This window comes from Mugil cephalus, chromosome 4 (genome assembly GCF_022458985.1).
Source record: "Mugil cephalus isolate CIBA_MC_2020 chromosome 4, CIBA_Mcephalus_1.1, whole genome shotgun sequence".
NCBI classification, from domain to species: Eukaryota; Metazoa; Chordata; class Actinopteri; order Mugiliformes; family Mugilidae; genus Mugil; species Mugil cephalus.
The window spans coordinates 19803451-19944455 of NC_061773.1; the positions used below are offsets into that span (position 1 = coordinate 19803451).

Below are 141005 nucleotides of genomic sequence, written 5' to 3' on the forward strand. Positions count from 1 at the left end.
ACAAAACGAATAGTGGTAGTAGATAGCACACGCTTGGCATGTACACTATTATGTATATGCGTGTTTTGCTCACATCTGCGTAAACACACACGGCGAACACTCAGTGGAGCCCATACAGGGAATTTGCATTCTGTTGCCCCATGAAACCTGAGTGCCACCGCTATTAAAGTGATAAACAAAGGCATACGACGGAGACTGAAGAAACAGAGAGTGCAGTAAAAACCTGCAGAGACACAGACCACGCCAAATTGTCAGTTTCCCCGCAATGAAAGGCCTCTAAAGACATAAATGTTTCTTTTTTTATATACAGAGCTCCTTGTGCGTTTATTTTTATCCAGCAGATCATTGTTTGCACAGTGCAGCTCGGATGGTTGTCCGCGCTGCAATAGAGAAAAAGAATAACAAATTTGTCTGTTATCAGAATCTGGCCTACTCTCTGGGCAAATCAATAACAATGTGACAGCTATTGTGCCTCGGCCATGGCCTTTTACTACACAGCAATAATACTTTGTTTTTTTGGGAATGGAGCGGCGCTGGCGCTTTATCTTTGACCTGGCTAGACTTAACACAAACAGCTCTTCTGAAAGTTAGCACGGGCCGCAGACACACCACTCATTCATCATTTGGAAAAGTTATGTCACTTCTGAAACGCGCTTACATGTGCGTGAAATCCAGATCGTGGTGACTCGAGCAAAGAAGAAGAAAAAAAAAGACAATTACTTAGGCGGACGCTTTTTAATTCAATATTCTGTAATGTGTCATTTGGGTGACAACAATGATACGGGCCGGATCGACCGATGTGATGTGGTCCTTCGTGGAATTAAAAGTGCACACAGCTTTTTGGTAAAGTGCTGACTTCTGTTGTCCACCTGTTTACTGTAAAGCCAAGCTGTGTATGTGTGTGTGTGCATGATAAGGCATCCACTGCTGGGATGTGGTGCCGGCTCTGAATTGTAGCCAGAGTGGAGTAAAGTCTGCTGACACCAGGGTTTTCTTTTCACTGCAGAAAACTAGTTTTATGCATAAAGACACCCGAGTTTCTTGGGAACGACTGGTTCACGTGTTTGCGTTGTCTATGTTGTCGCAGTCTTTTTTGACTGTCGCAACCAAACTTTATTAGTCGTAAAATTAAGTCTTGTGTCCTCCTGTATTCATATAATCAGCTCTGAGGGCTCTTAATCAGAATCTAAAGCTTGGGGCAAACGCACAACTCCCAGGAGAGCGCTGTGGTCTTTACTGCATGTGCATAGCTGGGAATCAATAAAACATGTCAATGACGATTCGATCCATTACAGCAGTCAAACGCTTTGCCATCCAATTACAAAGGTGTTTGAGGTCACTTTAAAGAGTCGGAGACCTCTGCCTGATTGTTCTTGAGTATCGCATGAATCAATATTTGAACTTAATACACTACGGCTAGTTTGCACAGCTGTGTGATTCAGTCATTTCTTTTCCTGGAAATGAATTTTGTAACAATTTTCAGGCTGACATATAGGCAGATCGCACACAAAGCATGTGCTTTCCAGTAATGAGCAGTAAAGTGTGAGGCTTATGGTCTCAGAGGGGCATAAATACACTCGCCACATCCTCTGAGTCCGGTGCCCAGTCGCTGGTAAAGCAGGTGTTATGGATTGTCTCAGCTCTGGGAACAAGTTGCTGACCCCTTTTCCCCGATCCCTTTCCTGTTTGGCGTAGCGTGCGCAGCCGAGCGGCGGGGAGATAGTTTGTCCTCCGCCGCCACAGTGTGTTTTTCTCAGTATCTCCGTTCCCCTTTTCTCCTCCAGTCGGGTTCCAGGTGGGGTGACAGAGCGCAGTGCAGAGCTACAGGCTGTCCAGGAAATTCGTGTCCTCTGTCTAAAAACATGTTTTGACCGTCCGCGCCACATCTGGAGGGATATTTACTCGTAAAGCCATTCTTTTCTGCAGCAGTGTGACACAATACTCTTGACAGGTTCTATTTGCACACCCTGCAAAAGCAAAACATATTTTCCTGAAATGAAAGCAAAAAAAGAAAAAGAAAGAAAAAAAAGGTCACACGTACCAATTGTGAGTAAAATACTCTTGAGAACGACACATTTGGCCGTGCCAAAAGACCAGAGCGGAGCTATCTTTAGTAATCCAATTCAAAAACAAAAGGTTACTTTATGGCAGCTATAAATGTGCTACTACTGACACACTGAAAATGTTTTGGCTTCAACACTTCACAATGGTTATTACAGTATCACACTGTGGAAGCAAAACAACTGAGTCACAGTGATTGCATTGTTTTGATGTAGTGTTCTGCAAAATACATTACTCAGCATCCTACAGAAATAAAGAGTTCAATTACTGTAGCAATGGTCTCATCTCCAACACACAAAAAATTTATATTTAATACGCTCTTTACTACTACTTAATAATTCAGAAACGGTGTAATTACATGCGCTAAATCTTTCATTCTTTGATGAGATGACCCTCATCCAAGAGCAAAGATAACATGATTATGACGTGAACACTCTCTAATGATCTCTTCAAGTCTGCGTGTGCTTTGCACCTGCACCCAAGCCTAATCCTTCCTGCACCAAACCATCTGGAATGGGAATTTTGCTGTGTTTGTAACGTATGGGTCCGTGTGCCGCTGCAGCAGTCAGGACCAGAGCCCCGCGGCGACTCACTAGAGCTGATTCTTTTATTGTGCTCCTCTGCTCTATCACTTCAGCTCTGCTGTAAAAAAAAATCCCTGCGGTCTGCTGTGTTTGTTTGACCTTCACGTGTGTAGAAAAGAAGGAAAAAAAAAGAAAGAGGCGAGACGGTCCCATCCCAACGTGTGGGCGTTTAACCAGCGATGGGTGCTGTCAAATCAAAGACCCCAAGCGGGCTCCTTGTGTTCCTCAAGGTGTCTCCGTCCTTGGAATCCCACCGTGTGTCCCAGCATTAAGCTGTTCAAAGTTCCTCTGCTCCTTGAACCGCCGTGTTCTGCACAGCACTAGTCCACCCGCTCTGCTCGAGGTTGCCCAAGGGGTTAACTTTACCAACCTTTCCCATCTGTTGCTAAGGAAGTGTTGCCTGTTGTGCAGGAAACAGGGAGAGCAGTTTCCTGTTATGAAGAGAGGTTTTTAAAGGGTTGCATTCATTCAATCATGCAGCAGATGCCGGGCCAGGAAGCCCAGCAAAAGCAAAAGCAAACGCTTTGGTGTCCTAGAGAAACTGTTTTTGGAAACTGCTTTTAGGAACCCCTCTATGCACTGTTTTGGTCTGGGAAATATTACGTGACCGTATTATATGAGCAAAACATTCTGGAGAAAACCGTGAGAGGTATCTCAGCCGCGTTTCTGACTGTGTGGTGTTTAATCCAGTGATGTTCCAGGCTTTGTGGGCTTGATAGCATTCAATGACACAGCTGGATAGGTCGTGCAAAAGCTAGGTCTTAACTTTCCAGCTCTTATCGGTTTGTCAGTGGGGGAGGGGGGCACATGTCATGCACAAAAACATAAACAGATCATTTTTAAAAATAATATTCTGTGTGCAAAAACACCAGCGACAGATTGACAAGTGTGCTCAACCGCGCACTGGAGAATGAATGTGGTTTGTAACTTCTTATTTGCTGACCACATCTCTCGTACTGAGCGGGTTCGGTCTGTCTAAACTCAGCTGCATGTAATGTTTGGTCCCATTTGCACACACGTGCGTAACAAAACTAGCCGCGAATATAATAACGGTCCACTAATTACTTCTGCAGACATCTGAGATATAATGGTTCGCATAGCAAACAAAAGAAAGAAATACATTTTTCAGTGGGTTTGGTCCGCGCTCCGTGTGCGCGCTGTGCTGTAGTCCTGCCTCAGGAAGCGCCAGGCAGCACCTCCCGTTTCCACCGAGGAGCGCACCAGTTTACTGTAGCATCAGCACTGGAGATGCACGGCGGCTGAGAGCTCAGCTGCACGCTCTGCGAGGACAGACACCTTGCACAAGTCGACAACCACTGGGAGAAGACCGAGATGACTGGAACTCTTGCTCTACAACTTGATTCACCCGCTATGGGTTTGCATTTGGATTAAAGTTTCCGCGTCATTTGGAGGGAGTCGGTGGGTGTGCGCGGGGGAAAATGAGGATAAGTGTCGGCAGCCGTGGATAATGATGTCCCACGATGAACGCAGGTTGGTTGCACATATGTGGTGTCCAGAAAATGCACATTAGATGTCGAAAAGCGAAGAAAGTGGTGACTTAATTGGTTAATTGGGTCTGAAGTCGTGTTTCAAGTTACAAGTTAATAAACAATACACCAGTGGTACTTGTTATGAGCTTTTCCAGTTGGATTTCAGTTAGTTTGCGAGTAATTTCAGAGAAAATGCTAAGCATTGCAATAAAATGAAACGTTTTATGCTTGTTATCAATAGAATAAAACAGTTGTTATCTACCTAAACACAGAGAATATTAAATTATGTAAGGTTGCCTGTTTATTCAACTCGTTAATTCATCGTTATCGTTAATTCAACTCATTGCATGTTTTAACTCAAGTAAAATAGGTTTAAAAGTCTTTTTTTTTGTATAGATGTTTTTTTGTATTAAGTGACAAATTTCAAACATCATCATAATGACACTGAACCAATTTTACTGGATAACCTTGCCATTTTCGATGTTAGACAGGTTGTTATGGTTTAACGATCATAAGGAGGGCACAGTCTGAAATCATATCCTGTGAGTTTGGCACAGTCAAGGTCCCAGTGTCTATCTCTTCCTTTGTTTTTCAAACATTTGTTTTAATTGAATTCTTGTTGCATAATTCATATCCTGTTGTTTGCAGTTGGGTGCTTTGTCAGACTGGGATCCTTGTTTTCTCTCCCAGTTTTATTGTTCTTTGACGCACTCAATGGACCTTTTTTTTCAGAAAAAAAAGTGTGTGCTTATGTATGTGTTCCTGTGTGTGTGAGGCAGTGTGAGTGTGTTTCGTGAGAATCGGGAAAGAATGACGAGAAGGAAGTCCATTTGTGTTGTGAAAATGTGTACTCCTAGAGAGACTTATGAGGGGCCTTGCTGGTAATGTCCTTCCCCTATGGACATCCTGTGTGAAGTCCTTCTCTGAGGCTCTGCTGGACTGGTTAATGCACCTGGGATTCTTTACAGCAAGGGTGCCTGGCATTAATAATGAAATATACGTAAAAGTTTTGGAAGAGAGTGATGTGGATGTTTCAATTACGGTTACTTTGCCAGCAAGAGTAAAAGACAGGCAGAAATACTGGTTGAAAGAGGGAGAGAAAACATTAAGAGATAACCAGAGTGCACACAGGGTTTAATAGGATGTGCGTCAGGGCAGGTAATAAATAACAGGAAGAGAACAGGGGTGTATACTCACTTAGTGAAGTATGGGCGTGTTTCACGACAATTCTGAATTTCGTTTTCTTTTTTAATTTCACTTTTTCTTTTTTACTTTTACACTTGGCAAAAGTCAAAATCCGGAAAAATATTAAGCTTCTTAGTCGTCCCCTGTATTGACATTTCAGTGCACATAAGGTGCGCTGTGGAAATGCAAAGTAATTTCGCATTTACAATCACAATGAGCAAATCAATTATGTATCCAATCATGCTTTAAGAGAACGACCAGCACATGTCATGTCCCAGACGAGAGATGTTATTGTTCCTTCCCTAAGTACCCCGTGGCTCTGTTGTTTTTCCTGCTGATAATGCCCTCCCGCCCCCACCCCCCGCTTTTCTGCATGTTGCTCGCTGTTGAACTGGACGTGGTTTCCATTTAATATTCTGCACAGAAGCAGGAGTCACAGTTTCATCATGAAGAGAATGTAAACTTTGAATACTAAATTAAATTAATTATGTTTCTTGCAGCTTTAACAGTTTTTTTCCCCCATTTTCTTTCTTTCTGTTTGTACAGATTTTCAAAATCCACTGCAAGTCCCTCGACCAAAGGTCCGCAGTCATCTCACCATCACAGTGCAGTCCAAGCTAATGTCAAGGCCTATTCCCACAGTCCACGGTCCAAAACCTCCTGTCGCACCCAAGCCCAGACCATTCTTTAGGCCTCACCCACAGGGGGAGCCCTGCCCTCAAAAGAGTCTCAGTAACGGAGACCTGGCTCACTCCAATGGGGAGACTGAAGATGTCCATGAAATGGCTGAGGAGAATGAGGACACAGAGGGAAAAAGTGACGCAGAGGACACGGTCAGTGACAGCGGCACAGGGTGCAATAAAAAAGAGGACATAGTAGAAGTAGAAGCCAAGGAGCGAGCAGAAAAAGAAGCTGAAATGTTTGATAATGATGATGATGTTGACAGCATTGACTCAGAGGACACCGTCAAAGCAGACGGCTCTACCGCGGACACTACTGAGGATGAAAATACTGACAATGACTTGAATCAGCCCGACGGTGGCAGTCGCACTGATGATGAAAATACATCGACGCCTTCACTTCCTCCAACTGAACCTGAGGATGAAGCAGCAGAGGAGGAGGAGGAAGAAGAGGGGGAACAGAGTTTTATTGAAAAGACTGAAATACTTTGTGACCCTTCAGAACCCTCAGATGAACATGTAGAGGAACAAAGTCTTGATGAAACACAATCACTCAGTTGTCATTGTGGTGAGGACAAAGACGGAGAACTTAACGGAGCGGAGGGTGAACAAAGCGAAGACTGTCTGCACTCTGACTTACTCGCAAATGACACTGAGCTGGAAGCCAGAGGATTTGCATTTGGATTCAGCGTGCTTTCAACTTTACCCGAGGAGTATCCCTACGATGTGATTGGCCCCACAGATGATGCTAGTGATACGTGTGAGTCATGTGATGCAACTGAAACAGGGGAAACAGAGGTATGGCAACCAGAAAGAGCCACCAAGGACCTCTCCGGCTGTTTTAGGTTCAAGTCCAGCACTGAGGATGTTTTTGGGCCTTATGCTGTCATAGAAGCTGTGCCAAGCGATGTAAGTGGCACTGCTGATCCAGAGTGGAGTCAGGATGATGCTGATGACAACCCTGAAACCGTAGATGAACTGCAAGCACCAGGCTCTTCTAACCAAGAACCTTACTATGTGTCATCAGATGACGTGGACAAGTTAGAGGACAAGCAAACACTCTCAGAACAGGGTAACATTGAGGAGGACATGGAGGTGTCAGATCAGCAAAAAGACAAAACAAAGGACAGTGAGTCAGCAGATGAGTATGCAGATATTGATGATTCACTCTGCCATAAGGAAGACGACTTTGAGCAACTAGAGTGTGTCTCATCAGAGGATTACGTTGAGATAGGGGACGATGACGACGAAGACGAAGAAGTGGAGAAGAAACATATTCGCATAAAAACGGTAAAAGAGAGAACAGCTAAACGAGAGCAGGCTTTCAACAGCCAAAGAAGAAGCTGCCAACCTCGCCTCAGGTTGTGCAACATCACAGTGCCAGCAGATCTAGACTTGGGCCGTACCCCAGAGCTCACCAACAGGGTCGTGTTTGCCCACACCACTGAGGCCTTCGAAGAGGACATTGAGGAACTGGACTGTCACATCGTGCCTTACCACGAAGACACAGACTCAGACAGCGAAGAGCATATATACGAAGAGGCTGGGTTCGACTCCGAAGGGGAGAACTTTGTGACTCTTGATCGAAAGACGATTGTCTCACGATCCCGATCCTATTCTGGGAAAGTTCCAGGTTACGTCCCAGAAACTGTGCCAGAGGAGACGGGGACTGAATACCAGACACATGACTACTGCACCGTGGCCTTGGATAAGAATGGTGAACCTCTCAACCATTCACAGCCACCTGGAGTCAAATGCCTGGTGCCATCTTCAAAGTCTCGTCGCTTCTTGTTTTATTCCCCATCTGCAGAGGGTCCAGAATTGTCCCTGACCTCCCCAACAGAGATGAACCAATCTCTCAGGGATGAAGTCCGGATGAGGAGGAAAGATGATAACCTTTCCCTCCCATGTGTCATAACTTCCTCTGGAAGCTTCTCCCAGCGTAGCCATCAATCGTCTAGTGGTGTTTCCACACCAACATCTCTAGTGGACATCCCTCCACCCTTTGAGCTGGCATACATCACTAAAAGACCAGTCACTAAGAGTTCCCCATCCCTCCTGATCCAGCATGAACCCAGTGATATACCTAAGAAGAAAACATCCTCCTTCAAGCGCTTTCTGGCGCTCAAGTTCAAAAAGAAGACAGATTCAAAGGGATTCAGTGACGGAAGTGTCCGCTCTTCACGTTCCTCCTCTGAGTCTAGCCACCACGGCCCAGCAAGAGTCATAGAGCTTGATCGTAGAAGCAACGGCAGCTCTCCTCAGCTCCAGTCCCGCGTGGTGAACCCCCAGCAACGTCCTTCAGACCTTCCATCCACCTTGATCCTCTATAAAGACCACCAGAGGACGAAAGCAGACCTCAAAGCTTATGGCAGGAGTGTGTCCAGAGTGGAGTCCTTTGAGGAGAGGTCTCGCCGCTCCGCCATGCCACTTCCTTTGACCAAACCCCGGTCCATATCCTTCCCCAGTGCAGATACCTCAGACTATGAAAACATCCCGGCCATGAGCTCAGACTACGAGAACATCCAGATCCCGGGAAGGCCCACCAGATCCCACACCGTCACCGAGTTCTTTGAGAATCCAAACCGCACAACGGTTCCCTGCAACGAGAATGATGGTTATGTGGATATGAACAGTTTCCCCGGGATTGAAAGCAAAACCCAGTCACTGAAAGCCGACACTGAAAGGTAAAGTTTATATGATTTTGTTTAATATCTGTCAAGTCTTATGGCCTGTTCTGGCCTAGTATTAACATGCCTCCTGAGTGATTTAATCACAACTGGCCAGATTTATGTAGAATGTGTATTTACGCCTAGAATTAAAATGTGTTTCTATGTGCATCTTAACACTCAAGATACAATCACAGTTCAGCGCTCTGTGTGTAAATAAATACATCATTTGAGATGCAATAGAATATTGCTTAGACACTGAACAAGTGATCTAATGGATCGCTGCCTACTTGTGATTTAGTGCTGAGTGCGATTAGTAGCGATTCATCAGAAAGACTCATTCTGAATGAATGAGGCAAATGAGATGTCCTAGTACACGTCATTTGAGTAGGCGGTCCATCACTGCAGTGCATTGTGTGTTCACACCACACCAAGGAATGTGGTCACAAGTCACCCAGACCACCTCCCTATGTGACTGTATCTCAAATTCATCGTCACCACACATCTCTACTTCAAGCTGGCCAGTTTAAATCAGATCAGGATGCATGTTAACACCAGATGTAAAGGTTTGAAAAATTGATTCACACATGCACTTAAAACATGCTGTCTTTCCTTGCACTTCATCTCTAGTGGTATCCAGTGGTGTCTAGCTTTTGAGATAAGAAATATATGCCATGCAAATTAAAAGAAAAATATTATCCCTATATTGAAAATCTTCATTTCAGTGCTATGACAACCCTAAATTAAATCCTAGTTGGATTGTAAATTTGACGTATCTCAACATCCGGACTATCAACAGCAAGACGATCTACATATCAGAAATCTTGGTTTACTGATGTGTTATACAATGCGACAGTATAACCAATGTCATTCCAGACTTAAGATAAATGCTTACACATTTAGTGAAACAATCAGCTTGTTGACTGACAGATTGACATTATAAACGATGCTTCGATTCAGACCACACACACGCTGGTCTTAAAGAAACTCGTTGTCTACAAAACAGGTCAGGGTGTATGTAACAGGAATGACTTTCGGGCCAAGCCTATCCTCTCAGAAGTACAATCTTAACCCCAGAACAGCTGACAAATATCCTGTATCTCAGATGAGCAGAAAGTACCTGGCTGAGAAGAATCAGATCTCCCCCTTGCAGAAAAGAGCGCTGTGCTAGAGATGAGCAGCCTGCTATGTCAGGCATCGCTGGCTTTGGGAAGATGGACAATGCTTGTGGGACAGCTTAATCCTGTTTTTCATTTGGTGAATTTAGAGGTCACATCTGGCGCTGCTGCTTGCTATGCAAGTCTGAGATGACAGAACAGGTAACGGCATTTGGGTAGTTCGCTGAGCTTATTCTGAGGTTAGTCACATTAGAGAAAGTCATTATGCATGCAATTAAAAGTGAAAGAATGTGGGGGAGTTTCTATCACACGTGGAAGCGGAGCAGGAGGAAGAAAAGGTGAGAGTGCAAAGGAGGGAAGGTGTGAATAGAAGCAGATCAGTAAGAAAACAAAGAGCACAGGAGCAGCTCTGGTGTAATTGCTCTCCTGTACCTGACACTGATGGTTAAGTTTAGGAGGGCTTTTATTAAAGTAGCTCTCTCCTGAGTGTTCCTCTTTCATTGGGCCCTTGAGCAGAAGCGGGATTTACTGCAGAGCGTGAGAGACTGTGGAATCTCCAACATCAGACTGTACCAAATTACCCCAGCCAGTGCCACTGCTTCAGCCACTACAGACCACAGTCTTCCCCCAGTCTTAATAAAATAGTTGTGTTTGATGACCTCTGTGCAGTCAAAGAGAAGAATTCCCCCGAAAGGCTTAAGATAACCTTGGGACAGAGTGATTCTGCCTCACTTTGCTTTTATTTCTTGTGGTGCACTTTGTTCATAATTCATGTCCAGATAGCCTTTGAGTATTTTACCATTTTATTTTGCCGACTGTAGAAAAGGTTCAACTAGCAGTTTACATAATTTATAAATGTGTTCACACACTTGAAGCTTGCCCCTCCAGACTGACTCCTGTAATAGTGCTTTACATTTACTATACAATTCTGAAGGTAAATCATTTCCATTTCTCAGACAACGGATACATCACTGATGTGATGTTATAGATGGCGCACATTCTTGTCTTCTTACTTTTGACACATTCTTACTGGAGAACCCTCCGTTACCCGGCTCGCTCTTTCATGTGTCTATAGAGGACTGGTTTATGTTTACATGAGCGTACTATATGTGTGTGCATGTGTGAGCTCGTAACAGTAAAAGTCCTGTTTGGTCAGTGTAGGAGTTTTTGTCTCTGTTCAGGTCTTGACACTGCCACCGTCCCGATCCACCAGTGATTTATTGAGAACCATCATTGTGGTTGTGTAGACTCTCAAAGGGAAAAGTGGATATTTGTGGTAAAGAGAATGACCAAATGGCCCGAGAGCACTGCACACAAAAGGACTGTGCCTGCAGTTGCAGACATGCATTTTAAGGAGAACTTACAAAGCTGCCGCTGCCCCACGGGCTTGGCTCGTTTCCACCCGTTTGATTAATGTATAGCAGCATTCAGACGCTACTTCAACACAAGCATTCAGGCTAAGCAAAGAGACGTGTTCATTAGGAAGCCGCGGCGTACAACGGATGAAGAAAAAAGCGCACAAATGATTCATCCCCAGGCTAACCAAGTTGTTTATTTGTGCACGTTTGTGCCATATATGTGCATGCTCACCAAGTTGCAGCTCTGTGCCGCTTTATCAAAGATGAGGCATCTGCTGAGGCTGCAGTTCGGCTGTTCTTGCCAAGTAACCATGCAGCAACACAGGAGACCTGGAAAAACGTTTTAGCACACAAATTCCAGTATTTGTGATTGTGTAGAGGCCGATAAGCGTCCTTTACGAGTAAACGCTGTCCCTGTGCAAACTGTAAACAGATATGTTGAGTAAGGTGCTGCTAATGTGCGCAGAATCGCACATCAACCGCTCGCCCTTTGGTATGATCGTCACTTCAAACACCTCAACGTGAACCTCTTCAGAGTGATGACAAAGCCCTGGCACGGCCTCTAAAACGGCTCCTCCACCCACTGTTATGTTAGTGTTAGTGGTGATGAGGGAGCCATCTTAAGTACATTGTTGTACTGGGTGGTGGCCGTGTGCTGTGCAGCGAGGTGGTGAACAGGGCGTGTCACTGACTCGCCGGCCTGCGTGGTGCCAGTCGCTCTGAGGTCATTGCCAGGTCATCCCCGGGGAGGAAGCGTCAAGCCTAGGAGCTTCCCACCAGCCTGTTTACAGGAAATGCGGGACGAGGAGGGCCGGGCCCTGGTGGGAAGCTGGGAGGTGGGGAAAGGGGAGGACGGATAAGACGAAGTAGGAAGAAAGGGGTCACCGTGGTGGGGTGGAGGTTTGCAGACTTTCCCTTGAACAACAAAATGAGGTGTGGTCCGCTCAGGAATGCCAGGTCTGCTGTTTGTGTTCCTCCAGTTTGCCAAGAATGTCTCCAGCCGCTCGCTTCATATTATGCCCATTAGTGGCCCATTGTAAATCTCATGGTGCAGCAGCGCAGAGGATTAATGGGCCAGAAATAAGTGAACAGAGTTTGGAACACTGGCTCACAACACACAACCTATCTCGATGTGGCATTATTATCATTATTATTATTCTTGGATAATCTATCGCATCAGAGGCGACTCAGCAGCAAGTCACACCATAGCTGCCACACAACAGCCACGGGCTACATGTAATCATCCTCCCTGAAAGTAGCAAACAATTTAATAATGCTGCTACAGTTTTAATCCCAACCATTAGTACCCTGGTCTTCTAGCTAATGAACCCACTCGCGTCGTAATGTTTCTTACAACAGTGCCATTATAAGTGGTGAAAATGAGTGTGTGATTGGTCTTAATATACACTTTGATATTCAGTGTTTGTGCTCGGTTCAGTTGAATTAGATATTACAGGCTTTGCCAAATTCATACAGGTCTTTTGGAGACTAATTGTGTCCTCCTTTGAATTGCACACACTGGATTTTAGTTCACCTTATCAGACATTGCAGTGGTCTGGCATAATAGCACTGACTTAATGAGAAAAGGGCTGGTCATTAACAACTCCAGGACTCACAGCACAGCCCACACATCCCACCCACAGCCTTACCTGTATTAATAATGAAACCGTCGAGATAGTGGACCGTGTGTGTTAAGCCATCTGCAAACTCAAAGCGCTTCGTCTGCCTCCCCACATTCTGTTGTTGCAAATGTATAATTCAACCCCTTTCTAATTCCCAGTGTTTCTTTCTTACGAATGATTGAAGTCTAAACACACTGTCGTAATACGTAGGAAACATTTGGGTGTGTAAAATGATGAACAATGGGCTTGTTTTACAATGTTCCTCTTACTCGAGAAGATGACTTTAAACAGCTCACGGCACGCAGGGTGTGTTCTCATGATTGCGGCACTGCAGATGGAAGAGGTGAAGGTGAGAGCCTCTCGTTCGGAGGAATTCCCCTCACCCGTACAATAAATCAGAGCTTAAGAATGAGTTCAAAGAATGAACCATCGCTCCAGTTCTCCAGAGCTTCACACAGGAGCCCAGACTGGGCTGAGCTGTCTGATCTGAGGTCAAACATGAGTAATGGACTGTAGGTGCTTTCACCAGCCCACCCAATAAGTCTGATAGCTGTATGTGTGTGTGTGTGTGTGTGTGTGTGTGTGAGCTGTGGTGAAGTACGAGCATATCTGAATGGAGATGAAGTCTAGCGGATAACTCTGTTAACCTTTTGGTCTTTTATAGGCCATCTGCTCTCACACGGGGGGCTGTAAGGCATCGGGGGAAACACAAGCAGGTGTGCATGTGCGTGAATTTATCTACAGTATAGTGCATTTTACGGGATTTTTACAAACATCTTTAAGTGTTTTTTACTTCGAACAAACCGGAGTAAAGTCAATAAATAGGTGCTGCAGGCAACTGTTATTTTTTATTAATAATGAAACTAGAAAGATCTCTTTTCTTTATTTCCTTATTGCTGTATGTAGACATATATCAAGCATATACGAAGCGACGGCCGCCTTTCTTTGATGTCTTGCTCAGGATTGGAAGCCTTGAATACAATTAAATAGAGAGCGCCAATGGTGACAGGGGCAAATTGATATTCAAGGAAGCCCAGAAGGATTAAAAGAAGGATGGAGAAAGTGAATCGGAGCTTAGCTCCATGATTTGGAGGCTAAGACTCCCAGCACTCTGGAAACACTGTAAGTGTCAGCTCGGTTAGTTACTATTAAGGTCTGGGTTGGTTCTAAGGACGTTGTCAGATGAGAAATTAATCCCCCGGCTTGTGAAAACTTTAGAAAGTAATTAACATTATACGGCTCATGATCAACCTGCAACCTTATTATAGAGTCATCTGACGTGAAGGAAAGTTACTGTCCATATTTGATAGTGCAAAAAAAAAGAGGAAGAAATGTATCTAATTTGTTTTATAATTGACTTGGAGTTCATGCCAACTCCGATGTCACCAAATTACACAATGAGACTGTAATATGAAAAAACGCTGTGTTGTCCAGATGGAAAAATCTCAGTTCATTTTAAGTCATAAGTTTCACTTGACAGCGCGTGTTTTATATTTTATTGCAGCGGCAGAAGTTTTATCAATATTTACTACAATAGTGCATTGCTATATATTTTTCTGCTCTGTTCTAACACAAATGCTAAGTAGCTTTGCCCATCAGAGTTCAGCCTGCCGGCAGTCTCTGTGCTATCCGACACGCGCTTCTCGCCGCTGCTTTTCCTCTGGTTATTATCCAGTTACCTTGCAGGCGTGTGTGGTGTTGCCAAGTATACTGAATGGCTCTTAATGGGTCAGAGGACATTAATAATTAGCGCAGGTTGCATTTAAAGGGATTACATGTGAAATGACCTACGGCTTGCCCCCCCCCCCCTCAGGTATAGCGGTACACAAAAGGATTACCCATGTACTGTGCCATCTGTGAGAAGAACGAATCAGGAAAGGGATTACGGTGGGACGCTGGAGACTTCCATATGAAGAAGTGAAATGCTTAGAGACACACACAGGAAAACAGCAGAACACATTTGCAGGGGACGTAGAGTATTAGTCTGACTGGCTTTCCGCTGTACATGTCCTAATGGGAATGTGTGACCTCTGTGCTCACGTGGCGGTTTCTTTGCAGGCTGCCTCGCACCGATTTCAAATTTTCAGCACTTTCTTTTACATTCGTAGAAATCGTATATTTGAAGTGTGCCATGCTACAACGTGGTTCCATACTTGCTTGTCTTCACTCTTGTCTTCTCTTCCTTTCGCAGTGCCTACACAGAGCCGTTCCCGATGAACCCCGTCTCTGCTGGGCTGTCAGCGGATGAGGACCACGGGCGCACGTCAGAGGAGGAGGATGGTGTTGGGGAGCAAGGTTTTGACAAACAGGTGAGCTGCAGAGCACACTGCAGAAACAGCATCACTATATATTCAATCAAATCATAACCTTATATTCCAAAATAAAAATCTTCCAACAGGTTAAGCTTTTTTTTTTTTTTTTAAAAAAAAGCACAAAGTCCTTGTCTCTATAAGATGTATTTCTTTGATACAAGGGCTTTTTGCTTTCCTGAAATTCCCCTTTTTCAGTGTAGGGGCTGGTTACTTTACTGCCATTTACAGGCCTGTTCTGGACGATGAGGAATAAAATGTATCAAACCTGAATAAAGATTTCTGTGTGGATTGGAACTAAAGGCGACTTTTCAATGTGCATCATAAACACAGAGACTACAGCTAGCTGATATTGCCAAAATTGCTTCAGTTGAGCGTTATGTGTAGCCGTCCCAGAGATCCTGTCCCACATCTTCCTTCTGATTCAAGAGTGTCGAGTGTACGTATTTGTTCCCTGGTGAAAAAGCAGCCATTTAACAGTAGCTCAGAGCCCCGCCCGTCCTGCTGCTGTCACAATAACCTCGGCCCCCCCTCGTTCTCATCACGTGACGCGCGTTTCCCTGTTTTCCCTTTCTTCAAAGAAAAGTTGCAATAAATTGGAGGGGAAGAAAGCAAAGAGGAAGGGGGGGCAGAGAGACTCGAGGAACAGTTTCATTTGATGGAAATGTGTTTTGGTTGTATTCCAAGGAAATGAGGATCAGTTCGCCTTTCATGCAGCATTTGCGAAATGCCGGGGATCGGAAAAAATAACAGTGACAAAGCGCAGGAGCCTTGCCGGTAAACCTCCTAAATGGCTCCAATGTTATGTTTTGGCTCGGATGTTTTGAGACCCTGTGATTAGCCTCTAAATCAATGGGCAGCATTGTCGTCAGCGTCCTCTCATACATAATGCATCCGAATTTAAAAGTCCCGTACTCGAGAAAGCCTTCATGTCTGTGGCGCACTGTAATGAAATAATCAGTCTTATTTTGACAGCACAGGAATCTAGAAAAAAAAAAAGTGAATATAGCTTTTTTTTTTGTGTGTGTCACTCTCCTTGTAGGCTGCTGCGTACCCATTCCTATTAATGTTTGAAAAGAGCAAGAACCTTTAAACGCTAACTGTGTGCATTCATCTCCCGCTGTTCTCCCGCCCTGTCACGCAGATTGATGGCCGATCCCGAGCGTTCTACATCGCCAAGGAGCTCGTCGACTCCGAGAGACAGTGAGTGTTTGCATTCGCCGATTTTCCGTTGACTCTGGCGCCGGCTCTCCGCGCCGCCGTCCGATTCCCACCAAGCGCCTCTGAGTTAATCCATCAAGCCGCACGCCGAGGAAGTGACACCCAATTAAATGTCTTGCACCTCTTGGGCCGCTGCACATTCTTCTGATGCGGTTTTCTCATCATGTATAATTAAAGCGGTTTAATGAGTCTTGTAGAAAATGAACATAGCTGTGTAGAAGGTCGTGAATCCCTTTGAGTAAGTTTGAGTAAATCTGATGACTCTTGTTTTGCAGACACGTCAGTGCCCTCAAGCACCTTCAGGAGGTAAGTGTCAAGATAGTTTAAAGGGACTCCTGCATGACGGCCTGTTAATGTTTCTTGATAACATCGTGTCCTGTGTGTCTGCTCCCCAGTCTCTGTCTCCTCCTCCTCCTCCTCCTCCCCCCTTTGTGAGGGTTATCAGTGTTGTTACAGTAAGATCTACTTCCTGGTCTTGACCAAGTTGACATGTCGTACTCTGGTGTGGTCAGTTGTAAGAAGGCGCAGCGTGCACACACCAGGCGCTCTATCTCAACTGACAACCGGACGTGTGCATACACCCCTCGACTGGTAATCTGCCACATGTAGGTCACCGAACGGCTGTTTTTGTATTGGTTTCGTATCGGTCACACTGGATGTTATGAGCTCCTCGTGACACGGTTTGTAATCAGATGGAGAATTTCCCTCTCGGTGGAGGGTTAACGAAGGGCGGAGGATTTAAAGGTGAGCTGGTGTGAGGCCTCTCGAGGTCGGCGATGCATCACTGCCGACTGTCTCCGTCAAAGCGGGACAGCATCCCCGCGGAGTTGGGAACCACATTCTCTGGTGGAACAATTATTTCATTTTGATCACACACATAAACAACGAAAAAAAAATATAATAATAAAAAAAAATCTTGCAGGAAATGTGAGACAGGGGCGATTACGGTGATGGCTGTCAGTACGAATGTGACACAAAGAGTCATTGGGGCCAGAGAAGCCCATCACTCAGCCTGTACCTTATAACCTTGAATCAGGTCGAGACCTGGATTTGCTACACGTGCTCCTCTTGCGATGATTTATGACAGCCTGATGTGACTACAAATTCGCTCCTTCATTTAAGTCATTTGTCACTGAGCAGCAACTAATGTAAATATTATACCGTGGGCCCCCCTAATAATGGCCACAAATGCAACCTCATCATCAGGTTCAATTACACTAATTAGCCTCTGCCGGCCAAAGGCCTCACAGAAACATGTGCGAGTCAGCGTGGGCGTCAGTGGCTCTCAGCGCGAACCATGCACTTTCAGAAATTGTCACTTTAAGAGAATGACCTTGGATTGCATCCCCCTTCGCTGTTGTTGTCGCCTAATTGAATATTTTTTTTTTCCACCGTTCGTAATGCTGTTGCATAATGCATAGGGAAGGTATTTGAGTCTTGTTATTCTTCAGACTGTGATCTTTGGAGGATTTAGTTTCTGTCTGGTGCCGGCTGATGTCATCATTACGCTGAACTGAGAAAAATCATCTGGGGAACACTCCAGCGGCACAACACGCACAAACACACGGTCTGGGAAAAAAACACACACACAAAAAAAAAAAAACAAGGAGCAGCGTTAAGTGAGAGGCTCACATGAGCTATTGTTCCATTGTTTGATAAGGAATAACAAGAATACAAAGAATTTCCAGACCCTGTCTCCACATAGGAAGTTAGGCCGTGCTCCTCTTCTAAACGACTTTCCCCATAACAGCTTCAACATGTGAGGCCCAGACTTATTATTTTTTTTCTTGTTTCGTGACCCGCGACCTCTGGACTGGTTCTCTCAGCTGAGTTATGACTGAGCACGGCCCGGCTCCTCGACCGAGCGCTTAACGTTGGTCCTCGACCGAGCTTACGTGAGAAAAATGCGAATAAGGTGGTGGGCAAAAAAAAAAAAAAAAGAAGAGAAACAGAGGCTACAGCTCTTCACATTCGTGGATCCCAGAGTGTGGGTGTGTGTGTTTGTCTGTTTACGTGTAACCAAGTCAACCAGAGCCGTGAAAGTAGCCGCTCTGTTCCCCCGACAGACTCGATGAATGTTAAGTCATACGTGATCGATTGCGTGTGATGAACGGCGTGTTCCTCAGCGTGTCACGGTCGACTGGGACGTCTCTGTTTGTTTTATGTCTGCGCGTTACTCAAAACTGGAATTGATGGGCCTCGGACACTTTACACCTTCTGCACGCCGTGGCTATAGAGACGGTTTCCTAACGATTCACCCTCTTTCAGGGCACTCTTTGTGTTCATTTGCTGAGTAGATAAATAACCTCTCCCTTGGTTTCTCACTCCCTCATTGCCGTAACTCTTCATATTCTTAAGTCACTGACTCTGCAGTCGGCCGAACATGTTTTATGTGTTCTGAATGAGCCAAAATCGCCGCGTATCAGTGGAGTTTTGGCTTCTTATCTACGAGGGAATAAAAACTGGGGGGGCTCTGTGCGCTACAGTGTTGTGTCATTGAGTAAGGTCATTATGCAACAACACCTGTGCGGAGCCTCTTGTTCAAGTGGTTCCCCTTTTCCTGAATGCTTGGACAGAGCCCAAAGCTCTGAGGTGATATGAAGGGAGGGTGGCAGGAAGGATGTTTAGGAGGATCTGGTCTTCCTTTGTTTTTTTGTTTTTTTCCCTCATTCCTCCCTCCCTGCCTCCCTTCCATCCTCACAAGCATTTCCTCCATTCCCCCCTTTTCCCTTTTCTAACCCACACCTTTGTATTCTTCAGAAGACCTTTCCTCATAAATCTTGTTCCACCTTCCTCTCTCTGTCTTGCACAGGATTTCAGGTCAGCGGTGGCTGAGGCGGTGGACGAGGAAGGGGAGCAGGTGCTGGAGGAGCAGAGGCTGGGGGAGATACTGGGAGTGCTCCCCCAGGTCTACACCCTCCACGGCAGCATCCTGACTGAGCTGGAGGAGCGAATTAGTCAGTGGTAAGGAGTGGCGCAGTGGGAGTTGCTCAAAAACGTTGGAAAATACAGTTGATCATTGCTTTTCATATAATTTTAATGATGGTGAGGATAGACGTAGAAAATGAGTCTTGCAGCGGTGATAATTATCCCTAACAATTACTTTACACCATTGTAGCCCTGTTTTCAAATGCACAGCAATGTTATTGTTCACACAGAGGTCGGTTCACTGTTAACCAAAGACATAAGGCAGATCCAGGCAAAATGAATGAAATGTACACTACCAGTCAAAGGTTTTAGAAATGTATGCAGTTTAATGTCTCATTTTACTCTGAAATGAAACCATAGACCAAATAAACAACTGAATTTTGTTGCAGAATTTTCCAGAAATGTGTGGCACTTGTAGGCTGCTTTGCTTTCACCCTTCTGTCCTGTTCATCACAAGCCAGCTCAATGAGGTTAAAGTCTAGAGACATGGTCCACTCCATGTTTTCATGCTTTCCATCTTGTTTTTATCCGGAGGTAGTTCTGGTGTAGCTTGGACTAAAGTTTTGGGTCATTATCTTGCTGTAGGAGGATGAAGCCCTGACCAACTACACCAGAGGATACTGTGTGCTGTTGTAAAACTTTTAAATGTAGTCTATCCTCATCAAGAATGCTCATTTTCAGAGTGAAGTACAGACAATCTTAACCTTGCTAAGGGTACGGCAGGGATGATTGATAACACACTGATCTCATGTCTGTACCGAGCTGGTAGTGTCACACAGTCCCACAATCACAAAGAGACACATTATAATCCCTTAATCCCCCGTCCCGTTACCTCTTGTGTCTCTCTACTGATATGATTAAAGCACGAAAGGCAAAAAAAAAAAAAAAAAAAAAAAAAAACGGCTTAAAGAAGAAAATATTCACAGCATTTTAGGTGTTTTGAGACTATGTGCTTAATTGCTGATTTTCTTCATTGTGAAGGGAGGAGAGCCAAATGGTGGCAGACGTGATCTTGTCACGCCGGGAAGACTTTGGGGTGTTCGACACATACATCTCGGAGTACGATCGCAGCATGTCCTTACTGGAGGAGAGCTGCAGGACCAACCCGGCTTTTGCCAGCGTCGTCAAGAAATTTGAGGTAAAGCACAGGAAACACTAGAAGCTGAGCACATTAAGCAGCTCTTTGTTGTGTCTCCTTTTTTTTTTTCTTCTCACTGTGAGCCGAGAGAGTGTGAATTCGCATTAATTACGAGGACTCTCCTTAAAGGGAGATATTGAAATCTCAGGTTTTCGCTTTTCTCGCGAAGGGAAAGTGAAGCATTGTGATGTGTGTCCACAGCAGAGATCAAACCTGCTTTTTTCCCTTGCCGCTCACTCAGCGGCTCTCAACTTATATTTTTGACACCCAGCTTCCACAGGGAGCTAATGGCCTTTCTAAACCCTCTCTATCCTCTTCGTGGACCTGACCTTTCTACTCACATGCCCGCATATTTTACACCCACTCAACACCAAATACTCATTCTTCGTCCAGCGTGGATCTCCTTCATAGACACTGGAGAACATGATGTGGGATATGAATGAAATGCTTAGCAAGTCTTATACCATCACAGTGGCCAACAGATACGTGCCTGGTTCTTTTAGTCAACACTCTTTGTGCTCAGAAGTCAAATTTTCTACTCAGAAAGTCGTAGAATTCTCACTCGCCCCCGAGTTGAGTTACCAAGATGGCCGCCCCGCGTGTAACAGTAATTAGAAGCTCCTGTAATATTCCATTTATTAGTTTATTGTTGCATTAAATCGGTGGTACAGACAGTGTTTTACCACATACATATGTTGAAATGCTGTTATAGTGTAATTTAAGTTTTTCATGTGTTATATGGGAACTACAAGTCCACGTCGTGCTTACAACGGCTAAAAACAATAGCCTGGTTAAACCAAAACAGTGTGAAACACCATCGTGGCAAACTGTTTAAATTAAACAATTAAAACTTTAGAATATTTTTATGAATTTCTGCCTTGTGTGGTCTTGTAGAGTTCAACACTGTAAATAATTAAAAGCCAGGAGTTGGTTCGAGTTACATTTACAATTTGTGTAACTTAAATAGCCTAAATTTAGTTTAACATTAAAAATACATTTAAAAAAACTACAATTTTACTCTGCACTCAAGAAATGTAAATATTGAACACAAAACTGAAGTGTTCACCAAGATATATAAAAGCAAGAGCTTGCAGAGAAGTTTTCCATCTTCTCTGAGGTAATTGAAACGCACCATTTATCTTTAGGTTGAAGAGAAACGTTTGAAGTCCCAGCTAACAGCAGTTCATCTAATTGTAACTAAAACACAGGACAGGACGAAACCCTACAGAGAACCTCACAGAGATACAGCAATATATCCAATTTATGGGTTTGATTCACTGTTTTTGAGTTAAACCACTTTGCATCAGCTCTCCTGGGTCACCTTGCGCAGAAAAAATACTAAATTCAAATGACCGAGTCTTCGTTTTTTTTTCTTACTCCTTAATATTTCGTCGTTTATAGCTCTTCTCATGTTTCGCAAAGCTACCTGTTCGCCTCAGCACCTCTCCTTCCAAATGCACACGTTACCAGTTCCTTGCTGTGCGCTGATTCGCGGCGAGAGGCTTGACACAATGGTTCCAGGCGTTTCTCGTTTGATAAGAAAAGCGAACAGACAAGGCACCAACTGTCCCCGCTCATGAATATTCATCAGCAGCTGCCTTTTCCCCCCGCCCCAAAAAATAAAAAAAAAACAAAAAAAAACTTTGGCTCTGGCAGAGTTTGAGCAAATGAGAGAAATGAAGACGCATCGTAGTGGACGGTAAACACTGACCTCTCGTACCTTTTCAGCGCGTTTCCACTCACACTCATTTAGTTGCGCGTAACCTTCGTCGAAGTAAATGCGACAATGTAGTTATAGGCGTCCTTTCTTTCCACCTTCTATCAGTTTTCATTGCTCTGAACAATTTATTTTCTTACTGCCTCATTTGTGACATGTGATTCACCAACGCTTTTAAACTCAATCCATGTTCAGCTGCATGTACTTCTTGCTGTGTTCACCCACGCATATAGTCATGTAACCTGCTCCCTGTCCTTCCCCACCCTCACGCACACCAGGGTGTTACGTGTGCGTGTGTGTTTGTGTGTGATGGATGCTGCTGTGAATCAAAGTACCTCTTTGGGAGTTGCATAGCGAGTGTGACCCCGCTGTAATGAGGAAGAGGGAGGGCTGAGGGAGAGCAAAGACAATCGCATAGGTCACAGGATGCGCTACACCTACTACTGAGAGGGACGGAGGTCATTTATCTGTTAGTGGCACTTCACAAGTCATTATACCTCGGAGGAGCGCAGGCATTGATGAGTGCTCCTGCTCGCCGTGATTGTTTGCGCATTTAATAATACATATTGTTCATCTGCTGTTTTGTTCTTTCTCTCAGTTTCAGGCCGTCAACCTTTACCTCTTCAAAAAACGCTTTCTTTTCCACGCTCCTGTCTGCGTGCCTTTTATTGCCACAAGCTAAAGTCCAGCAGTATAAGTGGCAGTAATATCATTGTGGACGGTGATGACATTGATGAAGTGGCCAAAGAGCCTGATCAGATCAGCGCTCACCTCTTACGGGATTACTTCTTCCTCTCAGCAGCCAGTTGCTTGTTTGAGAACGCCGGGCCGACGCAGTGGTGTGTCCGCGTGTCCCCCGTGCGTCTGTATCTGATCGACTTTGCAGGGGCGCGTCCACGCACAAATTGCGTAGGTTCATAAAATCTGGTTTGCTGAGGCGCTGCAGCTCGGATTTATATTCATGTCGCGGGCTGCGTATGTGGAAAGCCCGCGTGTTTTCTCCCCGCGCGAGAGGCCCCGGAGAGGAGAACAGGAGGCCGTGCAGCAGGTGGACGGAGAGCGATAGAGGGCGAGAGCGATGGAGCGAATTCCTTGTAAAGGCAGCTGGGCAATGAGGCAGACAGAAGCTAATTAGAGAAGCAGCCTCCTTTACAACTCCCCAATTAGATCAGTTGTGTGTGTGCAGACAGCAAATCAGCTGGCCATGACAGAGCCTGAGAGGTGTTTGTTTGTCCGTCCGTGTGAGCGTCTGTGTGTGTGTGTGTTTATCTCCCAGCACAAGGCTTCACACGCTTTCTCTTCTCCCCTCCTCCATTTGGCCCGCTCACCCAAACAAACCACGCGCTAATTACCATCTCTGGAAAGCCACTTCCTCCGAACAAGTGTCAATTGGATGACAATTCACAGGCGACACTTGAGGAGAGCGGATGCTCGGAAAACAAGCGGGTTTAATAATGGAGGGCTGGTTATTATTGCACTCGATGCATCACGCAGTATTAAGGAAAGAGCCGGGGGAGTGGAGGAGGGGGTGGGGGGAGTTGGGGCGGCAGCTCAAAGAGAAGTTATGAATTTGAGAGAAAAAAAATGAAAACGAAAGAGACAAAAACACAAAGAGGATAAGGTGAGAGTTTTTGGAAGCGTGCTCATTATGAGGCCTCAGCTCTCGGGTTTTTGTGTCTGACTCCTGCGACCCAGATTGCAATAATGAAGACAAAGAGTGGTGTGTTCAAGTCCTACCACATGCCTCCCCCTTTTAAAGCCCTAATCGGCGTTATCTCACCGCCAGCCCAAGGTCTATGTGCCTGCGTCGGCGTGAGTGCACGGTGCCGTGTTCGCGCCGCCGCACGCTCGTGTGTGTGTGTATATGACTGAAAAGGTGTGCGTGATATCATCTGCGAGTCTGCACGGCTTCCTGTGTCTGTGTGCGTCTGTGTGTGTTAAATAAGATGAGGATGCTGCTTCCCGCAGGGTGCTATCTGTGCCTCTCTAATGAAGGATAGGACTTCATTGGATTAGAAAAGACTGTGCGTGCGTGGGTGTGTGTGTGTGTGTGTGTGTGTGTGTGTGTGTGTGTACTTGTACAAGAACCCCATTGCTCCTCTGCCGCTCGGGGCATAAATACCTGTCAGAGACAATTAGATCCTGATTGATTTTTCTAAAGCTGTCTTTGATTGGGCCAATTTCTGTCCCCTTTCACCTGCAAATGACTGCACTGAGCAGAAGAATAGGAATTGTTCGGCTTTTTTTTTTTTTTTTTTTTTTTTGTGCTGGAAAGACGTAGGTACCAAGGTCATCGTGTCCGACAGAAATTTCCCCGGTCTTTTCTGACCTTGACTTTCAACGTAGAATTACAGGGGTCACCCTCACTTGGGAGACGGAGAGGCATGTTATTTTTGGTCAGGCTTCTCGTTACGGAGGAGTTTTTACAGAAGTGATCTTAAAGTCTGTTGCGTATGCAGTTAAATGAAACTAACTTCACATAGGACGCAACAGACACTTGTCACAGCGTAAACAGCGCTGGAGTTAACCCTTTGACTTCCACACTAAGAAATACGATTAATCGCGATTAAATATCATTGATTTTTAATCTATATTAATAGCGTGCACTGCAAACTGACATGTCACTATTAAAGTGTTCACACGATTGTACAGATTCACACAATATAAATACTGAAACTGTGTGATGAATATTTCCGAGCTATGAACATCTGTTCAACGGCGTTATATCTCAAAAAAGATAAAAGTCACAGTATATATAATGCGTAACGCAAATATGTGTATCTTGCTAATTGAACGGCAATGGTTGGAAAATGGGTACAATTTGAAATTAAGCATTTTATTGTCTACTACTACAAAAAAGATTAATATGGCTCTGCTCCATTAACATCAATGACAGTTAACAATCATGTGCAAAACAGGACCTCCCCGAAGTGGAATCCAACCATCATTAACACACTAGCGCTCTTCCTCTAATGTCTACTGTCAAGAAGATCTGTGCGTCACGTTGAAGCACAGACTGTACGTGAATGTTATTTTAAAAGCTTACGTGTGTGTGTGTCTCTGTTTGTGTGTGCAGACCAGGAGCCCAGAGGAAGCTGAAGTCCCACTGAAACACCAGCTGCTGCAGGTTATAGTGAGAGTACTCCAGTACCGCATGCTTCTCACAGGTAACACACAAACATGTGCGGCGCATTTAAATATTTAAAATGGCAATCTTGAAGGTCTATGCTTCGGTCTCTTGTGGCAACGGGTGGTAATTGAAGAGAGCCGAACAGTTGTCAGCTCTGCCTACTATAAAATGAAGTAAACTTCTGTGTGATGATGAGAAGTCAGCCGCTGTGGCCACCATGTTAAAACTTGACTACATGTAGAGTGTAGAAAGCTTGTTACTTTTACTGATATTAAGTAAGATTAGCCACTTCATCAGTGACGTTGGTGTATTTAAATAATCTGTATCTGTTTTCCCTCTTTTCGCCAGATTACCTGAACAACCTGTCTCCTGATTCTAAAGAATACGAGGACACACAGGGTAAACCTGCCGAGCCTTGACAGCGATATTGTTTTGAGGAGACAAAGTCACACGGACACATACGAATACACCCCTGCATGCAGCTGCCTGACATCTGAGTGGCCAGTTGTTGTGTCAGTTTCTGAATGGATGAGTGTGTCTCTTTTAATTCAAACCGACTCTCTTTCTCTCCCCTTTTGTGTTGCAGCTGCCTTGGTGATTGTGTCCGAGGTAGCCGACCAGGCCAACGACAATCTGAAACAGGGGGTGAGTTTGTCTGAATACGCCCCATGTGTTCACATTCAGGCTGTTTAGCTGCTGTTGAGTTTGACATATTCACGGCCCCGGCGTTGACGTTATTGTGACGCGTCTTTATGTCCCGCTCGGCCGTGAAAGAGCAATTTTCAAGCGTGACAAAGTCAGACAGCTGAGGTTTTCCTCCGTATGAATCCCTCTTCTCAACGACACGCCGGGTGGAAGGAGAAGTCTATCTTTCTTTGGCAACTGGTCCTCTCCGGCTTCTCGATGAACTCAAGGGGCGAGGAAAGATGATGTCGTCAGACAGTCCCAGGTGTATCATTACAAAGGGAGCAGTGTTAAGGGATGGACATGACTTACGCTCCCCCTCAAACATGAGCAGTTCATCGAGATAATTCACAAGCCCTCCCTTCGCCGTCGAGCTCCCCTGTGTCTCTTTGGCTCGACTCTTCTGTTTATCTTTCTCTCGTCTGTGTACACACACACACAGACACACACAGACAGTGGCCACACAGGAACCTTCTATCTATCTCCCCCTCCCTGCTTTCAGTATCGCATCTCTTTCCGCCTCCCCTGTTTCATTCACAACCAAAGAGGAACAGATGATTTTTCTTGCTTCTTTTCTCTGTCACTCTGTAATATCCCTCCATCTCTCTTCTCCTCCTCTCCTGCAGGAGAACTTGTTGCGTCTGGTCCACATAGAGTACAGCATGAGGGGGAAGAGGGACCTTCTGAAGCCTGGAAGGGTGAGCGTCACGCAGCTGCGAGACACTATTCTGTCCTTTTAGCCCCCGTCCTATTAGCCCCCATCGTTTCTAAAGCTGCAGTTCTCTGTCTTTTGCAGATGTTTGTCAAGGAGGGCACACTGATGAAGGTGTCGAGGAAAAGCAGGCAACCGCGCCACCTGTTTCTGGTAATCTTCTTTGCATGTCGCACTTTCAGTTAATGCACACGTTTATTTATTTTTTTAATTTGTCATTCGATAGTACTGATGTGGAATAACTGCGGTAGGGATGCACATTTGATCAGAAGCCATTTGGGATAAACATTTTTTTCATGTACTGTTGCTCTGAGTGCTCCAGAATGCAGTGACATTTATTTATTTTTTTGAACTTTTACGCCTTAAAAATAATGCTTTTCCCCCTTTGATTGCTCTTGTAGTTTTTAAGTAACGGATAAAAAGTTTGACGTAAAAGAAATACACCGTTATTAGTGTTTGTTATCAGCAGCAAGTGATTGATTAGCTTAGCAGCTAGCCTGGAAATGCAGAGAGATCTACCATCTCATTAACTAACAAAAGAACTAAGAATTAAGAAATAAATATGTATGTTTTGGGTTTCTTTGTAGGTTCAGCGATTTATTCATAATGACATTTGAGTTCAGAATAACGTGGGGCACAATGAGCTAATAACAGACAGAAGAGAAGCCTGTAGGTAGATCGTCCTATATCTGGAAAATGTTTTATACATATATATATATATATATATATATATATATAAAAATTATAGATACGCAGCACGAGTTTGAAATCACTGACTCACCAGCAGCGTTGGCTAAAATCACTTACCACCGGCGCTACAGCAGAAAACACCTGCCGTATTATTTAGGCAGTGGTGAAAACAAAGCTGGCGCGATCTGCAAAAATATGGAGGAATGTTGGGCGGAGGTCAGTTTGCGAGGTAGGTGAGGTTGCAGGGGGCACGAGGCCAAGGCTGTAAGACCTCCACCAAGCGCCACACCCGCCGCGGCAAGAGCCTCCCTCTCCACTCCACTCCTCTCCTCCCCTCTCAGGACTTGTTTTCCAGGGCCCCACTTCCTTACAGGATGTTTGGTGTGGGTCACTGGATGCCGGCTTCCTGTGTATTGGGAGGGGACTGACAGCAAAGTGAAGGCCAGACACCCTGTAGAATGCAGGGAGGAGGCGGTGGAGGAGGGGTGGTGGCGCTACACAAACACATAATGTGAAATAGAGAAGCCCACTCTATTGTTCCACGCGCAATCAGTGCTGTCTCATGTTATGAATTATGTTGGAGCTATGTATCCGCAGTGGCAGCATTTCTGATTTGGGCTTATCCCATTCGATCCGACGCGTGGATACTGGTGTGGATTTATTTATGTTTTTCATTTTGCACGATTCCTCCCGTCTTTCTTAGCAGAATGGCAGCTGAGCAATAGCTGGAAACGGTTGGTGGGTGATATTTGCGGGCTATTAAGGTCATAAAGCCATTTGCCCCTTAAAAGTTGAAGGCTCCAGGGGGCCAGGTGTTATTTATGGGCTTTTAAAGAAAAGAGAATCCAAACAGTGAAGATGAAAGCCATCACTCACTCCAGTGGCAGAAAGAAGCTGGGACTGTGTCACAAGCCCGGGCTCAGGGTAGACAGAAGGCAGGTTGAATGAGCGAGAGAAGGAATTAGGGTGGAGATGTAGACAGGAGCCGGAGGAAAGCACGTGTGGTAGGTGAGGTCTGGGAAATCTGCAAAGTCGGTTGGATTTCTGTGGAGGGGATCTTTGAGTTAATGAGCAGCGCAGGGTGGAGCAGAAGAAATGCGGTGGCTGCAGCCCAGAGGTCGCAGGCAGGGCTCGGGCTTGGCCATCGCGCATTGTTTTGTCTCCAGCCAGCGAGCACGTTACTGCGACTGTTTGTGTTGTTGTTGTGGTGAAGGTGGCCGGTTCCACCCAGTCCTGGTTCTCAGCGTAGCCTGAGAAGGCCGGCGGGAGCGAGAGGGAGGCCTGGAGTCCGGAGCAGGGTGGAGAATTCCTGGATGCTGCCTTTACGGCCCCAACGGATGTTTAGAGCACACATTAGGTGTGACCAATGATGTCATTTCTTTTGTCTGTGTTATGAAATACCTCTCATAACACAATGGGCCAGCGGCGTGTTTGGGGGATTAGAATACTTTCAGTCTGTCGAGCAAATAAACACTTTCTCTGCAGTAATGAACGATTTGCTTTGGTGCATACGTGGGATTTTTATGGTGGCAGGATGCAGAAACACGTATGGGTGCCTTGAACAGAGGCATAATCTTTGATCAATCGTCTCTCGAATGCTGCTTTGTGCTGCAACATTAGACACTACCCTCAATATAACACCGCCCTCTTGTGTTAGAAGTGGGGTATTACACTCAGAACGCCTTCATCCCGTGCATTTATTTCCCTGTGTATAAACTATTTTGATTAGCAAAATCTTAAACAATACACTTCTTATTGCGTCTTCCTGTGTTCTCCTCTAGATGAACGACATCATGCTGTACACCTACCCTCAGCAGGATGGAAAATACAGGCTTAAAAACACACTGTCCCTGTCAGGGATGAAGGTTTGTCAGCTTTTCTTTTTTTTTTCACCTCCACTGTGACTTATACACCGTCTTTCAGACTGAACTTTGAAGTGTTTTCGCTCCTCGCACACAGGTGAGCAAACCCGTAGTAGACAACGTGCTCAACTGTCTTAAGATTGAGGTGTCTGACATCACCATTACACTCTCTGCCAGGTGAGCAACCGACAGCCAAAACCCGAAAAAAGAACAAGCCAGATTTTACACGCTGGCTGGGGACAGCCCCATCTTCTTACCATTTGTGCAGCAACATGTGTGATTGCGTCTCTGTCTCTCTTCAGTTCGGTTGGAGAGAGGGAGGACTGGTTCCACACACTGAGTCGAGCCATAGCGGACCATGCTGCAGGACTCTGCACCTTTGGTGGACCCTGCAGCGAGGTAATAAAAATAACTTGAATGTAATGTGAGACACAGCAAAAGATATTCGATGCAGATGTTATTTTTCATCTCATGTTGTTCAGAGGCTATCATCAAGTAATATTTGTGGGGGGAAATTTAAAAAAAAAAAAAAAACCCTGCAGCACCTCCCTGTTGAAGATGAAATGATGCGAACATAATTAACATTAATGGAACTTAAAGTACCACATGCCAGCTGTAAAAATCTGGCTGCAGGAATTCAGCATCATCTTGATCTTGTCCAAGCAGGCCCGTGAGAAGCTGTGGATGGCCCTCGGTGAGGCTGCGCCTGTACTGGTGCCGGTTTCTCATGTGATGATGTGCATGAACTGTACCTCCGACTTCAGCCTCACACTCAGACGACACCACTGCAATGCCTGTGGCAAGGTGAGACACACCACCAGGTTCTGTTACTACTCTTTTACTAGCATTGATGAAACCACAACAGTCCTGAGGGATGTCACATAAAACACACTGGTGTATTCTGCCTCTCTGAACAGGTGGTGTGTCGTGCTTGCTCAAGAAACAGATACCCACTGAAGTACCTCAAAGACAGGGTGGCCAAAGTGTGTGACCACTGCTACGCGGAGCTCAGGAAAAGAGGTGAATCTTTTGTTTTGACCGTGTCAACATACGGGACAGAGAAATTGTTCTTTCCAGAAAGCAAAGTGTTTTAATACCTCTATAAAATCATATTTTTCTGTATATCTGTAGGTGGAAGCGTGTCAGGGGCTTGCGGTAACTCCAGCCCTCGGACTCATCGGGCTAGTCGTCCCCTCTCTGCTGTCTTCCAGAGCCTGCAGCCCCCCAGTCTGTGGAAGTCCAGGAAGAGCACGTCAACTCTCAGCCAGGTGGACGACAGCGTCTTCAGTTTAGATCTTAATACACCACATGTAGCAAAGTTGCTTCACATTTCATTATAGCTGTTTACAGAAAAACTCTACTACATGTTAGTATTGTCGCATAAGGGAACACAAAATCCTATCCACTAGATCACCAGGGAGCTACCTCAGACGTGTGTTTAGGGGACTAACATAACATGATTTGTCCATCCGCGTTCCGGCCTGTGTCTGATACTTTGATACTACTATGATTTTCATCAGGTGTCTCTTGGGGTGGATGGCTCCACCATGAGCGGGAGCCTTCATCGCCGGAAGAAGAGCAAAAGGAAATGGAAACGACTGTGGTTCCTCCTCAAAGACAAGGTGCTCTACACCTTCACAGCCCGTGAGGTGAGGGGGCACAGAGTCTCCCACACCAGCCCCAAAACACACTCAACACTCAACATCACTCCAGCAAAGATACATTTTCTCACTACCTGTATGAATCCTTCTTCATATCAATACATGGCAACTATTTCACTCACCTGTTTCCACTTTTAACCCATCATAACCTACTATTATATCTATTATTAACCTCATGGGCAGGACACCGAAAGAAATAAAGGGATTCTCTGTGCCCTCTCTCTGCCCTGAGTGCACATCTTAGCGTGTGCACTCAGGGCATAGCTTCATTGCTCTTCTTAAAGCATAAATAATCCTTTTTTTTTGTTTGTTTATTGTGCATGAGAGCAAGATTTGCACTTTTCTTAACTTGTGCCATGTTTGGTGCTTTGCTCTGGTTTCTTCAGGATAAAGTGGCGTCAGAAAGTCTGCCGCTGCAGGGCTTCACTGTCAAGCTAACAGAGCGGCCAGAGGGAGAGGAAAGCAGCAACGTCTTCCAGCTGTATCACAAGAAGACACTCTACTACACCTTCAGAGCTGACGACCAGCACACTGCACGCAGGTCAGCACAAGCACTGCAACATGCAGGGGAAGAATTAAACATTTCATTTCAGTGTGGAAGGGTACGTTTCATTGTTAAAAACCCACGTTCCCTGACCGGGAATCGAACCCGGGCCGCGGCGGTGAGAGCGCCGAATCCTAACCACTAGACCACCAGGGAGATGCCAGCATGTGCTCAGCTGGCATTTCTGGTATGTGTGAGAGCACGAGTAGAGGATCAAGTGGCTCTTTCTTGCACTCCCCATTTTCTCACCGTAGTGCCCATTCGTGCCTCGACTGTGACTTTACTTGTTTACTGTATCTCAATATGTGTCTTTAATCCTGAGAGGTTTCGGTTGAATGTGTCGAAAGATAATGAGATGTTCCACAGTCGGCAGACTGTCTTCATTAAAGGCTATAGCTAAACAAAAGGCACAGGTTGTTGTAGTACATGTGACAAAGAAGTAAAAAAAAAACACACAAGCACATCCACGAGCACAACTTGTGCAGGTGCTGTGCAAAAAATAAAAAAAAATTTAAAAAAAGCTCGCACACTCAAGTGAGATTTAATAGTGACGACGTTTCGAGCCACCGGGTCATCACCATGACCTGATGAAGAGCGCGTTGTCACTATCAAATCTCACTACAGTGTGCAAGCTTTTCTTTACTTTTTCTATCATAATAGATGTGACAGTTTTGGATCAGTAAATATGAGGCCAACATGACCTGAGACTTATTTTTATTCTGACTGGATCCTTTCATTTCCCATAATGCAAGTGGAAGTGACTTTTTGTCACCTGCATACACTCACAAGTCCTCATGTTCTTTTTAATAATGTGTAATTATGTCAGAATTTAACAAAAAGACTACTGGTCTTATACTCTGTTTCCTTGTGTTTCAGATGGGTCAACGCCATGGAGGAGGCTACTGTTTTATAGCATCCGCTCAGTTACATGAATAATGCCTGCTGTATGTGACTGCTAGAACTCCTCTATGGAGCACAACATAGCTACCTGCTGCATCTGAACTCAAAACATCAGTAAGGATTCATCACATTCTGGCCTGTTGTGGAAGATTAAAGGCCATTTCATCACCAGGAGGAGTTTAGCTTAAAGCTGCCACCCAGTGGCAGGGAAGTGAAAGTGAGGCGCGAGTCAGACGCATGCTACAATGTGGTAAAGAGAAAATGGAAAATGATCTAAAACACAAGAACTTTTTGGTTCCTAATGCACTGATTTGACGAGATCACGAGAGTCTTCACTTTTCAGGAGCAGCTTGGATAAATTAAATGTTTCTTCTCACAGCCTCAGAGAGGACCGTCTCGCATTTTCTCATGAACCATCTCACAATCGTCTACAACTTTTCAACTTTGCAGCATCTTGATGTCTTTTTACCACTGGAGTTTGTCCTGGATTAATAGAGCCATAGTGTGCAACTTATATTACATTCAAGCCCTTGACAACAAGTTAACAAAATTAGCTAGTATTTATGGGGTAAATCTTTATATTTTACAGAACACCAGAATGTTAAAGCTGCTTTCTGTTTCATCATCCAATAATGACTATCTGCCAAGACTGAAGAGGGGAACAACTAAAGCGACAGCGTGTGGTGGCGAAACAAAAGTTACTAATGTAACACGGGTTCTGTGAATTCCTCGTCTCTGGTGATCAGGAAAAAAAATGAAGTAGAACTGAGGAAGTGTCCCGAGAAAAGGTTCCTGATGCTGCAGATGAAAAGAACCATGGATCACTGGTGTAGCTGGACAGAACAATGAATGAAGAGAAGGCCCTAAGGAACTGTAGGCACGCGTCCCAGTGTCATATGCACTACCACAAAAGTCCCGCACTGTAGCTTTAAACCATTCCTTTTGTTCGGCAGGAGAACATGCAATCAGATCATTTGCAGCTGTGCATCAGACAGCTTTTGTGACAACACCAAAAGCAAACTTTTCTTCACTGTAGTATTCATATCGTGTAAAAGGGAAAATATTTGCCACTGTTTTTGAGGGATATTTGGTATTCTGGATATATCATGTGAACTATACACTGCAAATATCGAAGTGAATTATATGATTTATTTGTATTAAAATGGTGTTACCTGACGTTCTGAGTAAGGGTTCATTTTAATCATCACAGTATGTGTATATTATATATCTTGTGGAGTTTTACACAGTGTTACTCTTGTATTGAATCTGCAGAGCTATGAAATGACCCTCAGCATGTCAGCCACCCGAAGGTGTTTAAAATGAACACTCTTAAAGTTTGTTTTTGTTTGTTTGTTTGTATATTAATCTGTAGGTTTTTAAATCTTTTAGAAATTTGTCATACAGTTCTTAAGTGCCAATTGCTTTCTTCCAGTTGAATGCAGTGCAATTTGCAAATGATGATGAATGTGCCTGGAGTGACATTGTACCCCCTCATTCTTTATGTTATCACAGTACTGTAAGGAGAAAGCTTGCTTTTTATCTACTTTTTTCCCCCCAGTATTTCCAACCTTTCAGTTACTGTCCAGTAATATAAGAATATAGTATTGTGCCATCTTTAAGAATGCCTTCCTCATGCTGTATATATGCTGCTAGATGGAATCATTTGTTGTCCCTTTGACTAAATGGAAAGTGAAAAAAAAAAGCCTCTGTCAAACTACCTATATACTATATCCTCTCACATGTCTTCAGCAGAACGGAGGACAATGGAGTTCCATTCTTCTCTCCTGTTTTTGCATAATCAGTTTTCTATAGTTTCTCCTCTAAAGGCATTATCTGTTCTATTCCTGGACGGAGCTTCACGACACGTCATCCTTCACCCCTCGGAGGGCATTATTTCTAAAGCACACGTTTGTTCATCTAGTGCAACTTTTCTACGTATTTCCTACGACTCACGCCTACAGTGTTATTTTACGGATTGTACCTCTAGCATATAGAGCATTGTAAATGTTTATGTATATAGATGCATATAAAAATAAACCACTTAAAAAAATTGCTTAATTGGCGTTCACTTACGCATCACAAGTAGTACACGAGTACATATTATTAGTAAGAGCGGGCACATTAACATGAACACCTGTAGAATGATACCCTTTGTAATATAGTAACATTGGTATCTGTTACTGTATACACATGGTTCTTGTTTGTTCAGCAATCTTTATCTTTCTTTCGCCACTTACCCAAGAAGCCTTTTCACTTTTAGTTGACTATTGGGAGGTTAAGGTTAGTCTAGGGCAGGGGTCGGCAACCTTCACCACTCAAAGAGCCATTTGGACCCGTTTCCCACAGACAAGAAAAAACTGGGAGCCACAAAACCCCTTTGACATCTAAAATGAAGATCACACTGCATATATCGTTTTCACCTCTATGCTAGGCCTATAAGCGTGTTGCATTTGTGAAATGAAAGAACTGCTACAGAGAAAACGAAATTGCATTATGCATACAAAACGGGGATTTGTCCACGGTTGGCTTACCTGGGATCGCCTGCCGGCGGGTGTCGCACGTCGGCAGTTGTGACGTATATTTTGAGCGACAAAAAAAAAATAAAAATAATACATTTTATTTTAATGTTACAAGATCATCGTCAATTCAAATTTAGAATTATATTGTTTTAAAAACTAACACACTAAAATAAAAATACATTTGAATTAAATACTCGACAGCAACTAGTAAATGTGCTGCAATGCACTGTGGGAGTTCAGTGTTTTTTGGTTGATGTTACAACCGCGAGTGTGGTGTGGCATTCAGTGTCATTAAGTTGTTGTGTAACTCTCGCTCGTTCACTGATGAGTGACTAGTTGCCGCTATTCTGAGGCAGTTAGTTAGCGTGAAAAAGTGAACGGCTTTGATCAGCGTCCTTGTTCCGCACCGCTCGCCGCAGAGAGCCGCAACAGAGGAACGAAAGAGCCGCATGCGGCTCCGGAGCCTTGGGTTGCCGACCCCTGGTCTAGGGCATAGGTCTTCAACAGAGGATCTGCGACCCCTAGAGGGTGTGCAGAAGTACTGCAGACGAGTCGCAAAATCATCGGTTGATTAGACATTTTCATGTATTTTTTAAATTTCCCTCCACAAATTTAAATTTCTTTTAATACATATTAACATGAATCCGATAAATGGAGACAGAAGACGTCGTCTTTCAGTCATCACTTCACCCATTTAGGGGCAAGCACAAGTGTATTATTGCCCCATTTACAATTGCTGCCTCAACAGTGTTTCACGCCACACTAGACCTGTCAGTCTAAGCTTCCTGTACACAATAGGCCCCGCCCCTATCGCTGCTGAGCCAATCACGAAGCCGCATATTAGAGCTGTGTCTATTCAGTCCCCATAAGACATCCAGATCAGCAGAAGAAAAGCTAACAGTGCAGTGAAGCCAACTCCCATCAGCCAACTACAAAATAGATTCGCTATGTTTAATTTTCTTTTAATTTCATATGTACATAAAAAAAATTATAAAAATTAATTGGCGTTCAGTTACACATATCTATTTATAAACAGCCGGGCCGAGTTTAATATAGAACACTAGGTAGGGGGTTTAAACTCTCATCAGTTTTGGGGTCCTTGGCCTGAAAAAAGTTGAGGACCCCTAGACTCTGGGGTTATATTACTCCCCACTAATGATAAAGAACTGAAGAAGCTACTTGGATGAGAAGTGAAACTGAGAACCTTCACATACATATCATAAAAGTGTGCAATAACCTTGAATTCTCTCAAGTGGCCATGCAATTCCATCCACTTCTACATCCCACCACATAAGCAGCAGAATTACTTTATTGATCCCAAGAGTTCTTGCTATGCAGTGTTTTTGTTTGTACAATTGTTGTGCTGAGCCTGTGTTGGCGATAAATACAGGATGGAAGCTGGAATAGGGACACATTGTACCTCTGTGCCTCTCCCGTCTGTGGTGTTGAGTAAAATTGTACTCCAGCAGGGGGCAGCAGTTCATCACGTCAGACAGATCTAATGTGAACTGTATTTACATTCTGGGACTGAAACCCAAATCCCTCCGGTGTGTCTGTTTCAAGACAAGCCCGTTGGTGTGTTTGAGTTTAATGGAAGACAAACTCAAAGCAGACTAACTGGATTGAAGAGTCACACATACACAGTTCAAGTAGTGTCTTTTCCCAGCATTCTTGGAAAAATCTAACTGTTCAAGCATGTTAAATTTAGTGAAACATGGTGAAGGACAGAAAAATGTAATGTTGTGATGCACAAAGTAGTGTGATATTTATTGTGGCACACACCCAATTTACTGAATGTCCCACCACATACTTTCTGTATTTTAACATGTCCTCTGAGAGACTTAATGATGGATAAATAAGGAGTTTCCATACAGCTATATTTTGTTTGATACAACTAAATCGTTTTGAGAACAAATTATTATTTTTTTAAGCCTAAAATTAGTCTGCAAACAGTTGCGGGTTTTCCTTGATGATGAGATAAAGTTTTGGAAGTGGAAAAAGAGGAGGGGACTACTGTTTGGAGGAGAGATCAGCAATCAGAAAGTCCCGACTGATGTCATGCAGCAACTAGTGTGCGTCTATAGCCTTGTTCCACGGCACGCTTTTTGACTTGTCATTGTATGGAAAGAACGCACGTCAAAGGGACTTCATTCCAAATAGGGGAGGGGAGGTGTTGCTTTTGTGAACTATGGTTGACTGCCATGGTATGAGCCATTAATAATACACTTGTGCTTGCCCCGCTGTGACAAAATATCTGCTGTGAAATGGGCTCCCCGTGTCCAGGTTGAGAGACTCTCGTTGACGTCAAAACATTCGTGTTTTGAACAACTTATGTGCCTCCACTGAGCACATGTGATAAACCTGAGGGAGACGAACCTGTTTTAGGTCAAATAAAGATACTTCTAAAGCCTAGAGGGAGATTTAGAGAGATTACACAGCATTACCGTCAACCGTGGCATTGAAGCAGATGTCATTTAGTCAAATACAGAATGTGCTGCTGCCAGTGCAGATAATAATCAGTCCTCTGTTTCAGATCCAGACGGATGGGTGACACAAGCCACCTCACGTAAGTTAATTACTCACACTAATTAAACTTCCATAGCACCACAACAGCCAAGACAAACAGCGGTCTAGCGACCAGGATGCCGTGGCTAGCATAAATATTTAAAGGCAAAGAAAAAACACAAAACATTTTGGCCTATGTCCCTTTGAACATCTGCAATATTAATGAGCAACAGTTAACCAGATTAGGCCCAATGTGAGAGCTTCCTGAGGAAAAGAAAAAGGATGTGGCTTTAATTTAACGGCCAGTGCAGGGCCCTTGATGAGTCAAAGCCGTCGCCAGATTTGCACATTGAGAATTTTCTATCGAGATACTGGAGAAGTGAGGGAGCAGAGGCGAACGCTCGCTGAGGAAACTGATATAGAGATCGTTTCCTATTACATGAGCAAAAATGAAAAGATGTTGCACGTTAGTCAGAAAATAGACGGAACAGAAAATAGGAAGATTGGGGTTGCTCTAGATTTGTGGTCCCGGGAGTGTCAATGACCCAATACTTACTTGAAGTGACAGAAGACAGAGAGTGATGAAGAGAAGAATGGCACTGAAAGTGAAAGGGAAGTCGCTCATTTCACCTGAACGCTAAAGACGCTCCACAGCTCTGCCACGTGGCACACACAGAGACGCACTCACAAGGCCTTAGACGGGAAACTAAAAGATGCAGAAAGTGATCTGATAACTGCCCGTGTGTTTTAATCAATACCCTTCAGTTGGAAAGTAAAGTGCCTCTAAAAATAGTAAAAGGACAGTTTCTCCTTGTGCACATTTTAAAGTTTCCAGTCCTCATCTTGGAGGCCAAAAACAAATTAGAAATTTGATATGAGTGCCTGCGCCGCATAGGAAAAACTCCTGACTTATGCAGACAGCAATGTTTAGGTTCAAACGATAGGCACATTGAAAGCAATGCACGAGACCGAGCTGAAATAACTGATCAATGATTTAACTATGTTTCCGCATCAGACAATAACATTCTTGTTGGCTCGGCGTCATAAACAGACCCAAGTGTTGCAATCTTCAATTACGTTATCTCAAAAAGCTCCTTCCAGCACTGCCGTGGACACACCTGAGAAAAGTTTGAGGGAGTTTTTTGAAGAGGAAGCGCTTCATCTGATTTCTTGACCATATTCGCAGCAACACTAATGTACAATGCTGTTACACGCTGGAGAATAAGTCCAGCAAACAATGCGGATGTGCAAGCGACGAGTTTTGTCTGATTTGGTGGCTAGCACATTGTAAGTGACAGTGGAGATAACACTTGTAGAGCCTGTAGCTTTCCTTCAGTGCGTTTTCATCGCAGCATGACAGGAAAGTCATTTTGACAGTGGCTAAAAGAGGAAAGTACAGCCACGTTTAGAGATAACACCAGTGCTAATGCAACATTTTATCAACTTCTTGTCTGTATGGACTAAGCCAGCTCTGTGTTTTTTTGGGTTTTTTTTCTTTCGAAAAACTGGTCTGGTTTACCTCAAGGCCATTTCAATGAAACAACAGTTGAACTTCTCTTTGTCTACATGCAGAGCAGAGAATCGGGGAATGAAGCCTGAGAGAGAGAAGGAAATGAGGACAGATAGAGAAAGGCAGATTTAGTCGGTGGCATGTCTCTTGATGAAAGGACCGTTTCTCTCCTTTTTTAGGGATTGTTTTTTCATCCCTCCCTTCCTCCCTCCCCCTGCCTGTTCCTCTCATTACTCACTCCGATGTGATGTTTGCCCTGGCACTGCTGGGATGGCAAAGCAAAACAGGAAGTGCCTGGGTCCCCTACTCAGGCACGATCCAAATTCACACAGAAAACATGAAGCCATAGCAGGTTCATATTTGCTGTGTCATATTGCGTGTGAAATTACATAACCCCAACATTAGTTAAGTGTAAAACCTCATAGTAGAAGTCCTGCAGCCAACAATAGCATCTCTGCTGTAATTTAAACTTTAAAAAGCTGCATGGGGTCATTTCCGTGTCCTGCAATCATGGGTGTTTAAGTAAAATCTTCATTAGCGCCATTTGCGACGACGCTAGGAAACTGCTCCCCACTTTGGCCTACATTTCTTCACTCTGAGGGTGGCGATTGCGAGATTATTTTGTTCTTGTTTGCTCGCTCGTGTTAAGGAGACATTCTTGGTTCCCCAATTTGGTGCAGTTCCTCTTGAACCAGAATACTAGGCGTGACAAAACACAAGGTACTAAGCTACTGGATGTCAGTCAGGAAAGCCAGGTTTGATAGGAGGAGCAGGCAAAAAAAATAAAAAAAATCTTTTTCATAACCAAGTACTGTTTCCTGAAGTCATCCAAGTCAAGTTTTTCCAGAAGTTAAAGTAGTGAAAAAGTCAAATTTTCTTGTCAGACAACTTTTTAAATGATTGGCAAATAGGACTTTAGCGACTGTTTGAGCACCCATGTTACATTAAAATAAATATCTAATCTTGCCTGGCTGTAAATTATTATCCATGGTGAAAGTTCTGTGTTTACAGGAGATTTTTTTTTTCTTCTGCTACTGTCCTTCACCTGTAATTCAGAGCACCTGATGTTTGAGGAGGTGATTGGGTGGTGAGTAACTTCACGGTTGTGTTGACTCATCACCGTCAGCGTTCAACCCTCATTGCCAAATCTGTACGTCATTCCCTTTTAAAACTATAAATAGAGCCATACCGGCCCATTCTTGTAGTCATGTAGTTTTGGTGGGGGCGAAACTAAATTTGAATGAGAAGATTAACTAGGAAACAGTAAGTGCAAAACAAACTTTGACACATGTAGGTCAATGAAGGTATATACCCTGCCTCAGAGACTATGTCATTCTATCCTTTGTCTCTTCTTATGGACTGAACAGACCCTGCAGAATTTTATTTTTAGAGGTGCCGGGACAAAGTTTAGGTTTTAAGTTTTCTATGAGTTTTGGTGTGCGGGGGTTGATGACTTAGCACCACGTGCATCAATGGGCTTTGTGTGGGCTGGGTGGAATGGGAGCGTGGAGGTGCTGTGGGCAGGGCCAATATGGAAATACAAAGCTGCTTGGAACAACCCATAAACTGAATCCTAGCTTAACCCATCTCTCTCTCTCTGTGTGTGATGGGAAAATACAGTGAACAGATTTTTATATCTTGTATAATCTTTTACTTCATCCACTTCCTTGTTTTTCTTTTCCTCGTTCAGGTATTGTCTGATATGGTGGCAGGTTCAGGTCAAGGTGTTATAGGCTAATACGGAATGATGAGAAGATTTAATCATGCTGAGAGAAGCAGTTTCCAGTAAAATGTCAAGTTTCGAGTGCAGTCAGTCCTGTTTTACAGGCTTGACATAAATCATTACCCGATTAATAAATATGACTTAGAATTATGTGTTTACTACACAGTCATCCTGTCGCTTCTGTGTCTGCGTGTGTGTGTGCGTGTGTGTGTGTGTGTTCCTCGGGAATTTACCTGGTTGACGTCACAAGTCCACTCCTCTGCACCGCGCGCTGCCATAGAGTCGCAGCGCGCACTCGCAGCCCGGCAGACAGAGACAGAGTGTGACAGAAGTCAGTAGCAGCAGCCGACTTTAAGCACTTCCTTAAACACCATTCAAAACATTCAAGTCGCGCCTTTGGGGAAACTCTTTTCGGACACAACTGTTGGCTCAAACTCGCGACAAACTTGAAGACACTTTCTACTCCGGCGAAAGAGGTGAGTGGCTGGACTTGTTTTGAAAAAGAAAAACTTGAGGTCGGTGTTTGACAGTTGGGACCCTTGTTTGCTTCTGACTCGCATGCAGGCTACGTTGTGTCGCTCGCCTTTGCTTCGACGCACCTTTTGGCTGGTGTGACAGTAAGGCAAAGCTCAACTGCAAAACTCAACTCAGTAGTGGCAGCAGTAAGTTAGGTCTAACACCTCTCTAGTTATGTGTGTGTGTTTCTGTGTTAGTGAAGAAACTTGCTTAGTCACACACAAAGCCGCGTTTCGTGTCATTACTGCGACAAAACGCATCGTTCCGCTTATAGTGTGATGGCATTGAACGCAACACCGGGATCATTCTTCTTAAATCCCCGTGGTAAAGTGTTGTATCCTGGCAACAGTCAACTTCACTGATGTTAACTAGCCAAGAAAAAGTTAAACTATAGCAACAACTTGTCTTCTCAATATAAAATGAAAGCATTAAACCTTAAATAATCTTAAAGTCACGTATTTATTCCCTAAAACTTTTGTCAATGCTGAAGGGACAGTAATCTGCCTTATTATCATAATAATTACTATAAGTTTTATTTATAACAAACATGTTTACACACATATTTTAGTTGCATTTTTGTCTGTTGAAACTAAAACGATGTTGTTTTGCATTTGAGATTACTTAAAGTACTTTCAGTGCATGCGTTGAAGCTGATACTCTGGTTAAACCAGCCCTAACTATGGTAATAATCCACGGAGTGCACACAGTCGGCATGCATGATGACTATTCTGTATCATTTTAGTTTTAGAGTTTTAGTGGCCTCCCATCAAGTCCCCTCTGTTTGTCTTGGGTGTAGTGTGACAGAAAGCTGCAAGTATCACATTCGTGATAAGACAATGCAGATGACAATCGTCGCTCTGTAATGCTGTCTAACATGTATCGGAGCAGATTCACGTTGTTCAGCTGAGACTAAAGTCCACGAGCCTGAAGTATCAAAGGTCCTTCCTTCATTGTGCTTAAGGCTGGAACCCAGAATTACATTTAACAATCCAACACACAAATAACTTCAGTTGACTCCACAAGTTTTTTGTTTACATGGGTTTCTTAGTAATTGACTTAACCCAGAAAAGGTGACAGCAGGGGTATTTTAAGGCTTCAAGATTACTCTGCATAGTTGTGGCCGTGAACACCTACACAATTTCTTAGTTCCCCAGGCGCGCTAAAGACTAAACCCTATTTTGAAATGTTCCTTCCATTGCTTTCAAAACTCTTGTGACACGCACTATAATGCAATTCTGCCTTTGTGGCAAGACTCTGTATCCTGTTGTTATTTTGTGGAGGCAGCGCAGGTAACACTATCCGCCTGCAGTTACTGTGTGTCAATATTGGCTTGTGGCATCATGAGCTGCTTGGAGGACACAGTGAGGACATCTGCTCAGTGAGGAGCTGCCCATGCAGCACTGACCTCTTAAAAGTAAAGCACACAAACAAATTACAGAGGATTTCGACAATGTTTAGACTGATATTAGACGGCAACGTGCAGGTATGAATAGCTAATCATTCAATTAGAAACCGCATTCGATTGTCGAGCCTGTACGGACATAGTATAGAATCTTTACGTGAAGCGAGTGTCACAACAGTCGGGAGTTAAAAGTGATGTAGTTTGAATAATATAATGAGAGGATTTTTAAAGAAGTTTTGCTTAGTGTGTGTTTCTTCTTACATGATTCTCCCTAGAACACCTGGTGTTTTGCATAACTATACACATAATTACACACTCACATAAACAATTTGCAAGCTCAGTCTTGGGTAATGATAGTTGGGTGGATTATTTGCCTTTGTCACTGCGTATCTCTGTCCCATGCACGCTGTCCCCCGCAACGTGCTCGGCTCTCCTTGCTCAGATGCTTTTTTTGTCCGACTTAAGTAAGCCTTTGTAAACTGTGAGTGGAGCAGAAATGGACACCGCTTTTAATGCATATGGGGGCTCACACACACACACACACACTCGCGCTCACACACAGTGGCAGGATTCATTCCGCGCTTGTGTGGCAGGTTTTGCCGCCGTGCCAAAGAGCTCGGTGATACTCTGGGAGGAGGGAGAGAAAATCAAAAAAGGTTATCCCTCCGCAGCAGTCGCGCCGAAGTTAGCCTCCGTGTGCGCTGCCAGCGGGACATCCAACACGGGCTCGTATTGATTTGATTAAAGGTCGTTTCAGCCGGTATCACAGGAATGAATATATCACACAGCCATTTTTCTGACTCTGACCTTGAAAGAGCAAAATCAGCTCATCTTAAGACCTCGCTCGCTCTTCTTTCCTGTCCTGATTTAACTTGTCATGTGCATGTGAGTGTGTGTGTGAACACGTGTCAAAAAGACAGACAGTCTAACAAAAGCACAGCTAAAGGCACATTTTCATGCTATTCATTGCAGCACCTGTAATAAGCTGTCTGTTGACGTTACCTGTGTGCGTGTGTGTGTGTGTGTGTGTACGTGAGAGTGTGTTTGGGAATGGGCTGTTAGACATTAACCTTGGTTCGTGAAAGAAAGAGAGGCTTTGAGTCTCCACTGAAATTCATTAAAGGCTCCTTTGTTCAAGGTTATTATTGTGTGTGTGTGTGTGTGTGTGTGTGTGTGTGCGCGTTTGCGTGTGTGTAAGTATACTTATGTGCCTTCTGAGGCGGTGTTAATGCGTTAATAATGCATGCCACCATGCCTCAGCGAAAGGATTAAGGAGAGTTTTGCTGGAGGTACATGTTTTGTTTTGATGAATGCGTCTATCAAAAGTGTCGCCGAAAAAGAAAATGCAGCGACCGACCGGGTTCAAAAGTTGCTCTGTTTCATTTGATAACCTCCAGCTGGTAGTTTGGTTCGGTTTGTGCTTTCACACCGATCCCTCCCACAGTTGAAGTGTTTCAGCCCTTTTGAACTTGTTGACATTTTAAACATTGTTCCCCTACTGGTCCTACGAGTTCTGCATGGTTTCAACAATTGTCTCTTTGGATATTCCACAGACGTTTTTTTTTTTTTTTTTTTTTAATGCATGCTGGCACTGTACACTTGTGAAGCAATTTTAATATCACGTGCACATGCCTGTTCTAAAGTGGATGAAACTGTGGATGAAAACAGTGTTACCCTTGACCGTGCTTGAAGTTGCACACTGTTTATACAAAGCCGTAACATTCACTAGATTTAGATATTCACCAGGTATATTTGGATGCAGAGCTCGATTTGATGTAGCCAAAAAAACAACTCTGTCAAAACAGGACACAAGAAACGCATTTTCTAATTAATGCATCTTAAGGAAGTGCAGCAATGTTGTTGCAAACTCCTACGTGTAAAACCCAACGGCGGTGTCGCAGTGAGGAATTGCCCTAGTTCGTGATCACTGTTGAAGTTTCTGATGTGGAGGGATGTTTTTTCTTTGTGCTTTCTAAAGTACAGTAATATGATCCTATAAATATTTACGTATGCACACACACAGCCACAGGCAGCAGGTTATTATTGGCTTTATGGCTAGTATTGTTCAAGATTACAATAAATATGTGAAGTGGTGTGTTTGTTCAGGTCACAGACTGGATGAGCTCTTTCTATGTAGCCAGGCAGGTTTTCGGTTTGTGGTGGACCTCTCGTGTCGTTCATTTCCCCCCCTCCTTCTCTGTCATTGTGTGTTGAGACGGACAGGAAAACTAAAGTTTACTCGTCACGTGAGGTGCCGTCACCGCAGAATCATAAGGTTTTCATCATTTGCATTCTTCACATTTTTGCTTTGAAATGGATGAATACGTGCAGGGTAGCAAAGTGTCAAACCGACTTCAGGGCAGCATCACGTGGGCCAGTGACATCTGAACCTAAAACCCAGGTGTGTCGGCTAATGTGGGAATTATTTTGGAATGTTTTTGCTTGACTGATATGTTCAAAACAGGTTGATGTGTTACCTGCGCCCCACTTTCTATGTTGTAGCTTTATATAGAATACTGTCAGGCCGGTTTTCACTGCTGAAGGGCATCCTCTGTCGCCGAGGCAGACGTAATTCCTATCTTTTGCAACGTCCTCTCATAGTGCCCATTACACCATTTGTTAGTAGATAACAACTTCAGTGGAGATATGTACAGGTGCTAGTGATAGATACATAGAAATATAGAAATATTGTTGTTAATGTTAATGATTGCCCTGTTTTGTGTTGTTTTTTTTTCTTTAAGTGTCCCTGTTGCCATGACCGTGAGTCAGCACACACTGTGCCAGAAGCCATTATCAGAAGCAGTTAAAGTGGAATGCTGCCATACTTTAGTTTCTTGTTCGTCCACCCCTTCCAGGTGCGACATGCTTAAATTACCACTCAGTCAGCTCAATGTACGGAGGGGGAAAATCCCAAGAATGAATGACGAGTGTAATGCTTGCGATGCATTTAGGCGAGACGCTCTTACGGTCCTCACTTCATGTGAGCTAACTGGAATGGGTTTACCGTCAGGGACATTTAGCTATTTACCGTAGTCCTCTTCACCTGAATAGTTTCAAGTCAAAATGTCTGTAGGGAAACAGGTTTGTTGCTCATGTTTATGTTAGGGTTATGTGCCTTTAGGCCATTCTGTTGTAAAAAGAAAAAAGCTAACTAGCATGAGTGCTTATGACTTTGTACATCTAGAAACATAAAGAAGAGAAATGTTGTGTGTTAGACTTATGCTACCGCGCTCAATACAGTGACAGTGTTTAACTTCACATCACACGATCAATGCAGTTGCTCAGCACTGTTAACAAAAACTGTGACATTACCTCGGAGAACATGGCAGCTCCCGGTCTGCTACTGCATCGATTAGTTTGTTTTTTTATTATTATTGTGTGACTCTGGTATGTAGTTGAAATATGTTTTGCCGCCCGCGCCATCCACACCCCTCCATTGTTTGGTCTCCTGTCTGCTTCTTCCAACTGGAGCTGTGCTGACCACCATCTACTCTAGATAATGCACCGACTGTGGATCAGCAGCTCGTACAAGCCCACTTCAAAGAAACCATCCCTTTAAGGCAGTATGTATTTGGAAAAGTTACCATAAACATAACTGAAGTCACCATTTATGGCCCCTTTTGCAGTCAACGTGTGTTGAATAGACGACAGCAGACACACTATGCAGACTTCTGTGATGCTTTAACCGGCTTTCGCTGCAGCCATATTCACTTCTTGCTCGTTTTGAGTCTCTCTCTCTTCTTAAAAAACAAAACAAAACAACTAAACATCTTCTATGTTTAGTTAAGAAGACTTCAAGTTTTGCTCTGTTCACCTAGTAGATTGAAACCTTTGCCTGAATGCTCTTTGTGAGGTGAACAAACTTTTCTGGTAATTATGCAGGGTGGTCTAATTATTAATTGAATATATCAGGAGCTGCGTTTCCATTACAGTTTTTTGCAAAATAAAAGCAACAGTTCTGAAATTTTCATAAAGTACAGTTGCGCTTTGTAAAGTCCCATAATTCTCTTAAATATTTGTCATGCAAGACTTTGAGGAAGATGGACTTCAAATAAACTGGTCACACGACGCCCTGTGTCACTTCTGGTGATGCCCAGAAGTGGAAAAAAAAAGTGTTTCCATTGCACTTTTGCGATACACTTTTCTATTGATACGTATGAAAAACCACCTCGTGAGAGCGTAAAAAATGTTTTAGCGATATTTGAGTGGTTCTACGAAATGAAGGCGTTTCTATTATCAGTTTTTTATTGCGGTATTTAGGTTTTGCGCATTTCTAGGAGTAATGGAAAAGCAGCAAGTCCTGTGTTATCAAACCTTCACACTACAGAGTCATTTAAAAAAAGAAAAGAAAAAAAGACTGTAAATCTGCTGCTCTAGAGGAGGCATCATATGTGAATTTCCACTTCTCACTGAGTTATGTCATTGAGACCAACATTGTTCTTTTGGTCATTGTTTGACTTCTCTCAACCACTTTTGTCAGTCACCTCTGTCCCTCACTGTAATTACTTGTCTTTGTTGTGTGTTTTGTGGAGGGTTGACTCACACAGATGCTCCCGAGCCTGCTCGACTAGCTCGATTACTGCTTACCGTAAGGGAACATCTCCTCTGTTTCAGTGCATACCAAACCTTTGACGTGTTTGTGGCGTACGGTTGAGCACCACTTTGATAATAATCCATCTTTCGTGGCCAGCCGTGCATAGTCTGTCTCTGTTATTGTGATTTACGTCATTACAGAGGAAGATTATTGTCCAACTTGCCGAAATGTGTGACATCCTATACATCACAGAATTAACTGTTAACCTTGTCCTCTTTGAGCACACCTTGCTGTTGTCTTGGTGTATTTTTTTTCCCCCACATATTGTGGCTTCTTCCAGTCAGTATATAATCTATTTATTTATTTGTGTTGTGGAACAGATGCCACAGGTTTGGCGTTTATAGTTCAGGACCAAAAACGATGTGCTAAATCGCCGGTAGTCAATTCCATTATAACTGCATCCACTGAGGGCAAATCTGTTTTTCCTTCATGTACATAGGCCTACCCTACAGTTTATTGTCCATCACTCTTTTTCTCTCTCTCTCTCTCTCTCTCTCTTGCTCTTTTCCTCTGCCCACCCCTTCCCCCAGTTTCGTGTGCTCATTTTTTCCACTCTCTCTGGGGAAACAAGGCTCCCTTTTCTACATAACGCCTGTGAATGTGTACATAAGAGAACATATTGGAAATTTGACTACTCACACATACATAATTTGTTTACACGTTCGGTCTACTTTGATTACTTCTTTTGTATACCGCACATGTGCATGCATGGGAAGAGAGCAGTTTCTTGGATCGTCTGATAGCGAGATCCGCCTCTCGTCAATGGGTCAACGTGATAAAGTTTTACTGCACCAAACATTTGTACAGACCTTTATACACTACTAGCTACTGAGTAACTGAGTAAACTCCTTTTCACACTGTTGGCTATTCACTTCCTCACTCACACTGTTTGTTTGGTATTTACACCCACCGACCCCCAAATCACAAGAGTCGGTCTGTGTGTGTCACCTCTGCTCCTACACACACCCACACGGCCTGCTACGAGTGAGTCCGCTTTTCAATTTTTATGTACAGAGTCGCACACACACATATACACCTGAGGCACGCTCAGTGCTAGTATGTTAGCATGTAATCCTAATAGCAGGAGATAACAATGGGGAATATTGAACGGGAAATGTTTTCTTCTCCCTCTAAACTATTCGACCGTAATGAGGAAATGTTTGATATACTTAATGATTATTTCAGAAAAACTGAGCTGTGATTGAGAACCAGACAGAGGTTAAAATAGCATCTGGTGCGCCTTTTGTAGTCAATACCGGTTGAGTCACGTAAGACCTTAGGATGCATGACATTATCCGGGGTGAGAAAAGAGTTTGTACACAAACAAAGCCGGTCTTCTTATGCAACGACACGATTACATATCTCAGTCTCCTGTGAATATTCATGCGGAGGCTTACGAAAAGTCTGCACTGTATTTAGACATTACCGCTCAGATATCATTCCTAAAATTCATTAAGTCAAGATTTTTAATAATTATTATCACACATTCAATATTTGGTTCAGTTTTTTGTGTTTTCTGAAAAACCTGAAAAAGTGGCCATTATTTTAACAGGTTGTCAATATGTGACTTCACAGAGCAGCTAAACATTGAGAAAATAAAAATAAAATGAGACGCCGTTTGCTTTGGATCACATTGTCGCCGTCTCTCTGAAGTGAAATATTAAAGCTATGCTCATAAAGCTACAAGAGTTCCACTTGAAAGTGCACAAAAGGCTCTATGTAGAAAATCTTGGAGGGATTTTGTTGCTGCTTTGGGTATTAGGGTGCAGGCTAATGTGCCCCGCGTCATGCTAATCTGTGACAAAGCACATGCGTGAGTAATTGGTGTAAAACGGCCTCGAAAACTGAAAGTATCACAACAGTCCCTTTAAGCCCGACTGCCCTCTAATGTTTCTACTTTTAAAACCCTTCTTGAAGTAAAATACCTTTAATTGGACTTGTTGTTTCCATAGTAACACAGTTTACCACACAACATCGTCCAAAGAAGGTGCTTGACTTTTTGCACATTTATCTGATGTTAATTTAATTTTGAAGTTGTGTCACCTATATACTGGTAGTTGTATCTTTGAGCATTCATTAATGAGCAAGCATTCATTAACACAGTCCTTTATCGTGTCCAGATACAATATGACTTTAGAAAGACTGTTCAAATCCACAAGAACCGCTTTAAAGGGAAGTGTGCAAAACCTTTCGAAAGCTGTGTTCCACAAAACTGAGCAATTCAGCTTCAGTAAAGCAAACAGGTGGATTCTTTGGCAAATTGTGTTCAAGTTTTATGACGTTTAAAATGTGGAGAATTGAAGTTTCTCTTCTGAAATTGTTCAGTGTAACAATTTCAGCACAAACACGTAAAAAGAATAGTCAGTAGCTTTAAATATGAGTTGAACTATAGTGTTTTGTCTTTGTTACATCACAGATTTCTAATGTCAGCAGTAAAGCACAAAGCGATAGAAGAGACTTTACAATCTGTCGTTCAGCCTCAACTAAAAGAAATAAAAGTTTAACAGCAGAACTTTCTGTTGCGGAGGACATTTGATCCTTTTCATTTTCAGTTTCTCTCCACCACTGGGTTTCTTCTTCCCTCATTTCTGACAGATAGTTTCCAAACGTATATGTTGTACTGGAAACCTCCACTTCCTCTTTGGTTCCTTCTTCCTTCTTGTTTTATGTGAAGCACTTGAGCAATGCAAGTTCAAAGTTAATGTAAGATAGAAAGCGGTGTCCTAACTCCGTGTCTTTTTTTTTCTAGGAGGCGGTGAGTGGTCACCATGGCACCCTTCCTGCGCATTACCCTCAATGCCTATGACCTGGGTGCCCTGCCTCCTCTCTCTGACCCTCTCCTATGTGCCATCAAGATCAAGGAGTCTGTCAGCACAGGTATGTACAGATGTGTGCCCGTGTAATGAGATTTAGACTGGGAAGCACTGCAGTTAATAGGAATGCGAAAGCCGTAACAGTCAAGGTCCACAAACAAACTCTCCAGGGGAAAGTCGCGCTGTGACTTTTCTCCCGAGACAGGACAGGTGAAAAAGACCGACTTTTGTTTCCAGTGATAACTCACGATTGTCTTTCACAGAGCGAGGAAAGACCTTGATTCAGAGGAAGCCCACCATGTTTCCTGCATGGAAGGACACTTTTGATGCTCACATATATGAGGGGCGTGTCCTAGAAGTGGTCCTCATGCTGAGCACCGAGGAGCCTTTGGCCAAGGCGACCGTAGGTGTGTCCTTACTGGCAGAACGCTGTAAGAAGTCCAAAACCAGCGGACGCATCGAGTTCTGGGTGGACCTGCATCCTGCGGGGAAGATTCAGATGGCTGTGCAGTATTTCCTGGAGGAGGCCGATACCGGTAAATCTTCACATCAGTAGTATTTATGATATATTTCTGTTTATAACACTCTTAAGTGCTTTGTCAGGACTGTGTGGCTGTATCTGATGCTTAGAGACTCAGGCATGCAGCCTCACCACTAACATTAGATTTAGATTTGCATTCAGACTAAATATGTGACATCAGCTTTTTTTTTTCCTGCTGAGCTCAGCCAGTTAGGAATAAGTGACAATAACAGACAGCAGCATTCCACAGGAAACATTTAAAAGAGTGAAAGTAATTACGTAATGGTGTTCTCAGAAGTATGTTCCCTGACCGGGAATCGAACCCGGGCCGCGGCGGTGAGAGCGCCGAATCCTAACCACTAGACCACCAGGGAGACACATGCAGATGCTGAAAGAGGACACGTCCCTGAGTAGAGCTGTTGAGGGCAGCCCCTCACTCCTTATCCTTTACAGACACTTATGTTACTCACTGATATACGATGCCCTCTGCTGGCAAAAATGATTCTTGACTATTGTGTGGATAATAACCCTCTTTGATAAGAAAAATAGGGGTTGATTGATTTGTGATTATTTTTTTTTAATCAATACATTTCGATTTTGATATTAACAACACAACTACAAAGCTGGGACTCACCTAATTCAGTTAACTGGCCACAAATATTAAAGAGGGCGTCTCAGAGGGTCTTTAGGAAGTGAAGATAGGGAGGGATTTACCGCTCTGTCAAAAACTGGATCACTAAATAGTTCAACAATTAAAGAATAATGTTTCTCAAAGTTAAATTTGTTGTTTTTTTTAATATCTACGCTACTTATAAATCATTAAAATGTTCAGAGAATCCTGAGCAATTACCTGTAAACAAACTGAAAATCAGTAATGAATGACCGGGATCTTCTGGCCCTCGGGTGGTGCTGCATTAAACATAGACATGATTCTGTCGTATAAATTAGTACATGTGCTCAAATAAACCGTGAAAAGAAAAGCCACACATGAACCAGATCATGGATCCTCCCACCTTCTCTGGAAAAACAAAAAAGCTAATTTAAGATGGACTTAACTGGAAACTTTCATGAGGTCAGTTCTTTTTTTTCTAAGTCGTGGACCAGGCTGAAGGAAAGCCTGCCGTTTCTAAGTCGGCTTTTGCAGCGGAGGTGCTGCGTTAATGACATGGCCGGCTCACACATAGGTGTTGGGGCCATTAGTGCTGAACTAGATATACAGGTTTTGGAGCTGGTAACCAGGCAACATCTTTGTGACTTTCTGTATCTAGTGCACGTAACAACATGACTTAGATGGTATGTTGACTTTGTACCATTTTTAATGATTTCTTAATAATTGCGTTGTGGTTTTATTTACATTTCACATTGCGCTCCAACTTTTTGGGGGAAAACGGTTCTGTCCTGCTCATGCTGTCATGGGTTTAATCTAAACGCTGCATCCATATCTCAGGTTGAGCTCGTCAGCTGACTGCAGGTGTGGCTTTGAATGTGTAGCCTTTAAATGTGACTGTGAGTTCACTGCCTAGACTTCACTCGTGTTTTCAAAAAAAACAAAAAAGAAGGAAACTTGGAATTTTTGGATTTACTTCATATTAAAAGGCCACTTAATAGTGAAACAGGTGATCGACTTCTTTTAATTCCACTTCAGTTTTTTAGAAGCAGAAGTGAAGCCGTGTAGGAGCTTAGGGCCAGACAGAGGAGCGAGCCAGCCGGAGGAGTCACTGCCATGTTCCCTTTTCCAGACTGGTTTTGTTTAATGGGAGATTCTGTGTGGGAGTAACACACAGTCGGGGCTTCAAGTTGGAGGGGGTCGCTGAGGGAGGGGAGGGGAGTACGCGCGGCCAAGAAAGAGCCCTATACGTCATCGGCTCCCTCCCACACACTCCACAGGTTTCCTGAAAAGCAGCCCAGAGTATTTTTAGGCATGTGTGAACAGCCCTGTCTGCCTCCTCTGTCTGTCTTTCTCCCGCTGCCTTGGCTCGGCTTACAGAAGCGCCCTCCAAACATAAACATCTGTCAGAAGAATGCAGATAGGAAATTAGTTTATCTCCCTCGCCTCATCACTCTTCCCACTTTTCCCCGTCTGTCAGTTGTCTCTTTTAGGCCTCTCCTTCTTTTCACTCCCCCATCCACTTACATACCCTGCCACTCTCTCCCACAGTTTCTGTCTTCTTTGTTTACTTCTCTCACGCCTCTTTCGCTGTCCTCTCTGAATGACCTTTGACCCCGCCCATTTGGCTTGCGTCACTTAGAGCAGCTTATCCTGGTGGGCATGTTTTAGTTCTTGCACCATCTATGCAGCTTCCCTCTGAATATACCAACTTGGCTGTTGACTGATTTATGATAATAGCAGCATTCAGTGAACATTAGTTGAATTATTCAGCTACGTTGTAAAAACAGTTATTGGTTAAATGAGGAATTAATACTAACTGATATAAATTAAAATGTATTTGGAGAACAATTCACTGAAAACGTGTGAGTCTGAATGCAACAATGTAAACAGAATGTAAATTGATTTCTCCCCTCAGTGTCGAGTAAGCCGTCGGTGAAGTCGATTCCTGAAGACGGAGCTATGACCCTCAACAGGAGGAGAGGAGCTTTTAAGCAGCCCAAGGTTCACTGCTACAAGAACCACGAGTTCACCGCCACCTTCTTTGGCCAGCCCACCTTCTGCTCCGTCTGCAGAGAGTTCCTCTGGTGAGATGCCAGCTGTTGCCTTGCCATTCATTTGAAAAAGAATAACAGCAAACCAGAAAATTAACGTAAAGTAATTTGCCCGTCTCCTCGTTTTCTACGTTGTTATTACAACACTGGGTTTTTATTAAGTTGCCTCCGGCACAGCTTTGTCATTTCCAGACATTTTTTGGCGTAGCTTATGATCCAGATAAGACTGATTTATTGTTCAGTAAAGAAAAAAAAAAAAAAAAAAAAAAGTCCAGCCCACCAAGAGCCTTTCACAAAAGATCAATTAGTAGTGGTTCAAATTTCCTAAACAGGGCAAAAGAAAAAAACTGCGGGAGTGCTATTGTGAGAATGAGTCACTGTCGAGGGAAATCCCACCAGGCTGTCATGCTGTGTTCCTACTGTGTCAGCAGGACGAATCTGTGAGCCAAGCTCCTCCTCTATCTCCTCAAACTACCGCTTTATCTACCCCTTTACAGTCAGGCAGGAGGAAATCTGCTGTTTTCCTTAGCATCTGAACTTAGTGTGTGTCTCTGCCGCTACTTATCACCTGACTGTTTTTACAGCTACCTAATTTCAGTCTTATGGTCTAAGACGTGAACAACATTTTCCATTTGTAGTGATAACAAATGTGAAACCACTGAGTCACCTCTGTGCCTATCTGTTGAAATGTTTGCACACTTTATTGTTGTAGCCTGCTGCAACATATTCTCCGTGGTATATAAAGTACATTACTGTCATAACTGATTTTTTTTGTGTGAAAATTATCCTCGGCTCTTTGCTCCAATATCAGCAGATGAATTTTCATTTTTATTTGTATTTTTGGTAACTTATTTTCCTGTCCTCCCATTCAGGGGCCTGAACAAGCAAGGTTACAAGTGTAGACGTGAGTTTTTATTTATTATTATTATTATAAGGAATTTGAATTAATCCTTACATTTGTAGTTAATATTTTCTCATTTAATTCACCCAGAATGCAATGCAGCAATCCACAAGAAATGCATCGAAAAAATCATTGGCAGGTGCACTGGAACAGCAGCCAACAGTCGGGACACTATGGTGAGCAAAGTTAAAGTTCTCCCACATGAATGCAAACCCTCTCTAAGCTGACATTGACTGTGAAGGGCATTTTTCACTGGGCTTTTATCACTTTTCAATTAAGTAATGACTTTACTTTTGATCCTATTTTATGTGGTAGTCCATGTATTCCTGTATAATTGCCCTTTATTGTCATTATACAGTGTATAACAAGATTGGAGAGCTTCTCCTTTTCGGTGCAGACACAAAGTATATAAAATAGTGCCAGAGGTTTTGTTTGCAAATGAGTTAAAATACTAAAAATATTGAAAATGTATATATATATATATATATATATATATATATATATATATAAATTGAAATGTAAAAATATATTTTAGCTCTGAAGACGGTAGACGGTAAAAATATGTTGCACAGGTTAAAAACAGAATAAACAGACCAGCAGCATCAGTGTCATATAATTGAATCAGTATGTTCCTTCTTACAAAAACACACAAATGCTCTGATTATTCAGCACAACTAACTAACTGACACTGATTAAAACAACATAAATATAAGATTTGATATTAAATCTATAGAAAATCATGCTATAGTATTGGCTTCATGTGGAATTTTCCCTACCACTCCCAAATCAGTTATACCAAGTCCCACATGTGTCTGTTTTAACTCTCATGTATAATGGATTGTTTTTGTGTCTGTTTTAGTTCCAGAAAGAGCGTTTCAAGATTGATATGCCTCATCGCTTTAAGTACTACAACTACAAGAGCCCCACGTTCTGTGACCACTGTGGCAGTCTGCTGTGGGGTCTCTACAAACAGGGCCTTAAGTGTGATGGTAAACCCAATGCTTTTTTACATTTACATTATTACGTTAACGCCCTCCCTTCTCTTCTCCTGTGTTCAGTCTTGACATTTTTTCCTGTTTCTCCATTTTTCTGATCAGATTGCGGCATGAACGTACATAGTTACTGTGAAACAAAAGTGGGCAATCTGTGTGGAATCAACCAGAAACTACTGGCAGAGGCTCTGTCTCAAGTCACCCAGGTTTGCAAAGTTACAAATTAAATGGGTTTTAGTTTGTGTTGACTCTGTGTAATTGATTAATTTTATATATATAACTGATAATTGGTTGCGGGTGTCAAGACTGTTTCACCAAATAATTTTCCTCTCTAGAAATCCATGAAGATCTCTACTGACCAAGATATTGGAATCTACCAAGACGTCAGAAGTGCTACAGCAGATCCTAGTGGTGAGATTTGTTTTATAATATGCATTATATGAGGAGGAGCGCGGATCCATTCACGCTGTTATTTTTTTAAACTGTAATATTGTCATTGAGGTTTTTCTCATCTTATATTTTAGTCCTTTGTTTTATGCGTTTGCATGCATCTTTGCATATGAGTTTACATATTCGTTTGCTCAAAGTTTGCAAATGTGTGTTTACAGCAGGAGGCAAGGGATTGAGCCCAACCCCAACGCCAACCCCAGCCTCTGCTACAGTGATCCGGAAAAACCTTTCCCTCAACCAGCTGGTGTTGCACAAGGTGCTGGGAAAAGGCAGCTTTGGCAAGGTACCGTAAACCCCATTAATAAGTAAATACATAAACATAAAATAGAGGACACTGTAAAATTTTACAGACTTAACTATGGCAATAACATTACACAAGATTACATTAGATTAGAGTGATACTTGATTTGTTACGTGGGAAATTTGGTGTCCACTAGCTTCATCGCATAGAAACACATATAAAATATATTTACGTTATATAATAATATGTAATGTTTTATGCATTATATAATAATCATATAATGCCATGTAAAAACATAGACAGCAGTGGCAGCAATGACAACAGTCCAGTTGTTTCTTCACAGGGAGGCGTGAAACAAATTTGTCAAGTCCGGAAATGTTTCATATGTTGTAATATGAATTCTAACACAGACATGCTGTAAGAGGAACACATTTTCAAGAAGCAGCAGCCTTATCACGTCTTGTGCTTTGCTATCAATCCGTATCACTTCCCTAAACTGTTTTAATTAGGCTAGACCAATGCCAACACCCACTGCCTCTGTGAGGACTTCTCTCTCACTGCAGTAGAGGCAGATGATAGTTTTCAAAAACAGCTGGGTCATCGAGCTGTGTGTACGGATGCCGGGCAACATTCGATTAAAACACACACACTTATTACAGCGAAGCAGAGTGATGAAGGTTTATTTATATCCAGGGACGGCGTATGCATGGTAACACTGCGCTGAGGCCAAACACTGAGATGTATCCAGGCTGCTTATTTTACACTGAAGTTGTTGTGATCACTGACTCCTGAGTGGTTCTGACACACACCAGGTGCTGCTGGCAGAGTGGAAAGGACGCGACCAGTACTTTGCTGTGAAGGTCCTGAAGAAGGATGTTGTTCTAATGGACGATGACGTGGAGTGCACCATGGTGGAGAAGAGAGTCCTGTCCCTCGCCTGGGAGAACCCCTTCCTCACCCACCTCTACTCAACGTTCCAGTCCAAAGTAAGAACAGCAGTTTCTAGTTGTTGATAAAGACCCTCGCTTCCAGTCTACCTTATCTGAATGAATTATTTCCTGGCGTCATTTTGAGCTGACAGTAATGTGTTGTTTGCACAGGCGCACCTCTTCTTTGTAATGGAGTACCTGAATGGAGGAGACTTGATGTTCCACATCCAAGACAAAGGCCGCTTCGACATCCACCGAGCTACGTGAGTGCACTGAAGAGCTATGAGTGTCGGAGCAGCAGTCGTTTTCATCAGCGCAGCTTATGTAGCAATTTGTCTTAACCACAATGAAACCGTCTGTTTTGTCTGTCACCTTTAGATTCTACGCCGCAGAGATAGTAGTTGGCCTGCAGTTCCTCCACTCTAAGGGAATTATCTACCGGTAAAACAACTTCTCTGTACTACTGTGTGCAATGTCTTTCTTCAACCTGCTAGTCAAGCTCTGCAGACTGGGAAATAATAGCTTTTCAGACACCTCACTTCTACCATTTGAGTAGCGGAAAAAGAAATAAGAAGAAATTTTGATGTCTGATTGCAGAGATCTGAAGCTGGACAATGTCATGCTGGACAAGGACGGACACATAAAGATAGCAGACTTTGGCATGTGTAAAGAGAACGTGTATGGAGAGGTCCGAGCCACCACATTTTGTGGGACGCCAGACTACATTGCACCAGAGGTTCGTTTTAAGTTGTGGCTCATTCTGTGGTTTCAACCCCTTGCTCCTTCCTCTGTAAATATTAGTATTATCTGCATTTAATTTAGATCATAACGTCACTAGACGTGTTTGCGTAATTCTTTTCTACCTGACAGCATTTACATATGTAATTTTTCATTGACTTGCGTCCTCTCTGCACGGTTGTAGAGAACAACAACAGGACGCTGTCCTTGTTCTTCTTTCATGGCCCTGATCTCGTTTAATTGTCTCTTGTCTCAGATCCTGATGGGACAGAAGTACACATTCTCAGTAGACTGGTGGTCTTTTGGTGTGCTGGTGTACGAGATGCTGATTGGTCAGTCGCCTTTCCAAGGCGATGATGAGGACGAGCTGTTCGAATCCATCAGGACGGACATCCCTCACTACCCTCGGTGGATCACCAAGGAGTCCAAGAGCCTGCTTGAACTGGTGAATGATTACTGTCATTAGGCACATTTATGTAGTGTTACAGTATTAGCTGGGTTGTGTTTCTATGTCGCAATTATTTATTTTCTGCCATTATTTCAGTTGTTTGAGCGAGATCCCACTCGAAGATTGGGTGTGGTGGGAGACATCCGCGCACACCCGTTCTTCAAAACCATCAACTGGCCAGAACTGGAGAAGAGACGCGTAGATCCCCCTTTCAAACCCAAAGTGGTACGAGTCTAAAATTGTGTTTCTACTGTCTGGTATTGTTACACATTTGTGTAACATCCATCCATCAATATAATTGCATGCATCTAAGGAATTGATTAACTTACGCAGTTTGTTACTGTGACCTAACTGTGATCTCTCACGCGGCTCCCACAGAAATCCCCCAGCGACTGCAGCAACTTTGACCGAGAGTTCCTGAACGAGAAGCCGCGCCTCTCACATGCTGACAAGAACCTCATTGACTCCATGGACCAGACAGCATTTGCCGGCTTTTCATTTATCAACCCCAAACTGGAGCACATTCTCACCAAATGAAAACAAACAAACTAAATGGTGTCTGTGGAAACACTGAGTATCGGCTCAGCACTACAATGCAGACTCTTGACCAGTTACCTTTATCTTTTACCAAGTCTAAGCTCAACTGGGTTTGAGCTTGACTGTGACTTTTTTTCATTTCATCTGTCTGAGGATGGGATAACATGACAATCACAATGTTTGGTGGTGTCTCAAGCAATAATAAAACTGTACAGGTGTAAAAAAAAAAAGAAGAAAATGAGAGTATAAAGCTTCAGGAAAGTAAGGGAGATTTTTAAGAAACCAGTGTTAATATATTCAATGCTGGGGGGATATTCAGTAAAGTATTTTATTTCCTCTCTGCCATTTTTCCATGTGATCACACTTCTCTTCCATAAGGTTCATTTAATGTACTGTATCATGCAATCAGAATTCACAGACACAAGCTTGACACCTTTTTTTTTTGTTTTTTTTTTTAAACTACTAATATACACGCTGTCACTGCACATGCACGTCAAAAGTTAAGTGGTACATAGAGAATTCACTCTCACCCTTATGCTTTGCCTGCTTTATGTCTCCCAGTACATCCCATTTGTGTGTGCACTGTGTGGTAGCACGTGCGTGGTTGCAAGTGCACACAAGTGTGTGGGTGTGTGCATATATTTTAGATGCAAATGGTGCTACTGAAGCCAGTAATATTGTCTGTCGGTGAACGAATCCTCAGCTGGTCGGGGTGTAATAAGACAAACTATACTATATGCAAATATATGCTTTTTAATTTTTTTTTCTATTATTACTGTAGAAAATAATAGTTTCTCCCTCACTCCCTGCACTAGAAAATGGAGCTGTACCAGTGTGACATGTTAAAAGAGATAATCTGAGTTTGTTGTTCTATTTAGCATGGGTTTTTACATGACGGTGTCCATCAAACTAAAACATAGCACAAACGATCACTCCGTACCTAACATTTATTTCTGAGCTCTAATGGATAGAGATCTTATGGATATGGATCACTGTAAGCACACGTCTTTGATATGTCTTCTATTACTTGAATGTAGGACTTTTAACACGAAAATAATGATTCTGGAAGGAAAATGAATATGTAAATTGCATTATCTGAGTGATACGGCGTACTTTTTTTTTTACTGTCCTTCATCTTTTACAGTTGATTCTGAATAAATATAATATAAACTGAAGTATTAACCAATGCATCCCTGCTGCTTTGTTGTGTCTGATCACTGCGGCCTTAAACGCTCATTTGACACTTTATTGGGCAAAATATTTTGATATAACAGTCCTGCTCTAAATTGTAGCCTCGTGAAGGTTGTGGTTTTCAGCATTTGTGGTAGAGAGGTGTTAATTCATCTGTTTTCTATTTGGAAGCTGCTGTAGTTGTAGTACTATTGAACTGCACTGTGTTGTGCTGCTGTCATATGTTCTTATTATTTTGACAACTCTATTGTAGTCGTCGGGCTAGACTAAACAATAGGCAACACTTTTGTGTTCAACTTTACCCGACTTAACAGCACCACAAACTGAATCCGTCACATCGCCACCTTTCTGATGTGGCTTCATCATAAACTGAACATTACAACAGTCATGAAGGGGGAGGTTTAGTGCAAGCCTGTTATGTTGTTTTGTGTATTATGTTTTGTTATGTTTTCACTAGAGTACTACCTAAGGTCTGGACAAGTCATGTGTGTATTACACTGAAAGCATTCTGCACGGTGGCATTGCCCTGTACAAAGTCGCCAGAGTATTTCTAAGCACCAATGCTGCCATCTCCCGGTCAGGTGAGTAAATTACAACTCCCCGTCCTCAGACGACAGAGGAGGAACACATTGTTGCAGCGCTCCAGCCTTTCAGGACCCGTCCTCTGTCTCCAGCGGTGTCCCACTGCCTGCTGCAGGGTGTAGGCTGTGAACAAACACAAAACAAAAAACGGCAAGCAGCACGAAGACAAGCCACTTTAAGTTGCTGAGAGATCTCCCTTCACTCAAACAGCCTTTGTCCCAGTGCATCATTAAAGTTGTAGGTGATGTTAAGAATATTAATCATAATAAATAAGGAAGGAAAATTACAAAACACGCAGGTGGTCAATGTCACGATCCAAAAGAATAACACAATTTAAAAAAAAAAAAAATTTAGTAAGCATAATTCCTTAATATTGGCCTTGTATCGGAAAGGTTCACAGTGCAGGCACGTCTACACTTTAACAAAAATCACTGAATAAATATGTGAATAAATGCCTGCCCCCTTTTGATTTATTCATGGCTTTCGCAATGTTTCGACTGCAAGGTCCGATCGCTTTCTGTAGCGAACATTATATTGCGTTATTTCCACCTGATTAAATAAAAATCCCCGCTTGTGTTTTTCTTTTGTTGTAATACGCATCCAAAGAAAGGGTTGGTCTATTGTGGAGGATTATCTGAGGCAGTATATGGTCCCTATGAGCGACAAAAAAAAAAAAAAAAATCTGTTCCAGACAACGGATTAGGTTTGAAGGCTGCGAGGGGGGCTTTCCGAGACGACAAATACACTTATTTCATAAAGGAAGCGTTTTTATTAGAGCAAATACGTGGACTCACAGAGGATTGCACTCACGGCGTCAACGCATATTTCCAGCAGTTTCTCCCGCCCTCTCTTCCAAAAAAAAAAAAAAAAAGAAAAACCCCGGCTTGACATCCTTGTGCAGCAGAAGTACCGTGCATCAGCAATGACATATTGAATTTTAAACCAGGCGCTATTGTGGTTGACTGAAAAGTATTGACTCATTCAGCTTTGCATCTCGCAGTGCGTGGGTATTTTATTTACTTTACAAAATATCACAATGGAAGGAAATAAAGCAACTCGAGGTCATCTTCAATAACACGGACCGCATGACACTTCTCCGCCGAACGAACTGCTTCTCCACCGATAAAAAAAAAAAAAAAAAAAAAATCCACTTATCGAAAGTGGGTCGATTATATGTTCAATTAATTGCAGCTCAACCTTTAACTAAGTGTTGATTCCGCTGGGGATACAAGGCTTCAGCGACTCGCAGGGCTCACCCTCCCTGACTAGGCGAACGAACGCGAGCTGAAAAACACTTGGCTTTATTCCTCCTCCCTCCTCCTTTTCTTTTCTTTCCAGCGTGTTACAGATTTTAGTCTTGACTCTGCTTGTGTGATATTTTATTGTGTGTGTGTCTGTGCGCGCGTGTGTGTTTGTGTGTGTGTATGTGAAGATGGAAGTCGGCGTGTGATGTAGCCAGGCTCATATAGGCGGCAGTACATGCGCAGTGGCCATTTGTGCCATATTGGAATGAGGTCGTGGACGAGAAACTGCGTAAAGCTGACGAGACGCAGCTCGCGCGATACCGGAAGTGGCTGGATTTAATCCTCGGCGCAGGAAAAAGAAGCTCCCGCTTGTTGCTTTGGCGACGGCTCGCGACACCGGCCGTGGGCAACGTCTTACTTTGAAAGGACGAACCGGGGCTCGGGTTTTTTTTCTATTCACGTTGGATTAACACTGCTGCGAGCGAGCGAGCAGGCGGAGAGGAACGGCATCTAAAAAACCGACTTGGAAAAACTACTTAGCGGTAAGGGGCGAATTTTGCGACTAAATATTCACATGCGGTGTGTTGTTTGTCACTAATTCCCACGGGTGTTTTGTGCGGTGGTGGCGCATTCGTCTTTTTTCCCGTCTCTCAAAAAGATGAGTCGGGTTCGGTCGAGTGTAAGCGCCCTTATTGCTCGTCAGCCTGCTCCTATTGCTCAAGCCGTGACGTTCAGTAACTTGACTCGGACACAGGCGATTTTACCATGTGTCCAGAAAGAGTCCCGCACGGCGCAAGGCTGGTATTTTTAAACATTCATCAGCCGGCAATTTAATAATTTCCCCAATCGGGTCGTATCATGTTGTGCTCAGTGTGAAAGTTAGACCGTCGGCGCTGTAGTCTCTCTGCCTCTCTGTCTCTCCCTTTCTGCAAAGCCATTGCGTTGATGGCCCATCTCTGCCTCTGAACGCTGCGGTCAGTCCGAACAAACGGTGCAATCTTAAACTACACTTTAAGGAATGTGCGCAAATTAACATTTAATTTGGCCTCGGACAACTCGGCGTGTTTGTAATGTCGAGGTCTTACATAATGAAGGTTGCACGACCTCATCCGATTTGTGTTTCTGTGAGGCTGTTGCCAAACACAGGCGACATAAACTATTTTTATTTTTTTTTTAATTATTTGAAAATGAAAAGCTGATACTTGTCGTTAGATTTTCATTTATTTTTTTATCAGTCACGTTGCACGACTTAGTGCAACCTATTATTCATCTGGCCCTTAACTTCCCTATTGTGCAACTTGAGTGATCCACCGGCAGCGCTGCTCCGCTTGACGTGCCGCTGTGCAATGACAATATTATTGCTGCTGAATTGAGCAGCTAAATGAAATGTTTGGTTTTAATGTATTTTTTATATATGCGTGTGTGTGTTTTTTTTTCCATTAATGTCATCGTCCTGTGAGCAGGTTGGATGTGGCTGCACTACAGTCTGTTGTCTTTCAGTGGAACCATCTTGTCCACATTACAGATGTTGTGGTGTTTAGGTTTATAATCCTGATGAGAGCAACCTTTCTGTTTCTCAGTAGTCTAATTCATGTTCGTAGTTTTATTCTGTTATTATTATTTTTAAATGCTTTGGTCGTAAAAAAACAAAAACAAAAAAACAACAACAATATTTTCTTATTCACCTATGGTGCCAGATGATTAGTGTTATTGAGCCAGAAAACATCATCTACCATCCTACAACAAAAGAGAAAAGAAGAGCTTTTATTTATTTATTTTTTGTTCTCTCTGCAGGAAAAAATAAATAAAATACTGTTATGTTGCACCGACACATGTTCCGATTATTTCCGGGAGCCACATTTTAGGTTCTAGGTTAAATAACAAATAACACGATCATATGGTTTAATGATGCCTCTTTTCTGTTTCAACATAAACTGAACATAATAACAGATTTACTGCAGGGCTGTTTATATTAGAGCCCAATGCACTTAATGAACTAGGAAGTGAGTGTATATTTACAATATTCAGGAACATTTTTGTAGAAATTATGTCCTTGACAATATTTCAATAGTCGACGGATTTGAGTGTTTTTATCCGAGCTACTTTTGTTAACCAAAGAAGTGCCTCCAGTTCCAAAAGCGTTATTAAAACAACACTTTCTGGACACAACCGAAAATGTAACATTGCCGTGAACGTGACAAACAAAACTCCGGTGATTTCCAGTGTGGCATGCAAATGACAAACCGGGAACAATAAAACCAAAGGTACCTTTATGATTTAATGGTGCTACATGTGCACATTCACACTCGCTTCCCTTTACGGTGGTTTAAAGAACGCTGAAAATAAACAAAATAAGTGTAAAGCTTTGCAAGTGTTAGAGTGTGAACGCGGGCAGGAGAATATATTATTTTTCCTTATTTATTGTTTTTAAATCGTCCATCGATCATGTCCAGATGCGTTTTCGGGTGATAGTGTATAAGAAAATGTTCGGCAGTTCAATTTTCTTTCATTGTAAGTTGACTTTGATTTTACTTTCTAGAAAAGCTGCAGTGTGTGTGGATGTGTATCTTGTCAGGTTGCGTTTCCCACCCAGGGATATCAGAGACTTCTTTAGAAACGCTCGCTGGCATGCTAAGTGCTGATGAGGATATGATTCAGAAAGTGCTTGTAAAGGGGACGCAGGGTGCTTGTTTTCGTGTGTGTGTGTGTGTGCGTATGTTGCCGTGGGTGTGTTCACATTTGGCGCTTTCTCTTTCAGGTTCAGTCAGAGTCTCGGGTGCTGCAGAAACACTCCGGCAGACTGCAGTTAGCTGTGGTCCACACAGACTGTTAAGTGTACGTGAAACAGGGGAAGTTGGTTTTCTTCCTGTCTGCATGAGCTGAGGCTTAATGGCTGCCGAAAGCTACACCTCCAGCAGTCAAACAACTTAGAACAAATAATGGAAGCTTGTGTATTTGTAAAGGTAGTTGGAGTCAGTTCACCGGTTAGAAACACATGAAGTGTCATTTCAGTTTCATTTTGTCGGGCTCACACCAAATTTATTCGCATAGACACAACAACTGAAAAGTAATGATATTCACATTGAAGAAAGCCCCACGGTTTCCTTGGTAGACAGGGGCTACAGACCACAAAGCATATGGGGCATAACATGATTCTTGAATGGACTGATTTCCTGAGTTTGGAATTTGATTATCCATTCTCTGTGTTTTCATGTGCTATTACGTTTAACGTGTAAATAACATTGCCCCGTTTTCGCTCCGTCAAAAGTTTGGTGTTAAACTCATGTGAGACATTCACAGACTCACAGACCCAAGGCTTGTTAAATTTGTGGTGGGGTTGCTTAAATCCACCATATTTCTGCATATATGACCTCAGCTGCTCAAAGTTTTGCTCCTGACTAGGCGGGACTAGTGAATTTTATTATTTCGACGCCATAAAGAAAGCTCAAACAGCCCGTTTCTTCCAAGAATTCATAAATGCTGTAATACATGGGTCTTCAACGGGGGGTCCACGAGATACTCCAGGGGAGGTCGCAAATTTTAAAAATTTTCCTCCACAATTTTCCAGCACAGCCACCAGACTGTTGCACGTGTTTGAAATAAAAATATTTGGGGCAGTGAATTATTTGCTTGGTATCGAATACAAAATAATAATAATAATAATGTATATTTATAAGTAGCACTAGGCCGAGTTTAATATAGAACACATATAGAAGGTGTGGTGTCCCTACTTATTGTCTTTAATGAGTTTGGGGGTTTGGCCTAAGAAACGTTTAAGACTCTAATATGTAAGCAGTCGGTGATACGGCTTCTTAACTTTTTAGTTTGTATTTCTCATCCTCTGCTCTTTTTTTTTTTTTGTTTTTTTTCCTCTCTTGTGTTAGGAGTGTGACCCCTCTGGGACAATGAGGCGCTCTGGTGTGTGTGTGTGTGTGTGTGTGTGTGTGTGTGTGTGTGTGTGTGTGTGTGTGTGTGTGTCAGAGGGAGGGGAGGGGGGGGTGACAGAGGGAGTCTGGGGCAGGGTCGTGGGTGAAAGGCGGCGCTGATCCTGGAGGAGCAGTGGGGTCGCAGTGGCAGTCCGGTGGTCGGGAGGGGGTGGCTTCTGACGGCGGCCCTGGCTTTAATAGAGACGTCAGATGTGACAAAGACGAGCTTGACAGGGCGTTTGAATGGAGCCGCGGTGACAGAGCAGCTACCATCAGCATCCCCATACAGCACGCTCTCGGCTGTCGTCACGCCCAGCGATTCCCCTCTTACTCATTCATGCCATCTCTCTTGTTGCATTAACTTATTTCATCTGCTCCCCACAAAGCTGTGGGCCAGGTCCATGTGTCAAAGCTTGATGTGTGTGTGTGTGTGTCCACATCCACGTCCAGGCTGTTTGAATCTTCACTTCGAAGCAGGAAAAGGGCCTAGGATTATAGTTTAAAAAAAAAAAAAAAATAAGATGTGCCCAAATGAGCTTCACAAGTAGAGGCTGCATGCGATTAGCATAGTTTCATATATTTTACGGCTATCACATACCATCTGGTGTGTTACTTCGCTGTTAAGCCCAGGACTAGATAGAAGCACTTTGAATATTAATGCTGTAACTTTGCTAAAGACTTGGCAGCTCTATTATTGGACCGTCCTTGATATTTTTTTCTTTTTTAGGAATTTCAAACAAATGCTAATTATTTGTTTTTGGCCTTGAAGAGGAGTTTGTAAATGAAGGCGGTTTATTCTGCCGTTTGACCCGGCGGTCCAGGTTTCTGTGCTTGTTAGTTAGTTAGTTAGTGGTTAGTAGGATTTTAATTACGTGAAGCTGCTGGCTGACGTGTTGTTCGCAGATTACATGGTTAAGGCAGCAGCGTCATCAGTTTCACATTATATTTGTTGAAGATCGTCGTGACATCTAACTAAACCGACACAGAAATAGTGTGCTACAGACGACTGCGAGATGGGTGCAATAGTTTCATTTCTGTTTTCTTCTCTCTCGCCAGAGTTTTGGACCAGTGCTACTCGCGCTAGAAAATAATCCTCCTCCTCTGTTCCTCCTCAGAGCTCCTAGTTTTGGCCTTGAGGGGGCACCAGCATGAGTCAGGAGACACTGGAGTCTGGTGAGAAATACTCTGGGAACAGAAATGTGAAATGAGTAAGATAAAAAATAAAAAAAATAAAAAACTGCTGGAAAGCATTTTGAAAAAGAAGAATGTGTGTTTGTGTGTGTTCCAGATGGAGAATCTGCTCAGGATGTGCCCGATTTTAACTGGGATGACTACCTGGAGGAGGCCGGAGCCGTGTCTGTGCCCCATCACAGCTTCAAACATGTGGGTGTTGACAACTTTCACACACATCAGTAGATACGTGTTGTAGATTTATAATCAATAACTAATCTGTGTAAAGTTTCTGGTGACTGTTGGTTTCAGTTTCTGTATTAAACCTGAACATATGACTCAAATGTGTGATATGCGTCCGCTGACGAATTCCCTAATAGTCTGGAAATCAGTCAGTGAATCAACATTTTTGTGTAAACAGCTGCAGATTTCAAATTATAACGTGGTGTGAATTAATTTTCTCCTGTAGATTTGAATGATTGTCTTCTGTCTGTGTCTCAGGTGGACCAGGGCCTCCAGACGGGACTGACTCCGGGCATGAAGCTGGAGGTATGCGTGCGCTCCGAGGCAGACAACCCTTACTGGGTGGCCAACATCATCACCACATGTGGCCAGCTGCTGCTGCTGCGCTACGAGGGATACCTGGACGACCGCCGCGCCGACTTCTGGTGTGACATCATGACGGCAGACCTCCACCCTCTGGGGTGGAGCCGGCAGCATGGCAAGAGCATGAGGCCACCTGAGGGTGAGGCATGGCTGGGGTTGGCGTGGTGTGTTTTGGAGCTTTGGTAGATGGAGTTAGAGCAGGTTGATCCTGAATGAGTTCAAAGAATCAACCAAGCCACAAAAAAAAAAAAAAATCTTATATATGTTATTATAAAATGTTTGGTTGTTTGTTTTCTACCCTTTCATTTACTGTTATTGTGTTGGGAATTTCAAAAGTTGCATTTCATTTTTTTTTACCAGCGCTTCAAGGACAGATGCGATGGTTGGACAGACTCTTTAACGAAGAGGATGTGTCAGATTGTCAGAAAATCTCTATGAAACTGTTTTCTTAAAAAAACCCTTTTTCAGAATTATTACTGCAGTATTTCAGTTAACATTGACCTAATTTGCATATTCAAGATTCAAGAGTGTTTATTGTCATTAAGAGAATATAACGAAATTTTGCAGACGCCAGCTTAAAGGCACACACAAATACGCAAACATTAGATAACATTTATGAATTCTGTAGTAAAACCACCCTTAAAGTAAAAAAAGTAAAAAAAAAAATATATATATATATATATGTACGAGAAAATGTAAACGTTGTAGCAAGGAGCATAAAGTGCAGCTTAGTGCAAGTTCTAGTCTATGAAGTGTTGTGTGTGATTGTTATAGGGACTTGTTCAAACTAAGAAATATTACAAAACAAAATACAAGAGAAGCCCGAATGCTTGATTTTTCAGATTGGTAGATGGCACAGATGTTAGGTGATCTCTTACATATAATGAATTTTTCAGAGCCGATGCCATCGTTCAGGGGGACTGAGTGAGAGGCGTTAGAAAGGTGTGTGTGTGGGATCCTAGGAACCGCTCGGTTGTTTCGTTAATGAACTAAATTCTGGATGTGAAATCACCCACTTCAGGTGTGCGTGAGAAGCATCAGGACTGGGAGCCTCTGCTGGAAAAGGCCTTGGCCGAGGAGTGCAGCGCTCCTGCCAACCTGCTGGAATTGGTAAGGAATGGGAATGGAGCAGTGGGCCTTCTTCAGAAGCTACTCACACCCAGAGCGGGGCTCAGTCTTTGTTTCTGTCTGCGCTAACAGTAATCCTCTCTATGACAGAGTATAGATTTGATTCATTTGACAATTTTAGTTTTTGTCAGACCATTACTGTGGTGGTGATTATAATCTCTACAGTCTTGACATTTAACAATTTAGTCATACTGCATTTTCTTTCTCCATTGCATATTTAACTTGCTAAACACTTGAAGTTAGACTTAACTAATTAGGAAGTTGAAAAAAAAAATCATATATTATATCTATCATAAAGTCTGGCATGTGTGCCCTGTATGAAGTTCTAAGTCAAAATAAAAGACTGCGAGCTTTTGTTTACGCCACCGTGGCTGTGCCGCTGAAAACAAATTCGCTGTAGGAGCAGCTTGTGAAATTCTTGAGAGCCATTAGTTAGCTTTCAGTCAGTGTGCTTCAGTTCTGCCACTTAGTCATGCTGCGCATTCTCTCCAGTACAAATTCCTCTCCTTGCCTAGGCGCGTGCTCATTTACGTTTGTGCAAATGCTTGTGTTTGTGTGTGTGTGTGTGTGTGTGTGTGTGTGTGTGTGTGTGTGTGCGCGCTGTCCACCTCTCATTTACCACCCCCTCGACCTCTTCCAGCCTCAGCGTGGTAGAGACCCGGTGGATCTTCTGTCCGCCGGCTGCTACGTGGAGCTCCAGGACGGCGCTGACCCGGGGCTGGCTTGGGCGGCTGAGGTTGAGGAGAATGTCGGAGGAAGGCTGAAGCTGCGCCTGCTAGGCACAGAGGGCCTTCCAGACACACCGGCAACCCTGTGGCTCTTTTATCTCCACCCACGCCTACACCCACCCGGCTGGGCCAAAGAGCGCGGCTGCACCCTCAGGCCTCCTTCAGGTCAGCAGCACTGACATGGGCCCGTTTTTCTTTTTTTTGGAAGAAAGGAAAATTCATATCTAGATGTCTAGATTTTCTCCCACTGCAGACACAATGAGTATTCACATGACCGCTAATCATTAAGTGTATCTGAATTATTAGCTGTTACGCTGTTTAATTCATATTAAAAACTTGCACGTTGAATTATTATTCCATGCAGGGTTAGATAGGTCATTGTTTGCAGGACCACAATCCAATAATAATCTTTTAAGAGAGTAAAGTTTGTTACTATACAAGATGGAAGAAGCACCAGAGGCTGAAGATCTCCCCTCACCCAGCTGATCTACCGTCTGTTAACACTACAGCTAAACACCAGGCTTTTATTGCTAAAATGTAGTTCTTTTGATACCTGGACACTGAGGAAGTTAAAAACAGGTTGTAGTGAGCAGTAAAACTGTGAATACCTGGAGGCAAGACTTTATATATGACATGTTTTTATTCTGAAATAATATAGAAGATATAAGGAATTTGTTATATGATAGGTAAGGACTTAAGTTTAGCTTCCTTTATTTTTTAATCTGCACATTTTCCTTTTTTTATTTTAATTCTGAAGGGCATCGTTTTGTTTTGTCGATCAGTTGTTTTAAAGTTTTTTTATTTTTTTTTTTGAGGTCTAGACCAAAGAACAAAGACACGCAGGCTACATTTTGTCAAGTGAAGGCATCTCATCATTCAAATTAGAAAGTTTATCCTTGATGATCAAAGAATACCTCAATTACCTCCTCGGCAGCTGATTTGTGTGTGTTTGTCTCTTTCAGACCTGTTAGCGCTGCGGAGTGAGGAGCAGTGGGAGGAGGTGAGGCAGAGGATTAATGACCTGCCTCAGGATGAAGCTCTGACTGCAGAGTTTGCAAAGGTACTGTGAGCTCTGTCTCATATTTGATCTCTTTTGTTTAATCACCAGTTCTTGATTATGAATTAAGCATCGACTTACGACAGATTCTGCTTAAAAACTGGGAGGGTGAAATATTTATAGTAGCGGGGCTTGTGGGAATAATGTGTGTTGTTTGTTTGTTTCAGGATCAGCCTGCCATTGCTCCTCATTCTTTTAAGGAGGGGATGAAACTGGAGGCTGTTGACCCTGCTGCGCCTATTTCCATCAGACCTGCTACTGTCACCAAGGTAACAGACGTTCCTATCAAAGCTTGGCTGTTTTTTTTTTCTGTGTCGCAATGTTTTTTTTTCCTCCGATCTATCTATTTTCTTCGTATCTTCATTAATAAACCGTCTTTGCCGACTTGTTTCTTAAAAAAGGATGACCTCACAGGTGTGAATGTGGCTGTCGCCCTAGAACCCAGCAGCGCTCCTCTACTTTACAATTAGCATAACACTGGCTTTGTGTGATTGGTGGCAAGAAAACAGATGGTAAAAACTAAACGGCTGTCATTTGAGTGACTCAAAATGACCTACTGTGCATTTCAGGTGTTCAATGAGCAGTACTTCCTGGTGACCATGGACGACCTTTGCGGCGCTGAGGAGTCAGAGGGTGCAGGCCGGTCTATCCTCTGTCACAGAGACAGCCCAGGGATCTTCCCTAATCAATGGAGCCTCAAAAACGGCCTCACTCTCAGCCCCCCGCCAGGTTCGCTCTGTCACATGTCCCTTTTTAGCAGCTTAAGGTTTATGGTTACAGTGATTCAGACCATCAGGCTGCCCTTTTTTTTTCCTCTCAACCTGGCCTCACTTCTTTACCGTTTTTCTGTCTTAATCAGGATACCAGGGACCAGACTTCGACTGGGCAGATTACTTGAAACAGTGTGAGGCTGAGGCTGCTCCTCAGCATTGCTTCCCAACTGTAAGTCAGACTGCATTTGAAATCCATATTATTAAAACCCACTATCCTGCTAATTAAAGATTTGTTTTGCATTGTATTGTTTTCTGCACGTATCATACTGCTTTATAAGATCCGTAAACAATGAGATGCAGCCACGGTTATGTCACCCATTCGTTTGGCCACTACCGCTCTGAAGCCTCAAGTTTGACATTTAGTTGTTTTTTTTTCATTGTTGTTGTTTTTTTGAGACAGAAGTCACTAGGTTTAAACAAAAGAGGATCTGGTGACATGGGATGGATCTGAGAGAGAGTCAGCACACTGATTAGAACATGTGACCTCAGCTAATGATGCAATAATAACTTGCGGAAAAAATATTCGCTGACTTGAGATTTCGTGAGAAAGTGAGAAGTACGCTGGAGTACCCGGCTGGCATTAAACAGATGGGTCCCTTCATATGATTTGGGCGCTGCTCAAGGTTTGTTCCTGTTAAATGGGGTTAAAGTTTAAACAGTGCCACTGTCGCATTCGTACTTGCCTTCCGGGTTTCAGACCAGGTTTTGTAAAGCGTCTCGACACCGTTTGAATTGATATTGATGGTATATAAATAAAATTGAATTGTAATTAACTGGAGCCAGCTTGTAGCAAAAATCACTGGTGAAACACTGCATTGATTTTCGGTTTTCAGAGCCAGGGGATGCGTTTTTTTTTTTTTTTTTTACTTCTTTTACTTAAGTTCCATTATCCAATTAACAGTTCATACCACTTAAAACATTAATTTATGACAAAGTTGACAACATTTTTATGCTTTATTGCCATGCTGGACCAGATAATTCACAATGTCTTTTTAAGAAAAAGGGCAACTGAAATTCTCAGTATCCCTCTAAAAAAATTATAGCAGTCCATAGTGTGAAACGCAGGTGTCAGACAGCAGACCCATGGATTCCTATGCAGGGAATCACACCTCAAACAGAACTTAACTATTGTAATACTGCAGCTATTGAACATCATTGCTGGAAGAATTGTTTGACTCTATTTGAACCCTTGTAGCGTTAACAGTCGAGAGGAGCTCGAGTTCACAGCAGTATGACTGTCACAAATGGCCAAATGTGGGAACTCATGTCTAAAGTGAATACCAGGGATGAAAACATAACTCTACAGTGGGATGTGGTCTAAGTCGGTGACGGCTCACTGTGAATTTTCTCGCTTTTAGACAAAATGAATGAATGTTGTGTTTTCCTAATGGACAGTTTTCACACCGCGCTCTAGCGTCCTCCGCGGTGTAACATCTCTCTCTGTTTGCATCGCAGGAGCAGTGCGACCACAGCTTCAAAGAGGGCATGAGACTCGAGGCTGTCAACCCACTGTCACCTGAGAACATTCACGTGGCAACAGTCACCAGGGTCAAAGGACAATACCTTTGGCTCAGCCTGGAAGGTGAGATAGGTCACTGAAAGAATGTGTTTCCTTTAGTAGGACGTAGATAAAAACTGACAGGACTCAGACTCAGATTACCGCTTTGGAAATCATGTAAACTCACGAAGAGGCAAAATGAATGTCTTACAGTTCAGATGCCACAGCTTAATTTGTACAGCGTCAGCATTATGTTTATACACGACTAAATTTAGGCACTGAATAGGAATAAGCACCTAATAATTAAGATTCAAAAAAACAAAAAATAGCTGAGTAGAAAAAGGTTTGAAGTAACTAGTATCACTGCCACTGCAGTAGTTAAAATATGATTATAAGAGTAATTGATGAAGCCAAAACTCTAGTTAAAGTACCACGAGTAATGGCGGACATTTTGCATCCATGCCAGTAAGACCTGAGCCTGTGGTATCTTTATCTCTGCTTATTATGTACTGACCATGACTTCCACTAAAGCTGCATGTATCTTTTTTCCCGCAGGTCTGAAGCAGCCACTGCCAGAGGTGATAGTTCATGTGGACTCCCTTGACATCTTCCCCGTCAGCTGGTGTGAGACAAACGGCTATCCACTCGTCTACCCCATCAAGCCCTCAGGTATACAGCATGAGTCATCTCAGCGCACTCTCATGGATCTTTACACAGTCAGTTGCTTTAATGAGTCTCTTACTAAAGCACCGGCGAACATAATACAGCTTTTATTTCAGCCTGACCTCGGAATAAACGGCAGAATGTAATGGTCTGACTGGGCACACATTAGTCTCTCCTTGTTTTTCAGTGGAGAAAGAAAGGAAGATTGCTGTGGTGCAGCCAGAGAAGCAGTGAGTATGAGAGGAAGGGCGGGATGTGGGTGGGTTTATTGCCTTAAATAGATTGAGTCCAAAAGTCTTTCCATATTTGACTTAATTTCTTTCACTTTACAGGAGAACTCCACCCAAGTCACCTGACACTGTCAAGCAGCAGGTGGCAAATCCGTCTGAAACAGGTGCGTATGTCTGAGGTCTTAGGGTCCTGTTCAGCGTTCTGACTTCTGATCGAGGGTGTAGTCTGTCGTTGTTCAATCATTTCAATGTCACATTATGATCTTTTACAGGGCAGGGGAACGGGAAGTACTGCTGTCCCAAGATCTACTTCAACCACCGTTGTTTCTCGGGGCCTTACCTCAACAAGGGACGCATCGCAGAGCTGCCTCAGTTCATTGGCCCTGGAAATTGTGTCCTAGTGCTCAAAGAGGTGAGAAGGCTTGTCCTGCTGGTCACTGAATAGTACAACATCTCAACACAAACATTAACGTTGATGGTCTCAGTCACCACTTTGAACCTAAATTGAGACGTATCAGCAAGTGCTGGATTAAAAATGCCATTCATGATTCCCCAAGTGATGAATTGTAAATTGCCTTGGCCTTAGCTCTTTATGTGCCATCAAGTCCAAGCCTTTGACATTTGTGCTTAAATTAGCAAATGCAAAACAGGGAGAACATTGCAAATGATTTAAAAGTGAAACATCCACATGTTAGCTTTGTCATTGTGAGCATATTAGCGCACTCAGTTTAGCCAAAGCCATAGGTCTGCTAGCATTGCTGTAAACCTTCTAACTTTTCATCTGACTGTGGTTCCTTTTCATATTTACTTGAACCAGATTAAATCATGGTCATCACTTAATTACGGCCGATTTAGAAAAAAATGGGCCTTCAGAGAGTGTCCTATGAAGGTTGTTAGTGGGGCCTATGGGTCGTCTGGGTTGAGGGGAGGGTCCTCTGTGGGTCAGGCTTGTTCCAGTGCATCAGATACCTGATCAGTTTGGGATCTAGTGAATTTGGAGGTCAGGTCAACACCTTGTGCTGGTTTTCCTGTTTTTTGAGTTGTTCCTAAGCTGTATTTGTGTATCGGAGGAGTGTCAGTGCTATGGGGTGGGGGTGTCTGGTCTGGTTTAGGTGGGTGATACAAGTAAAATATACATGAATGCCAGGTCCAAAAGTTTTCCCAGAAGAACATCGTATTGTCACAAAATGATCAATGTTGCGTACTTCACTTGTCAGTAGTTTTAATGTGGCGTCTGATATGTGTATCTCTTTGATATTAAAATTAATAAAGTGGTGCTACTAAAGTAAGTAAAAGTCGTAACCCTCAAACCTGTGGATCACCTACATTCACATCTTGTATCCAGGTACTGACTCTGCTGATAAATTCGGCATACAAACCCAGCCGTGTGCTGAGAGAGCTGCAGCTGGACCAGGAGAGCCGCTGGCAAGGCCATGGGGAGACACTCAAAGCCAAGTGAGGAGAAACACCATTTAATCCTCAACTCAAAATACCATGCGCTTTAGAAAACCTGCAGCGATAGCACAAGTGATAACAGCTGGCCTATTTGTGGACGGTACACGACGCAAATGAAAGCGGCTAGCTCCACAAGCTGCTGCTACTTCACTGAAGCTCTGATTTAACCGGCAGCTTCTCCATTACTTGCATCTGATTTTTTATATTTTCTTTCACAATTTAATTTTTTATTTTTTTTCTCCAAATATCAGGTACAAGGGAAAGAGTTATCGGGCCACTGTGGAAATTGTCCGTACCGCAGACCGTGTGGCCGACTTCTGCAGGAAAACGTGCATTAAGTTAGAGTGCTGCCCGAACCTGTTTGGACCTCGCATGGTTCTGGAGCGCTGCTCGGAGAACTGCTCCGTCCTCACCAAGACCAAATACAGTAGGTGGTTTACAGTGGAGGTGGATTTACCTGGAGAGAGACTAATTTCTTACCAAAATAGACATTGAAAACACTGTAAACTCTTATATTATATATTATATTATATATTAACGTCTTTATAGACTGACAGTTGTGACTGTAATTTAAAACATTATTCAGACTTGTTCTCATTTACCACAAAGCTCTCCCATTTCTCCTTTTTTTCCAGACTCTTTTCATTTATGCTGCTCATGAATAGAAATAATCAGTGGGTGCATGAAAGCTCAGCGGAATACCAATATTCTGTGAAGCAGGGCGACAGAGCTTTAGAATTTTGCTAATTGCAGTAACCTTTGGCGGGCATTGAATAAGCAGGCATTGTATGCCAAAAATGTGTCAAAATTGGGCTTTTTTCATCACGTGCAGAATTATTTTGTTGGCACAAAGTCACAGATTTGTTGATATGTTTATTGCAGCTCCACCAGGAAACTGGCAACAGAGAAATGATTACGCTTTCTGTGTTATCTGTATTTTCATATCTCTACACGCTGTAGAGTATCAGGACTTTTTTATTACCATTCATCTTTATAAAACATGTCAGATGCAAATTTAACAGTAGGTTCGTTGTCTTCTTTTTTTATTTTTCCAGCATATTACTACGGAAAGAAGAAAAGTAAACGTGTCGGTCGTCCACCCGGGGGCCATTCAAATCTGGAGGGTGGAGTGAAGAGGAGAGGGCGGAGGAGGAAGAGGAGGAAGCAGCTCTTTGTCCATAAAAAGAGACGTTCTTCAGCTTCAGTGGACAACACACCTGCTGGATCTCCACAGGTACAAGACCTGTATATTATTCATTAAGTTTTATCTTAAATGATACATCAATGTGTGTCATCAGACTTTGTTAAAAAAAAAAAAAAACTTTGGTTCACAGGGCAGTGGAGAGGAGGAAGACTTGGATGAAAATGACTCCCTGAGTGAAGACACTGGCTCTGAGATGCAGGATGATCTGCAGGATGACTCTGAGCAGTCAGTAGGGAAATCTCAGCCCACCACACCCTCCCCTTCCCCGCCGGCAACACCGAGGCCAACGCGTAGACGCAGAAAACCCCGCTCGCCTTCATTTTCTGATGACGAGAATCACCCGCCTTCACCAAAGGTGATGAAAGTTTTGCAATATTTCTGATGAATGTTTGTAATTGGTACTTAATACTTGACTAGTAAGATGAGATGATTTTACTCTTGCTTTGCACTCAGTCTCTTTACTGCCTTCTTCTACCTAGCATCCATTTTAAAGAGCCTTTCAATGTGACCTTGTGTCCCTTTATTCTCCTTGAGTGAAAGCACATTATCACTAGCTGCTGATACACTCAGACCTTTACTCCTTTTTACAAGCTCGCGATGAATGTGATAAGACTCAAAAAGCAGGGTTCTTTTATGACATGTTTAGGTCTGGTACCCTCTCTAGCATCGATTGTGAGCGTTCGAATGAGCTTTGAGATTTTACTCTTTGGCCAGGTCTCCGTCTCAAAGTCTCTGTCTCAAAGTCTCTGTCTGACTCACCCTATCCGTGTGTTTATAGACGTCAAAGGCTGAGCCTCCTCAGAAGCTGTGTTTGGACACCAGCCCCCTGGAGTGGAGCGTTACAGATGTGGTTCGCTTCATCAGGACCACTGACTGTGCACCTCTTGCAAGGATTTTCTTGGATCAGGTAAGAAATACTCACAGCCTTAATAGCCACTCAGGATGAGAGCTCACTCCCCTCTTCTGCCTTAAGTACACTGGGTAATGTATCTGCTGTTAGTTAAGCCGAAACACAGATCTCATATGAGCCTGTGCGTCTTTGCAGGAGATTGACGGACAGGCGCTGCTGCTGCTGAACCTCCCGACAGTGCAGGAGTGCATGGACCTCAAACTGGGACCGGCCATCAAGCTGTGCCACCACATCGAGAGGGTCAAGCTGGCATTTTATCAGCAATTTGCTACGTAGCTGATGGGGAAAGAACATGGGACAAGACTGCATCCTGTTCTGTGTGTTAATCCTGTGAAAAAAAAACAAAAAACAATGCATTTTCCCATTTTTACTTTTCTAACACTGGACATCTTTTGGAATCCTGCTCATACCACATCCTGTCGGACATAAGAGAGACAAGGAAACATTTCTTCATCCTTGGGGGAAGAAAAGGGATGCAGAAATGAAAAACAGTTTCAGGCTTTTGAAAAGCCTCTCAGAAAGACTGAAAATGAGGAACTCAAGGCAACTGTGATGACACAGAAGAGTGTAGATGCTTTTATTAAATTCAGCTAAATCAAGCCGTCATCAAGAGATCATTTTCAAGTTGAAACTGGTTTATTTCTGCCCTTGTTATAACTGAGGCTTTTTAACTTAATTTTGTCTTGTGAGGGCGTTCATATCTCCTCTTTATTTTTTTTTTCTTTTAATGAGACTGACTGTGCATCACTGCTACAACTCTGTTGGTGTGTCCATTCATAATTTCCAGCCTGCCTTGTTTTCTTAAAAAGGTTATACCACTGAATCAAAGCTTTTTACATGTCATGCTCTTTCCAATGGTCAAGATTTACCAACGTTTACCATTGAAAGCACTTGAAAGAACAGTGCTGTTCAAATGTACTGTGGAATCTCTACACTCTGGGAGCATATCTCTTGTGCTCTCTGGTTTTAAAAGACTTAAATCTTAAAAGATATCATTTGATTAACCGCAATCACACTTGAGGTTGCATATACAGTATTTAATACGGATTCCAGAAATCACATTAAACAAGAAAACACTATTTTAAGTTTTGAAAAAATGGTTGTGAGTCCTTGCAGGTAATGAATTTGATTTTGGTTTGAACATACGACCTTTATCTCAAGATCATTTGCAAATGTAGAAATGCTTCAAATTACAATGTGCTTAAGTTGAGAGGGGCCTTGATCTCAAGAGACCAAATTCCTGTCTATCTTACGTATGAGAGTGGTTAACAGTGAAAGGATTCTGTAACGTAAGCACAAGTAAAACCATGTACTGAGATGGGACGCAATTACGACAGTGCATGTTTGTATATAGTGTACATAATCAAATGCCTTCTAAAGCAACAGGGTGATTTGAAAGAAAAATAATGAACTTTCTGCATTAAAAAAAAAAAAAATGTGTAAATGCCCAAACAATACAGTATATTTGCACAGAATAAACCTAAAATTTTGGGGTATGATTTAAAAAGGAAACATCAGCTTCAATGGATTATTTGAGCCATGTCATATCAGCCAAGAGTCGTTTTAAGGGTTAACGAAAATCTGGCGGGTTTATGTAAAGAAGATATTCTTAAAATGCTTTTGTAAATCTGTTTCGTCTCTGTTTACCAGTCCATGTAGTCCATGGGATTCATTGTGTTGTGCTTCATTTTGAGAAAAAAAAAAAAGAAAAACTCATTGTTTACTAATTTGCTTGTGGTTTCCTTCGTTCCCAAAGCAAGTGGAACAGACTTTTATCTGTTGTTTGAAGATTATCACTGCTATTTAAAAAATACTGCAATAAAATAATTAAATAAAAAAAAGAATACATTTTGGACGACTGGTTCTTTACTACATTTCCCAGCATGCATGTTCGTGGCGTCGGTCACATGACGTGGCGTCTGTCAACATGAGTGGGCACTGGGACGGAAGCAGCTGGACGTACGCGAGTCGTGACCTGCAGTTATTCGCGTTCACTTTATTTTTCTTTTTAATGTAGACGAGCGTTATTGTTTCCTGCGTGTCAAGTTGACCGGTGCACATGTCGTTTTCAGTATCGTAAAAAAAAAGAAGAAAAAAAAGTTTGCTATCCCACCACTCCCATAATGCAAGCGAGTAGTTCGCTTGGAGGCTAGCTACCTTGGTTATGATAGCAGCATCTTAGTCGCTTGATCTTATTGGACTATTGCCTGTTTTGTTTCGGGGGAAACATACCTTTATCCGGTTGTCGTGTATCGGTTTAACTAGTTTCAGGTACGTTATAACAATGTGTTGGTGTTTTAGGAGCTACGCGGCGCACGTTTAGCCCATATGTTAGCTCTCATCCAAGATCACCCCAGGTCGAGCAAGGAAGTGTTTTTCTATGCTGCATGGACCCTTTAAATCAGCTATTGATTGTTGTTAATGCTGCTTTATCGTAAAGTTTGCACAGTTGGGTGCCACGGAATTACGTCCCTGGAAAAAATCCACTCGCGACGGCTTCATTTCTTTAATGCCGGAGCAGCTAATGGCTGTGTGGGAAGCAGGAGGAGAATGAGCCTTCAATGGAGAGGATGCCCCCATCTTTCACCGGAGACTGTCCTGCCTAACGCGTCCATCGTCGAGGAGAACCAGGTCCGTGTTTATTGACTGCGCCTTCTGCCCCCATGGCTGCCGTAAGCGGTGTCAGCATGCTGTCCCAGCTCGGAGAGGCACCTATGGGAGGACAGGGAGGACCGGCGGCGGCGGCGGCTTCGACCAACGCGTCCTCCAGCGAGACGCCGGGTACCGACAACCGGGGCTGTCCGAACGGCGCCTTTATGGACTCTTTTGGGATTTTCCTGCAAGGGCTCCTCGCCGTGATGGCCTTCAGCACGCTGATGTGTGAGTAGGACCGGGCAGAGGTGTTGTGCTGCGTGCCACATATCAGACGCCAGCTGCTGCTGCTGTAACAAGGCATTAGCCAACAGCTCCACTAGATCAATCAATCACATGCGATATTGATCTCAGCCGGGAGAAAAGCCTAGAACAAGGCTCCACTAATGATAATGAAATTTGCAACTAAAGGAAGGGGTTTTGGTTACAGCTGACTTCCCTGTTGAAATGTTCTGGCTGTAATAAGACACTTCCTTTTTAAATTTCCTGCCACATTTGACCTTCCCCACAGTATAATATACTGTACATTCAGCTCCTCTCAGATTAGAACTTATTCATGGAAAAATCCTCATAGAAATCTACTAGGTTTCACAAAATGCGTTGCCGTGCAGTCTGTCAGGGTGAAAGGACGTTGCTCTCCTTGATTACGTGCGTTGGATGTTTGCCTACCCTGCTGGTGTGCGTGCAAAAAAAATTCCCAAGTAAATACCTAACCTAAATCTACTTGGGGCAGTCGGAGGAGGTTCAAGAGATGTTTTTTAAGTATACCCTTCAGTTGCCAGTCACTGCCTTTTCTCTTTACTGAGAGTGTAAAGAGAACAATAAACAAGCACGCATTTGTTTTTGGTTGCTGATAACAAAACTAATGTTTTATTTCTCCTTTATTTCTTCCTATTTTTTCTAACTCTGGCTTGGTTTCACATTAGAGTTGACGTCCAACCTGAAATTTTACTTACTTTCATTGCCATGGAAAAAAAAAAATATATCACCCATATCATATAGCCAGAGTCGATTCAGCCACTTAAAGCCGTGTGACCTAATGAGAAAAGTCTCAGTTCTCTGCGCCCCAGCAGCCTCACAGCAGTGAGGAATGTCCAGCATTTCAGAGCTTCTCTCTTTTCTAGGAGCCCGGGCCTCCGCCTGCGTTCTCATCACACCCAGCTGCACACAGGGCGGGTTTAGTCTGAAGTCACTTGTGTTTGGAGCAGAAACTGAGGTCACAGCTTGCAGTGTTACTGGCTCGCATGAAAACACAAAAAGCTCTCAGTACATGTGAGGCACTTGGTGCAAGTTCACAAAGTTGAGATTGTTTGATGTCCAGCTGAGGTGTCGCAGCTTTTAGCAACTCGCCTGATACAAGTATCTGCGCCATCGTAGTAAGAAAAAAAAAAAAAAGATGCTGGGGTGTCATGGCAGACAAGTCGCTATTGTCAAGAACAGCAAGCGCTTCATTTGTGTTGGACTCTTCTTCACTGCTTATGCCGACGAGCCCTCTTTTATTAAACCCCTCAGAGTCTTGTGCACACACAGATTATTTAAAGTGATTACGTCTAACGAGCCACGTCTTACCCCTCATATCAGCAGATGCCACGATTCGTACAGTATTTGTAGTGTTTGTGCACTAGTGTGCAAACTTTGTCATACTGTAGACCAACAAAGCAGTTTGTTTATCTTGGGCAGAGTTGGTTACCAGACTGACGAATAAGAGTCTAACCAACTTCTCCTTCTTTTGACAATCCTGAAAGAAACATTTATTTGTTTCCCTAACGTTTTATGGTCTCGATAGCTATAAATTTGTTCAGGAAAATATTGTCTCTACCTTTAGTTCTCTCCAGGCTATCCGCATGTTTTTTTCCCCCCTGTAAATAGTACCGTGCAACACATTTTTCCTTTATCCATATTTATCTTTTTTTCTTCTTTTTTTTCAGTTTTTAAATGTATATTCATGTGCCTGTATATACTGTTTCTGTTTAGTATTCATGCTGTGCTCTGAGCCATTGCGCCGAAGTTGTGATGGAAATCATAAAGTCTAAGCAGGTTTAGCCCCTGCAATACACTTCGCCTCACTTTAACACCCGCAGCTCGAAGTTTTCTGTTGGCTTCATAACAAAATGTTTGACATCTCACTGAGGGACAGCGACTGCTGGAAAAGACGACGTCAGCTCTAATTTTGAAATCATAGGTCTTGAGTATAAGGCGCGGTACTAAACAAACAACGCAAAACAATAAAATGCTACCTGGTCCTATGATAGCTAACAGAAGGGCAGTTAAATGTTTAAAGGAAAGCAACAGAAATTCTGTTTGATTGATTTTGTGCAGCTCTGTTCGTATGAGCGATCCATAAAGAAATCCTCACCATCTGTGTGGCACTGTCTTTCGCAGTAAAACGCTTCAGGGAGCCCAAACATGAGAGGAGACCCTGGAGGATCTGGTAAGGCCACTAAAAAAAAAATTCCATCACATGAATGCCACTGAAGTGCCTTGGAAAGCAACGTTATTGTGTCTCTGCAGGTTCCTGGACACCTCGAAACAGGCAATTGGGATGTTGTTCATCCACTTTGCTAACGTGTACTTATCAGACCTCACAGGGGAGGATCCTTGTTCACTGTGAGTGTTTGACTCTTCCCGTCCTGCTTCTCCGTTCTACAGATACTGGAAAAAAAAAAAAAAAAAAAAAAAAACATTGAGGGCAGATTCAAATTAAAATCTCTTTTCTTTTTTTCCCCAGATACCTCATTAACTTCTTGTTAGATGCTTCTTTGGGCATGTTGCTAATCTATGCAGGCGTTAGAGTCGTCAGCGCTATCGTAGAGTGGAGGCAGTGGGACTCTCTGCGTTTTGGAGAATACGGTGAGTGATAAGGTGGAAACGCCAGCAAATTCCTAAAATGTTTGTGATGTCCAGTGGAGGGCAGCAGTTGTCCTTATTACTGCAATGCTGCAGTGTTGTTCTCCCTTCTTTTGTTACTTACAGAGTTTATGTGTCACCAAAGCAGTGGACAGTTTATACTTGCTATATGAATACGTAAGCAGAATTTCTTTTTGTTGCTGACAGTGTTTTGTTATTGTGTTTGAAGGTGAGCCAATACAGTGCACAGCGTGGTTGGGCCAGTGTATCCTCTACATCCTCATCATGGTGTTTGAGAAAGTCATAATCATGTCGGTCCTCCTCATCCCCCAGTGGAAGAAGGTCAGAAAAAAAAAGATAAATTGTTTATTAAAGTCAGAATGTCAATTAAGTTTAATGTTCTCATTGCTGTAGTTCAGGTCATCTTGGTGAAACCAGGACTTTATCTAGTAAACTTGTGAGACGGATTAGATTTGTCCACAGTATGCAAGTCGAACTATATCCTCTACAATCAAAGCTTCTATGCTCTTACTGTCAATTAAAAGTTTCTTAAAATAGAAAGAAGATGATCAAGATCAGAATGGTGATCAAGCGACTTTGTGTGACTGGGAAGCCAAGAGTAGTTACAAAACTTCTGGCGATTCTTAAATAAAGAAGAAACAAAAAAGTTGTTAAATGACTCTTACATACTTTTTAAGTAAGAAAAATAGCCCTAGCCGTGTGGCACATGTTGATGAATACTGCAGCTGGGAAGTTGTGAAATGGTTGTCTGTCTTATGCTCTTAGCGATGGCACTAAACACTGGCAGCTGTTCCAAATAGCCTCACAAACCACAGTGAACTTGGTTCAAAATTGTGTATCAGCAGACGGAGAAACCTTCATTGCACGGATTATTTGATTTAAATGCATTATATTAAAATGGTTAGGTTTAGGTATGCTACTTAAAAAATAGTGTTCCCTGACCGGGAATCGAACCCGGGCCGCGGCGGTGAGAGCGCCGAATCCTAACCACTAGACCACCAGGGACTGCTTGAGGGATTTTCATGACATGGTCTGTGGAATTTCTAGTAGCAGTGGTAATAGTCAGTGTTGGTTGAGAGCCGCAAGGAGGAAAGACACTAAAAGGCTCTCCCCGATAAAGACCGGTCTATGCGTACAATGATCAGATTGCAACTGCCCCACCTTCTGCATACTTGTGTTCAGACCTGGTATTAAAACGAGTCTCGTCTCATGCACCTCACGTTGGCACTGAACATCAATCCTGGGAAATCCAATAGCAAGTAATAAGACGAATTTCAGAGATCTGATCTCTGCCCACATTTGGGCTGGTCTGGGTCACATGGGTCCCGATGTGTTCGCATTCCTTTGGTAGCGTGAAGAAGGTGCAGCTTGAGACGCATTGAAATCCTAGTAGCGTAATAATCAGAAAAGATTCCTAACCTCTTACTCAGTGCGTTTACACGCAGAGTTTAATCGAGCTATTCTCAGAATTTGACTTTCTCACTACAGTCCTTGTCCCAGTTTACATGTAGCGCGAGAAAATCAAATGACTGTTCTCCTCCTCCACACTAGATGGCGATACGTGTCTTTTCAGGAGGATAATGCCACGTTAATACGGCCCATTTTCCGGTTGACCTATTAAGTCATATAATAAACAAGAGTCGTTTATGCGGCAGGCCGACATTTCAAACAACAACCATAGGGATAATAGTACATTTTTAAATCCCGTATGTAATGTTCACGCTACTTCTGGTGCAGATAAGTTGCGCGATATCCTTCACACGGTTCTTATAGCGGCTCCATTTAGCTTCTTCTTCTTCTGCGACTGGCTTTCTTGGATGTTTTTGTTCCAGGGTCACACGCCAGCGCAGTGGTTATGCAGCATGCGCACACGCATTATCCGATTGAAAACTTCGATTCACTGTTTACATGCCGCAGAAAATCGAATTATCTGGGTGTCTCAATCTGATAATGAGAACTCCGGAGTAAGTCCATATAAACACACTGACTGTTTCTTAAGATGGAGTTACAACTGTTTGCTGATCACCAATACATGGTTGTCTGCCTGATGCTCTTAGCAATGGCAGCAGCTGTTTTAAATAGCCTCACAAACCAGAGTGAATTTGTCATTTTATCAGGTATCAGGATTGTTTTACATAAAACCAGTATGACTCAGGTCTGCTGTGACGAGATTAAGAATGTTATAGGTTATTAATTACGGATGACTGCACATCATCCCGTGTGTAATACTATGCTATGTTTTAATGTGTAAATCAGGGTGTAGTGTGGTGTTTTTTCTTTCTGTCCTTCAAATTCTTCATGTAACTGAACCAGCAGATGGAGAAAGTGTATGTCCTTCATTGCACACAATATAACGGTTGAATTAAAATGTTTGAATATGGGTCTTGGTAATCAACAAAATTTAGGTATGCTACTTAAAAGCAGTGTTCCCTGACCGGGAATCGAACCCGGGCCGCGGCGGTGAGAGCGCCGAATCCTAACCACTAGACCACCAGGGACCTGAAAGGCCCAGATTATGAATGTGATAAACAATTTAGATAAACTCCCGCAGTCATGTGGTTAATGTCTTGTCCTTCCCTGGCCTAGTTGAGAGACAGTTGGTTTACACATTTGCGCCTGTAATATTATCACAATTCTAAATTTGATACTTAAATCTGAATGCTTTGTCATCATTTTGTAATGTTATCCAGAGATGCATCATTACATTTGTGCTTGTATGTCTGTGTTTCGCTGTGTCGCAGCTGGCTCTCCTCAACCCCATAGAGAATCCTGATCTGGAGCTGGCCATCGTCATGCTCATCGTTCCATTTTTCGTCAACGTAAGTCTGCTGTTACCAGCACATCATAGTTATTGTTTTGTTTTATTATTTATTTTTTTTATTTATTTATTATTGTATGGAAACCCCATTTTTTTGAGTCTTCTAATGCACCCTTTGGATTTTATTGTGTGTTTCGGCTGATTAAAAAAAACAAACAAAAAAAAAAAACATCTGCATGTAATTGAATAGTCCTATGACTAATCGGAGCCACTTTGTTGGACTGCGCTCAGGTGGCATACAAACAATCTATCACTTCATAAACCAGCCTAAATTATTTGATAATCAGTTTCCAACAGAGCAACTCCAGACCAACTTTCCTAAAGTAAAGACAGTTTTTGTTGGTGGGGGATAGTGGTAAAATAGCTACAGTGAGGGGGAAAAAAAATCACTGACTGGTTTGTTTCATTTAGGCCCTGATGTTCTGGGTGGTAGATAATTTTCTAATGAAGAAGCACAGGACAAAAGCAAAGCTAGAGGAGAGAGAAGAGGACTCGCGGGGGAACAGCAAGGTGCGCTACAGACGAGCCCTTTCCCATGATGACTCAGAGTCGGAGGTAAGTCTCAATAGAAAATGAACACACCAGCTGATTCTGGTCTCCATCGCTGTGGACTGTCTTGAGCAAGCCAGACTGGAAGTGGTTCAGCTCATATTGGTTAATTTGAAAATCACTGAATGGATTAAAACTATCTACAACTCCCCAGCAGCATCAGTAATAATAAAAAAAAAGACACATCACAGTGTTTTACATTTTTCTTTTGCAAACATTCGTCTGTTGGTATGGTCAACAGTAAAGGCCCCACGAGAATACTCAAAGCAATGTAGAATATTAATGATTTTTTCTCCAGGATTAGGATTAGTGTTAGGCTATGCTCCCTAGCGTTAACACCGAGCTATGGCGGGAGGGCTGGGCTGTGTTGTGTTTTCAGCAGTGTATGCTTCTTGTGGGCCAGTGGCGCAATGGATAACGCGTCTGACTACGGATCAGAAGATTCTAGGTTCGACTCCTGGCTGGCTCGCATCTCCTTTCTTATGTTGGTTTAGCCAGGAGCATGGACTGTATAAATATGGATTATTTTGTTTAATTAATACTACACTCTGCTCTGCCTCCACGAGGAAATGGTGAATTATGCACTGTATATATTTTTTAACAATTGTTTTTACAACTCTCATGGTCCAACAGCACTACCTCAGCTAAAAGCAATATTTATTTGACATGCTTTTGCTTTGGCTTCCCTTTTAAGGAGTTCTGCATCTACATTTATACTGTCTATCGTCTAAAGTAAGTTGGTCATATGAGGTCTTTTTGTTCTGTTACCTCAAACTTTGAGTTATGTGAACATCGTTTGGCTGACGTGATCTTAACTTCCAACTTTTCTTCCAAAGACATTGCAGAAAATGGATTAGAAATCAAGTAAATCCACCTTGTTCATTATAACGCTGCCATAGCTGAACTTCTTTTCCATCCTCCCACTCTGGCACCAGCAGCACTTTTGACCAATGATCAGTGGCCTGAGGTCTGACCGAATTTCGCCCAAATGATTAGTGAATGATGGAAGTGTGACACGACACCTGTCAGTCACTTACAAGAATTAAATGAATGAAAGCAGACCTAGGAGTGCTGGGGCTGTAATAAATCAGCCCATTATTCTGTTATTCTGTTTTTCTTTTGACTTTTTGGTGCTGTTGCTACCCTTGGTTTGACCAAAACTTAAAACAATCCGTTGCAAGTTATTTGAGAAATTAATTGTTTCATCAATTGAGACACGAATATGGGGGAAGGGCTGGAATGTGGTGCGGATTCGGCATTTCTCGGCTTCTGTGGGCCAGTGGCGCAATGGATAACGCGTCTGACTACGGATCAGAAGATTCTAGGTTCGACTCCTGGCTGGCTCGACTTTTGATGTTATCATTTATTATATTATATGATTTTGTCGTAGCACGGAGGCATTTTTGTTCTTAATGGGCCCACACAAAACACAGCCACTGACACTATTTATCGTTAACTGTGTTACAGTTTTATGTTTTGCTTTGCTTGTATCGTCCTTTGTTACTACGTTTATTCATGAAGGCTTTGAACAATATCTCGTCGGCTGGTCGTGAGATTCATACGTGGAGAGGGTCTTAGACTGGTGTAAATCTTTATAAATCAGTTTCAAATCAGTTTTATTTTTTAATGTCTAAACGAACAGACAAAACTCTGCGTCGTAGTTTATTTTTCACTGCCTACTCTTCGGAGCCAGAACAGTGTGCGCTGTGGGGGGAAGGGCGGCTCACGCACATATCCGTGTGGGCAGCGGCGTATTTATGTATCGGGCCAGTGGCGCAATGGATAACGCGTCTGACTACGGATCAGAAGATTCTAGGTTCGACTCCTGGCTGGCTCGTTCTTTTCTCATGCGCAGCATCAACTATTCTTTGATAGACTGGTAAAAAATGAGATTTTGTCCGTCAATTAACATGCTATCATTATTCAACAGTAGAGTAGTACAGCTTCATTCTATCTGTGGTGGTGCTCATCTCAGACAATTGTGAGATCTATTAAAGACAAGAGTTCCAGCATCTAACAGAGTAGTGCTCAGACAACAACCTTGTTTTCAACACCAGTAAGACCAGGGAGGTCAGTTGCGGACCACAGCTCTTCTTCCTTGAGTCGTGATTAATTTTTGATTACTCCAAGTGAAGATCGATTTTAGGTCATTCAGGATCATTATTTTAATCTGTGAGGAAATGCACTTCACGTAAGATTTTTGAGAGTTGAGGTCTAAATAGGGAACTCTGTGGGTATAACCCATCAGAAACTTGCTTGACCAGAAACTGGTGCAATTGTTTTCCATAACAGCTAGATACTTACCTGTGATTGAGGGTGGGGGGACTGTTTGTCCCTGTCCACTTTCCCTATGAATGGTGCCCCATTGTGAGTCCGAGGCTCCAATCTCAAGGTGTGAATGGGGTTGAAACTTCTTGGGGAGATTGATGGCAGATTATATCTCAGTCCGCCTCCTCTGTTTAAAGAATGTTTTTCCAGTCGGACATAGATGGCTTCATGTACTCCTCTTTCAAACCATCTGTCATTTCCCAATGAGCTGGCTCTCACGTGTTGGGACATGCATTTGTGGACGCGTTGTTGGGTTACCCCGACGTACAAGTCTGTACATTCCTCACTGCGCTGAACAGCGTACAGTACGTGACTGTTTAAGCCTGGGTGTTTTGTTAATATTTATTTGGCCATTATACGTATTAAGCTTCAGAGTGAGCGTAGCCAACACAACAAACAAAACACCTGATAGGCAGAATATGTGTTCAGTACTATAATCTAGCATAAAGAATGAAGCTACGGTATGAATCACGTTACAGGCTAAATTTCGCATTGATTTTAAATCCAGTTTTGAGAGACTGCAGCATTCATAGTGGAACAAAAAGCCTGCTAAATCTTAGACCTTACATTTCTCAATCTCTCTTCTCTCTTAGATTCTGTTTTCAGCAGACGATGAAATGGATGAATCGGACGAAGACGACGTGCGTCGACTCACTGGTCTCAAGACGGTGAAGAAGAAAAAGCTGCGGATGGGGATCCCTGTTTGACCTGCGTGCCTAGCGTTACTGCTACGATCCAGTTCCCTCTGGTAGCTCTTCACCTGACATGCACTCCCCACCCTCTCACAGGTTATGATATCAGCCTTTGGTGACAAAAGAACGTACCGAGATTCAACTCTCTTTACTTTTGACTTTCTGAGGACTCCTACGTGAACTGTGTCCAGTCTGGGACACTTCAAGTTGCATTTGTTTTTTTCGCTGTTGCATTTCGACATCCTGGGGTTGGTGTTGTGTTTAAAGACCATTGGAAAAAGAATCTCACCATGAATAAACCTTATACTGTCAAATCCTTTAATGTAAGTATATTAGAAATGAGTAACACTGGTTTAATACCATTTGGACTCAAGTGGTAATGGGTATGAGTGTAGTTCAGGATGGGTCAGGTTGGTTGGGCGAACCAGGATACGTATGACAAGTCGATACCCTACCATGTCCCAAAAGTGATTGTATTCTTGATATAGATTCCATGTAAACGTTGTTGTTTGTCTTCTCATGTAGCTGTACCAACATGGCCTGTGTTATGGATGTGTTTGTGAGAGTGAGAGTAGGGGTGTAGCGACACACCCTTCAACTTAAGAGGAGCATTTTTCCAGTGTTTCACTGCATTGATGCAACTCAATCACTTTGCAGCACACGTACACACTTTACTACTGTATATCTTGTATGTAATGTTTTTTTGTTTTTTTTGTCGGAGGGAGCACATTCATTCATCCCTTCGACTTCTGACTTTCAGCGGTTAAAGCTGAACTACACACACGGCATCTTCCTTCTAACGTCAACTCAGTCAGTGTATCGTGTCCATGGACTGCAGTCTCAGTTTGTTTGTGGCTGTTTTTCTGATGTGCTCTGTTCGTTCGTCTTTGTGTCGACTTTTGAGTTGTTTCTGACTTTTGAGTGTTATTTTTCGGGCCAAAAATGTGACTATGCCTCTCCCAAAAGAGTTTTTTTTTTTTTATTCCTTTATTCTAACTGAACTGAGCGAGTAAGTATGGGAACCATTTCTTGCACAATTTCCCATCTGTCACAGCTTTTATTTTCCCGTTGTATTTCGTGTGACTTTTGTTTTGTTTACTTTTGCAGCAGGATGATTTTTGTTCCAGTAATGTGCCTGAGTGAATTACCAGCAGGTGTTTTAGTTTTTTTGTTTGTTTCTGACTGTTTTTTAAGCAGAGCTCCAGATCTTCAGGCATGAAGCAGCATTCAGCAGGCTCTGATGTTAAGAATGTGACATGCATTGACCTCAAAAACTGTAAACAGTGAGCGTGGACCATATGGCCGAGAGAAAGTGCGCGGAGGGTTTTTATTGTGTGTGCATGCCAGTGTATACATACCTGTATGCACTGGTGTGCGCTGAATATTTATATGCATAGTTGGTGTGTCTGTTGGTCCTGTTAAGATTCAATGGAGTGACATTAGCTGTGATGCCTATGGTGCTGGTGATGATCTCATTATGACGTTTTTGGCATGTTGGCGAGGAATAAATGACTGAGCATTTTATAAAGGGAAAGTACAGCACCTTGCGGCAGTTACTGTTACTCTCAGCTCAACTGGGACAAAGAGGGCTTTTAGTATTTTGCAAAGATTAAACTACTACGTGATCAAAAGACAAGTGATGGGGATAAACTGTCATGATACAGGCTTTTCAAATAAAGGATGTGATACACTATACAGTTAGACTGCTTATTTCACTTTTACTTTCAGTGTTTGGTTTTTGTAAATCTTCTGCCAACCCGAAAGCCAGAATCTAATTAAAAATAATTCATCAAACCCGTGCTTCCGGGCGGCTTGCCCTATTTTCTCAAAATTATTTAGTTCAATGTGAAGAAAACCACAAAATAAAAATCTATGGTGTAAAACTGATGAAGCACTTTCATCGTTTGCTGTCCACTGAAATAAAAGTAAATACCCCTGGCCGGGGTTCGAACCGTGCACCTTCAACAAAAGCGAAGTTTTCTGCATGTCCCTGGTGGTCTAGTGGTTAGGATTCGGCGCTCTCACCGCCGCGGCCCGGGTTCGATTCCCGGTCAGGGAACTAATTTTTAATTCTTCCAAAACATCTAGTTTCGAGTCGGACCTTGATTGTACACGGAACGTCTTCTTATTTTAGGTTGAACACCATATTTTGTACGATCAGAAGGCCGGGATTAAAAATAAACGTACTGTGCATTTTTCAAGGCACAAACGATACTCATGATTACTGTAAACTGTAAGTTGTAATGCTACAAGCAGCTACATATGCTGGTGCTCTTCCCGCACAATTCACTGTTGATGTGATCTGTTGACTGTTGATGTGATGTGATAGGGTTGTGGCGGGAGGAAATACATGAAGGTGCACCAGCAAATGTAGCTGCTTGTAGTATTACAGTAATCATGAATATCGTTTGTGCATTCTTTGGAAAGGCACAGTACGTTTATTTTTAACCCTGGCTATCTGGGCAACCTATAAAAAATAAGACATTCCGTGTACAATCAAGATCTAAATGCTTTAGAAGATAATTAAAATTAGTTCTCTGACCGGGAATCGAACCCGGGCCGCGGCGGTGAGAGCGCCGAATCCTAACCACTAGACCACCAGGGACCGACGAGAGTTAGATTTTGAATGTGGAAAAAAAAAAAGTATACATTTCCAAAGTTTACCACTAGAGGTAGCACATTCGCCAGCGTCGCCTATCGGCTCATGTTACTGATTGTGTGCCCCGAAATAGATCAGCTACTTGCGGCTTATTGCAAATACTTAAGGGAATACACAAGCAATAATTTACTCTCTCGTGACCCAACAAGTGAAGAGCTGACTGTCTGAGTTCCAACAACAGGTTGGGACATCCAGTTCGGTTCAAAATAATAGCAGCCCAACATCACTAACCAGATCAGCCGCTGTTTTTAGTAGACATCTCTGTTTTCAGGAATCATGGCAAGTAATTAACTAGCATGTGTAGTAGAGTAATAGTAAACCAATGAACCCAACAGTTATGTTGCTGATTAGCTAGGATAATCATCTCCAGGAAGATCAAAGAAGGCCTAACTATATCTGTCCCTAAGCCCATTGTTGCAAAAATGACAAGTGGCGAAGAGGTGACAAAGCTTAAAAAGAAACGCTGCAACAGTTTGTGGACTGATTAAAACGAGATTGTTCTTTTTGGGTTTGTCAGACGACCCCCAAACACGTAATGTAAGCCACAGTACACAGTGGTCAGAAAAAATAGTCCCACAGAGTGAGAAGTGAGGCGGTTTTTCTTTCCATATTCTTCCTTCTCTGTTTCTAAACTTAGCTGTATAGCAGGCAGATGTTGTCACGCTTGGTGTGTTCACTGCACACATAATTGAGCGTGAATGAGCGTGCAGCGTCACTGAGTTAGTCACTTACAGCCCGTGAGTCAGTTCGTCCATCAGTCGACGATTCGGGTTGTGGTGTCATGGTTCATGCCTAATACCGACTTCATCATTTATTAAAGCAACCAACTAGTTCGAAATTAAGCAGCTTTTTAATATTGCTATAGATATTGAAACTCAGTATGTATATGTGGAGAGAAACTGGTTCGGTAAAGTGGTAACTGTTATACAGTTAATAAATCTCAGTAGTTGCAGGGTGGTAGAGGATCCTGCATGGCATCAGACGTGTCCTCAAAACTGCTTTCTGCCCTCCACCCTCAGGAATGGACCTCCTCTAACTTAAGCTTAGTTCTCTTCTTGGTTCTGCTCTCATTTTATTCGTTCATGTGTTAACTGTCTGGAAATGCTTTTTTTTTTTTTGTTTATCTTTTATAAGACCCAGAAAACTGATTTTCCCTGTTGGCGTAGATCAAGTTGTAGTTGGACCTTCAGGGAGGAGCTGCTGGGCGGTGGACGCAGTATATTTTCCATTAAGCACCAGGTCCCACGGGAACATTTAAAAAATAGGATGTGACTGCCAGAGCCAGCAAGGGAGGAGGCAGACTGCCACTTATTCTGTGTCCTGAATTATCAGCTGTTGGCCTCTAAGCTTATCGTAAAAGATGTGAGACCCATTCCAGTTGTACCATCCCTCACGTCACAACTAATAATACACACTGACAACAGGCAAAGTGAGACCGATGGATATGGGGGCCTGAGTGACTCACTGGGTCTGGACCAAGTCTATATATAATGCCATGTTTTCTGGGAGACAACGACACAAACATCAGGATATTGACCAGCGAACACACTGGACAGACAAATCTGTGGAATAGGTCCATAACCTTGATAACCATGTCACAGGTGAGACATTAATAACACGTTTTTTGAGGTTTTTCTACGGGCGTCAGCTTTTCCAATCAAACCACTGATTTATTTCTTAGCCAGGCGAGGTAAAAAAGAAGAAGCGTCCTCCGATGAAGGCGGAGGACCTGAAAGGAGCTCGCAGTAAACTGGGACTGAAGGGCGAGGTCAAGAGTAAAACCTATGAGGTCATGGTGGAGTGTGGTGAGTAAAGACTTTTAATAAGGTTGTTTCTTCTCTCACTGAAGCATATGAAAGGTGACGCAATGTCACATGTAAACTTTAAACACAGTTTGCTTTCCTGTCCTAATGAATGTGATCTTTGTCCTCAGAGAACATGTTTGTTTTATTGCTGTTTTCTCTGTAGATCTTGAAAATCCTACGAAACATTTGAATTTCCCCAGTGGGGATCAATAAAGTACTACCTCAATCTTGATACATAAGAGAAATAGCTTTAAGAAAAAGTATAGCTCCAAATAGAGATCCTGAAGTTAATGAATGTAAATGTACATAATTTTGCTCATTAGTTATTCTTCAGCTGATCCAAAAGGCGTTAAGAAAAGACAGCTGGACTGATAGAGTTTTGAGAAGGAGAAGATGCTCATCCAAGTAGCTTAAGGGACAGGCGGGAAAACTCTACAAGTCCAGTGTCCTTTTGGTAGGTACTTTTTTTAAAAACTTATTTGTGTCTATTAAAACAAAACTTCTCTTGATTTTAAGTAAGACTTCAGTAAGAGAGCTAAAATTAAAAAAGCCACAAGTTGTCGTGCGCATCCACAGGAGGAAAAAAAAAAGTAGTTCCCTGACCGGGAATCGAACCCGGGCCGCGGCGGTGAGAGCGCCGAATCCTAACCACTAGACCACCAGGGACTGATAGGCAGCCGGCCCTCTGGCTTGCTTAAATAACGACACAACTAAATACATCAGGCCATCGTTTGTCATATATGTTTTGACTGGTGATCTGTTCAAACCTCCTAACACACCCAAATGACACAACAGCTAAAGTATGCGTAGCGACGTGGCACGAGGTGACCCTAAAACACAGCCCGTGAAGAGAGAGAGAGTACCGGGCTCTAGCTAGCTACCGCATTAGTCCTAGCTACAACAGGACTTGAATGCACGAGAATGCACTTGCTACTGGCCACTTACCCAGATATGTGAATTCGTTTACTCAATTGTGAGTTTACTTCACATTAAGCTTGGACTACTGTATTGAATTGTAGTATTGCTGTTGCAGTAGCAGTAGCAGGCTCTTAATACAACGTCTACCTGGTGTTTCATCTATTGTGGGCCATCGTCTTTGTCACAAAAATAATAATCTACAACAGGAAACCCTTTGTGGCTGTGTGTGTCACATAAATAGCCTACATTTTACTGATAATACTCGAGTGCTTTGGCTTCAGTAATATTTTGAAGGTGTTTGTTAGTACTTATGTTTCCCCTGCCTTCTTCTCGCTGTTCAGACTTTTGCCCTCTCTGTTGGTTCGTATGTTGTGATGCTGCCAACTTTCTCATTTTTACGTAAGCGGTATTTTTGTGGTCACGGGACCTGACAGTTTACAAAATCAACAGTCATTTGCAATGTTTAAATATTGGTTGCAGAAATAATAATTCAATTATCCACTTAGAGTAATTTGTTCTAGTAAAGTATTTGGTTACTTCTTCCACTACTGCGAGTTGCTATTACCTTTTCCTGACAGTATATCTGTTTGTTTTTTCTACGTTCAGAACGAATGGGCAAAGTTGCTCCGTCTGTGTTCAGTGGCGTGAGGACGGGTACAGAGACGGCCTTCGACCAGCCTGCTGCCGCTAAGGCCCCGGGAGCCAGTGTGTTCAACAAGTAGACGCGCTGCAACTTAAACCTGATTCCACCGAAAGAAACACACACTGACGTCCTTATGTTTTACAGTCAGTAGCATTACTGCGTCGCGTGGATTGCAAAAGTGTGTGTGTTTTTACATTTTTACACTAATGGTTTGTGGAATTAAAGACCGGGGAATTGAATGGATTTGCGCTAGTTGCATATTTTGATATCACTGCTGTGTTTCCTATGCTACATGATATTTTTTACCCGCCGATTTCTCTAAATGTTGTCCCTTGTTGTGTTAAAATGTTCTCGTATTCCCCAGCCGCAAAGAGAGGCGGCCATGAGGCGAGCGTTGCCGGAAAAACATGCGAATGGTAATTTGGGAGAGGCAGACTCATCAAATAAACTTGGCAATTTTAAACTGCACTAATGGTCAAGTGCAAGCGCAGCACCTCATAAAAAGGCCACAGTGTATGTACTCATGTAAACAAATCTGGTGCAGAATATAACTAGGTACACTTAGATAACCGTTATACAAATAATAAATCTCAGTAGCTGTTAGATGCAGGGTGGTAGAGGATCCTGCATGGCATCAGATGTGTCCTGAATACTGCTTTCTGCCCTCCACCCTCACGAATGGACGTTTTCTAACTCTAACTTTTCGTAATGAACAACATACCATGATGCCGTATATGCCTGTCACAGCAGCAGCTTGCAGCGCATCTCTTTCTATACTCCTGTTCCTGTAAGTCTGCCTGTCCATCCTGCCTGTGTCCTTTTAAAGAGCTGTACTCAGAGACTTTGTGCCTGTATAAATGTCAGAATGAGAATTTGATAAACACCATTCTGTTCAGTTCAATAAATGTTGTTTGTTCTCATTCATTTGTTCTGCATTGAGTTATTTACTCCTAGAAACACATGTGGCTTTAAAGGAGGAGAGGACTGTGACTGTGTGGAAAGGGCAATGTGGTTTACACGGCTCATGAGTGGACCAGGCGGGGAGGGGGGCCTCTTTGCAGAATTTTGCTCAGGGCCCCATGGGCAAGTGGGGACCTCCTCTGACAAAATGACTCAACTGTGGGGCAGAGTACAGCACAGTTTTAGATAAAGAAAGTATTTGTTTACAACAAACGAGAGCGGCGGTGCAGCACTCAATAGATATCGAGTCTGGTCCAGATGTGCTTACAAAGACTGATTATGGATATGATTGATGTCCTCAGAGTTAAGTGATAAATAACTGAGCAAATGTACATAAACAGTAGTCCACAGTTTGTTCACAAGTGACGGAGCTATAAAGGAGTTACTGTGTAATCGCACAGTGTAAATATAGATCCTAGCCTCATATCTTTTTAAACAACACAAACATGGTGGCTGTAATGACAACTAACTGCTTTGACACAGTATATCATGAATGATCTCACACACTAAATAACAGTGTTGCAGTTACTAACGGGTACTTTTGTTTTTTAAATAATAAAAAAACAACCTTCCATTAGATTTGACGTTCTGGTAATCAATTTTATTGCCATTTTGCCAAAAGTTTGACTTTACAAAGACCATATTTGTATGCTTACTGGCTCCTGCACTGTTTGAGCTCTGGTCTGTTGGTCAATGCTCAAGGAAAACACACACACACAGTCCCACCCCCAGACCAGAGAGCTTTTTTCCCCTGCACTGAAGTCCGTCAGTGTTCAGTGGAAGTTAAGTCATGTCTCGACTGTTGGGTTTTCAAGTGCTGCTGCTGCTGTGGGGCTACGCCTGCCTCTGGCCGTCCAGCTTTGCCTCGGCAGCTCTGCTCATTTCCCGGGACCATGATCTTCCTCAGGTAACATCACACACGGACCTTTTCATGTTAGGATACTCTTTTAAAATCTGTTTTTGTGCGTTTGTTTTTAGTTGAAATTTAATTCTACAAGCACTCGTTTTCAAAACGCGCAATGTTCTCATTCAATATTCATTTGCACCTAAACTTAGTGATTTTCGTCATTTTCATATTCATTCATATTCATAGTCATATTATTCTGTATATTCTCTACGTCTGACAGAGAATGTATATATTTTTTTAATAAAAAGCTACTTCTTTTTGTTATGTTAGGATCTTTTTTTTTGTTTGTTTGTTTGATATATCTGTTGACAACATATTGGTCTGCTGTGTTTGTATTTCAGGACACAATGAGAGCTGCCAGATCACTGCAGGTACTGGGCAGAAACTATGAGCTAGTCTCTTCTCTTGTTTAGATCTCTGTGCAACCCTTTTCTAAATATCATCTCTTTCTGTTTTTTGTTTGTTTGTTTGTTTTTTGCTGTAGAAAAGAAGTACACATGAGGTCACGGTAAGAAAACAATCTACTTGTATCTGTTTATGATAATGGTGATGGATTTACGCACAGTAAAAATTAAATGAAAGAGTTATCACAAAACTATCAACCACATATGTTATGAGCTCAGGTATGTGGTAATAAATTCACAAATAAATTTGTGCAGGAAATAAAACTAGTGTCTTAGTAACAAATCGATATAAAAGTATAAGATCTGCTTTTGTAGGTTCATTTTATTTATTTATTTATTTATTTTTTCATTTGTCCTCTAAAGATCCATCTTTTGGGTTGCAGTAGTTTTTGAACAGATGTCTGTAAATCTGTCTACATTGCCTGGACAGATTTACCTCTGGAGCCAAAAGACAAGATTAAATGACTCAGTAAAATACTTATTAAAAACAAGTAGAAATAGAATTTAGTATTTATATGCGAGCAGATCCTCTTCCACTGAGCCCATCATGAGGACTTTCATGGTTTTACACTGAAGAGGTGACCACTGTTTTATGCTTCAGTTGGATGCGATCCAGAATATCACCACTAGGTGCCACTAAATCCCTAAACTTGTTCCCTAGATGCAGCGGTCAAGCATGTAAACATTGAAACAAAGCTTTTCTTGCGCTAATTGCTGCTCGAGTTCAGATTGGTCACTGGGAATTCCTTATAATACACTCTCCTTGATCTTTGTGAAAACTTATTTCAAAGATTTTTCTGAAGTTTGGCACACCATTAAAGATATTCACTTTGACTAATTCAGACCACTGAAGCCTCAAATGAACTACCTTAACCTTGGTTTGTGTCCCCCATCATTTCCATTAAAGCACATTAAGAAAGACTCTTTTAACAGTCAGGGTGAACTGTAGATTTGAGCGTTCATGGACAGATCTGAAAAACAGTTTACGCCTTTCTATCTTCCATCCTCCCTGTGTGTATTTGTCTCAGGTGGAGCTGCGCAGCGTGACAGTGGAGTGCACTGTGGCTTCTCGCTTCGCCCACACTGTCATGACCTCCGTGGCCGTGAACAAAGCGAACGTGTCCCAGGAAATCTTTTTCGAAGTGGAGTTACCCAAGACGGCTTTTATCTCAAACTTCAGCATGTCAGTCTGTCTAATCTCTCTTGTTTTCAGGCCATTCATGATCGTGTTTTTCAGCCTCCACTGACCCCTGTTTCTGTTCACAGTTGTGCTCTAAAGCAAATCTCTCTCAATAGTACGGTTAATTTACTTTCCACTGTATCGTTCTCCACCTTTCTGCCTCAAAGGGAAATTGAAGGCCAGGTGTATGTCGGGGAAGTGAAGGAGAAAGAGAAAGCTAAGAAACAGTATGAAAAGGCAGTTTCCTCTGGAAAGACAGCTGGACTGGTCAAGTGAGTAAATCGAAATTGAAAATGCACGATGTTGCTAGTCTAAAAAGTACTCACGGTTAAACATACTGTTTTTATAAAAAAAAATACTAAACTGATCATTTAAATATTACAGGGCTTCTGGAAGATCGATGGAAAAGTTCTCAGTGTCTGTCAATATCGCAGCCAAAAGTAATGTTACTTTCATCTTGACATACGAGGAGCTCCTTCAGAGAAAACTGGGCCAATATGAGATTTTGACCCGAGTTAAACCAAAAACTCTGGTCCAGAACTTTCAGGTTAATCCATGTTCACAATTAACTGCAATTTCAATCATCCTAAGTGTCTGTTTTCCTTTAAAAATGATCAATTGTCTTTGTGTTTGCAGATTCTGGCAAACATCTATGAGCCTCAGGGCCTTTCTTACGTTGATGCCCATGCAACCTTCCTCTCCAATGATCTGCTCCCCCTGGTGGAGAAAACTGTTACAGACAAAAAGGTACAGTTATGATGCTACCGCACTGACTCGTGCAACAATAGTGGTCACTCCTCAAAAACGATCTCCTCTTCACTTTGTGCATTGTGCTATTTCCCCTTGTCAGGCGCACATCTCTTTCTCACCAACAATGGATCAGCAGAGAAAATGTCCAGGCTGTGACGGAACGCTCATCGATGGAGACTTTATCATCAACTATGACGTGAACCGAGAGAAGAACCTCGGAGACATTCAGGTCAGCTGTCAACAAGGACTGGATTCTGAACCACCAACTTCACTATCTGCTGGAGGCTGCAGTTTTGACAGTTCAAAACTGCCCGTTGTTGAATTTTGTCATTGATACATGCATATTGCGGCTGTTTATTCTCTTCAGATTGTGAACGGATACTTTGTGCACTTCTTTGCTCCCCCTGACCTGCCCAGAGTCCCAAAGAATGTGGTGTTTGTAATTGACAAGAGTGGATCGATGAGTGGAAGGAAGATTATACAGGTATGAGAATATTCAAGCTGATGATGTGTTATTAATGCAGAAAATCTTTATCCAAAAACAAGCGTAAACAAAGACAACTGGACTGGTACAGATTCTTGAAGATGTTTTGCCACTCTACCCAAGTAGAGGCTGTCAGAGACTCTAGTCACGCAGGTTTCTGATAGGCAGCACCCAGAGATGTTCCTCTCTAAACCTCAACTCTCAACCAGTCTCTTAAAGCTGAAGAGGCTCCTTGGATGAGTGGCGTCTTGAAGAAACTCATCCAGTTGCCGCTGTTGCTGATTGACGACTGACAATTGTTTTTTTAATGTATTGTGACCTGGGTGACTGAGAACCTTCACAGACATATAGAGAAACTATATTAGCATTTTGACCTCCTGACTGTTTGTAGACTCGAGAGGCGTTGCTGGCCATTCTAAAAGACCTCGACGAAGATGACTACTTTGCCCTCATTGAGTTTGAAAGCGATGTAAATGTCTGGAAGGACTCGCTTACCAAAGCAACCAAAGAAAACGTGGCTGAAGCCCAGGCCCACGTCAATAAACTAAGAGCTGAGGGAGGTCAGTAGAACAACAAGTGACAGTCGTTCTTATGTCAGACATTGTAATTTCACCGTGCACATTTTCTGTCTTGGTATGATTTCGTTCTAGGTACCAACATCAATGATGCAGTGCTGAAAGGAGTAGACATGCTGATCAAGGACAGACGAGAGAAAATTCTCCCAGAAAGAAGCCTAGATATGCTTATTTTACTGACTGATGGAATGCCAAATATGGGTAAGCAAGCTGTAGAACATAGCATATATTCGGTTGGGAGCTCACTGTATCACTGTACTTCATACAGTAAGTGGCATTGCATTTGTGTGTTGTGCCTCTGCATGTGAAGGTGAGTCTCACATCCCGACGATCCAGCAGAATGTGCGTTCTGCTATTGGGGGAAATATGTCTCTGTTCTGTCTTGGATTTGGTGATGGAGTGGACTACTCCTTCTTGGATGTGATGAGCAGACAGAACAACGGACTGGCCCGCAGGATCTTTGAGGCTTCTGATGCAACACTTCAGCTCCAGGTGGAGGCTACTAGTATATGTTTGGATTAAGGTTTTATTTTCTGTGCCAAGGTGTTTTACAATGACGTGATCACAGAAGATTATCACTATTCATACCCCACATTTTGTACAAACAAATTTAATGCAATGCTTGAATGCATTTACTCCAGGGTTTCTATGAGGAAGTGTCCAGCCCTCTGCTTAGAGAGGTAGACATCAGCTACCCCGGCAATGCAGTGGATTTCCTGACCACCAACCACTTCAGCCAGTTGTTTAATGGGTCAGAGATCGTGGTGGCTGGCCGGCTGACGGACAACAACTTGGACAACTTCCTGGTGGAAGTGTTTGGCCAGGGGGTGAGGAGAAGGAAATATAAATACACTAATAAAGCTGATGTGAAGAGAATGAACATGAAGATCTTTTGTTTGTCTCTATAGTTTGAAGGAGACTTCACAGTACAGGGCCAAGCCAGCGCTGAAGACTGGGGCGTGATTTACCCGGACGAGGAGTACATCTTTGGAGACTTCACTGAGCGTCTATGGGCCTACCTCACCATCCAGCAATTACTGCAGAAGAGGTCAGCTTGAGAGTTATCTCACTTTAACCGTAGACATTCTCCCAGTGAATATTTCATGTGATATTTGCTACTATGTGATACTTGTATTGGATTGTGGTTTTCACGACCCCTATTGACGAGGAATATGCTTCCCTCTTGCAGCAAGAGTGGTGCCCCCGAAGAGAAAACAAATGCCACAGCCAAGGCCCTGGACATGTCCCTCGAATACAGCTTTGTGACTCCCCTCACCTCCATGGTGGTCATCAAGCCGGAGACTGAGGACGGACCAGACAGTCCTCTCATTGCTGACAAGCTTACGGAGGGTTAGATCGAGAACCTCCACATTCACAACTCTCCATTGTTAATGTGGCCCCAGTCAAGCTTTTCCGTGTTCTGTACTAGATTTATGTCTTCAGCACGTCTGTCCTCTTTACTCAGCTATTGTATCTGCAAAAGCAGGAACTCCACTTTAATGTGAAATGTTGTGTTCCAGTTGTTCATTTCCATCTGTTTTTGGCAGAGCAAAGACAACAGGGAGAGATGTATAGACCAGTTCCAGTTCCAGTTCAATATTCAACAGCAGGCTAGTGTATTTATATATATACACCAAATTAAGCAAAAACAAAAGAAAGAAATTTCTGTCTTGCTTTTAACTTAGATTTTATTGTTGTTGTATTCAGGGGGAAGTTACTCGTCACCGCCGACATATTTTGGTAAGTACATTTCTCACAACTCACACATGAGGTCAAAATCTTTGGTTGATCAGACATTTTTTTAATACGTATATTTTTTATTATCCCCCACACATTTAAATTTCCTTAAATACACATTAACATGAATCCAACATATTTCAGTAAAGGGATAAATGGAGGCAGAAGATGTCATCTTTCAATCTACACTCTACTGTTTGAAATTTAAAAAAACAATGATAATATTTGAATCTGTGTATTATTTGAATAAAATTGACTGCAAAATGATAATAATAATAATAATGTATATTCATAAAAAATAGCACACAAATATACATACAGTAGGTAGGGGTCCCTACTTACTTTCTCTATCAGTTCAATCTGATTAATTTTTGTTTGTAACCGTTGCTGTACTCTTTCGCCAACTGCAGTGGATGGAGATCCTCATTTCATGATAGAGCTCCCTGACAAACAAGACGCTCTGTGCTTCAACATCAACGTCAAACCAGGAACCATCTTCAATCTGGTTAGGGACCCAGAATCAGGTATACTACTTATAGACAATATTTAAATACTACCTTTCACCCTAACTTCTAGTCCCAGAAAACCATATCCTGCAGTGAGTGACTGGATCTCACTGTGTTCCAACAGGTATTCTGGTCAATGGCCAGATCATTGGAGACAAGAAGATTCCCCCCAGTGGGCAAAGGAACACCTACTTTGGGCGTTTTGGCATCGTCCACCAGACTCTAGGGATCAAGCTGGAGGTGAGCACTAAGGACATCTCTGTGTCCCAGGACGGCAAGCAGGTCAGGCTGCTGTGGTCTGATGCAGCCTCTCTGAAAGGAACCAAGTGAGTGACCAGATGATTACAATTATCATCTCTCCGCATGTGCAGACTTCCAGTTCAGGATGAATGATTGTTGTATTCCCCCCTTTCTCCCCTCCCTGCAGTATGGATCTTCACGTGACCAAGGATCGCAGCCTAACAGTAACCCTGAAAGGTTCTGTTAAGTTTGTGATCCTGCTACACAAAGTGTGGGAGAAGCACCCGTACCATCGGGACTACTTGGGCTTCTACACCCTGGACAGCCACCTCCTGTCCTCTTCTGTTCACGGCCTGCTAGGTACGAGATGAGACGAGATGAGATGAGATGAGATGAGATGAGATGAGATGAGATGAGATGAGATGAGATGAGATGAGATGAGATGAGATCAGATCAGATCAGATCAGATGAGATCAGATCAGATCAGATCAGATCAGATCAGATCAGATCAGATCAGATCAGATGATACTTTATTGAACCCCATTGGGGAAATTCAAATGCTACAACAGCACAAGTCAAGAAAGCTAGTGACCAAGAGACATTAAATAGGACAGAGACAACAGACGGCAAAATAACCACTATACAAGAGTAAAGTGACACAAGTTGTAGATAAAATGACAATAGCAAATTGTAAAATAAATAAATAAATAATAATAATAATAATCATAAACTACATATCGGCTCAGAGCTGTGTGCTGTGTGGGATACTAAACAGAGGAGTAAATACAACTATTGGACCATTAAACTAGTAAAGCTGAAACTTCTTTTCTGCACTTGTCAGCTGTTACTAACAGAGTAACTGGTGCGTTGTCCCCCAGGTCAGTTCTATCATGAGATCGCGTATGAGGTGACGGACATGCGTCCTGGGCGGGTCCCAGAGAAACCAGACGCCACCATGTATGTGAAAGGACAACAGCTGAACGTGACCAGGTACTCTAAATCCCTCAGACAACTAGTGTCCCGTCTCAGTGCAGAAGAGTCCGCTTGTAATGTGGGCCCTAAGCGTATGAAAGGCTGTTGGTTTGTGCTTCATTTGGTCTACATGTAGCGTCTCTCTCTCTCTGTCCACAGAGGCTGGCAAAGAGACTTCAGGAGGGACATGAAGAAAGGAGAAAATGTTCCCTGCTGGTTCGTTCACAATAACGGAACAGGTCTCGTGGACGGAGATGTAACCAGCTACGTTGTGTCTGGCCTTTTTAAAACAGTTTAAAAACTGGGTGCACATCAAGTTCATGAAATAAATACTCAAATCTACGTGTTCTTACAACACATATACGCATGTACACATAGTTGTATGGGCAATCAAAATTGTGATGAAATTATAAGAATGGGAAATGACATTATGACGCAACAGTGAGACACACTTGGAGACTGTCTCAGTGATAGCTTGTATTGGAAAATATGGGACCTGTTTCTCAGAAATGGATAACTCCATGCCAGCTTTTCATGGATTCCAACCTTTAGTATCACAGAAACTAATTTCTAACTATTTGACTGATCTATCAGTGACACACCTTGTCTGTTTAATCTTGGATTAAGTGTCTGCCATCGTCAGGGTTTGGGAAGATGTAAAGTGGCACCCAGAATGTTTCCAAACGGTTGAAGTTGGATGAAAATCTCAAATGTAGTTCACGTGAAATCTGCTGTATTTCTCCTGTAACACGTGAAACCTAATAAATGATAACTTGGTTGTGAATAACCGGTGAAACACGTCTTTACGGTCAGTGCAGAAGACAAATTTAATGTTAAAGTTAATTGGTAGTTTCGCTAGTTTTCCCACAGGAAATATCAACATTTAAATGAATGACATGTTTAATGTTGATGTTTAATTGACGGGTTTCTTGTGTACAAACAATACTAGGTGCGCGCGCAACCATGGGGCAAAAGCTGGTACTAATGTAGATGTAGATGTTTCCTCCTTCACTCAGCAATTACAACGGAAGATCTTCAGGCACGCAGGGTATTTGTCCAGACGCTGCTTTATTCACATCCATCCTGTGGCCTGGAGCCACAATAATTTTCTTCTCTTGGCAAAAGGATGAAATTCCTTCGGGATATTAAACAGTTTCCATCCTTTTGCCGATTCGTGCAGTTTACAGCACAACGGCTCCTTGTCCATTTTCTTTCTCCGCTGACTCCGCCGGTAAACAAATAAGAAATGTCCTGCTCTCTAGCCCCTGGCTGCCGGCGCATATGTGCGGTGACATTGCACAGAAACCTGCCATGTCCACATGAGACATGTGGACAGGAAGCAAATGCATTCATACCTTATAAGCCAACCTGAGCAAAGCATACATCAAACACATGACGGGCAAGTTTGGACAGGATGAAGAGAATTTGTGTGTAAGACCCCCAACACACAGTAGTTTACAGAAAATCACGCACAGTGACTCACGAGTGTGTAGAGGCAGTGTGTGGGCGGAGTAACTCTTACGGGAAGACTTGATCCCCAGATGCCCTCAATTCACTCTTCACTTGTTTTCTACCACGGCTGAGAAGAGGGCCTCTCGTCTCCCAGGCATGCCGACCATGTGGAGCGTCCTGCTGCTGTGCAGCTGTATCTGCCTCTGGCTTCCTACTCCGGCCAAAGGAGCTCTGGTTATTTCCGGGAGCAGTGCCCTCACACAGGTATTTAACCTACTGGCCGTATTTTATGGAAATAAATGCATGTGCACCACTGAACACCTTCATTTTACTCAATACATGAGAAGGTTTTACTGTGTGCATGATGCAAATGTATTTCTTGCACTTGATGCTTCTAATATCATTTGTAAGTGTAATAATTGTATTATGACTGATTGTTTTCGCATGCACCACGGCGGGCAAAGTGAAAGTGTGTTCGACCTCAGTTTGTAGGCGGGTAGTTGTAGAGTGCTTCAACATTTTTCAGGCAAAGGATCCATAAAGTGATGAGAGATTAAGTAGGGAGCCCCCACCTATTATATGTGTTCTCTGTCTATCAAATATATTTTTTTTTTATGTCACAAGTAACAGAAGTATATATATATATATATATTTGATGTTTGCTTGAGACTTGGACAAAACTATTTCCCTGTGGGATCAATAAAGTGATCTTGAATCTTGAATCCTGAATATACATACAGTGGGTAAAATAAGTATTGAACACATCACAATCTTTTATCATAAACTTATTGCTAAAAGTGCTAATGACATGAAGTTTTCACCAAGTGTTGGTGAAAACCAAGTAATCAATACATAGAAATAAACCAAAACAAATACGTTCAGAAATTAAGTTCTGTGTAATCATGTCAAATAACAGAGGGAAAAAGTATCAAACACACGCAGAAAGGGAGGTGGAAAAAGGCATAGAAAGCCAAGACACCAGCTGAAATCTATCAGTGATCAGAAAGCCATCCTGCCCCTTGTCAGTGCAAATCAATATCAGCTGGTTCAGTCCAAACTGATGGCGTTGGTTACAGAAGGATTTCTAAACTTCTGAACGTTCTAGTGAGCACTGCTGGGGCCATGATCCGGAAGTGGAAAGAACATCATTCGACCATAAACCGGCCAAGACCAGGTGCTCCTCGCAAGATTCCTGACAGAGGAGTGACAAGAATTATCAGAAGAGTTGTCCAAGAGCCAATGACCATTAAGTGGAGAGCTGCCATTTACCAGAACAATGAAGATGAACCAGGGTGGACATTTCACCAAGACAATGATCCCAAACATGGAGCCAAGGAAACTCTCAACTGGCTTCAGAGAAAGAAAATGAAGCTGCTAGAATGGCCAAGCCAATCACCTGACTTCAATCCAATTGAAAATCTATGGAAAGAACTAAAAATCTAAGTTCATAGAAGAGGCCCACAGAACCTTTGAGACAGCTTCTGCCTCCATTTATCCCTTTACTAAAATATGTTAAATTCACGTTAATGTGTATTTATAGAAATTTAAATTTGTGGGGGGAAATTAAAAAAATATATACATAAAAATGTCTAATCAACCAAAGATTTTGCGACCCCCCCCCCCCCCCCCCCCCCCAGTACCTCCACGGACCCACTTGAGGTCACGAACCCCCTGTTGAAGACCTATGCTATAACTTATCAAGTTGTGATGAGAAGCCACACTGGGTCAGGAGCATGGACATATAGGGGATTCGAAACCAACCACTGGAACTTTATCCAGCATATTTTATTCAGGTCATAGCTTGTATGATTTGTGAAATCTGTGTTTTCCACCACTGTGCCTTATCAAGTGGTGAAATCCCTGTGGCCTCACTTTTCACCCATGCTGTTCAGACATGACAATCAAACCAGCCCTGCTTCCAGCCATCATTTTCTTTCGATTCTAGTATTTTCCCATTGTAAAGCACTTTGAATGGAAGATCAGTGATGGAAATGTTCTCATAACATAAAAACAGTTGGCTTAATATATCGTCAGAGACTCTGATTTGTTTTTATACGCGTTCTATAATCTGGTTATCTTCTTTCTTTTAATAAACATTGGAAAAGGATTTCAAAATTGCATGTAAACAAATGTCTCTTTTGTTATTTTCTGTGTCAGCAAATACCTCATTAGCGATTTCATCAGATACATGCAAGCTTGAATCGGGGGTCGTAAGAGTGGGTCCTTCTCGTCAACAGTTCTCTGGCGCCCAGGAAGTCTGGAGGTCTGGCAGAAACAACAATGTTTTACTGTTTAAAGGCGATCATCATCAAGTTGTGCAGAAAAAAAAAAAAAAAAATGTAGCAGAGAAATGTCATGAAAAATACACAGAAACAGTGTCGCCTCTGTCATGTCCAGATGCATCTCAGCTTTGAAACTGATGTTATGAACAGCTTGATGTTAGTCACGTGGCTCGCGCTTTGTTGCTGCAGTGATTTGGCTTTTTCTCTGTAATAACTATGAACACATGCGAACACCGAGACTAAATGTAAGGATATATGCAAAACACTGCAAGTCTCAAATCTGTTAATGAACGTGCAAAGTCACGTCGTTAAATCTGTGAGTGCTAGTTCGGGTAACGTCAAGTCACTGTACATTAACGAGACAGGACTCAGACCTCTCTGAATTAGTATGTGGACAAGAAATAAAGATATTTAGAAGAAAAAGGGGTGGAGAATCCCAGAAAACTTGCCAAAAACATGGCAGCGACAACTTAAATCATACCCCGTACATCAGAACGTATTGGAAAAGACTCAACACTAGCTCTTTAGACCATAACTCACCAGGAAAAAGTTTGCATTAGATATACACAGACAGTGGTAATCGTCTGAATAATTAGAACAAATTGAACGTTTTGTCAAATTTTGTTCACTTCAAAATAAAAAACAAATTGGTTTAAAAATAAAGCCTCACGGCCAGTGATTACTCAGTCAGAACATTTCAGTGGATTCACTATTTTCACCAGAGATGCACAGACATGTGGTTTTTCTACTGCACGATATCTGCCTGTTTAATGCCTCCAATGAGTCACCGCGCCATCATTATCTTCTGTGTTACCCGTCTTCTTTCCCTGCTTGCAGTTGCCCGTTTTCACCCTGCTACTCTGGTTTGACTCGAGCCACTGAGAATTTATTTCCCACACTTGCCCTTTTCTGATTTGTGTCCACACCCAGACATTAGATGAGACACGGCGTGTTTATTCTTGTATTTTTTTTTTTTTTCCCCCAGAAAAACCTGTTTCATTTTGTGAAACAGTCATAAGAATTTCATGGCAGGGTTTCACTTTTACTCATAGCAGATAATCAGGGAAATGTAAAGTTAACTAAATAGTCACACATTTGTCTCTTTTCAGTCGTGTGTTTCCTCTTTCATTAACCTTGTGGTTTTTCTGTGTTGTGTTCCAGGAGACCAAAGGAATTAGGAGCATCAGATCGACACAGGTACTCATCTTATACATTTTTTTTCTAACTGAAGCAGAGTTTTTGTGTGTTCAAATGACTTTTGTTTATGTTCACACTGTGCTAAAAAACAAAACAAAAAAAAAACATAAAAAACAAAATAACAACAAAAAAATGGTGATGGTGAAAAACATTTTTTGTCATTTTTCCTCCACAGAAAGAAAGAACAGACTCTGAAAATGTAAGACACACATTTTGTATTGCTTTTGAAATCCTGTCAAAGCATTCGTGAATCCAAACCATGGACGACATATTTGGTAGCCACTAGTGCGCTCTACTGGTATTGTTAGCATTTGCAAGATGAAACTCACATTTCCCACAAACCTCATCACTTCCAGATGCTACTCTCCCCGCTGCAGTAGCACATATTTATTTTCTCTTTTCCTGTCTGGATTCGCGTGTTTTGTCCATCTGTTCTTTATTCCTTCCTGCATTAACCGCCAGAAGAACTGCAAGCACATTTTGTTTTGCAACAGCCATCTCCAACCACTTGTTTATTTGCTTTGCTTTTCTGTGGCTATGATCTCCTGCATCTGCTGAAACAAATCTCATTCTACGAGCATTGCAACGTTGTCTGCTCACTCTGAAGGTGGAGGTGTTCAGCGTTCGAGTCGCCTGCACAGTCACGTCTCGTTTCGCCCACACCGTCATGACCTCGGAGGCTCTCAACAAAGCGAACTCCTCCCAGGAAATCTTCTTCAAAATGGAGCTTCCCAAGACGGCCTTCATCACCAACTTCAGCATGTGAGTCGTGATTCGTTTGACGTGGGAGCACAGAGCTTAACTTATGTCTGACTCTGACACACGTCCATTGCAGGGAAATTGATGGTCAGGCCTATGTTGGAGAGGTGAAGGAGAAAGAGAAAGCCAAGGAGCAGTATGAGAAGGCCGTTTCCTCGGGACAGTCCGCAGGACTGGTCAAGTATGTTGGGCTGAAGTCGGCCGAGGTCTTGAACGTGTGGTGTTGCCAATCTCACATTATTGAAACGCTTTTTGGTCATTGCAGGGCTTCTGGGAGAAAAATGGAGAAGTTCTCAATGTCTGTCAACATTGCTGCCAAAAGCAGAGTGACCTTCACTCTGGTCTACGAGGAGCTCCTTCAGAGGAAACTGGGAAAATACGAGCTAGTGACCCGAGTTAAAATTGAACAACCGGTGCAGGAGTTTCAGGTTAAACACATTCTCCTATTTCATAGGTCTTCAACAGGGAGGTTCGTGACCCCTAGGGGGGGTCTGTGGAGGTACTCCAGGGGGGTTGCAAAATCTTTGGTTGATTAAACATTTTCTATATACTTTTTTTTTTTTCTTTACATACACATCAACGTGAATCCAACATATTTTAGTAAGGGGACAAATGGGGGTAGAAGACATTATCTTTCAGTCAGCACTTCACTCATTCAGCGATACAGGCGATGTCTCAACAGCGCTTACATTACATGCAGTGTGCTGCACTAGCTGAGACCTGTTAATCAAAGCCTCCTGTGTACAGTAGGCCGAAAAAAGCAAAAGCAAAAGCAAAAGCAAAAGGCTGTAGGTTACACTCTGACCCTAACTCTGGCAGGTTTCCCGCAATTGGCCAAGAGCCTATTCAGTCCCCATGTGACATGCTGCAATATTAGCAGAAGAAAGGCTAACAGTTTGGGGGTCCTTGACCCTAAAAACGTTGAAGACCCCAATCCTATTTTATTGCATGAGCTAAAAACATCTCTGCTCTCCAGTGTTTACCCTGGAGGAATATGTGGCAACATGAATGAGACTAGTTGCATCACACTGATTCCTGTCATGATCTTATTGATTGTGTGTGTGTGTGTGTGTGTGTGTGTGTGTGTGTGTGTGTGTGAGGCAGGTTCTTACAGATATCTATGAGCCGCAGGGCATTACCACTGTCGATGCCACAGCAACTTTCCTCACCAACGACCTGCTCCACCTCATAGAGAAAACAGTCACAGACACATGGGTAAAGGGCTGATTTCTATTTGTGCCATTGTTCCATTTCTATTTGTTTATTTAAGGATGTGCCCAGTAACGTGACCATGTGACTCTCTTTTACTCTCAGGCGCATATCTCTTACACTCCAACAGTGGAGCAGCAGAAGTGTCCAAGGTGTGAAAACACATTAATCAATGGAGACTTCATCGTCACGTATGATGTGAAACGAGACACGAGTCTAGGGGAAGTACAGGTCAGTTGTCAACATGCATCGTCTGAAGCACAATAATACAGCCAAACTCTAATTCAGAGCTAGTTTCATTTTCATTAATCTGAAAAAAATCTTCTGATTTCACTTAGGATTTCCTACATAATGCAGAGATCAGTGTGCCGTATTTCCCTAATACTCTTTTCAACTTTTCAACATCTCCCTTCAGGTTGTGAACGGATACTTTGTGCACTTCTTTTCTCCCCTTGATCTGCACAGACTGCCAAAGAACGTGGTGTTTGTGATAGACAGGAGTGGATCGATGGGTGGAAGAAAGATTCAACAGGTGAGAGAATATTCAAGCTGATGATGTGTTCAGTGAAGGGAAGAAAGATTGAACAGGTAGAGTGTGCAGGTTAATTTACACGCTGAATACACACTGAATGCACACCCTCACATGTGAAACTGCGAACCTTTGCAGACCCGAGAGGCGCTAGTTTCCATCCTGAACGACCTCCACGAAGATGACCACTTTGCTATTATCCTGTTTGACGACAAAGTACAGTACTGGAAGAACTCTTTAACCGCAGCGACAAAGACGAACGTTTTGGAAGCCATTGATTATGTTAGGAAATTGAGAGAAAGCGGAGGTAAGAGGAAAACAATCTGTTTGGATGACTCTGAATCCACTTTAAACATGTTGTAAACATACACTCATGTCACTTTATTAGGTACACCTCGCTAGTAAAAGGTTGGACCCCCTTTTGCCTTCAGAACTGCCTTAATTCTTCGTGACCGTACTTTCAACAAGGTCCATATTGACATGATAGCATCACACTGCTGTTGCAGATTTGTCGGCTGCACATCTATGATGCCAATCTCCCCTTCCACCACATCCCAAAGGTGCTCTACTGGTGCTCCATGATACAGCTAATGGTGAAGAGAGATGTAGCAAGAGCTTTGTCTGCTCCGTGTGAAGCTATCACCATTAGCTGTGCTCTGCATAAAGCCGTCACCATCTCCCTTTGCTAAGCTCCTAACACATTGGAAAACAATAATTTCTACACTTTGTTACATTGTCGTTCATAAAACTTTAGAGGAGCCACTGGACATTAGCACTTTCAGCAATACATCTAAATATCATATTATTCTTGACAATAAAAGAACATTTCTTTCAGCTTCAGGAGAGAGATTTTCGTGTTAATTGTGTCACTACCTTTCAGCTACCAACATCAACGACGCTGTACTGGGGGCAGCGAGCATGCTGGCGACAAACATGGGCCTTAAGGACAACGCAGAGAGGAGCGCGCATATGATTATATTACTAACCGACGGGATGGCAAACCACGGTGAGCTGTTTGCTGCAGTGCTCACGCTTTCTGATTTCCTTTTCATCATTGGGAAGATTCAGTGTTTTCAGAAGTGTTCTGACAGGCTCTTGGAGATGTCAGGAGCGCTATGAATGTTCACTCTGCCTAAGCCACGTATGCCTGCACCCGTAGGGGAGACGAACGCCCACAAGATCCAGCAGAACGTACAGGCTGCTATCGGGGGGACAATGTCTATGTACTGTCTCGGATTCGGAAATGACGTGGACCACTCCTTCCTCGATGTGATGTGCAAACAAAACAAGGGACTGGCCCGCAGAATATTTGAGGGTTCAGATGTGGTCGTTCAGCTAAAGGTAGGCTATAAAACTAAAACATGTACGGAGCCACTTAAAAAAAAGGAAGTGCCCGAGCACGTTTAGAGTGAGCGTCTTTGTTTCAGGGTTTCTTTGAGGAAGTGTCGAGCCCTTTGCTCTTGGAGGTGGATCTGCATTATCCTGACAATGCGGTGGACTTCTTGACCAAAAACCACTACAGTCAGCTGTTCAACGGCTCAGAGATCGTGGTGGCTGGTCTGCTGAAACAAGATGATATGGATAACTTCTTGCTGGAAGTGGATGCCCAAGGGGTGAGAAATGGCGATAAGATACAGCGGTGGAAAAAAGTTTTCAGACACTCCTTGCATTTGTGAAATATTGCGTTAAGAATCACTCTTAGGTCTTCAAGTGCAATTTCTTTTAGTATAGTCACAGACAAAAACTTAAAATGAATTGTTTCCAGGGAAATACACAAGAAATGTTGAGTACTGGATCATAAATCTAATGAGTGAAACTGTAAATGAACTGAATAGACTCTCACAGGTATTTGGTTGAACCATTGGGAGTTAATTCATTTTCAATAATCTAGTCTTAATTTTGACTGACTAAGATGAATTAATTAGCATTTAACCAAATTCCCAGAATGCATTGTTTCACAATTTAAGCTCTCCAGAGACTCTTAGACTCAACTTCTTTAAAAAAAAAAATTAAAAAAACAACAACAAAAAATAACATTTGAGTAATTATACAAACTTGACATTCCCTCAGTTTCTTCTCTTCTTTTAACACTACCCCTTAAAGAAAATCTAATCTCTAATTAATCTCTCCTCGTTCTCCAGTATGAAGACAACTTCCGGGTGCAGGGAAAGCCCAGTGTGGTAAACTGGAACACAGTATACCCAGAAAAGGAGTACATCTTTGGACATTTCATTGAGCGTTTGTGGGCCTATCTCACCATCCAGCAGCTTCTCGACAAGAGGCAGGTTCATCTGCACGTTTCTGTGTGAACTGTGACAGGTTATGCAGAGATGCAGCTTTCTCATGACTCACGAGTCATTCTGAAATAAACGCCTTTCTTCCTGACGCAGCGACACTAGTTCTCAGCAGGAGAAAGGCGCCATCACAGCCAAGGCCCTGGACATGTCCCTGCAGTACAGTTTTGTCACCCCGCTCACCTCCATGGTGGTCACCAAGCCTGATGCTGAGGACGCAGCAGGCAACGCTTTCATCGCTGATAAACTGACTGAGGGTGAGGAGAAAGATTGTGTTTCTTCCCTTTAATTTGCTGCAAGAATAATAAAAGTTGGTTATACCACAGGCTGTCTGTCCCTCTATCAAACCGCAACCTTAGCATGAAGCTGGTTGTATTAAGATGTTCTTCTATTCTGCACTAACCTGTTTAATCACAGGAGACATTTTCTATGTTTTTTTTTTTCTCTTTTCTACAGCACAGCGACAGAAAGCAGAGAAATTGAAGGGTATGGAAAATATCTCTCTTAATAATTTCATTGAAATTATGTATGTGGAACCCAAGCCTCGTCATTTTTGTCCTGCATTTGGGTCCACATCCTCATTATACTATGACAAATAGTTATAATTGTTTTTGCTTTATACAGCTCCGGTACGGAGACTCCCGTCCTCACGTATGTACAATCTTGAATTTAATCAAATAATATATCTGATCATGTTACACTGAAAACCCAAACACTGAATGTATTTATTTATGCTTTTACCAGGGCAAAGCAGTAGTTCCCGGGGTCAAGCGGATGGTAATCATTTTATAATTTTTTAGTTGCTGAAAGTAGAGAAAATTACGACTGTTACTGAGTGTTGTATTTAAACATCATAATAGGACACCTGGTATACTTAAGGCTGGGTGTCGTATTTACTTTTTGACACTTGATGATTTATTTATTTATTTATTTATTTCAGTGGATGGAGATCCTCATTTCCTGGTAGAGCTCCCTGACAGAGACGACGCTCTTTGCTTCAACGTCAACGACAAACCGGGAACCATTTTCAATCTGGTCAGGGACCCGGAATCAGGTCTGCCCTGAGAAAAAAAAAAGAAAGAAAGAAAGAAAGAAAGAAAGAAAGAAAGAAAGAAAGAGTACAAATTTCTTTGAGACATAGGAGAAGAGACGGTAAAGAAATCATCGCCTTTGTTTTTATCAGGCTTTGTGGTGAACGGCGAACTTATCGGCAAGAAGAAAGTTGTTCTAGGTGGTGATCTCAACACGTACTTTGGTCGTTTTGGTATCACTCACGAGAAGCTGGGGCTGAGGCTGGAGGTGAGCACTGAGGACATCGCAGTCTTTTACAATGGCAAGCAAGTCAACCTGCTGTGGTCTGATACAACCTCCCTGAAAGAAACAAAGTAAGTTAATGGTGGGCAATGCGTGTTTTGCTAGTTTCTGGCTAAAAGACGTTTAAAAGTTAACTCAATGGCCTTAAATTGTTAACATGACTCCTGTGAAGAACAAAGAAACAAAAAATAACCATGTCTTTACTGTCTTGCTGTTATTAAGTACAACTTTTTGGTCTCTCCTCAAGTTTGGACCTCAGCTTGACTAAGCACTGCAGCCTCACGGTGACACTGAGACACTCGGTAAAATTCACAATCATCAGACACACAAAGGTTTGGAAGAGACGACACTACCACCAAGACTACCTGGGTTTCTACACTTTGGACAGTCACCACTTGTCGTCTTCAGTTCACGGTCTGCTAGGTAGGAAACAGCAGTAAGGTTTTGTCACATGATACCAGTTTATAGTTGAACTTTTCTCCTAAAACAACAGACGAGAGTTGAGTTGAGCTGTTTTCCTCCAGGTCAGTTCTACCGTGGGGTTAAGTTTGAGGTGGCGGACCTGCGTCCAGGTGAAGTCCAGGAGAAATTAGATGCCACCATGTACGTGAAGGGACAAACGCTCAACGTGACCAGGTGCTCTTCTCTTACTTTTGAACACACAATGCCGGATGCACTTGAAGTATTTAAGCCTTGTCATGTTTTGTGTGATCTGCAGACACTGGCAGAAGAACTTCAGCAAGGACGTGAAGGATGGAGAAAATGTCTCCTGCTGGTTTGTTAACGACGATGGAGCAGGCCTCATTGATGGAACCGCTTCAGACTACACCGTGTCACATCTGTTTGAACACTGAAACTTGTAAAACTTTGCGGCATTGCACTGAAGGGGGTGGGCAGGGTACATTGTTATGGTGAGAGTATACACTGTGACTTTTTTATTACAAGATGAAAATATAACAAATCATTTTCTGATTCCAAATTACTTTTATCTTTGTATTAGCTGTAAAAAGCTCATTACACTATATATCGCTATATTAGACTTTTCCTGCTGAACCCAGGTTATGTGTAGCTGGAATATACATATAATAAAGTGTATTTGTGTAGTAGTTGAAGTGGTTTCGTTTTTGTCTTAAAGGCTTACATTTATTTGGTTTAAAGGAATTTCTCCCTCATTAGATTAATATATTGACATAAATTGACCTTTGTTTGGATATTGGACCTTTGTATGACGGACGGGTGGCTCAGTATTTTGCAAACTGAATTGAAAAATTAAAAACTAAGTGGATATGGACTTAAATTTAAGTTGTATTAATGAGTTTAAAGCTGTTTTCAAAACACTAAAATTACCAATTCTGACTCATATCTATTGTGTTAATCTAACTGAATTAAATTGCATGTTACCAATTGAAGTAATATTTTTTTTAACTTGGTACAACTTATTTTCTTTTTTTAAATTTTCTTTTTTCATTGTAAAGTATCAGGGAAATCATTGTGTGATCTGTGCAAAAAATAATGGGCGCAAAAATGACAGGGTGTTTTAAACAGTCGATAAAGAGCCAGTGATGACTTAAACGAGACGGTGGGTAAAAGTTTCTGCTGTCTGTTTGTCACAGATTTGTATGAATGTGCTTCACATATCGTGTCAGATTTCCCACACTTTGCTGTAATCAAGCAAATACAATGTTTTGTCACAAAAAAAAACAAACAAAAGGAGTTTGTCTCTTGAATACACAGTATGTCCTTAAGACCAGCAGTGTGTTTGACCATCAGAACGTTAAAGCCTGTTTATCATAAGGCCTGTCTGTCAGCTTCTGGTCTGTGCTTGCTGTGAAGTTTTAGTAATTAATCTTTGGAGCATGGCTTATCTGAGAGTCAAGTGTCAAACATAAATCACCACATCAGTGTGTCAACAGCTGATAGGTGTACTTTCACTTAATATGCCTCACACTTGTTAATGCTTTTGCGTGTGCAGCTACCATAATAGATTGGTTGATATTTTGGTTCAGTTAGAAATCCCTGTATGCATCACACAGATAATTTGCCTGAAAATCAACAAGCTCTGGTGACTTTAGCTCTTAGCCCTGGGTCTGTCAGTCAGTCTTCAATCATCCATCCAGGTCATGGTATATCCACCCGTTGAGGAAATAATAATAAGTAAGTAATACTAATGTTGACTTTAGCTTGTCCCGTTTTTACATGCAGTAATATAACTAATAATGCAAATGACACTAATTTATTTGACATATTTACCGTTTCCTTTGGTTCATTTCGTTAAAGCTGTTGACTCTCAGCTGTGCTCATCCCTCTGTGGCCACTGGGGGCAGCAGCGACCTCGTTGCACCTCAATGCGACAGTAACTCAAAGTAAAGAAGAAAGACACCATCACTTTAAGGTGCAAAGTGACCCCCCCCCCCCTCTCCCCCCAAAAAAGCTTCACTGGAGCGCTTTTCAAACAGCGTGAATAACTTGCAGAAAACAGCACAAGGATTGAAATATAGGCAGGTAAACTTCCACACCTCCGTTAAAATCAACAAATCCGCGAATGTTACTGGATTAACACCCCAAACAAATATCAAACAAACTCGTCCACGTTCAACTCGCTTTAATTAAGCTAGGCCAAGAAAAAAAAGTGATTTAATTTGACTTAAATAAGCGTGTAAATTAATTTTGCTTCGTGTGTTGACCTGTATAAATTTGTTGAAAGGTAAATATAGTGTTTTTCGACAGGCACTGATCCAACATGAAGAGAAGAGGCCGCTGACATAAAGCAGCACATGTTTGTGTGGATTGAGGTATGACACTTTCCCAAGGGCTCAATCACAAAATACAGGCTGGGATACACTAAGTTTAATAATCCTATATCAATCCATGTGTATAGGGTCATGAATAACAGAGCTGGACACACTACTCTGCTAGTTAACATAAAGAACGAACAAACTTGGAAGTTATTCTTAGTTAAGGTGAAATAAGTAGCATTCAGGTCACTAGTAGGTATTGTCTGGTTCACTTATCGCTCTTTCTTTTCTCCTCCTGATTGCCGCCATCAGTTTCAATCATCGTCATTGCTATGGGGTGGAGGTGCCTGGTCTGGTCCAGGTGGGTGGTACATGTCTAAAGCCCTATTCGTATGGGATTAATTTTACTTGGGGCGTCCTGTGATTCAGAAATGACCCACTACGTCTGTGTTTCATGTGGTGCATTCGCAACAAAAGGAAAAACGTTCTGTCGTTGTGGCTCTGCTACTTTCTGCCTCGCTCCCCTGTGTGTCAGAGACAATTTTAATAACTTTTAAAATTATAATGTATGATCAAAATATTTTTTTGATACTATTTATCCCGGGGAAGAAATTACCAAAGACCTGGCAGGTATTTAAGTCAGACCCACTTTTGCTGATGAACACGTTAATGGTTGATTTAATGGTTTCATCCATCTGAACGGGCGAATAGTTCAGAGACATCTTGAATTTGCGCCCAAACATCTGTCCAAACTTTCGTAACTCTTAAGTTGCAAGAGGCAGAAAAAAAGCCGCAAATCAAACTAAAGTCTTGAAAAAAGTAAAAAACTCTAAATCACAGAGATGTCGCACTGGATTAGTATTATCAGAGGACCCCAGTGTTAGGAGAATTATGGGACACTTCAGTGTTTAATTTCCAGTGTTATCCAGTTTAACATCACCACAGACTACGTCCTCCAACGCACATTCACATCCAAAATGATCATGGAGTTGAATGACCCCTTTTTTTACACACTTTTGACATAAATTGAACATTGTGAAGGAGTTTATTTTGCTGTATAAGAATTCATTACCTCTTATTACAGACTTTGTGTGTTTTTGCATGTTTCATGGTTAGTTTTGTGCTTAAGTTTCCCCTGTGCATTATACATCAAAATGTATTTAACGTATTATGTGTGTGTTAGAGAAAAAAAAACTCCTTGTACTGTGACAACTCACCGGCTCCTATTACGTGGCCCTGGTGTGAGCACTAATAGATCCAGGGTAAGTGTGGTGACCCCAGTCATGTCGGAAGTTCAGGAGTTGAGAGGGATTTTCTGACGGGGATCTTTGCAGAAGTGTTTGCCTTTGTGTCTGTTCTTTTGTACGTGTATGTGTGTGTTTGTGTAAGCCTCGCTGATTAACACCAGATGTGCGAGGCTCAGGGTGTCGGCAATAGCTTCAGAGGGCCCCACCGTACTCCGTTCGGCCCCTGTTGCAGAAAGTGTTCCGTCGACTTCTTCACACATGGCTGACATTAATATCTTTGCTGTTCATCCCTCAGATGATCCCCGTGAGGTTAGAAACGTCAGGTCAGCCTGAACTTAAGGGAATTTTACCGACGAGTCTCTGCTGGTCAGGATGTTGATGTAGAGCTCCTGCTGCTCCACCAGGGGGCGGGAGCGAGCTGTAAAACATCTGTGTCGTCTCTAAACTCAGGTCAGCCATGACTACAGCGGTTTGCCCATTTTTATTTATTTATTTATTAGTTTTCAGTTCACATAAATCACAAAATCTGTGTGTTGTTATTTAATATCGGTGCTTAACTTACATTTAAAATATAAATATTTAAACCTAAAAAGTTTTAGATGAAAACTTGATTATGGGTTGTAACATTTAAATATCAGCAAATGTGAATCTGAATTTCTGATTATTTTTTATTATTTTTTATTTTTCCATCAGAATTTTTTAATTTGTCCAGCGAATAGTCAATTGGCCGTCATGCAAAAGAGAAAATAGCAGGAAGTTGACCAACCTGAGAAGCTGGATTTAGTTTTTTTCTTTTTCTAAATGGTTACAATAATTGTTCCAGGTTTATTTATGATTGTTACAATGCATTAGATAAAAGATAAAATAGTAAAGCCTTTTAAAAGAAAAACATTTGGCAAAGATTGTACTCTAGTCTAGAGCGTAGATTTAAACTTTTATCTGCAGAGACAGACGTCCTCTTCCTCTGTAAATTAATGTTCACGCATAAACTTTTATCTCTGTTTACAAGACTATGGAGATGTACACGTCTTCTCTCAAACAATCGTGCACGGAGGCATAGTTCATTTATTACTTCATCTCACTTCTTCCTCTTTTTTTTTTTTTTTTGTCTCACTTTCTTAACCCCCCCGGTCCAACCCAGGTCCACTCCCCCCCCTCACATGCTCGCCCGTCTACCTTTGTCCCTGTTTGAATATTTCACATTGCTGCCGCCGCTGGTGCGTGATGCGGGGGACTGAGCGCTCATTGTGCGTACACAGTGTGGGTGCTGCGGTATGCGGCTTCTTGGCGTGCGGTGTGTCGTGACAGGCGTGTGGCTGCTGACGCCAGCCGGCCGCCTGCTTGTCTGTCTGTCTGTCGTTTCGGTTACACCTGACCGCCGATGACATTTCTTTACCCACACACACACACACACACGCGCACATCTGAACACGCACACACGCTCACATATACAGTGTGTGGATATGATCCCTCAAAGCTACATGAAGGCTCACTGCTCATTTGCGCCGCTGCCCTCTGCCCACGTTCACAGGTTGAAAGGTTAAAACAAATGTTTATCGACGTGCAGTTTTTCTGGTATCCGACAGAAATGTTGCCAGTGTAATTAAATTTATTTACAGCCGTTCCCTTCTCCGATTTGTATGATTGCTGCTCCCGTGCGTACACTCACAACTCCAAGCGCACGGCCGCAGAAGACGCTTTATTGAGGCGTTCGTTTTGCACCAAAGGTGAGTTTTACTTTCGTGAAATGTGCTGCGTAGTCTGTTCTGGGGCAGCAGTGGAAGGCCGGGCGATATTGCAGCGCACCTTTGGCGTAATCCTCGGCATTTAGTGTGTTCTCTCAGGCAGCCGAGGTGAAAAGTTGAACCTAGTGTTGACCTTCTCTTGAGAGAGGGCTTAGCTCTGAAGTCATGCGCGGGCCAAAGGCACAGGGAGGATATTCTCAAGTTCCTCTTTTTTCCCCTCCTTCACGTGCGCCGCTCCTCTCCGCGGCCGCCATCCCTCCCCTCCCCTCCCCTCGCACACGGAAACAATTAGCATCTGTGATAAGAAGCTGTACATATTTCCAGCATTTTATCTCGGCGGGTTTGTTTGTTTGTTTTTCCGTCATGACGAAAGTCTTGTGTCCTCTTGTCACGGGCGCTGTTAATCACGGTCGCATCTCGTCTAGGTGCAAGGAGTTGGAGGGGAGAGAAGGAGGAAGGAGAAGAGAGAGACTCGGAGGGGCCTTATGTTTATCACTGCAGGGAGTTGGATTCCAGATGTGGAGATAATGAAGAAAATAAGCAAACAATTATGCGAAAATAGACAAGAATAGGGGAAAAAGAGCAAAGGCAGACTGACAGACGACAGGAATGATGTTTGGGGGGGGGGAGTAGTCTCAGGAGGCCAGTTGAAGACAGATCATTGAGGGGAAGATTTAAAGGTTTCTAATTGTAATGATACATAAAAGTGTGTGTCCCTGGAAAAAAAAACAAAAAAAAAACTTTCCGCAGGATCAGATTTTGTCTGAGTGTGCGTTGTTTTGATCTAAAAGTGTGAACATACCCAAATATTTGAATATTGTTATGGTGTGTGTACGTACATATATACAGTACATATGCGGATGGGAGGGTTTTTTTTTCTAGTGTCTTTTTCTGCGTCTGTTCTATGTATCCCCTTAAGGGACGGTGCGTTACATTTACAAAATCTTATCACGTGCCATATCAGACGCCTCAGTCTTGCTGATCCGCAGACAAAAGCAACATGACCCAGAATTCAAAACCAAAACTAAGTCTGACATTCTTCGAGTCCAGCGGAGCGGGGGGGGAGAATACACGGGCCCAAAGATATGAGCTTGACAGTAGATGTTGAGTTGCGCTCCGTCCTCCCATCTGTTTTAGTTTTGGAGTGGTTGTGATAACCTCGCCGTGACCCCTGATTGGTCTAATCTCGCCCTTATCTTTTCTCACCGGTCAGCTGACCGTGCGCCGGGCCGCGATTGGCGGGCGCGGCGCTGAGGGGGAGGAATTTGTTTAGCGTTGTGTTGGGGTGGCTGTTAGAGACTGAGAAGTTTAGTCTACCGTCCAAACCAAAGCAAAGCTTCAAAACACAGAAGCAGAAGGAGCGTTTAGGGGGAGAATTCAAAGACAGACAGTAGCCGCCATTAACGGGTGCCACTCGGTTCACTACGATGCCGCAGAAATAATGTGTCTTCATCTAATCTTAACGTCGGAATATCTCGACTGGACTCCAGTGCCCTAACACGTGAATGTGATTTGCATTTATTCACCTTTTCTCTGCTAACTGTGGAAAACCTCCTGTCAAATGAAGCGAGCGGAGACGCTGAGATGCTGAGACGCTCTCCAAGCTGCCGTCCGGTGTAGTAGCCGCTGCTCCGGGTCGTCTGCTCGCAGGGCTTTAGAGCCAGATTAGATCAGAGGACCACTCTGTTTGTTTGTTTTGACTCGGGAGGGGCCTGGCTCCTGAGGGAGACCGTCCCCCCCCACCTCACCCCAGCCCTCCCCGCCCACTGCTGAACCACCACCACCACCACCACTCGGCTGTCCCTCCCCATGATTCCCCCCTCAGGGCACAGTCAACTGGAGCCCCCCTGACCTCTCCGTCACCCTTTCCTCGCCCACGTTAGCCAAGGCATCCTGGGAACAGAAAAAAAAAAAAAGAGAAAACGAAGGAAGACTCTGCTGTGTCTTAGTGTCTGCTCAACCAAATCACAACCAGACCTGTTCGTGGAGGGGAGGTGGGGGGTGGGGTGGGGGGTGTAGGCATTGCCACCCATGCAGAGAGCCCCCCCTCCAGCCCTGGCCATCCCTGCAAGAAGTTCATCCAAGCGGGCTGACCTCTCTTTCATCTTCTTGTAGGGCGGAGGTGTTCTCTAGCACCCAGTGGTGCTTCAAGGGCAACGTATCAGCTCGGTGGAGAGACCGGCGAAAGGCGGTCGCAGCCGCAGCCTCGCTCTTGTGTGTGTGGTTATGTAATTGTCATTATAACTACTTTTTAAGTAGTAGTAGTAGTAAATAAAAATGTGTTTTTGTAAATCTGTTGCCGGGCTGAAAAACAGATGCATGTTTTTTTTTTTTTGTAGAAGCAGATAATGCGGAGGCTTTTTCTGCCGCGGATTGTGCTCTGTTGTGAAGCCGCCCGCGTCCCATGACCACGAGTAAACACTCATCTCTCTTTTTCCAGCACTTTCCATTGACACATTCTTCCCATTTCTCTGTTTTTTTTCGTCCGTATTCCTCTCCGAGCTCAAAGGACAGCTTCAGCCGAGGGCGTATACCTTCACAAATACAAACAACCCCCCCCCTTCTCTTTCACACACACACACACACACACACACACACACACACACACACACACACACACCTCTGATGACCTCTTCTTCATCTCCCACAAGGCCTTGGGGTGAGGCAGCCTGGCACCAGACAGTTATTCAAACCCTCTGGCGGCTTCACAACAGGTCACAGACAGAAACAGGGAGAGAGCAGCTGATTATTTACTGATGAGCTGGTGTGTTAATGTCAGATGGGGTGAGGTGGACTTTTCTTTCGAGTGGAAACAACAGGGTTCGTTGTGAAGTCCTTTTTGAACAATTTCCTGGCTTCCAAATTTCTTCAGAAACGTACAAAAACACACACACACACACACAAAAAAATGAAACTAACTAGTCCAAGAAACTAATTTGCCTCTTTGACTAATTATTACCTTTGTAGATTTTCCTCTGTCTTTAAACCCATCCCCTTTTAAAACAGAAGAGAAATATGTTTTTCAGCCTTGAATTAATTTTGTTTTAATATATTTCATTTAATTCTAATCCCATGAAACAGGAAATAAAAGCTGTGGGGATGCTGTGATTGGATTAAAAGTCGTCTTTGTAAACATTGTGACCCATGTCTTTGACACGCCTCCTTGAAGAAAGTCTCTTCATAACACGGACGCCAGGAGATGAAGGTCTCTTTTAAAAAAGAGGACATGGGACGGGGAGGCAGACTTTGGAGTCTTTGTGCGGCACACTGGCCTGTGTTTTGCGTCGGTTTTTGTTCTTCTAAATCCTCCTCGGTTTGTGTTTGTCTCCGAGGCTCTGCTTTGAGCGATTAGGGACGAGGTTCTGAACGGCTCGCTTAAACGAACACGTGCTTTCAACCTTTTATTTCAGCTTTGAATAGTCTTCCTTTATATCAAATACATTACACTGGTTTGAATATTAGCCATGTTGCAGGTTTGTTCTTTAAAGAGATACACACCAAAGGGTTTTTGGGTTGGGATTTTTTTTTTCCTCCCGTCACATTAGACTGGAGGCTGGTTTATTCTTTATGACATGCCTGCATATTGTATTGGACAAGTGATGTCAGTAAACCACGCCACCAGAGATGAGCCATATCACAAGAGGCATCGCTAGAAATCTGAGTTGCGCCATTAGACAGAGAGAAAGGCAGTATCTTGAGGGAGAGAAAAAAGGAGAGAGACACAGAACGGATTGTTCCACAACAGACTGACGGACCTTTTAGCCTTATCTTCCTGAGCTACTCTTACAGAAAACCAAGGAGAGAAGGGAAAAGAATGCCCCCGCTCTTTCTTTCCCTCCCATTCCCCTATTCTCTCCTTTCTCCTGTCTGCTCCTGCCTTCCTCCTTCATTTATTCTTCTTCCTTTGTCCATCCGTCCTCACCCCGCGTATTCTTAAAAATCCTCTTAACCCTCCGACTCTCTCCATTGTCCCCTCTCCTCCATACCTTACCTTGATGTTTTAATATCTTGTTTCTCCCCTCGCCCACGGCGACCTTATCCCTCTTACGGAGATCCTGCAGCATTGTCAGAAGGTGCATTTGCAAGACACCTCCGAGTCTCAGCATCACTTGACTCTGAGCGTTGCGCTGAGTGAGTGTGTTGCGTGACAGCTTTTCGCGAGGGGGGGTGCCATGCATGCGAACATGCGAACGTAGGCCCCGGTTGCCCCCTCGCAGGAACGTCTTATTTGCATTTGTTTACATGTGCCACTCTGTGAACATTTGGATTTGCTGCATGCCACATGCCGGTTGTTTTGGTGCAGCCCCTTGCCCATATCCTGATACACACACACACACACACACGCACAGCAGTATTTTGTCGTGATGACACTGTGAGCCGTCCCTCTCCTCCCTCTCCGACAGAATGAAACGGATGGATAATTAGATATCAAAGGAAGGCAGGCTGGGTGTGGTGAGGCGCGCGGGCCCCTACGATGGTAAAGCACTTATTAATGAGATAGGCCTTATCTGCTCTCCTCCCAGGAATTCTGCCTTTGATCGGCCTCGACTCCGGACTTAATACATTTTTGATTGATAGGCCGAGATGACAGAGAGGGGCGGGTGTGGATTGGGGGTGGGGGGCGGGTGTGGAGGGGTGTGTGTGTGTGTGTGTGCAGAAGCCTCAGATGCGACTGTAACGATGCCCTTCACATGATTAAATAACAATACGACAATAATGATTTACCCTATGGAATAGGATCCATTAAGATGAGCGCGCTGAACTTAGGGATGTTTACATTAGGAATAAATCTCGCGGACGTACTGTATAAACACACACACACACGTGCGCGCGGCTCCACATTCCTCGGGCCCACGCGGACATAAATTCACAGAGACAACCCAAACAGACAGGCCTATTCAGTCACCTTAACCCCGACTATAACTCACACACCGGGGCACCAGAAAATCTTTTTTTTTTCCCCAAGACGGAGCAGGCGAGGGGCAGGCCTGCGGAGGGGGGACCGAGATAAGGCCCTATCCCCATCTGAGGATGAGTTATAGCCCACCCTGGAGGATGTGGCTAGCAGCGACCCACCCGGACACGCGACTCGGCTGGCTAATATTGGAACGACTGGTGTTCTCTCCCGTTAGTGAGGCGGCGGGCGACCTCATCAGCAGAGATAACGGCCGCACTCTCAATAACACCTTGACCAGAGGGAGGAGAGGCATCCACACACACACGCACACACAAGCTTAGAGCCACACAAACCGAATCCGCACCACGCTTCCCCCCGCTCTGCTGCCCGACACGAGGTGACTGAGCGTACGCATTACAGCGCTGTGTCACCTTGTTATGAGTCTCTGTCAGCGCGAGGCGCCGGGTAAATTAAAGAAGCCATAACTGCTGCTCCGTCACCGGCTCGTCAGCCCCATTTATTACCATGCCAACGGGCCCAACCTTCCCATCAAGTGGACAGATCGATCAGTGTGACAGGCACATTTCAGGTTTTCAGATCAATCACACAAACAAAAGCAGTGGGGGGAAAGAAGAAGAAGAAGAAGAAGAGGTGTTTGCAAAGGTACTCAGTCGTGGTTCAGGATGAGTCAGGAGAGACGTCCTGTGTGATGTCCCGAGATTGAAACTCTTAAGTCTAACCTCTGTCCCATTTACATGCGCCTTCAGGAATCTGTAGGCCGACGTCCAGGTGTCGTCTCTCGGTTTCGCTTCGTTTGATATGCAGCGCTGGATTCTTCCCTACGGACGGTCGCGGCGTCAGCGATCGAAGAACAACCGCGGGCAGATTTTAAACATCAAAGTTTTTTTTTATTTAACGGACAGACAGGGTTTTAATGCCGGACGCAGCGTGAGAGAGCGGCTCCACGAGAAGCCGTGATGAAACCGAGGCGGCAACCGAGCAGAGATGGAGAGGCGAGCGAGACAGCACGAGGAGGGGGTTAGATGATAAGAGTGGGAAGAACTGATAGAGTGGAAAGAAGAAGAAAAAAAAAACGTGTAGAGAAAGAAAATGATTAAAAACAGCAATCACCCGTTGGAGACTGATAAACCAACCAGTCGTTAATTGGAAGCGTGCAACTCGTGGGGATATGGGTGGATTAGACTCACTTCTTCCCTTTACTCTGTTTCTCCCTTTCTTGTCCTTCCTCCTCCGTCGACTTAAATGCGTGAGAGACGCTTTCCATTATCAGCAGTTAAAACGATCGCGCCGAACGCTCATTTATTTATTTCTTTATTTTTACTTTTTTATGGAGAAACCGAAACGGCCGCCGTTATAAAGTCCCTCTTTCGCTACATCTGAGACAAACTCTGAGAGACAAAATGCCATTTGTCAGAAGATAAAATGAAAAAGGAAGACAAGCCAGAGATGGAGAGACAAAGAGGGGGGTGAGGTAGCCGCTATTTTTTTTTTTTTTTTTGAGTGATCTCGGTTTCCGGGGCATATAGGAGATGGGAGATGGGTGGTGGTCCATAAACAAAAGCCTGACAGCCCACCCATCACCCCGGCAGGTCTGGCTTGTGCTGCCTAGATAAAGCGGGGCTGCTGCCTCCTGTATCAACACCATCCATCATCCATCTGTGCCCGCACGCCGCCCGCCCCCGGTTCGCTCACTTGTCCTGACATCGGCCCCCTCTCGCTCCCTGCACCTGCGCCCTCTGCCAGCTGTGTGTGCCCTTTTACCCAGCGATGAGCCATTCACAGCAGCTGCAGCTGTCGGCGAACTTTTCCTGAAATCAAAACTTTTTGCGTCTTGGAGGCTGCTACCATCCAGTCTGCCGCCCGGGCTGTTCGCTATTAGGCCACTCTTTTGATATGATTTAGAGGGTTGTGGTTTCTAGGGAATTATGCATCTCCGACTTAACTTTGAAAGGACGAGCATTAATCATTGACATGTCCCCCCTGTCCTCTGCGTCTTTATCTCTTGTTGTACAGTTTTTTGTCTTGCCGCAAAGTAAAATAAAAAGCATTGTTCCCTTTTTATTTCCTGTTTGAATATTTGAACACCACTCTGCGTATTTTTTTTCCCCCTCCCCTCGTCAAATCAGACAAAGCAGGTGTTTGACTGAGCCCTGGCAACGCGGCGGTTTCCAAAACTCGCCTGACAAAATATTAAACCGTGATTTAGAAAATTTTTAGCCTCCACGAAAATGACCCTTCAGGCCACCATTGTTTCCTCGTCAATTTGGGTTTTTTTGTACGAGCATCTCCTTCCTTTCTTTGTTGCTCGTGAGGGGATGGAAATTATGCAAATGGAGATGGGCACCATGAAGGAAAAATGTTGACACCTCCCGTCCGCGCTGCCCCCTAAATACACACTCGTCACGCGAGCCGCATTCATTGAGCTTTCCCCTGGCCCAGTTCGGCGGGTCCGTCTCTTTTGGCTGTCTCTCAAGCGTACTTTAACAATTGCGGCTCATTCTGCCCCGCGCCTCATCCTTTTCTTCTATCCGTCCGTGGCCATTTTAGTCTCGACTGGACAGGTGCTGAGACAGGGAGACAGAACGCTGTCAGCAATTGTAACAAACAATACCGAGTTATCTAACTCGGGAAAGAAAGAGAACGGAGGACGTAAAAGTTGTCTCGCGTTTGAAGAGAAGCTCGCTTTGATTAGCCGCCTTCTCCAGCGCAGCCCCACAGGCTCAAATGTTTAACACGGCAACACATTTTCCTTTCTTTTCTTTTTTTTTTTTGGCACTTAAGACACAGACAATTTAGTGATGCTTTGGAGCCGAGGAAACTTTACAGATTTGGTTTTTTATTTCTTTGGAGGTTCATTCAGTTCCACCAATCAGAGGGGAATTAAGAGATAGAGTAGAGACCTGGAGACTGAGCAGAGCAGTCCGGTCGGGGGAAATGGCTCAACTAGAGGATGAATTAAAATGAATAAAAGCCAAGAAATGGGAAAATGGGCTATCACTTGTGCAGCATAATGAACAAAGTGCAGATATCACTGCCTTTATGTGCCGGGGGGCTAAAAGCTCTGTGTTCTCACACTAGAAGAACAAATGAGAGTGAACCGAGCCAGAAAGCATAATGACTGTCCATTAGTCTGTCCCCAAACTCCACTTCCTGTTGCAGCCTGTTGGAAAAGCAGAATTTCGGAGCTGTGGGAACCCATCACGTGACCTCAGTCCACCCTTAGAATACCCCCAGTCTGCCTTAAGGGCCCCGACACAACTCCCCGTGTTTGTGCTGAGTGCAGAACTGGGGTTCATGCAAAGGTTTAAAGGTTCCCTGCGAGTCAGGAACCAGACTAATGTGCAAAGTGTATATGTAATTATGGATGTTTGGAGAAGTAGTCAATCAAATAAACCGTATTTTTGAAAATGAAATTTAATACACTTGTGTTTTTGACTTAGTATATTTGCAGTAAAGAATATGTTTAAAAACATAATTTTGTTTCTCCTTCTCACTAAATGGTATAAAACGTCACAAAGCAATAAAAAAAGCCCTCTTTAATATAACTCCTATATGACAGATTAAAATGCAACACTGGAATGTGACACATTTACACAGGTAATGTATTTGAGTGCAAATTTGAAGTACTCACTGTATCCACTAGGATGATGGTGAAACGTCTTTAAGAGAAACTCCTATAAGTCCGAGTCCTGTCTTTTCATGCCACTTTAAACTCCTGCTCTGTGTTATTGTGTGTTGTTCTGTAGTATAACATCTGCTCTGTTTATCTGATGGCTTTAGTGTTTTTAGTGGTTATGAAATAAATCCCCCCACAGTTTATAAGGCTGAATCGAAATACTCAATTAATGAGGTGGTCAGCCGACAGAATCTTTCCAACAATCAATCGATTAGTAGAGAAAATAATCAGAATAATCCGTAATGAAAATGATCATTATTAACCTGCTTTTAGATTAATTCATGGATAGTAATGATTTAATATTATATAAAGTGGTCCTGTGTAATGTGTTTCTGGTTAGACAGTTGTTCCAGCTTTCTAGTAAATAAAATATAATTAATAATTAATATCAGTAGGTAGATAGGTCGGTAGATAGATGATTTATTTATCCTGCCACCTCCTTTCTTTGCAACAGCCTGACATTTGTTTCGCCACTTTAAAAACTCTTTTAAGGAAAACAGCGATGCGACTTGATGAGAGTTTAATTTTGGGACCTGACACATTTCTTTGAGAGAAAGAGTTATTCCCCTTCACAGACATGACAAATGAGCATCATCACGGGTTCATGATGAGCTCATCGCCTTTAATGATGATGATCTATAGTCACGCGTGTCCGAAGAAAGAGCGTGCCGCTCCGAGACCCCTGCACCCGCCGGTCGGCCTCCATTAACCCCCGTGACTCAGCCGCTGACACCCCCGTCCTCACCCAGGCTTGATGTTCACACATCATCAGAGAGATGAGCGACATCTCAAGTCTCTGTGCGGCTGCGCCGACACGATTGGACGTGACACGGGCAGACTGTGAGCGGACAAACGTTGCGTGTGAGAAAGGAGGAGCGCTTCATGATATTAGGCCTTAGGAATGCGATGTGTTGGAGGTCATGTGAAACACCGCTGGCACTCCGAACGACCTCCAGGAGGGCTGTCGCGTCGCGACCCGGAAGTAGTCGGGTCATGTGTCGGGGGGGGCAAGAGGCTCGACTTTGTTGACGGCACCCTTTCCAATCTATACACAACTCTCACTCCTCAACTTCCTGGGAACCTCACTCCCCGGCTGTTGGGTTTAAAGGGCTCTGTCCGCACAGGAAAAGACACGCTGACGTGACCGACCGAAGCATAGAGAGCTATTGTCGGCCGTCTACATGTCAGGGAGAACATTTAGCAGCGGGGGCCAGCGGAGAGGTAAACTTCCCCCCAGGAAGTGCTGCGGTGGACCAGTCGAAACCACATCTTAAATGCACATCTTGATGTATCTCGCTGATCAAACCCCTTCTGGTTAAGGGAAGGTGTTCTGACTTCAGCGACACGGCGCATTGATCAGTGCTGTGGGTCTAAAGGAGAGCGATGGAGGTGGGGAGGGGGGGTGGACAGCGGGCGGAGTAAGGGCTGACGTAAAAGTCACAGAGTTCACGTTGCATGTTAAACAAACAGCCGTGCTTTCTGAATGGCCGGAGCCCGGGGTTTGCGCAACTTAAGCGAATTAGTGTAAATTTGCAGAAGTAACTTAATTTTCTGAGAAAACAAATGGCAGAATTTTAATTGAGTGCAATAGTGGTCGACTCGCCAGAGCGGAATGAGGAAAACGAAGCGAGACTGATGGAAAGACTAATGGTTTGTGTAGGCCGCCGCCACGGCAATTATCACTGACCTTTACTTCGTTGTAGAGGGCAGAGCGAGCTCAATAAAATGATCTTTTGCAAATTGTATTCAAATAAATACGCGGGCTGTATCAGAGCCAGCGGGAGACCTCATCTGCATCTGTTGACTAACTGTAAAACTGGTTTAGGACGTGTGATAGTTGGCTCATGATTTAGGGATTGTATGGAGTCATGATTTCCTGATTAGTGCATTCGTCTGATCAATTAATTAAATTGTTCCTCATCATTATTCGTCTGTTCTGAGAAGAAGCCTTTGTGTTTGCACTGAGAGTTATGAGCGCTTTTGTTCACTAGTGTCGTTTACATATCTGCCTCATGCCTGCACCAGTGACAGCATTTAAGACAAATTGAAATATCAGATTTTTTTTTTTTTAATTTATTTATTTAAAAACCTTATTTAAACATATCCACTGCATGTAACAGATTTTCAGCAGGGTCAGAAAAGCTCAGCCCGTCCAACGTGCGCGCGTCCGTGCGCGACGCTAGTGTGGGTGTGCGTGCAGCTCTAATGTGCATTTTAGCGTTTTAACATATGCAACCCCTTATAAACAGTGTTTTATGCAAACAGTGGCAGAGCTCCCATCAGATAAGGCTCCAGAACAGGAGAAGGAGACGGCCTCGCGAGGCGGGGAGGGGGGCTGGAGGAGAGGGAAGAATGAGTGAGGGGTGAAAGTGGAGGCAATGTGAGAAATGAGCAAAAAAACACCGTGGCCGGGAATATGTTTCTCCTTGGAACATTTTGAGATGGTAAAATAAAAGGGCACTTCACTTGTATGGGGAAACTCCAGTGGGTAACAGTCCTAATCTAAATTATAGCTTCATGAAATGTGTCGTATTCGGCATTTGTTTAAAATAAATGATGGAGCTGTAGCTTGTAGGACCGTAATTTAGTCAGTGGGCTTAATAACAAAAACACTTTAATTTAATCTAGTGTAACAGTGCCAGACTGACCATACAGTTTCCGGTGCTGCTTCAACGTTAAGTGAACATTATAACAGTCATGAAGGAGGATCTAAAGCAGGATTGTTATGTTTTATAATGGGGCTGTGCGGTAATACCGGTTCATGCTGAATACCGGTATTTTTAATATAGCAGCATAACGGTGCGTTTGAACGCCGCACCATGAGACACTGTTTCAGACCGGACCGTTTTCAGTGTAGCGCTTCGTAACACACATGGTGCGACTGTGTCACTACGAGACGTGGTGAAGATGGAAAGTTCAGAAAAATGAAGCAGAACAAGAGGACTTGTGCCAAAAAAAGGGGGCTGTGTCGGTTGTGTTGTGTGTTTTATTCCTCCGTTTTAGATGACCTGTCCTCCAGTTAAAACTGTCCCTGAAAGTGTCCCCAGTTTTAGCTTTTTGTGAATGAGAAAAAAAAATTGTTGCGCACAGACTACAAGTATTACGGTAACTGGTCACACTGCTATTGACATTAGAGACATAGCAGTTTAAATATGTTTAATGTTTGTATGTCAAAATAAATGAAAACTATTTATTCATTTCACCTTGAAAACATTTCTTTCTTTCTTTCTTTTTTTATCTCCGAGCTGTAAATGTCCCTGAATTTCCACATCAGCAGTGCTAGTGGGATTATTCTACAATATTTACTCATCATCACAGTAAAATAGTCCAACCTTAGTCAGTCTACTGCATTAATTCCTCTTTCAACCAGTAGAAAATGTTGTGATTATGTATGAATATGAAAAATACTGTGATATGATACATTTTTGGTCAGACCGCTCAGCCCTAATAAATAATAATAATGATAATAATAATTTCCCGGCGGGATCAATGAAGTGATCTTGAATTTTTAAAGCATTAGTTTTCATCCGTTTACCAAATGAATTCGCTGGCGAGGCTAAATTCAACACAACTTGGCTGCAATCCTCTCTTGCCGGGTTTTATTTAGGTAAAGTCAGACACGTTTTCCCCGCGTGTCGAGGTGATAAGAGCGGTCCACGAACCGCAGCATATCTCGGCTTTTAGGTGTTTTTCGGTGTAATCTGTGGCCGTTGTGTGTATCTGATGGTAGGACACAGCGTGGCATTGGTCACTTCATCATTGCTAATGTAATCTCTCGCTCCGCTCTACTTCCTTTACCAACACAACATAAAAAGACCACTGCCTGATAGAGAATAATACAACGACCTGGCCTCGTTGTCCGAAACCATCTCTCTCCCTATCTTCCATCTCCATCTTTCTTCCGCTCTCTCTCTCCGGTTGCGGAGAAAGAGAGAGAAATGTCTCCCTTTTCCCGCCCGGAGTTTTGACGCTCGTCTTCCGTTTTAACTTCCTCAGCGTTTCTCCCGTCTGCGTTACGATTTTCCTTGTGTTTTTGAAGATTGAGGAAGCGCTGCGGTGTTGACTACTCTGCCCTAGATCAGCTAAATCTCTCATTTTGAACACCCCCCGCCAATTTCTGTCACTCCGGGAGACAAATGTGCATCGGCGAGTTCATTCCCCCCTCTCCCCGTGCCCACTGGCTGCCTGAAACTCAGTTCCTTCCTCCTTTGAAGTGCTGCGTGCAGAATGGAGATTCTTTGCATGGTAAATTCGCCCAGTTGCCCGCAGCGTATCCATTACACAAGTTTAAAGAATGCTTCGGAGTCGTTTTGGAAGAGCCCTTTTTTCTCACTTCACAACCAATTTCTCTGTGTTTTGAACTTCGGTAGTCATGAGCCATGTAATCTGTAAATTGGGCCCTTTCTTCCCGAGCTCGCGCTCCGCCATCGAGCGGCGTTTGATGTGCAATTATTTTGCTCATTACATGTTAATTTTATTGTTATAGTTTGCAAATGTTTCTCGGGGTCATGATGTTAAAAGTTTCTGAAGAAGTGAGAACGGGGGGGGGAGAATTAGCGAGTCGAGCGTACGTCACGGCGGCTCATTTGATATGCCGGAGCCGGCTATCTCCCCACCGCTCACTTTCCAGCCTTTTAGAAACAACCTGCTGGGTGGTTTGAATAGCTGAGGAGAAGTTGATCTGGGATTTAGCGTGGAAAAGGGATCCAAGGCCCTTTATCTGCTGTAAAAGGTTGGGAAAATGGAGATTTGTCGTGTTTGTTAGAACTGAACCGTAATCTCTTCCACAGAGAAAATCGCAGCGGTATGGGAATCATACGTTCCCTTCATTTAGCCGCCTGCGCCCATTCTCTCTTCAGACGTGTCTTGGCAGCCTGGTGTGATTGTGTACGTTTGCCGACACACTGTTGATGCGAGAAGAGAGAAAATGTGTCTTTTTTTTTTTCTTTTTTTTTTTGAGTGGTTAGCTAATTTTCGTATAGAAGAGGATCAACACATTAATTATGCCTGGCCCATGAACAAAAGCAATTTTTTTTTTTTTTCCCAAGCTGGTAAATGTCATTGTTAGAGCTTGGCAGTACAAGTGTGAACATCATACATCCATGCTGCTTAGCGTCGAATTCATGTCACTGAATAATGCGGTCACGCTTTTTTTCTTTTTCTTTTTCCACTGATTGATATGAGATTGGGTTTTACATTGACAATTTACTTGTTTTATTTTATGCTAATCCAGACGCTGAAATGTTTAATTGTTTCAGCTTTCTTTTAAAAATTAAAACAGCTTTTTAGTGGTGGCGATGCTGTTTTATGCCTGATCCAGACACCGGCACTCAAATACATTTATAATTAGCCTTCAGCTGTGGGACAGAATAACTAACACACACACAAACACACACACGCGTGTGCCCAAATTGTTTGTCGACTCTCTCCTTTTCATCTGGGGAAGAGATAGCGCTCCTTTCTTTTAGCCCTCTTTCATTTCTCCCTTTCTAATGGCAAAGGGAAATTCCTCTTGGACTGTGTTCTTTAATACCATCAGCGCTAAATAAACTTTGTTGACAACAATAGCTGCTGGCAGAGCGCCTCCACAAACAAAGGAGAGCCAACAGGTTCAAAGGCAATGCATCACTCTGCCTCTGAGTCTTCATTATTCATCCTACTGTCTTTACCTCTCATCCCTGTTCTCCTCTACCGGTGTGTGTGTGTGTGTGTGTGTGTGTGTGTGTGTGTGTGTGTGTGTGTGTGTGTGTGTGTGTGTGTGTGTGTGTGTGTGTGTTTCTTTGTGCCTCTTTGTCTGTTAAACTGCTACATGGTCTGGATACTGAAGCTTATTAACTGTTGAGTTTAATTAAAAAAGGCCATTCATATGAAAATGGGAGTCCGATAGCGATTGCTGTCCCCAGCAGCTTCCTCCTGTTACTTTTAATTAGACACCCGCTTGATTGACGTCAGGCCTACTGGCGGCTGAAGCCTGGCGTGTGTGTGCCCGTGACAGAAAGCGCGCGCTTGCGTGCGCCGAACGCGTGCGGGCAATTTTCATGCGCGAACGTATACGCGGACGTGCAGAAAATACCAGCTCTAAGGTCATTAAAGCATTACAGCGGGGGACTGTACATCAAAGTTCACTTTGTCGTCATGAGGTAATTATCCGCGCAGTAGCACGGAGCCCGGCTGCCCACCTTGTCACTCACGTCCGCCGGGTCGTCGTGTTGAACAATGAACAGTAACCTTGTGATTATGAGCGGGGCCGCGCGGTGAAGCCGTGTTCTCTCACGCCAGCCGCTGCCCGCCACGCTGATGGAAAAGGTGATGAGCTACTTTTCTCTTTTCTATTTGTCCTCTCTCTTCATTTTCCCTCGCTCCGTCTCCGGAGAGAAGTGGCTCCTCTCTTTATCTGTTTGCAGCGCACGCTCCGGCTCCCGCTACCTTATTATTATACTGTCAGCGGCACGTGCCTGGCTGATAGATGTTCCTCTCAACTGTTTACTACAAGCAGATGATTTAACTAAGGCTCTCTGCTCAACTTGACCTCTCCCTCTTTTCTTCTTCTCAAACAAGATGACTTCATCCGTTGTTTACGACAACTTCATTTTACAGGAGGCGCGGGAATAAGCTTCCGTGGCTGATGTTTTCAGATGAGAGGTGTTTATTTGTGTGTGTGTGTGTGTGTGTGTGTGTGTTAGAAGGTCCGTGTATGTGTAGATTCGTTTTTTTTTTTCATCCGTTTTTGCGGAGCAGATTGCGTGCGGTGGACAACTCCTTTTGTGCAGCTTTTTATTTCCAAACACAACAGCTCGCGTGTCGGAGTAACAGTGCACCAATACCTTCAGTGGTTCCAGCCCAGCATAGCCCAGAGTAAGCAGCCTGTTTCATGTTAGGGGGCTGAATAAGGCCCACCTCCGCGCAGACTAACGTCTCCAGCAGGAATGGCCCATCAGAAGTCACTGCTCTGTAAAGTTGTGTTCCCTTCCACCGTGTTTTGTTTTGATTTGCCGGACGTTTGGGAATGATTTGGGAGAGGGTTGCTGATGGCGGCAAGGATATCGGAAACAAAATGGGTGCGCGGCGGACGTGAAACGTTGTTCCAATTACCGCCTTCATTACGAGTTTGTCTTCTGCTGTTTAGACGCGCTGCGGCCTGCATTTCATGGTGTGTCAGGAGAGTCCGCTTTTGTTTCTTTTTTTTCATTTAGTCTGATATCCGCTGGAGGCCAGTTTCGGCTCGGTGTGGGGATGGTCACCAGTAGGGGGCACTTCAAGCAAAAAAAAAACATCAATAAAAATTAACTAACTGTGGAGGGGCTAAATTAAACGGTTTTGATCATGATGTTCTCTCTGGTGTTGTTTTTGGTCCGTCTTTGCAGTTTGCAATCTATGGCACCGTGTTTTAATTTCAATTTTGACGCGCATTACGCCGGGCTTTCATTTCCATTCGTCTGTGAAATAAAAATGACTCGAGTTGTTTAATTTCACATCAGAGGAGCGCCGTGTAAAGGTCCACGGGCCTCTCTGTTTGGTTACTCTGTTACACAGTGTTCTCTCCTTCCTCTCAGACAGATTAAATCACTTGTGTTACTCGGAAATGCTCCAAGCAATAAGGCAGGATGGAGCACGTACAAAAGGGCCTAACATGGTTTGAAAGAGCAAGACGGGAGGGTGAGACGGAGGGGTGTGTGTTGATGTAACACATCATTGTGACGACTCTCCTGAGTTAACACCATTAGCCAACCAGCGCGAGGGTCCAGCTGTCTCCCTGAGCCGCCGAGGTGAGTTACCTGGGCTGACTTACCTGGCCTCCCAATGGCCCCCAGGATACTGTGTTTCAGCCAGGCCCCGTGTCCTCCCCTCTCCACAGCACTTAGCAGTGATTAACCCCGGATTCGGCCAGCCCACCTGCCATCTGACTACCATTACAGCCCGGCTTATCTGCCTCTCCATCTCTCTACAATAGGGCCTGGGCTAGGCTGGGGGATTGGGCCGGGGAAGGCTGCCTGCCCTGTTTAATAATAAATCATTAGCTAAATACTTTTGTCCATTTGTGTCATGTTACATGTACTTCAATTTTCTGCTCTGTCTCTGTCCATCACGCCCCTCCCGCCTTTTTTTCTTTCTCTTCTCTTCTCGCCACCGCCGCCCGCCGTCGCCTGCTGCCACCATTCATCCTCAGACTTCCTGTTTTGTTCCCCCTCTCTCTCCACTGTACATCGAAGTGATTCATGTCAAAGTGGCAGCCACAAAATTGCACGTGTCTTATGCTTTTAGGGGGAAAAAAAAAAAAGTTTTGAGGTCTCAAACAACAACAACAACAACACAAAATCAATTTTCCGCCGTGGAGCTGTAATTTAATTATTTCGAAATCCTCCGTTTCTCTGAATGGTGACATTTTGAATGGCACCATCTGAATTGGCCTGTTTCCCTTGCTGCCGTGTCAAAACATGCAGACATATCATTAACATTTATGTTCCACTTTCTTTTTTTTTTTTTTGGTGGTATGCTCCACTGCAGAAGGATACCACAGAGGCCAAGCGCGCGCGCGCACACACATAAATATACGCTTGACACTGCAAAGGCAATCTGGACAGCGTGGAGGAGATAAGTCTTTTTGTTCATCCAACTTGTATAAAGTGATTATGGACATACTGAGCCCTCCATATTTAGACTTCTTGACGCCCGCCCCACCTCAGTCACCCCCTGGTCCGACCGTTGTAATCTAATTTTCCGCTGACAGAGGCCGTGGAGATCCTTGGGTCACGGTGCGAGTCCCTCCAGCCCACCCCGCCCCGCACCCTCGCGCTCTAACTAAGAAGTCGCCATGCAGCAGACAGCGCACATTAGATCTGTCTACCACTACGTCAGCTAACCCCCCTCCCCACCTCCCACCACCCCCCACCCCGATCCATAACCCCGCGCCGCCTCTGTAATCAGAGAGATTAGAGGAAAAAGACGTCAGAAAAGGAATTGCATTTATCCTCGTACGCGCTTTTTGTTGTTCCTATCGTTGCTCAGCACCTTACAATACCTGTCAGCGTGAAAGATGAACTGTGTATAATTTTAAACCTGGCAGAGATCATTTTTGAGGATAAAAAAAGAAAAGAAAAAAGGAAAGGAGGGGGTGCGGGTGAAGAAAGTGTGGAAGGAAGCCGCCCGCTGTGTATGAGCAGAGAGGAGGAGGAGGCCACACCTGGAGAGGTCTCGCTCCTTGTTGACCTTTGCTGTGACTCCCACACAGCTTCGCCGCGCATCAATCCGCCTGCCAACACTCGCGCATGATCCTCACTGCGCCGCTTTACATGTCACAGGCCCAGTTTTGTCAACAGAGAGGAGCTGGACTCTTGAACCTGATTCACCCGTTGAGGGATTTTTATCTTAATCGTTTGCCTGTTGCAGCACTCAACCCGATGTGACCTTTTTAAATCTCGGGCCACTGAGGCGTTCATTGTTTCCATTTTTAAACGTAACCTAAAAAGTTAATGCTGTAAATATTTTTTTTTTTTCTTAATTCAGCGCCCTCCGTTGTAGTCCTCTCTCTTTTCTTTCTCTTTCTTTTCTCTTTTTCCCTCCCTCTCTCCTCCAGGCCGTAGCATAGCTAGTAGCTGATAGGCATCTCCTCTGGAGTCTGCTCTAGTCTGCCCCGGCTTCAGACAAAGTGCCTCCATCAGACCAGTGAGGCTCCCTGGGAACCTAGCAGCAGACCCCCTGGCCCCACCGACCGGTCTGTGTGTGTGTGTGTGTGTGTGTGTGCGCGGGTGTGTGCGTCTATATACAGTATATGTATGCGAGTGTGTGAGGGCTCAGACTGGAACCTTTGTGTTCCAGTCCCGGCGTTGTAAATGGGTTTTGCAAACTGTGTAGCATCCGTGATATGTAGGCCACAGCATGAATGCCTGGTTTATACTGAGCAACCCCACACTGTTACCAGCTACTCATTATATATGTTTGTATTCATGCGGTCGTGTTCTATTATTTGCGACGGAGCCACGTCGAGACAGCGAAGCACGCTTGCACAATCATGGAGAAACACACACACACACACACACACGCACCCATGCGCTAATACGTGCCGCACACTCTTCACAAGTCATGCTCTCACTTCAAATCTGCACTTGGCATCAAGGAACTTGGCGTTTTGACTTTCATCATGACTAGAAAGAGAAGGACCAAATGGACAAAAACAAAAACCAAAGGAGGAAATCAGAAGAAGTGCTTTTATCAGGGGCCCAGTTTTCAGGGACTGACACACATGCACACACATACTCTTCCTGTACTTGACCCCCATGTGACCCCCCATAACTTTCCAACATTTAAGGAAAAAAAAAATGCGCTCAAGGAGGTTATTCTCCCACTGGAGTTTATCCGTGTGTGTGTGTGTGTGTGTGTGTGTGTGTGTGTACATGCATTCCTCTTAGGCTATCGCCACCATCACTTGACATGAATTATATAATTGCAGTCTGTGATCTCATTTTCCTCAAAGGGCATTTTGAAGTTTCCTTCCCTCTTTTTGTTTCCTCTGTCTCCCTCTTGTCTTAATGTTAAAATGACTCACTTTAAATCACCCGGCGGTTCCCACTATGCCATTCTGCGACGCATCCTGTTCAGTGGCTGCAGTTCGGTGGAAACTTTTTTTTTTTTTTAATAGGTTTAGACGGTAAATTCAAAGTATTTTTATATCGGGCCGCTGCACGGTATTTTACAGTCAGGCTTAACGTGGTGGTTTAAGTTATGGCAAAGAAAACTCCATTACATTTTCTTTTAATTTTATTATTATTAGATAAAAACTTAATATATGAAACAACAATATGCACGGGCTGATAAATCGCATAAATATTTTCCCAGTTTCTAATTATTAAATAAAACTGTTGTTGAAATGATAAAAAAAAAAAAAACTAAAGTGGATTTAGGTTATCACTGACTCTATCTCACTTAAATTGTATTAGGCTAAATGTGTTTATTTTTAAATAGAATCCGTTATAAATGATAAAAGGGCATTTATTCCATTATTTTTGTAATGTTATTTACTGTTAAATATCCATCATCAGGCTTCTGTTCTTTCAAATAATTTTCCCCGTTTCAGTTTGTCGGCGGCATAAAAATACATCGGTTCCACCGCTAATAACTTTAAATCCTTTAAGTCATAGCAAGTACTCAAACGGAAAAGCTCTATTTTTATCTCCCTTCTCCTCTTGTACAGCGCTCCCGGTGCCGTTTGGCCGTTCCTAATTAAGTCTCTAATGACTTCATAGTTTGACTCTGTGGCAGTGGAAATTTGATCTGATCATCTTTTTAATTCCACCCTGTAACTCCACATCTGTGTGCACCTGCTGTCCCGTTTGTGGCCAATGGAGGGCAGAAGTGACCTGCCGAGGTTTGCGCACATTGCAAGAAAAGCAGGAACGCTTCATTCAGAGTCTGTTAGTGTGTGTGCATGTGTGTGTGTGTGTGAGAGAGCAGCTCCGTGTCTGTTTTGTGTGCTCATCTGTCTGTGTGTTTTTGCGTGTATACTTGTTTATGCCTTTGATGAACATCTGTATGTCGCTCATCCAGCTTTAGCACTGGAGAACATACAGTGAACAGCTCTTTAAACAACAGTATTAAACCACAGTTACAACAGAAAAATGTGGGGCGTCGTGACCACACGCGATAATATTTAGATGTATTTAAAAGCATTTTGCAAGACTCTTATGCGTGAATTATTAAGTCCTCATGTCCGTGCAGTGTATGTTTCTAAAGGAATATTCCAGTAGTATTTAAAATTAAAGGTTTACAGATGCTTTTCTTCGGTCGAGCACAGTGTGTTTCCGCGCTGACATCTTGCATTTTGTTGAAGGTAAATCTGCCAACAGACTGAATTTCCACATCATTTCTTTGGTTCTTTTTCGCAGTTTAAAGGAAAAGAAAATTGCGGCGTTTCCCTCCGCTCCCATAAACGAAATGAAATAGCATCAAATGTATGGGCGAGTTAAAAAGCTGTGCCCCCACCCCACCTCGTGGTTTAGTGGCTTTATTGTCACACGGGCCTTATCTCCGATTGACACCTCTGGAAACGTCCCAGGAGAGGGACAGATTTGCTGCAGGATTAAACTAATTTACCAGATGATTGAATGTGAGTCCAAAGCCACTCTTTTGGAAAAAAATGCAAAAGGGGGCTCACGGCCGTCCCCCCAGTAGCCATGATACATGAATGACTTGGCAGTCGTGCCCACGTGTGCACACGCGAGTGTGTGTGTTGCACACGGACCTGCACTGCATCTTCCCTTTCCGTAGATTTTAAGAAGGTTTCTGTGCAGACAAAAAGTCACGGTGATGATTTAATAGCGCTTGAAAAAAAAAAAAATGCTGTTTTACTGTTAAGGTTTTGGAGACGTTCGCTTAAAATC

General features: G+C 43.2%; 6 protein-coding genes and 10 non-coding genes across 22 annotated transcripts; 10 read left to right on the plus strand and 6 right to left on the minus strand.

Moving 5' to 3' along the window:
* The first annotated feature begins 3514 nt into the window (after positions 1-3514).
* On the plus strand, positions 3515-34316 carry fgd5a (FYVE, RhoGEF and PH domain containing 5a). 3 transcript variants are annotated; one of them, XM_047583118.1, is made up of 21 exons: positions 3515-4136; positions 5867-8687; positions 14959-15076; positions 16221-16279; positions 16573-16603; positions 19110-19261; positions 20207-20363; positions 25157-25247; positions 25559-25609; positions 25797-25855; positions 26521-26592; positions 26691-26759; positions 29078-29161; positions 29256-29335; positions 29461-29557; positions 29822-29962; positions 30076-30178; positions 30290-30426; positions 30679-30807; positions 31206-31360; positions 32240-34316. In XM_047583118.1, the coding sequence occupies exons 1-21, from the start codon at positions 4127-4129 to the stop codon at positions 32274-32276; spliced, it is 4653 nt and encodes a 1550-aa protein (XP_047439074.1). In that variant the 5' UTR covers positions 3515-4126; the 3' UTR covers positions 32277-34316. The 3 variants fall into 3 exon arrangements, with proteins under 3 accessions (XP_047439074.1, XP_047439076.1, XP_047439075.1); XM_047583120.1 differs by having other exon boundaries at positions 30679-30780; XM_047583119.1 differs by having other exon boundaries at positions 3517-4136; positions 29825-29962.
* trnae-cuc lies at positions 31448-31519 on the minus strand. The gene has a single exon. It is a non-coding gene; the product is annotated as a tRNA-Glu (tRNA).
* A 6501-nt stretch (positions 34317-40817) lies between the features above and the next one.
* On the plus strand, positions 40818-59444 carry LOC125007100 (protein kinase C delta type-like). Its single transcript, XM_047583697.1, has 17 exons — positions 40818-40996; positions 49782-49909; positions 50109-50381; positions 52891-53059; positions 53899-53930; positions 54018-54103; positions 54787-54916; positions 55025-55125; positions 55255-55330; positions 55528-55652; positions 56423-56596; positions 56711-56802; positions 56918-56980; positions 57137-57275; positions 57534-57722; positions 57822-57950; positions 58104-59444. Exons 2-17 carry the CDS (start codon positions 49801-49803, stop codon positions 58260-58262), a joined length of 2046 nt encoding a protein of 681 aa, XP_047439653.1. The 5' UTR covers positions 40818-40996; positions 49782-49800; the 3' UTR covers positions 58263-59444.
* Positions 50668-50739, minus strand: trnae-cuc. Its single transcript has one exon. It is a non-coding gene; the product is annotated as a tRNA-Glu (tRNA).
* A 713-nt stretch (positions 59445-60157) lies between the features above and the next one.
* sfmbt1 (Scm like with four mbt domains 1) lies at positions 60158-77455 on the plus strand. Of its 5 annotated transcripts, XM_047583694.1 has the most exons (22): positions 60161-61821; positions 64038-64114; positions 66321-66378; positions 66494-66588; positions 66877-67120; positions 68003-68091; positions 68750-69002; positions 69800-69897; positions 70062-70163; positions 70464-70623; positions 70754-70836; positions 72123-72249; positions 72721-72834; positions 73016-73058; positions 73161-73222; positions 73331-73470; positions 74404-74513; positions 74765-74940; positions 75569-75747; positions 75848-76072; positions 76496-76624; positions 76763-77455. In XM_047583694.1, the coding sequence occupies exons 3-22, from the start codon at positions 66354-66356 to the stop codon at positions 76901-76903; spliced, it is 2595 nt and encodes an 864-aa protein (XP_047439650.1). In that variant the 5' UTR covers positions 60161-61821; positions 64038-64114; positions 66321-66353; the 3' UTR covers positions 76904-77455. The 5 variants fall into 5 exon arrangements, with proteins under 5 accessions (XP_047439651.1, XP_047439652.1, XP_047439650.1 ...); XM_047583695.1 differs by lacking the exon at positions 64038-64114 and having other exon boundaries at positions 60158-61821; positions 73164-73222; XM_047583696.1 differs by lacking the exon at positions 64038-64114 and having other exon boundaries at positions 60160-61821; positions 66321-66413.
* A 1146-nt stretch (positions 77456-78601) lies between these two features.
* Positions 78602-95479, plus strand: stimate (STIM activating enhance). The gene is made up of 10 exons (XM_047583699.1): positions 78602-79507; positions 81662-81710; positions 81791-81886; positions 82008-82129; positions 82356-82468; positions 84889-84966; positions 85377-85520; positions 88436-88543; positions 92875-92998; positions 94523-95479. The coding sequence occupies exons 1-10, from the start codon at positions 79291-79293 to the stop codon at positions 94636-94638; spliced, it is 1167 nt and encodes a 388-aa protein (XP_047439655.1). The 5' UTR covers positions 78602-79290; the 3' UTR covers positions 94639-95479.
* Positions 83081-83152, minus strand: trnae-cuc. The gene has a single exon. It is a non-coding gene; the product is annotated as a tRNA-Glu (tRNA).
* trnae-cuc lies at positions 84574-84645 on the minus strand. The gene has a single exon. It is a non-coding gene; the product is annotated as a tRNA-Glu (tRNA).
* On the plus strand, positions 85911-85983 carry trnar-acg. The gene has a single exon. It is a non-coding gene; the product is annotated as a tRNA-Arg (tRNA).
* Positions 86788-86860, plus strand: trnar-acg. The gene has a single exon. It is a non-coding gene; the product is annotated as a tRNA-Arg (tRNA).
* On the plus strand, positions 87279-87351 carry trnar-acg. The gene has a single exon. It is a non-coding gene; the product is annotated as a tRNA-Arg (tRNA).
* On the plus strand, positions 90522-90593 carry trnae-cuc. Its single transcript has one exon. It is a non-coding gene; the product is annotated as a tRNA-Glu (tRNA).
* Positions 91068-91139, minus strand: trnae-cuc. The gene has a single exon. It is a non-coding gene; the product is annotated as a tRNA-Glu (tRNA).
* Positions 93593-93664, minus strand: trnae-cuc. Its single transcript has one exon. It is a non-coding gene; the product is annotated as a tRNA-Glu (tRNA).
* A 797-nt stretch (positions 95480-96276) lies between the features above and the next one.
* Positions 96277-104061, plus strand: LOC125007134 (inter-alpha-trypsin inhibitor heavy chain H3-like). Its single transcript, XM_047583743.1, has 22 exons — positions 96277-96426; positions 96768-96797; positions 96911-96934; positions 97859-98013; positions 98178-98282; positions 98395-98557; positions 98647-98757; positions 98861-98989; positions 99128-99244; positions 99636-99804; positions 99895-100020; positions 100130-100311; positions 100461-100646; positions 100728-100867; positions 101009-101169; positions 101367-101429; positions 101527-101559; positions 101967-102080; positions 102187-102388; positions 102490-102662; positions 103181-103292; positions 103434-104061. The coding sequence occupies exons 1-22, from the start codon at positions 96310-96312 to the stop codon at positions 103570-103572; spliced, it is 2751 nt and encodes a 916-aa protein (XP_047439699.1). The 5' UTR covers positions 96277-96309; the 3' UTR covers positions 103573-104061.
* A 763-nt stretch (positions 104062-104824) lies between these two features.
* On the plus strand, positions 104825-115416 carry LOC125007136 (inter-alpha-trypsin inhibitor heavy chain H3-like). The gene is made up of 23 exons (XM_047583744.1): positions 104825-104990; positions 108170-108205; positions 108381-108404; positions 108813-108967; positions 109041-109145; positions 109230-109392; positions 110069-110179; positions 110279-110404; positions 110589-110705; positions 110841-111009; positions 111583-111708; positions 111862-112043; positions 112130-112315; positions 112844-112983; positions 113093-113253; positions 113453-113482; positions 113621-113647; positions 113741-113773; positions 113937-114050; positions 114180-114381; positions 114558-114733; positions 114835-114946; positions 115029-115416. The coding sequence occupies exons 1-23, from the start codon at positions 104883-104885 to the stop codon at positions 115162-115164; spliced, it is 2739 nt and encodes a 912-aa protein (XP_047439700.1). The 5' UTR covers positions 104825-104882; the 3' UTR covers positions 115165-115416.
* The last annotated feature ends 25589 nt before the right edge of the window (positions 115417-141005 follow it).

Bases quoted from the DNA above. Each gene is read 5' to 3' on its own strand.
- fgd5a (XM_047583118.1), top strand. The intron at 15,077-16,220 runs GTGAGCTGCAGA...CCTGTCACGCAG, and splicing joins AGCAAGGTTTTGACAAACAG to ATTGATGGCCGATCCCGAGC. The intron at 30,179-30,289 runs GTGAATCTTTTG...GTATATCTGTAG, and splicing joins CGCGGAGCTCAGGAAAAGAG to GTGGAAGCGTGTCAGGGGCT.
- LOC125007100 (XM_047583697.1), top strand. From the start codon at position 49,801: ATGGCACCCTTCCTGCGCATTACCCTCAATGCCTATGACCTGGGTGCC. The intron at 49,910-50,108 runs GTATGTACAGAT...TGTCTTTCACAG, and splicing joins CAAGGAGTCTGTCAGCACAG to AGCGAGGAAAGACCTTGATT. The intron at 54,104-54,786 runs GTGAGCAAAGTT...TGTCTGTTTTAG, and splicing joins CCAACAGTCGGGACACTATG to TTCCAGAAAGAGCGTTTCAA.
- sfmbt1 (XM_047583694.1), top strand. From the start codon at position 66,354: ATGAGTCAGGAGACACTGGAGTCTG. The intron at 66,379-66,493 runs GTGAGAAATACT...TGTGTGTTCCAG, and splicing joins TCAGGAGACACTGGAGTCTG to ATGGAGAATCTGCTCAGGAT. The intron at 67,121-68,002 runs GTGAGGCATGGC...CACCCACTTCAG, and splicing joins GAGCATGAGGCCACCTGAGG to GTGTGCGTGAGAAGCATCAG.
- stimate (XM_047583699.1), top strand. From the start codon at position 79,291: ATGGCTGCCGTAAGCGGTGTCAGCATGCTGTCCCAGCTCGGAGAGGCA. The intron at 81,711-81,790 runs GTAAGGCCACTA...GTGTCTCTGCAG, and splicing joins AGGAGACCCTGGAGGATCTG to GTTCCTGGACACCTCGAAAC. The intron at 81,887-82,007 runs GTGAGTGTTTGA...TTTTTTCCCCAG, and splicing joins GGGGAGGATCCTTGTTCACT to ATACCTCATTAACTTCTTGT.
- LOC125007134 (XM_047583743.1), top strand. From the start codon at position 96,310: ATGTCTCGACTGTTGGGTTTTCAAGTGCTGCTGCTGCTGTGGGGCTAC. The intron at 96,798-96,910 runs GTACTGGGCAGA...TTTTTGCTGTAG, and splicing joins GAGCTGCCAGATCACTGCAG to AAAAGAAGTACACATGAGGT. The intron at 102,081-102,186 runs GTATACTACTTA...GTGTTCCAACAG, and splicing joins GGTTAGGGACCCAGAATCAG to GTATTCTGGTCAATGGCCAG.
- LOC125007136 (XM_047583744.1), top strand. From the start codon at position 104,883: ATGCCGACCATGTGGAGCGTCCTGCTGCTGTGCAGCTGTATCTGCCTC. The intron at 112,984-113,092 runs GCAGGTTCATCT...TTCCTGACGCAG, and splicing joins CAGCAGCTTCTCGACAAGAG to CGACACTAGTTCTCAGCAGG. The intron at 113,774-113,936 runs GTAATCATTTTA...TATTTATTTCAG, and splicing joins TTCCCGGGGTCAAGCGGATG to TGGATGGAGATCCTCATTTC.